Source organism: Melanostigma gelatinosum, assembly GCF_949748355.1.
Source record: "Melanostigma gelatinosum genome assembly, chromosome: 2".
Taxonomy (NCBI): domain Eukaryota; kingdom Metazoa; phylum Chordata; class Actinopteri; order Perciformes; family Zoarcidae; genus Melanostigma; species Melanostigma gelatinosum.
In genome coordinates, this window is record NC_136635.1 from 23,578,765 (window position 1) to 23,722,943 (window position 144,179).

At 43.2% G+C, this 144,179-nt stretch overlaps 6 protein-coding genes across 7 annotated transcripts; all 6 read right to left on the reverse strand.

Moving 5' to 3' along the window:
* Window positions 1-3,386: 3,386 nt before the first annotated feature.
* On the reverse strand, window positions 3,387-7,798 carry bcl2l10 (BCL2 like 10). Its single transcript, XM_079294585.1, has 3 exons — window positions 7,230-7,798; window positions 5,760-6,218; window positions 3,387-4,365 (listed from the first exon to the last, which is right to left on the reverse strand). The coding sequence occupies exons 2-3, from the start codon at window positions 6,213-6,215 to the stop codon at window positions 4,243-4,245; spliced, it is 579 nt and encodes a 192-aa protein (XP_079150711.1). The 5' UTR covers window positions 6,216-6,218; window positions 7,230-7,798; the 3' UTR covers window positions 3,387-4,242.
* A 4,767-nt stretch (window positions 7,799-12,565) lies between these two features.
* Window positions 12,566-24,426, reverse strand: gnb5b (guanine nucleotide binding protein (G protein), beta 5b; the record flags this gene model as incomplete). The annotated part of the gene is made up of 12 exons (XM_079291701.1): window positions 12,566-12,597; window positions 13,046-13,222; window positions 13,482-13,578; window positions 13,861-13,909; window positions 14,279-14,370; window positions 14,546-14,689; window positions 18,849-18,981; window positions 19,362-19,438; window positions 20,403-20,444; window positions 20,577-20,713; window positions 21,387-21,498; window positions 24,301-24,426. The coding sequence occupies 12 exons, from the start codon at window positions 24,424-24,426 to the stop codon at window positions 12,566-12,568; spliced, it is 1,218 nt and encodes a 405-aa protein (XP_079147827.1).
* Window positions 24,427-28,029: 3,603 nt separating this feature from the next.
* myo5aa (myosin VAa) lies at window positions 28,030-71,264 on the reverse strand. Its single transcript, XM_079293164.1, has 40 exons — window positions 71,084-71,264; window positions 59,398-59,508; window positions 58,379-58,550; window positions 58,089-58,233; window positions 56,940-57,096; window positions 55,510-55,653; window positions 53,353-53,434; window positions 52,437-52,544; window positions 52,221-52,327; window positions 51,708-51,973; window positions 51,493-51,574; window positions 51,229-51,369; window positions 50,083-50,208; window positions 48,975-49,058; window positions 45,518-45,673; window positions 44,923-45,020; window positions 44,728-44,814; window positions 44,049-44,157; window positions 43,619-43,830; window positions 43,246-43,402; window positions 42,681-42,920; window positions 42,342-42,590; window positions 41,767-41,860; window positions 39,950-40,095; window positions 39,669-39,782; window positions 39,384-39,518; window positions 38,946-39,002; window positions 38,544-38,771; window positions 36,899-36,999; window positions 35,086-35,166; window positions 33,647-33,845; window positions 32,562-32,655; window positions 32,302-32,451; window positions 31,842-31,996; window positions 31,590-31,679; window positions 31,045-31,195; window positions 30,527-30,809; window positions 30,246-30,420; window positions 30,011-30,091; window positions 28,030-29,421 (listed from the first exon to the last, which is right to left on the reverse strand). The coding sequence occupies exons 1-40, from the start codon at window positions 71,108-71,110 to the stop codon at window positions 29,269-29,271; spliced, it is 5,547 nt and encodes a 1,848-aa protein (XP_079149290.1). The 5' UTR covers window positions 71,111-71,264; the 3' UTR covers window positions 28,030-29,268.
* Window positions 71,265-74,080: 2,816 nt separating this feature from the next.
* arpp19a (cAMP-regulated phosphoprotein 19a) lies at window positions 74,081-76,080 on the reverse strand. Its single transcript, XM_079287129.1, has 3 exons — window positions 75,899-76,080; window positions 74,867-74,989; window positions 74,081-74,734 (listed from the first exon to the last, which is right to left on the reverse strand). Exons 1-3 carry the CDS (start codon window positions 75,953-75,955, stop codon window positions 74,564-74,566), a joined length of 351 nt encoding a protein of 116 aa, XP_079143255.1. The 5' UTR covers window positions 75,956-76,080; the 3' UTR covers window positions 74,081-74,563.
* A 1,125-nt stretch (window positions 76,081-77,205) lies between these two features.
* Window positions 77,206-102,467, reverse strand: atosa (atos homolog A). Of its 2 annotated transcripts, XR_013772592.1 has the most exons (13): window positions 101,397-102,467; window positions 85,875-86,059; window positions 85,201-85,397; window positions 84,554-84,679; window positions 82,497-84,327; window positions 81,614-81,739; window positions 80,796-80,884; window positions 79,750-79,846; window positions 79,244-79,402; window positions 79,032-79,100; window positions 78,498-78,691; window positions 77,738-78,385; window positions 77,206-77,646 (listed from the first exon to the last, which is right to left on the reverse strand). XR_013772592.1 is itself a non-coding variant. In XM_079283820.1 (12 exons), the coding sequence occupies exons 1-12, from the start codon at window positions 101,425-101,427 to the stop codon at window positions 78,232-78,234; spliced, it is 3,258 nt and encodes a 1,085-aa protein (XP_079139946.1). In that variant the 5' UTR covers window positions 101,428-102,467; the 3' UTR covers window positions 77,206-78,231. The 2 variants fall into 2 exon arrangements, 1 of the variants encoding a protein (XP_079139946.1); XM_079283820.1 differs by having other exon boundaries at window positions 77,206-78,385.
* An 8,257-nt stretch (window positions 102,468-110,724) lies between these two features.
* onecut1 (one cut homeobox 1) lies at window positions 110,725-116,217 on the reverse strand (the record flags this gene model as incomplete). The annotated part of the gene is made up of 2 exons (XM_079294563.1): window positions 110,725-111,014; window positions 115,140-116,217. 2 exons carry the CDS (start codon window positions 116,215-116,217, stop codon window positions 110,725-110,727), a joined length of 1,368 nt encoding a protein of 455 aa, XP_079150689.1.
* Window positions 116,218-144,179: the final 27,962 nt, after the last annotated feature.

A 144,179-nucleotide genomic window follows, 5' to 3' on the forward strand; every position in this document is an offset into this window, starting at 1 on the left:
TGGTCTACAGTTTAAACTACAGGCGGAGACTACCAGGATCAAGACTCTTTGGTCACCTTTCTGGTTACTGATGGGATACGCATCAATATAATATACATCAGCATTTGACTACATTTAATTCAAATCAACTTTATTTCATATTCCAAAGTAAACAGTTTGAGCCATGTTGTTTAATGTCCAGCTGAAGCTCATTTAGTTGTAAACCAAAGTGTTGATGATGGCGCTAGATGAGGATTGCCAAAGTGATGGGGAAATGTCATGGCAATGCATCCATCAGTTGGACCAGAGTTGCATTGCTAGCATGGTTAAAAATAAGTCATACAAATGTTTCTGTGTTTCATGTGACCAGGTGGCGGAGGAGGTGAAGAAGATCATTAAGAATGGAGGAAATAAGTCCAAATAGAAGATGGCGGTTGAAACGTCAGCTGTATTCACACTGAAGAACAACGGTTTGTTTCTTTTCATGGTTCAGGACACATTCGCTCACAGCTGCTAATCTGAGTACTAAAGGGGATTCAAGCATTACAATCTGAATACTAAAGGGGATTCAAACATTACAATATGACATTAAGACATTTTCAAAAAATGTAATTTTGGACCAAAATCAAAACCTTAAAGTGTCACCGTCAGCCATGAGAAGATCAGACCGTATGTCTTCACTGTGAATACGGACAAAGACGAGAAGATGACGAGGGCAACTCTGAGGAGTCAGGCCCTGATCTGCACTTCTGTTTATGAATGTACACACTAAAAGTCTTGCAGTGTGTACACGATGAAAGACTAGAAGCTTTTCAGCTGACTGGAGCCTGAGGAACTGCTCTCGTCATGCCCGTCTGATATTTACTCATAAATAAATCGTCTGCATTACTCGGGAATCTTTATCGAGCCAAAAATATTTTTTTCATATTCAGCTTTTCTTGGTTTCGAGAATTCTAAAATGTTTCAGGTCCCTGATTGGGCGCACATTTAAAGGAATAGTTTGGTGTTTGTGGAAATATGCTTATTCTCTTTCTTTTTTTTGCCAAGTGTTGGATAGATGAGAAGATTGGTACCACACGTATGGTTGTATGGTGAATATGAAGCTACCATCAGCAGCTTGTTAGCTTAGCATAAAGAATGGAAAAGGGAAATCAGCTTGCAGGGCTCTCTCATGGCAACAAAATCTGCCTTCTATCACTTCACTTCTTCTTTTCTGACATATCAAATATATTTTATATTCATACTTCCCTCATATGCTCTACTATACATGGACTATTACCTGGATGATGTTTTGTAATAAAGAGCACTGCCATCTCTGTTATTCTAGCATGTTACCAGCTCAGATGAACATTAAACCAATGACAAATGTTAAATATGCAATATTTAATTTGACTTGGAGCATATAGTTGAACCTTTTTAAAAACAACTTACAGTATCGTGATAATGCTGTTCTCTAATTTGTAATCAATTCCGACAAAACATAATTTCCTGAAGTGCAATAAAATATCTTTGAAAAATAAGTATTGTGAAATCATCATTGAGCGTCAATTTTAAATGTCTTTTGTGTGGTGATCATTGCTGACTGATACTGTTTTAACTGTTTCATTATCAGAAATGTTGGGTTTATGTTTTATATTCTCATTCTCAACGTTTTTTTAAATTCTGCAAAGTAAGTCGTAACTTTAGGTGTCAAATAAAATAAACTGAGTAAAAAGTACAATATTTGTAGTAATATATAAAAATGTAATTTCAAATTCATTGCACTTTAGTGTAGTACGGGAATAAGTGTACTTGTTTACCTACCGTCTGTGGAGACTTGATAATGTAATCGGAATGTTTCATGTTTGTCTTTTTCAGTGATTGTGACTACCAGGCTTCCTTTTATCACATCTCCACTGTCCTGTGTGAGAACATTGAGCAGTAATGTCTGATATCTGGACCAGCTGTCTGTTGTTGTGTTGCTCAGCCTCGAGGTCACAGAGTTCCTCATCACTCTTTTGGGGTCATCCCCCAGCGGCTCAGAAAAAAATATATACTTTTGGTGTCAATCCGCTGCTGGTTTAGTCTTTTCACGGGATTTGTTGAGAGTGAAAAATATATCAATCAACTTATGGAATGAAACAATAAAAATCACATATATTGCGGCTCTAAACTTTGACTTTTTAAACCCTGTAGATTCAGTTTTAAATCAGCTACAGCGGACTGCTCTCCATGTAATCTTTGCACCGTATAATCCATATCCTAAACACAACGGTAATAACAGCAGATGTGTCTGCTGTTTCAACACTCTATTTGAGTTCCACTGGTAGAGTACAAACTATCAACAGGAAACACAGCTCCCCACATCACAAGTTGTTGTGGTTCTCTTTCTCGCAAACAATGTGACTTTGTGTTGTGACCATAATACTGTGTGTGTGTGTGTGTGTGTGTGTGTGTGTGTGTGCATATGTCGGGTAAATGCTCAGTTGTAGTGCTCCAAATGAATGTAAAGACCAACACATGGGCTCTTTGTCTGTGTTTGAGAGATCAGAAAAGATGCAGGCGCAATGACCTCGATGCAGTGTCATGGCGGACGCACACACACACACACACACACACACACACACAGGCCTCATTTGTAAGAGACAAGTGCGTGACTTTATCTTCTGTTAGTTAAACATCTTGTATTTCTGGGGGGGGGGGGATACAAAGCTTTCAGTCGAGTCTATAAACTGCAACTTCAACGATCTCATTATCTACTAGAGATAGCTATTAATGTTTGATTCACAGTAGATTATGTTGATACTTTCAATGCACTATGCTCTAAACTGTATCCCTGGTACATTTAAAAATATTCTAACAGTTACTACTATATTTACAGTAAACTATATATTTTTAAGCTATAGTAGAAGTATAAGGTACATGCATATAATGGCAATCCAGTGTAGTAGAATTACTTCAAAATTATTTAATCAAGGTACTTGAATAAATGTACAATGCCCAAAATTGTAAAAGCAGCGTAATGACCAAGTTTCTAATGTAGAGGTGGCCTGTAGACAGAATATAAATTCCCAGCACAGCTTAATCATCAAAACTAATTGAAGAGGTTAGGACTTGCACACCCAGTCTTTGTTTTTAGGAGTTTAGGATAGTTAGGAATACATTTTTGCCTCACAATATATTGCTCATGCGGCACTTTGCGTAACTTAAGCACTGATGGTCAGAGGAGCATCGAGGCAGACAGCAGAACATATCTTATTTATGACAATATGTCTGTATGTGAAAGGAGGGCAGATCATTTACTATTTATATTCCTCTACACACCCCTGACCTGCTGCGTAGAGGAGAACAATGTAAAAGTTGACATCACCCCCCGCTGCATCACACTGAAAAAAGAACGTAGACGATCACAAAAAAAACTCAATTGCTGATTTTTTAAATTTTTTTATTATAAAAACAGTGACAAATAAATAGACCAAAACAATGTAAAAATATAATGTTTAAGGGATTTGTGTGTGTGTGTGTGTGGGGGGGGGGGGGGGGGGAGAAATGCCATAGCAACGGTTTGTTCTATTAGCAATATGTTTAAAGTCAGATTGGTCCCCGTTTTGTTTGATATGAGAAACATTTCACAACATTTAGCACCGTCGTGTTGTCTGAAGCGCTGTAAATCAGGACAGAAAACAATGAAATAACTGAATTAGCTGTGGATCAGTTAGAAAACAATGGGCCACTGCTTACAGTTTAATTTCATATAAATATAATATATTAATTTATACATTGTACACTAGAATGGCTCTATACCACATACACAACTCAAGGTAAACACATGAAAAAAAAAAAAGGCAGCAGACAATTTCAAAATCAAAAGCTGTGGGAAAATTGAAAAGAAGTCTTTTAGCTGCACAGATGAAAATACAAAGAGAGCGAGAAGATTCTGTCCAGAAACCCGTGCTTCTGTAACTCAACTGTCCGATATGCAAGCTGACGTCACTTACTGCAACATTGTAGAAGGCATTGAGATCATTTTTACAATCTTAAGGAATGAGTAACAAAATGCCAGTATTAATGTGTGTGTGTGTGTGTGTGTGTGTGTGTGTGTGTGTGTGTGTGTGGGGTGGGGGGGGGGGGGTGCAAACATTCAGTTGATGACTTGAGCTACAACCCTGAATTCACTACAGATAAAGCCTGCTGTTGCAGCATTGCTGTTGGAACTAAAATGTCTACTTGTGCCAGATGAAATGAGAACATGGATGAGGGTTTGTCGAGGCCGTCGAAGGCTAGCTAGCGCACCAGGAGGAAGGTGAGTCCAGCCAGGCCCACACCGGCAGCAGCAAACAGCACCGTCTTCATGGACGAGTCCTGGCTCACTTCTCTGGCACTGCGGGAGAACTTGCAGAACCCCTCCTACGAGAGAGAGAGAGAGAGGACATAATAAATGTTGAGAAACTTCTTGTTTACCAGTAAAATAGAATATTGACCTGCTACTCTCAGTTTTTCTGCATACGCTGTAAGTTTTTACAAAACAAAGGTGAAAGTATTAGCTGCCAAGATGTCGTCTAACTAACAGTGGCTTAGCTGACGGCTGGTGGCAATTACACAAGATTTTTTGGGGAAATAAGTCGGTGTCTGACAGCCCCGTGTTTCTCCACAAACACAAAAGAAATTTGCACTCGGGGTGCTGCTGATGTCTGCAACTTTCCAAATACCCTGACAGCACAGAGGTTCTTCAAAGTAAGAAAGTAAGTCTCAACCTGAAGTTAGAGGAAAAACAGCCAATTGTCCAGCTGTTTATACAGAAATCATTTAATTTGTAACACCAATAATGAACCAATCTTTGCTTCTTCTGCTCCATTAGTGAGACAATAAAAAAAAAGTCAGATTGCGTTCAGTCACCAGCTGTGTGTGTGTGTGTGTTTCTCCTTCATGTCCTATAGCTGCAGCCACACAGACTCGACCAGCGAGTGCACCTGCTCTCAGCTCCAGGTGTTTCTCTGCTTTGCAGCTGCTTGTTTTTCTAGTCATACCACGCTAACTCAATATGGCTGATGCCAAATTCAACACACAGAAGCTTTGACTGTTACTACAAAGTCCATCTGGCTGAGCAGGTTACGTGTCTGTTGAAACCAGCTGCCAGCTGAAGAAAGGAGGGGTGAGTGCGTGCATGATTGTGTGTGTGCGTGTGGGTGGGGGCCAGGGCGAACCCATTGACAAAGGCAGACATTCAACTTTAGTTGTGTTCGGTTTGGTGAGGCTTCTGGGGCCTCAGTTGTTCCAGTTTTAAATAAGCCACAACGAGCCGGTTTTAAATGATCTTTGTCCTTTGGATTTCCAGCAGCTAAACAACTACATAGTCCAAATTTGGTCCGACAACACCGCTTTTGTTTAACCAATACAAAAACACTCGGATGATCTGAAGCCCAACACTGTTTGATCATGGCTCTGGATTTGCACTGGTTGTTTTCTTGAACACTACATTCCTCACAATCTGGCCTATTGCTACTCATATAATCACAGCAGCCACATGAGACGTCTGAGGCTGCATCTAAACTAAGCCACGTTTACACACTGATCTGAATACCAACCCACGCAGGAAGCAAACATGATCCTATCAAACTAGGTGATTTCCAACACCACAAGTTTAAAATCATCACTTTCACTTTCACGGCGTCCTGGGGTTCTTTACAGATCCGTTTTAAACTGGCTTGGATACCATGAAAACACTTCTCTTATCTACGATATTTGTGTTGACTCAGCTCTGCAGTGTCCACTTAGAAGCAGACATGATGTTTTAAACCTACCCATCCGTCACTCTCCAGCAGCCAGTCTTTCTTCTCCTCTCCCAGGTAATCAGCTATGGTCTCTGCCAGTCCCCTGCAGTGTCCGGGTTCCTGTCCCGGCTCCTGCCCAGGGTCCAGCCCCAGCTTCGTGCCATTCTGCTCCAGCAGCTGCCTGGCCAGCACCCCAGTAAAGGTGAAAAGGGAAACAACCCTCCCCCAGTTCAAGTGTCCATCTCCCACCAGCTCCTCCATCACCTTCCTGAGGCTGGAGCAGGGGTCCGGCCCGCACTGCCTCAGGAAGGTCTGAGCGAGGGAGTGGAAGCGAGCCTGGTGCTGCGCCTCCATGTCCTGGGCCAGGCGCCTCATGGCAGCGGCTGACTCGCTGGGAGGTGGAGGGGCTGGCCGTGGGCTTGTGCGGCACAGGTACAGGTAGTCCTCTGCCAGAGCCAAGGTCTCTTTCCACAGCCCGCACAACATTTTCTGATGAAGAAAAAAGAAAAAAAAAGACCGTTCCCTTAATTTATGAACTAAGCGAGTCTGCTGACGTGCGAGTATTAGGAAACTGTACTGCTGCTGGAAACCACAAATATGGTCTGTTGATGTGACGGAAACAAGGAGTAACCAGCTCAGGGCTGCAACTACTTACATTATTAATTTATATGCCGATTACTTCATTATTGGTGGGTCTACAAAACTTCTGACAACTGTGAAAATGCTCATTTTTAATGCCCATGGTGACCATCTTAAGATTCCTTGTTGAACAAACAGTAAAAAAAAAAACGATATTCAATCTAACTATATTAAATTTTTTTAAATAAATGTAAACAGTTGGCATGCATTTTGTAATTTTTTTACTCTGAAAAACTACATAAACAATTAGTTGCTAATTAAAAATGTTGCCGTTTAATTCAATTGTTTGAATAATTAAATAATAAACTGCTAAAGCTTTCAGAACGATTGCCGTTAACGTTACGTTACATTCAACCAGCACATCGTGAAATGAGCGACGTTAGTTCACAGTTAGCATCAGCTTTAGCAAAGTGTTTAACGTTAACTAGGCAGCTAACAGCAGCGCTAGTGTTATGAACGGCGAAGACACGACTAGTGTGAACGCTAGATGCTGGAGGCTAACGTTAAATACAGCCAACGCAGAGTTAAGTTAATCGACACGATATAAAACAGCACTGTAGTGCGAGAGCTACATAACGCTTATTATCCGCGTGTTAACGGTTTTTAACCGGTGGACTGGCAGTTGGCTCGCCGGCTGCCTTTTGTCCGCTAACTAACCGTTGATCTGTCACCAGAGCAATGGAGGACACAAAGGACCACATTCAACGATGAGCTAGCGCCGCCACATCAGCGCATTAAACCGCCGTTTAATGTCATTAAACGAGCACCTCGGTGTGGTCAACGTTTTATATTTCCAAATGGACATGTGGGTAAGTAGGTGAAATGACATTTTCCGTGCGTGAAAAGAAACAAAAAGCTTACCCTCCCAGCGATATCAGACTGCTCTCAACACACACGGACAGCGGAAGGAGAACCTCGATACTTTCACAGCTTCCCTTCAGCTGCACATTTATTCTGTGACTCCGCCCCCGGTTCGTTTTATCTGCTGCCCGCAGAAAAACCAGCAGGGCCGAGATCCTTCTTGTGGCACGCGTCAGTCTGTGGCACGCAGCGTCACACAGCGTCCCTCTCTGTCTCTCAGCGTCCCTCTCTGTCACTCAGCGTCCCTCTCTGTCACTCAGCGTCCCTCTCTGTCAGTTCAGCGGAAAGATTCAGCTGTGGCACGCGAGCATAGTTCGGCAATTGTCAAGAAGCTGCGGAGCTGAGGGGGCGGAGCCACATTTCCTGAGACATTTCCTGAGAACACCCGTTGTTGTTACGACAGATCAGCTTCCATAAATCATTTTTATGATTTTAGTTGAGTCACAGGAGCCCCCTGTTCTCTGTATGCATCCTTAGAGTAAGTACGTTGTACTTTTTTGTTTCTCATTCATTTTATTTCAGTATGATTTAGCTGGTTTTGCAACAAAATGGAACATAATACACTTTCTAAATTATTACTTTTATAGTCACTTACAACAATCGGCTACAATAATGAAATAAATCATCCGTTTTAGAATCATTTAAAAGTATATATTAAAATTAAGACATAAAATGTCCAATCCAAAAATACAGGTTTGAAAATATCTTCACTCTTCCTCTGCTTATATGTATATGTATGTCAGTAGGACATATGTTAACTGTTAACAGTTTACAGCATACTTAAATAAATATAAATAAATACAAAACACACGCACACTTTGTACACACACTGCAGCAATTCTTTTGCAGGAATATGAGCATATTTTCCCCCTCTGGCGAAATACAACACGTCTCATGCCTTATTTTATTTTACCAGTTGGTGGCGGTAATGCGCCAATTCGTTTGCCAACCGCCAGTACACCAAAAGGGAGGAGAAGAAGAAGCTTTCCCGTGCCTGTGTTGTTGTGCTCATGAGCGACAGCGCTACGTACCCCGTTGTAATAATACTATGAGTGAGGAGCGGAGGACCCAGTCCTGCTGCCAGGACGGAGTCATCAGGGTAGTGTAAAAAAAGTATTTCAATCTGCACAGGAAGACAGAGGGTTACGCAGAGTAACAGAGCATGAAGCAGTGTGACGGAGCTTGAAGCAAGGTGACGGAGCGGGACGCTGGGTGACCGAGCGGGACGCAGGGTGACCGAGCGGGACGCAGGGTGACCGAGCGGGACGCAGGGTGACCGAGCGGGACGCAGGGTGACCGAGCGTGACTCAGGGTGACAGATATTTGATGTTGATGGTTAATTTGCAACCAAGTTGTATACATCATGTATTTACTTGTTATTTGTATGTAATAGAAAAGTGAGCATGTGTACTTCATGAAGCAATAAATAATGACAATTGAAAAATATAGAGAGATGTTTGGTTCATTCTTTTCAAACACTAAGCCTAATTTACCTGAGTCATTGATTTAATTGTCACACTTAAATCCTGAATTGACTGGTGAAACAGAAGAAGTTAAAGGCCAAGATGAGAAGATATAATGTTGGTCAAATACTGTGGTCCAAATTCAATTTATTCAGTTGTATTGGCATTGAGATATAGAAAGTTTGACTCTAGAATATTCAAACAATTCCGAATCTCACAAGACAAGAGCAAAAACAAGATGAATGTGTTCTCCTTTCTTCGTTGCTGTCATGTTAACTGTCTTGTGACTGCTAAGATTGATCTCTGGAGCTGTAGGTGGAGGCAGACTGTCAGAAGTCTTACTATTTTGAAAATGTATCACTGATTGTGTTACTATGGTAACTGAAGCAAGGTCTACTGGAGGCTGTTTAATAATAGAGTGCAGTGATGAGATTAACGTGTTATACATTCATAATATCAGCAATTTCCTGCCACGTTTTTAATATTTTGTGATCCTATATTGAACGTAATTTTCTTTTCTTTCTCGGAACTGAATCACGCCGCTCGTAGATGAAAAGCAATACGTGTTTGGGATCGTGTTATAAAACGTGTTAAAGGGAACGATCTACGTGGATAACCTGTGGATACGTATAGTAGGTCGAAGTAATCAGCATACTTTTAGGAGAAAGGAAGTTGATTGACTGACTTGTACGAAGGAAATGGATCAATAAAACGCGTATTGCTTCTTCTTCTCCTCCCTTTTGGTGTACTGGCGGTTGGCAAACGAATTGGCGCATTACCGCCACCAACTGGTAAAATAAAATAAGGCATGAGACGTGTTGTATTTCGCCAGAGGGGGAAAATATGCTCATATTCCTGCAAAAGAATTGCTGCAGTGTGTGTACAAAGTGTGCGTGTGTTTTGTATTTATTTATATTTATTTAAGTATGCTGTAAACTGTTAACAGTTAACATATGTCCTACTGACATACATATACATATAAGCAGAGGAAGAGTGAAGATATTTTCAAACCTGTATTTTTGGATTGGACATTTTATGTCTTAATTTTAATATATACTTTTAAATGATTCTAAAACGGATGATTTATTTCATTATTGTAGCCGATTGTTGTAAGTGACTATAAAAGTAATAATTTAGAAAGTGTATTATGTTCCATTTTGTTGCAAAACCAGCTAAATCATACTGAAATAAAATGAATGAGAAACAAAAAAGTACAACGTACTTACTCTAAGGATGCATACAGAGAACAGGGGGCTCCTGTGACTCAACTAAAATCATAAAAATGATTTATGGAAGCTGATCTGTCGTAACAACAACGGGTGTTCTCAGGAAATGTCTCAGGAAATGTGGCTCCGCCCCCTCAGCTCCGCAGCTTCTTGACAATTGCCGAACTATGCTCGCGTGCCACAGCTGAATCTTTCCGCTGAACTGACAGAGAGGGACGCTGAGTGACAGAGAGGGACGCTGAGTGACAGAGAGGGACGCTGAGAGACAGAGAGGGACGCTGTGTGACGCTGCGTGCCACAGACTGACGCTGAGTGACGCAGAGGTGCCAGTGCCACAAGAAGGATCTCGCTGTCTCTCAGAAAAACCCAAGAAAGTCCCTTCATAACGCAGTAATGGAACCGGCAGTCAAGTGAAAAAAAGACACCCAATTAAATAGGTCATGGTTATCAGGTATCATGTAGAAAACAAACACGAGTAAGTTGTTGAAATGAATTAACTTGCTTTTAAATGCATTCAGCTGTTTATCAAGGTCTAATATGAAGTTGTATTGACAGAGTCTCTCGGCTTTCAACATAAATAAAATTACAATCTATGTAAATAACAATTGCAGTAACGTTAGCCTATCGGAAGAAATCAAAGTAACGTTTAGACGTCTCAAATGTGACTATTTGCCTTCTCCCAAAGTAAATTGAGTATTTATGTCTCTATTTATTACATTTTATAGACCGAAACAATTCATTACTCCTGAAAATAATCAGCAAATTGAATAATGCTGAACATAATATAGGATATAGCCTACATTTATCATAATCCCTGAAAAATGAACGGTTATCACATCCTACAATTTTGGAAGTGTATCATTGGCTGATTTCTTTGTATAAATAATAATAATACATTTTATTTGTATAGCGCTTTAAAAACGTACACAAAGACACCTAAACTATGTTTTGTAACACAAAGAGACAGTCCCAGTCTGAGATGATGTAACAATATTATTTGACTTTCATTACTGCGGAACTTAATGAAATGCTCTCGCACACAACACCTTTATGTAAATTCATAGACGGCATCTTCTTTTGACCGATCTAAACTAAATATAGGTCTCAGCAGGCTCGTGATCTTAGGTTTCATTCATCACTGCAGTCTCACTTCTCTAACTCTCAGTGTGTGATATTTGTAAACTACACACAGAGAACAGTTCAGTGTTCTTCATGAGGAAGTGGAAAATGCTTTGAGTTGTAATCAAATGAATGGCAGACAGAGCCAGCGGTTTAGGTAATGTGGCTTAGCAGGTGATATTTTTGGGTACTTCCTCTGCATGGGTAATACCCCTCTGTCCTCTCGTCCATAGGTCCCTTTCTCTTCCTGTCTCTCACCAGCCTCTCTCTTTACTTTGGCGTTTCCTTCTGGGTGTTTCCCTCGTTGAATTCCAGAGAACCTTTAAACCAGGCTGGAACTTAAATATATAAAAAATGAAGAGATAAAGCTATCACCTAAACATTTCCAGATGACGCGTTTGGAAGGAATGAGGATGCTGCAGCAGCCTCACAACCTCTTGTGCGGTTATTGACAGGTCACTTTGGTGCCGAGATGTTTCTAATCATTAGCACATGATGGAGATGTACTGTTCTTTCCGGATATGTTTTCCTAAATAATGCAAGTGAACTCTTAAAAAAAAACCCAATACAACAGGACTGTTTATAGGAAGCACATCCAGGCATTGCTGTTACAATAGTGATGCAGTGTGATGCCCCCTGTTGGTAGACAGGGCTACAGTTTCCCCTGAGCCAATCTAGATGGGTTTTTTAAAATTGTTTATTGAATAAACAGTTTTTCTTGCCATATCTTTCTGAGAATATTGTCTTCAACACACACATACAGAATGATCTGTGAAAATAACAAAATACCATATTGACAATATCGTTAGGCCTCCGGATAGTTACATTTCTCCCTTCCAGGAAATAGAAATGCAAACGTCAGCCATTGGGATTGAATCTACATTTACCTCGGTGCAGTTGAATACCGCCTGTGTGGCACAATCAGTTAAAAGCAGCGGATATACCAGTCGTCCATTTGTATTTTGTTAACGCATAAACATGTCGGGTCACCCGAATCTGTTGTGCCTCTGAGGCTTCCAGTGAGGTTATCAGAACTGACTGAATTGAAGGCAGAAGAGAAATCAAAGCTACAAACAACAAAAAATACTTAAAATCTCTTTTATTTATTTCACAAATGATTTATCTAAGCTGTTGACGTTCATGTATATCGGAATAAAACAAATTGATGGCTACATTGAAGTTGTCTTCTTTTATATTTATATATACATATATATATATATATATATATATATATATATACACATTAGCATAAACAATATATATATATACACACATTAGCATAAACAATTACATATTTATACAATCAGCCATCAAGCTACAAATAATAAATATCAGGAATCCAAACTGCATCCTCAATGAATACTCACACTACAGTTATGATATGATGATATATTGTCATTCAGAAGAGACATTTCAGGTGCTTTGTGTATTTGTCACACTGAAGGTTTGCATGTATTGCACACTCTCCTGCAGTCGTGTTGACTGGGACTTGTAGTCTTGGCAGTCGCATGGTGCTGTTGTCACTGGATCACAACTGTGATATCAGCTCTAGGACCAAATCTGCAAGAGGAAAGTGAGAAGAATCATATGGGTTCAAATATTAAACAGGAATATTTTACGCAGTTACGAGCTAAACAACTTTAAAATACATATTTATAGTGTAAAAAATTGAATGAGAGGAAATAAATGTATGATGTTATGGACATTGTTTTTTGTCACCAGACACTTGACTCAAAAATCTTTTAGACACAGATAAGTAGCCTAACCTTACTTATTGATCAAGATGAATATGATCAAAACACATATCCTGCACAGGGCTGATCAGTTGTAATCCTAACCCATTTTGACAAAAAAAGATCACATCCCAATTCATATGTTAATATCATTCAAAAGCGCAATGTAATCCTCCAAATCAATGAATCAAACACAGCTGTTGTGAAAAAAGCTACAAACAAAAAAGGAGAAATGATCAACGGCGAAATGATAAAGTCATGGTGTGGTGGGAAACTCCAGCTCACCCGTAAGGTGTTGTCCCAGGAGGCCGAGCAGAGCGCCGTGCCGTCAGGTGACACTCGGACTCTGCTGACGCGGTTCTCATGGCCAAACAGGAGGGAGAGACGAGTTCCCTTCAAAACGTCCCACACATTGATGGTGTAGTCGTTATAACCAGCGAAAAGCAGCCGGCCTGGGGGCGTGATGAGGTATGAAGGAGGAAGTGGGGAATTTGGAATAAGGAGAAGTAGTGAAGGACGAAGGATTGGTTGAAATTGTGCGATAGAGACGAAAAAAATGTCCTTAAATTATTGAAAATAGCTTCATTCATATTAAATACTTCTTACTTTTGTGATTTTTAAACTTTCCCAGTCGATGCTGATGAGTGATGCATATTATTCAATCAACTATCAATGGCTGATTCAACCTTAAGTGCTTCACAAACTCCTCACCACTCAGAGAGAAGTCCACAGTTGAAGCACCAAACAGGATGCTGTCCTTCTGGTAGACGGCTACCTCACGGTCAGCTCGCAGGTCATAGAAACGGCACTGAGGAACGCCAGTAAACACGCAACAACACAGACAAGACCAGACACACAGCGGGTAAGTTGACAATGTTAGTCTACAGGCACTGTTACCGGTACTGTACATCATAGATAATCTCATGGATGTATTTTTTCTGTTGACAGGTGCGCCTCTTTTTGAGGTAGCCTGCCAGCACCACAATCTGACAAATGTCTAGTTGAGATGGTTGACTTCACCCCATTATCAAATTATGACCAGTACACACATCACAACGAACTGATCAGCAGGTCATATGACGTGACTCACTGTGGCATCGTCTGAAGCAGAAGCAAAAGCATCTCCACTGGGGTAGTACCTGAACACACATGACCGAGAATAGAATAAGAATGTTGTGTGTTTTGGCACATTTGGCAAACTCAAATCTAAATATTTGTCCACAAACCAAGACAACTTTAAAGCCAGATTTTAAAGATTTGTTTTCAGGATCTAATTCTAGGGTCTCATAAAGTTTTACCAAATTGAAAACAAGATTTACAATAAACACTAAAGTCTCATTCATTAAAGAAAACCAAAGGGTAGCAGAGTGCCTATGTTGTCTATGATGTTGAGCATGTGTGGCTTCGTTCATTCTGCATTTTGATGATCTAGGTAAGAATTATATAATTTAGGATTCGTGTCACGCTGGTGGACTTTTTGTACTTTTATATTAAAGAGCTGGACTCACTTAACACAGTTGATGTCGGACTCGTGGCTCTCAAAAGACTGAATGTTCTGTCCAGAGCGCATGTCCCACACGTTGGCCTTCCTATCAGAGCCCTGATGACACACACACACACACACACACACACACACACACGCACATACACACACACGCACATACACACATTAGAGAATGAAAATATTGCTGCTGTCCTGTAAAAAAAAAATCCAGAATCTTTAAAATTGCGACCACATGACAGATATAAAGACACACACTATCTCTCGCTCTCACCCCAGAGACAAACGTGTTTCCAGTCTCAGATGGGGCGAGGTCCAGGGACAAGACATCAGCTGTGTGACCATGGAAACTCTGCAGCAGCTGCCCGCTCTCCACATCCCACAAGGCACATGTGCCGTCACCGCTGGAGGTCAGGAGCTAACAGACGCATGCACACAGACACATGGACAACAGCACCACATGCACACATACACATGGACAACAGCACCACATGCACACATACACACATACACATGGACAACAGCACCCGCACACATGCACACATACACACATACACATGCACACATGCACACATACACATGGACAACAGCACCCGCACACATGCACACATGCACACATGGACATGGACAACAGCACCCGCACACATGCACACATACACATGCACACATACACATGCACACATACACACATACACATGCACACATGCACACATACACATGGACAACAGCACCCGCACACATGCACACATGCACACATGGACATGGACAACAGCACCCGCACACATGCACACATACACATGCACACATACACACATACACATGGACAACAGCACCCGCACACATGCACACATGCACACATACACATGCACACATGCACACATACACATGGACAACAGCACCCGCACACATGCACACATGCACACATACACATGGACAACAGCACCCGCACACATGCACACATACACATGCACACATACACACATACACATGGACAACAGCACCCGCACACATGCACACATACACACATACACATGCACACATGCACACATACACATGGACAACAGCACCCGCACACATGCACACATACACATGGACAACAGCACCCGAACACATGCACACATGCACACATACACATGGACAACAGCACCCGCACACATGCACACATACACATGCACACATGCACACATACACATGGACAACAGCACCCACACACATGCACACATACACACATACACAACAGCACCCGCACACATGCACACATACACATGCACACATACACATGCACACAAGAGCGTGGGCACGCCACACATGTTCAACATACATCCAAAAAAAACACAGAACGAAACAATATGAAAACATGAAGCTAACTTTATTTCAAAGTATTTTGGAGCAAGACATGTATGTTCAGTATATTTTCTAATAATTTTGCTGACTTCATCTCGTCATGGAATTTGTCCTGTCTTTGAAAACACTGTAGTAGGATTTACTGAGGGAACTGTGGATACAGCTTCAGAAACTGCCCAAACCTCCTGTGCCATCAAAGAGGTATTCTGATGGCTTCAGATTAATTCTGTGTTCTCTCGAAAACTATACTATATTGAACTATACTATGCCTTTTTATTAAATTCCATAATTTGACCTTGTGTGCCTTTTGTGACACACTATAGTCTGACATTTTTCACATTCTACACTATGACTTTTTTGACAAAATATACAAATACTTTCAATGACTTTTTTTTACGCCATACTATACTTCGTCTTTCTTTTCAGGACTTTTTTAAGACTTCTCATCACAAACTCTGAGATGACTTTTGACATGCTATACTATGACTTGTTATAACTAAATATACAATGAATTTTTAACAACTATCAAGCTATGACTTTCTACGTCGCTTTTATGACAGACTTTAATACAACTTTTCATCTCATATTATACTGCCTTTTTCATTTTTTTAACACAACATACGTTGACTTTTCTACGACAAAATATATACTGTAATTGCTTTTTTTATGACAAACTATATAACTTTTTATCAATTCTTTATTTTTGGTTGAAACAACCCCAAATATACTGGAAATAATTGACTTGATTGAATAATATTTAAAGATACAAGTCTAGTGCCGGAGATTAGATCACTCAGTGGTGGCTTAAATAAAACAGAACAGCGGCAAAGCTTCATAAAGTCGGTTTGAATAGTGAGGACAGGTAGAGAAATGCTGCTGAGCTCTTTTCTGTTGTATGACTACATTTACACACACACACACACACACACACACACGACACAAGCTAAAGGTCGGCACCTCCCGACTCCTGTGCATAATGTCTCCACATGCAAACTAAATTCCATAATGTCAGCGATCCCTCTGATAGAAACAGATCATGTGCACTTAGAGACACATGCAGACATCAGAGATCTGTGAGGGCTGGTGGATTAGAGAGATCCTGCTGGTTGACCTCAGGCACAAAAACACATCACATCCTGCCTGCACTGAGATGTAGCTCTAGTTTCAACATGAATGCAATTATCAGTAAGCCACAATTACTGAGACAGACACACACACACACACACACGGATGGGAACCTCATTGATCTAACAGAGCCTTTGCATCAGTCTGATTCTTCTTACCACCACCTGCATGTCACCATTTATTAAATACTTGCAGGGGTTCATTAAACTACCCAGTGATCCCACATGTGCATGTCTTTAATGAGAAAGTGCAACAGCAGATCTCACACATTAAAACTCTCAAAAGCCAATGCACTACGGTACTTAAATGTTGCTCTCAGTTGGACACACACACACACACACACACACACTTTATTACAATTTCTTTATGGGCGCATAAGAGAAGAACAATGCAAGGACACACATTTTAAAGGTGCCGTAGAATACATTCACACAATCATGGACTAGTGACATAGGTCCTCACAATAAAAAACAAAGTAGGCCTACTCAGTTATCAAGGATATGAGTAGCAGAGTGTCTGCCATATATGGCGGCTGCCAATGATAGCGGAGTGCTTTGCGAGCCGTGTAGCTCCAAGGTATTGAAGTCCTCTTACGACCAACCTGTGAGTGTGTCCTATGCAGCTAAATATGTAAATAAGTCGTCGAGACCAGAGTCAAATGTGCAGGTCACCTCTAAAACAAACACTTTCTGGGACTCTTCATTGACAGTTACAACATCCGGTATATTGGCAGAGAGATGTGGAAAAAGTACACACACACACACACACACACACATACACCGAGAGACAACAACACAAACTGTGTGTCATCCTAACTCTCCTGTTAGGAGACTGGAACCAGTCTTTGAAATCAAATGAAGAGTAACACACGTTCTGAGCCCTCAATGTAGTCCAGCACTGCCATTGTTTATTTCAAAGGTAAAGCATGAAGGCCGTGGGCGTCACAGTGTGCTCATGTGCACGCATATGTCTTTGTGTGTGAGATGCAGGATGAAAGAGAAATTCAGGAAGACCACATGCATGTGCGTGTCTGCGTGTTAAATGTTCTGCCCTCAGGTCAGTGTGCTCCACTCTTTTCGAGATAACGGCCTCTTTCCTTGATAAGAACCACTCAGAGTCTATTAATAAACTCAGGACAGAGGAGCGTCACCACCCCTCCAGTCTGTTTTCTGTCCTCAGCTCTGCCATCCATCACCTATTCCACATATAGAATATAAATTAGGGCTGGGCCGTAACTCAATTTAATAATTTATTGTCTTTCAATGGAATCTTATCTTCATGAAATCATATATCCAGATACATAATTACGTCATCTAAATAGATAATGAAACGCACATGCTAACTTAAATTTCTCAGGAAATCTGAATTGATTACATTTTGCTTTAAAGTTATTCACTTAAAAGAGAAAATACTCTACTCTAAATACTCTACGAGTACTTTTCATTTGTCAAGTATTTAATTCATACAGGAGTAAAAATAATGGGCTTTATCATGTGGTTCGTTCATATTATGGACTATGTATTTGTTGAATCGCCCGAAAACATGCTACATCTTAATATATATTGTTATCGAGATATGAAACAATCGATATCGGAATAGAAGATGTTTGGCTTGTCTCTTGCGAGTGTACGGACCAGCAAGGCTCGAATACTTTAAACATGAAGGTGGTGGTGTCACAACTGAAGTACGCCAATTGTACAGATTGTAGAATGCGAAAAGTGGCCAATATAAAGAGTGAATATGCTCCGTATATTCACGGGAGATAAATCAGCGAAGAAAGCATTTATTTAAAATGTAAACACTGTGAATACTTCATCTCATGGCAGACCCCCGGCTGGACCAAGTCCTCTCCGAGCTCCACCAAACCCTTCAGGTTCAGATCCTACCGTAACTGTTGCATTCAAGTCAACGTTCACTGTTTTCAATCTACAAATCTTACAAATACAACCAAAACATGCTATGTTTCAGAATGTAGTCATAGTCCATGTTGTTGTTTTTTTGGTTCAAGTGGAAAAAATGCATTTAATCATCAATAAAAGATTCTAACGTTTAATCGATACAATGCTTGTATTTCCCGTTTTTTCAGAAGGCATTGAACTGCTGCTCACCTGCATGTCAGAGGTGGTGAAGGTGCACCCTGAGATATAGTTGGTGTGCATGGCAACGGACTTCTTCTTTGCAGCCAAATTCTCGTTTTTGTCAAGTGACAGCGGGAACACCGAGCACTTGTTATCCAATCCGCTTCGGAAGGAGATAAAACAAGTCAGATGACGGCTCACTGATGAAATCGTAGACAATAACAACACAGCGTCTGGGTATGGATATCGCATAATGATCCAGGCTGACGGAGAAATGATGACTGGGTATTAAATTAACTTTTCTTGCATAATGTGTCAGATTCAGAATATTGAACAAAACATTTTCCCAGTAGGATCGTATTTAGTTGCACTGAGCAACAGCAGAAGCATTCTTTGTAACACTTACAACAGCAATAACTTTGTATTAAAACAATTCTAAAAATATTATTTCACTTCACTGTTTTGTTCTTGATTTTGAATTATTGGAAAGATTCGATTCTTTATTAAATCCAGGCAATAAAAAGAGAAATCCTCTGTACTCACCCACATGCCACAGCACAGCCTGAGGGGGCATAAGCACACGCCATAACCCATGTACACGGCAGGGTCACCCCATGTTCCTGTAACACATGTTCGTGGTAATTCGTCATTGGTTGGAAGATACATTCTCTTTCATAAATAAGCATATACCAACTACTCTCTTACACATATACACACACACACACACACACACACACACACACACACACACACACACACAGCTGCGGTAAAGCAGTATTAATAGGGATTATGTTGAGTGTGGTTCTACTCCATCAAGAGGTGACATGATGGTCAAATCAGGCTGAATCTTCCTGGCTGCTATATTTAAGTGCACTCAGGCGCGCACGCACGCACGCACACACACACAGTCATTACAGGGGACAGATGGATGGATCATCTTTAAATGCATATTTCCCTGTGATCGTGTTGCGCCCTCACTCTCAGAGGAGTAATGGCAGCAAACGGTCGACACTAGCATGTCGTCTCCAAAGACGTGCGATTATCCGTTTGTGCATTTCATCCTCTTCTTTTAGAGACAATTGAAGTCTGAGACCCGCTTCACACCTTGCGTTAAAATGCGTCACGTATCCAGATTGTATGTCGATATGATTTAACCGGATTACATTTAGCCTACCTGGTTATCAACATGCGTCTCCAGCGTCCACATTGAGATCTGTCACATAGTCATATCCACATATGTGGATTAAAACTGCAACTGCATTTACACTTATGTTCAATGTGGTGACTTGTTTTTCCTTGTTTTTGTAGTTCACAGGTAAGAGGTACAGTTGTATTTTTGTTTCATGTATTCTATGTGACTTTACAATTCTCTCCTGTTTTATAACATATGTATTTTTATTTCTCAATGCATGATTTCCCACCTCTTCTTTGGGGTATACTGATGTCTGGTGGCTATTTATTGTTATATTGCAGCTGTGTGCAGCACTAATGTCAATGCAAAATTTCCCCTTTTGGGACAATAACATATATTACATCTCATCTTGTCTTGTGTTGTCTTGTCTTACCACGCAGACATCCACTCACCTTATTAAGAGTAAATGCATCCCAGATGATCACTTTGCCATCCTAAATAAGAAAGGAAAAATCTGCATTACATGAAAGAAAGAACTAGAGCCCATATACAGTGATGCTCAGCATGAAATGACAGTTGTCCTGTATTAGATAATATTGCACGATGTACCATGTAGGCCTGCCTACCTGTGAGGAGCTGACCATACGACGTTTGTCTTTACACCAGTCCATACACAGAACCTTGTTCCCATGACCCTTCAGTACACGTCTGCTTTTTATGGGGAGGGCACCCAAGACCTCAATCTTCTCAGCCACCTGGTTCACTGAGGTACCAACACACACACACACACACACACACACACACACACACACACACACACACACACACACACACACACACACACACACACACACACACACACACACACACACACACACACACACACACACACACGTGACGTTCATGAGAACTTTTGAGTGAATGACCTACTCACAACCTTTATTTCAGTACAAGTAGGAAAACATCAATCTAAAAATACTGTACATACAAGTAGGCTTACTTGAAGTATTACAAGTAGAAGTACTTAAAATGCTGCAGAATGGTGCCTGTATGTGTTGTATCATTATGTGAGATATTGTTGGAATATTAATAGAGATGCATATGTTTGTAGTCAAGTTGGAGCTGATGTGAACTATTTTATAAAGCCACTGGGCAATTTGTCACATTTGAAAGGTTTTGCATCTCGAAATGTTGTTCTGCAAAGTTACTAGTAGTTGTCAGAGAAATATAGAAGAGTAGAAAGTAGCGCATAACATTTTGCAGAAAATGTAAATACCTGAGCGATGCGTCACGGTGAGCGTCTCTCAGTAAACAGAATAACCGCCATAAACAAAACGTTACACGTTGAAAAGACGAGTTCAGAGCTGCAGCCTGTCAAGCTTTTGGCGGTGGCCCACAGCAGGTGCAATAGTTGTTCTTTCGTCCCAGACACTTACACTCTATGTCGCTCAGCTTGGCCCGCTCCTCCTGCAGCTTCTTCTTCAGACTGTCGCTTTCCCTCTTTAGTGTCGCCACGGTTTCCCCTCCTTGGAGCCCCTGACAAGCCATCTTTAGAGAGGACCAAAGACAATAAAGAAGCGGAAAGGGGAGGAAGAGAAACGGGGAATTTAACGGGGACGTTCGGTGGTTAGAGGTTTGTTAAATGACTCCCCAAGCGAAAGTGATGCTCCGCGGCGCGTGTGACATTCACAGCTCGCGCTCTGCTTGAGTGTGTCAGCCCCCCCCTCCTCCTCCTCCCTGCACATTCATGTTCATTTAACAGGCACCTACAGGCATTTAGACAGGCGGACACCCGTGCAGCGTTTAGTCTTCCACATATTCCCGTCGTTCAATTAGTGACTTCAAAGTTTTAAAACCGATTTGTAACTTTTTTCTGACCCTTGAGGATATTATAGCCTAAGCTGCACACTTCTGTCTCCTTAAGTTCTGTTGCAACTGCTGCTGCAATCGATTTAAAATGCCATAAACTCTTTACGGTTTTCATTAAAGTTGTTATTTCAACCTCCCTTCAGCTTAATATTAACATGCCCTCGTCCACTTAAACTGCATTACTCTCCAAGTTGTTGTGAATAATATTAGATTAAATGTTAACTCAGTCATGACATCACAGCATTAAACTGTTTTTTATTTCCTGCAGGTTTTTAATGACAATCTTCTAAAATTCAAACCATGAATGTAGACACATACCCCAAACAATTTATGAAAATTGACCATTTTGTCCAAGGGATCGTTCATTCAATCAAAGCTGAAAGGAAATTGAAAGAGGATAATATATTTTGAAAGAGTTGTCTGTGTTCGTTTTCATGACGAGGAGTTTCAATCACAATGACTATTTCACTTTACTTTTGTTGTGCTTTTCTTGCAAAAATGTTTCAGTATTTTCCTTCACCACCAATAAATGCTCTAATCAAATCCGTTCAGGATAGTTACTGAGTCAGCTGACAAAGAGCCACAGATCAGGAGGAGGCATGGTGGAGGTGGCATGCAGTGGCATGCATCTCTCTCTGAAAGGTCCTCATGACATCCTCTGCGTGTGTATGTGTGTGTGTGTGTGTTTTAAGATAATAATACAGTTCCATGTCAAAAGGTGCTTCTGAGTGTTGTGTCCTCAGTAGAACAGCAAGTGTTCGTGTGATCCTCATCAAACTAAAGACGCGTTTGTATGTAGACGCTTGGCAGCTGCCTCACAGATTGCTGTTATCATATATGTTCACAGATAAAGTTAAGAGTAGGAGACGCCTGTAACTTCAGGGCCATCGGGTTGACACAGTGTGCTAACTTATTCTTTCTCTCTTTTTGAGCTGATGCATATCTTGTCAGATCTACACTACATCCACTCAAGTGAAATGAAGTGCAAACATTGCCATCGTTTGCACTTCATTTATGTGGCAGCTATAAGTGATGAGGAACAGAAAGGATAACATACCAATTCCACACAGAAGGAGCAGTAGTTGATGGCCTCTGTCTTAATGTAGATGTTCATAAGAGGACCGGCTTTCCCACACCTGTCGCAGGGGCCAAAAGTGGCCGCCACGAACGTCTGGTCACACATGGCTGCAGATGATCACCGACAACGAGCTCTGTGGAAAACACGGACACAAACATAAAGATTCAGACAATCAGCTCTATGCTATTTTGGTTTATTCGGGCTCTTTTGATTGTCTGTACCGTTGTGTGACTATGTGTGTGTGTGTATGTGTGTTAGGAGATAAGTAGTTGGTAATCTACTCCAGCCTGATCCGTCTCTGAGCTCCAGAGGAAAGGAGTGCAGCAAAGCTATTCTGGGAACTGCTCACATCCAGTGCACACACAAAAACAACCAAATTACAACTAAATGTGACATTTTCCCATCGCAAACCCTCATCATATCATGCACTGCACCGCTATTTGAAGTTGTCGCTTATTTTCTGATAGTAACTTTTACAATATTAACACATTAATAACTTAATGCCTTAACAAACAACAATGTCATAACATACTAATGTGTGTCGTTTCCTTCAATTTGTTACATTACAATTTGTAAAGAAAAAAAGAATCAGCAGACATATTCAGAAAACTACAACCTCATTTAGAGATTGAAGTCAATCATTATATTTTCAGTCCTTCTGTTAATACGAGTATTATAGTGAACAGAACATAGAATAAAATAATGTGAGTTGTGTTAGCAATTTGAATTCACACTGAGCTGCCATCATGTTCGTACACACACCAAACTCAACATCACCGAGGCTGCTATTGAGGTAATCATGTACAAAATGAACTTTAGCAGAAACTGATATCATTTGCACATCATGTTCCATAAATTGAACCCAAATTAAACACAAAAAAAGATCTTCAGTTTGCAGAAGAATATTTTCACAAATGGCAGCCATATCAATGATAAAATCGTACCTTACAAGAGAACGTCCCCCCCTCGCCCCCCCTCTCTCTGAAAGGTCCTCATGACATCCTCTGCGTGTGTATGTGTGTGTGTGTGTGTTTTAAGATAATAATACAGTTCCATGTCAAAAGGTGCTTCTGAGTGTTGTGTCCTCAGTAGAACAGCAAGTGTTCGTGTGATCCTCATCAAACTAAAGACGCGTTTGTATGTAGACGCTTGGCAGCTGCCTCACAGATTGCTGTTATCATATATGTTCACAGATAAAGTTAAGAGTAGGAGACGCCTGTAACTTCAGGGCCATCGGGTTGACACAGTGTGCTAACTTATTCTTTCTCTCTTTTTGAGCTGATGCATATCTTGTCAGATCTACACTACATCCACTCAAGTGAAATGAAGTGCAAACATTGCCATCGTTTGCACTTCATTTATGTGGCAGCTATAAGTGATGAGGAACAGAAAGGATAACATACCAATTCCACACAGAAGGAGCAGTAGTTGATGGCCTCTGTCTTAATGTAGATGTTCATAAGAGGACCGGCTTTCCCACACCTGTCGCAGGGGCCAAAAGTGGCCGCCACGAACGTCTGGTCACACATGGCTGCAGATGATCACCGACAACGAGCTCTGTGGAAAACACGGACACAAACATAAAGATTCAGACAATCAGCTCTATGCTATTTTGGTTTATTCGGGCTCTTTTGATTGTCTGTACCGTTGTGTGACTATGTGTGTGTGTGTATGTGTGTTAGGAGATAAGTAGTTGGTAATCTACTCCAGCCTGATCCGTCTCTGAGCTCCAGAGGAAAGGAGTGCAGCAAAGCTATTCTGGGAACTGCTCACATCCAGTGCACACACAAAAACAACCAAATTACAACTAAATGTGACATTTTCCCATCGCAAACCCTCATCATATCATGCACTGCACCGCTATTTGAAGTTGTCGCTTATTTTCTGATAGTAACTTTTACAATATTAACACATTAATAACTTAATGCCTTAACAAACAACAATGTCATAACATACTAATGTGTGTCGTTTCCTTCAATTTGTTACATTACAATTTGTAAAGAAAAAAAGAATCAGCAGACATATTCAGAAAACTACAACCTCATTTAGAGATTGAAGTCAATCATTATATTTTCAGTCCTTCTGTTAATACGAGTATTATAGTGAACAGAACATAGAATAAAATAATGTGAGTTGTGTTAGCAATTTGAATTCACACTGAGCTGCCATCATGTTCGTACACACACCAAACTCAACATCACCGAGGCTGCTATTGAGGTAATCATGTACAAAATGAACTTTAGCAGAAACTGATATCATTTGCACATCATGTTCCATAAATTGAACCCAAATTAAACACAAAAAAAGATCTTCAGTTTGCAGAAGAATATTTTCACAAATGGCAGCCATATCAATGATAAAATCGTACCTTACAAGAGAACGTCCCCCCCTCGCCCCCCCCCCCCCCCCCCCCCCCGCCCCCGCCTCTGTACAGCAGGTATTTATCCCCGGAGAACGAAGTTGAGTTTTTCCAGTGAAGAGGATTGTCAGTGAGGGAACTGTAAGCTTCTTAGTGAAGTGTTTAAGCTGTAGCTCTGCTCCATACATCCCTGCAGCATTACTGAACCTGCGAGGCCCAGAAAGTTACATTCACAACCTATGACAGTAGACATTCTAGATTTAATATTTAATAATCCCTTAAAACTGCATGATGTTACATTACATCGCCTCCTCGATGAAACTAAAACAATATTTTGAGTCAAAAAGGTGCCATCCGTGTCACAGAACAACCATGACGTGTATTTTTTTACCTTTTTGTTTGATGTTCATGCTATAATCAGATTTGTGCAATCCCATGAAATGTAATCTATTACATCTATCTGATGACCTTAAGTCTTCAGTTCTTGTGCCGTCAATGAAAGAGCAACAAATTAGACGGTTAAAAGAGATGAATAATGCGTATTCAGTTTATTGTGACTGAAAGACTCACATTTTCTTAAAAGACTAAAGAATGAGAAAACTCCCCAGAAATAATCTCCCAGAGACAATCAAACAGTGCTGAATTATTTTATTTCACTTTTACAGATTTGACAATTTATTCCAAGTTTCTTAACGGTGAACACATTCACGAAGCACAGCTACCAGAAACTACAAACAGTCCAGTTTGTCAAATGTACACATGGGTCAGAGAGGAAACATCTGGTACTGGCTTCAAGCATGTTCCCACCAGTACCACAACAGCTGGAGTGATGATGTATGTTCTGTCTTTAACAATGTTTAAAATGGCACAATCAACGCTAGTGCTGATAAGAACAATGGTCATTTAGAATGTCTACGTGGTATCATACAACCAACTCTCTCCTTAATGTAAAAACGCAGAGTGAAGGAATGACACTTTCTCCGATGCGAGAGCCCAAGAGAAGCCCAGGGGAGCAAGACGCCGCAGCTCTGCTCAACAAAATGAATAAACGTGTGTTTGTTTTTTTCAAGAGTGTTTGTCTTCTTCCCTGTCTTGCATTAATTCATAGTTTTAATAAAAAAGCAAGAAAAAAAAAAGAAAAAAAAAAAAAAAAAAAAAAAGAAGTAAAGCGCCCACTCGCAGAGGGAATGTGGGAGAGGAAGCTTAATGCATCGCAGTTTAGTAGGAAGGCGGTGGGAGTCAAAAGAGAAACGATTTTATTTTTACAATCATTATCCATCTGTCATTTATCCGACTTCCTCAGCAACGTCTAAAAAGTGCATCTGGACTTTATGGCTAAACAGTGCGACCCATCTGTGACACCAACTGTAGGACAAAAGGAAAAACCTCATCAAAACAAAAAATGACCACATTTAACAATTTATATTCATTTTACAACGGAGAACAAAAAAAAAAAACCCTGCACTGACTGAACAAAACAATGCCACAATGTTGATCGTGTGTTTAAGTCATTTAGACAGCAAACGTTTCTGATAAGGCTTTGTCCAACAATGTGCGACTAAAATCATGAAACACTTCATGAATTTAAAAACATTCATGTGGTTAATTAATTCCTTCAGTTACCGTCTTCCTCGCAACAGAAATGCACTCTTTACACAAAACATACTTCAAACTACCGATTAATCCAAATGATGTGACAGAAGGCAGACTGATGACATGTGGTCCCACTGAGAGCATACCGATATCACATTCTTCTCAAATACAGTGCAACACAAAACACCTTCACACACAAACTTCTCTTTACTCCACTTAATATTTGTTTTTATCTGTAGTTAATATGGCATTTTATTGAGATACGTCACATTGGTAAAATATATTGATTTCTCAGCACATACTGTATCTTCACTCTTATTTCCTGTGTTGGTCGGTTTGAAACTAAACAAGACATTAAATCAAAAATAAAAAAGGTACTGAGTCCAAGTTTGTGAAAGGGTAAGGTTAGGTCATTCGGCAAAAATAAGGTTCACATGAGGGCAAGAGGCAAATTTGGTGGACTGTTAATACTGATGGCACAACAGGAAGTAGACGGGAGAAAGTGCTAAACACGAGGCAGCGAGGACCATGTGAACGCAGACAAAGGACTTTTTGTAGATTGGCAGATTCCCGGACACTCAGCTAGGTTTCTCTGTTCAAACAACTAAAAGAACAAAAGCATGCCGGTTCATTGCTTGGTAAATTGTAATGCTGGCAAAGCCACGCCCATGCAGGTTAGATGAGGGCAGCAGTTATTACGCCACACTGACAGAGTACGGGGGTGTGGTGCAAAATCACCCCAAATATGTCTGGATATCTGAACCAAAAACAACCGGAGCACCAAACAGAAAAGACCAAAAATATCTTTCTACGCCAGTGACCCCATGCAATGGAGATGTGGGAAAAGTGCAGTTCCACCTGTTCTGTTGTTTTTGGTTCTAAAGGCCCATATTGTGCCTTCCTAGCCACTAAACAGGAAGGCGTGGAAGACAGGAGAGGAATGGGTCCCCTAAGCTGCAGTCTGTGTTCGTGTTAGTGTGGGAATAAAAGCAGTGGACAAGTTTGAGACAAACTCCCCAAAACCAACATCAGAGAAACCTTTCCCGTCCATTCTGCTCAGTGATACATGGCTTCATAATATACGCAGCTTTAACGCTGAAGAAAAATGACAATACTGAAATAAATATTTCCACGTTGATAATAGTAAAACCGCTTCAAAGCACTGACTAGAGCTGTGACCAGAGAAGACGAGGATAGGAAGAAACCCCCCCCCCCCGGTGATACAGCAGTAAGCAGAGTGTCGTGTTAAATACCGTTGTGCCAGTGTTTCCTGTGACGCTCAGCTCTGGTCACAGCTGCAAACGGTGTAGATGACAGCAGGTTAAACCCTCGTCGTACCGTCTAAATCTCTCCTCAGTTAAAACCCGTGCTACACTGCATCTGCCCGAAACGCAGGATAAACATCGACATCTACGTTAAGACGTGACCTAACAAATTATCATCTGTGCCGGCACTCCTTAAACTATACGGCACAATGTACCTGATATTGACATAAACAGCCAACAATGGACCTAAAGTAGAACAGTCCTCACAAAGCTGTGGGAAATGACGGTCCCAGCCTTCATATGTCAGACATGTTTACTGCAAAGAGAAAGCTTCTAATCTAATAAAGGGGAGGGTGGGGACGGAGGTAAATGCAATAAATAAAATACATGACATATATTATTCATATTCATATATGTATAAATAATATAGTACAGACGGTGAGTTCTGTCTTGGCTCGACTGTGTTCAGAGAGTGAAATGACGGTGACAGAGCGAAGCCTGGTCCAGGTTGCCTCAACAGAGAGCTAACTGTAGCACGCTGTCACTCAGCTGGCGTCCCACTGGGACTCAGTGTTCACTTTGCCTGTTAAATATAGACCCAACATTCAAAGCTAGACTACAATTCATCAAGTTACGGGCCCCCGCTCCCGTGTATCGTTACGTACATTCTCGCGTTGATAAGATTTGACCTTTTATCAGCCCGACTGGGCTTTTCTTGAGGCAGGCGTTTTTATTTTTTACAAGCAGTGGATGGATGATGGCCTTTTACAGACAGATTTAAACCAGCGGCGGCGACCGTGGGTGTCGTGTGTATTTGTGCGTTTTTGTAAGAGAGAAAGTGCACGTGAGTGTAGGCGTGCATGTGTACGTTCAGAGGATGCAAGTATTGTACAGATGCATGTTGCAAGTTCAGGACGTGATGGGGTTTTCTTTGTCGGATTTTCTGAGGTGTCAATGTTCAGGATCAGCCAAAGGATCTCTTAGGAGAACGGGAATCCATGTTTTGAATTAGAAGCTTTTTGAGGCTTTTCACTTCACGTTTTGGACATAATTGCTCAAACTATGTGAATACAAATTTGAACTTTTGATGTTCTTTATTTTTTACTTGCAATTCCAACTGGTCTCTACATCAAAACGGCCCGCGGGGCCTCGGTTTAGACGCGGGTGAGGAACCCCAGGTTGAGCGAGCCGGGGATCTGGATGGTTTCCAGGGCGAGGGAGGAAGGGCTGAACGGGAAAGTGACCGGGTAAATCATCTTCGTGTCCATCAACAACTGCAGACTCTCACAACGATCTCGCAAGCGAGTCTGAATGGAAAAAGAAGAGATCAAATCATTAATATGCGGTCACCTTGAATTCAACAAGAGCCCATTTTAATTTAGGGAAGAAGTGAATAAATTAAAATCGGTTCAGTTCATGAACTTATGGGACTGTACCGGTGTTTTTGCACAGTCTAGTGCTTTGCATTGCTGCTACATTTTTTTCCCACCACCGAGGCAGTCAAGTTTTTTTTTAATTCCTTTAATTTAAGTCACAATGTGCAGAACAATTCACTGTGATTAGATAAGCTGTTGTTTGAAAAATACAAACTGCCTGGAAAGTAGAAAAGTACATAAAAAAATACAAAACATGTCATTTTTTAGGAAAATTGGTTGGTGTAGAGAAGGTCCGCCAATTTAGTTGCAAGTGGATCGAGACATGCCAATATATTAGCAGAGTGTTAAAGTTCTATACCTGAGGATTGAAGTTACTCATGAAACTTAACGTCACTGGACTCAATTTGTGCTTTGGAAGGTGTAACATTTTCAGGTGGTGTTTTCCAGCAGCATTCATTTCCTTAATATTCATACTGTAGCCACGTGAAACATGTTGTATTGATACATCGGAGTCAATCACCTGTATGGTTCGTATGAATGACACCGATACTCTCTCCTCAAATTCGTTGACTGGAGTGTAGAGGTTCAAGACCTTCACAATCTGGAGGCGACACAACACAGAGAGGTTAGAAACACATTTCACCGACAGTGAATGGAGTTTCTTAGCTTTTAAAACAGACTGAGGTGGAGAGCGATGATTTCAAAAGCTTGCCTGGTCTCTTTGAATGTTGCTAATAAATGACGGGACAGTTCACCTGAGCAGTGGTGAGGGCCAGGCACATGGAGCAGATGGCCCCGGCGTCCTCGTCAGTCTTCTTCTTCACCTGCAGCAGCTGAGCGGCCTGGATCAGAGGCTCCAGAGTCTCCTTGGCTCCGAATGTCATTAGACCTTTGTCTCTGAGCCACTCCTCCAGCTGGCTCACATTGTACCTGCACACAAACACACGTCACAGGTAAAGAAACAACAACAACACAGGGTAAAGATATCAGCCACACTTTGGAGCTCCGCTCTGAGCAGCAACATCTCGTACTGTACCTGATCTGCATGCCTTTGCTCCAGGAGCACATGTCCTTGCGCAGCAGCAGGTTGTTAAGGGTGACGGCTCCGATGATGTAGAACTGCTGCTTCACCACCTGCTTGATGAGCTCAGGGTCGGTGCCGTGCTGGCACATGGTGGAGTGGAAGGCGCTGAGCTGCCGCAGGATGGAGTCCAGCGTGTAGGTGCCCTCGTCGGCGATGCTCGATGTTCGCTTACGGAGGCCTGTGGGCTTCACCCCCGACACTCCCTGGATGGTCTCGTGTTCCAGCATGCCAGAAACTGCAGGGAACACACACACACACACACACACACACACACACACACACACACACACACACACACACACACACACACACACACACACACACACACACACACACACACACACACACACACACACACACACACACACACACACACGCTTTGTAAGTATTTGTATCGTGCACAAAAACAAATCCCATCAATACTACAGGAGTATTAGCTTGTAGGACCACACACACACACATGCACACACCTATCATGGGCTGGAGGATGTTCTCCATGCACTTGATCAGCTGCTGGTAGATCTGGATGGCCAGGTCACTGATCACCTGTCTGTACTCGGCCAGGTCGAAGTTGGACAGAGAGTGTTCATTCTGCCTCTGCGTGTTGTGCTTCATGAAGGCCTAACAAACACAGATGAAGGCAGAGACGGGGTTTAATGTGCATGTGAGAGGATAGGAACCTCTGTTTATCCTCTGCAACACTACGAAAGATACTATTTCATTCCAATCTATGATATTTTATATGCATGTCAGCTTTTACACTTTCCATCACTATAACACCATTTGCAATCACAGGAACAGTGAATTCATTTTCTACAAACAACACAAAAAACAATCTCCCGTTCATTTAACGTTTTATATTTAATGTCTACCGGTTGATCGATTTCTTCCAAGAAAAAACGCAAAAAACAATCAAATTGTTTAATTGAATCCAAGTTTACCAAACCCAATATATGTACGTGTACACATTTGAGCGCAAAGGTTTCTACGTTGGTGTGCATGGTGCGAGTCTCACCTCGTCTCCGCTGTATTGTTTCAGACAGTGCAAGAAGCGGCAGGTGTTCGCCAGCCAGAAGGAGACCGTCTCAAAGTCGTCTCCTCGTTTCTGACAGGAAGAGACGAGAGGAAGAGCAAACCGGAGTCAGAAAACCAGCTGGTAATAGTCAAGTCTTTGTCCAAGTCAAACATTCCACAAATGACTGATAAAAAAATAAATAAATACGAAACCCTGTACAGGTCGCCCCCAAAGTCCTAATAAAACACAAACCTTTAGGATCTTCTTAATGCTGTTGATGGTTGAGGTGAGCAGGGTGCGGACCTTCTGGTCGTCATTGTTGTAGTCTGCATGTCTCAGACACATGAACAGGATGTAGGCCGGCAGACCTGGGATCAGATTCACAGCCACGCCACGAGGCTTCAGCTCTGGAGAGACAAGAGGAGCAATTCAGAGTTCAGCGATGGACTGAGGAGAACATTAGGAGACACGTTTCTGCAGTCGATACAAAGATTCATTTTGTACAAGATGGTTTCTCGAGTTCAGACGGTAGAAACTGTGAATGAAGCCTTTATTTTGAACATGAATGGGGCATTATAGAGTTATCTTTAAAAGAAGAACAGTTCCATGTTAGGCTCAGTGGTTTGTCCTTAAATAACCTCTTTAAAGTTGATCGATTTTTGACGACTATCTTTCATCTAATTGTTTCTTGCTCTTCATACTTAGTTCTTACCCAGGATGAGGTTCTTGACCAGTTTGAGCTCATCCTCCTTCTTGTACTCCAGCATCCCTTGGAAATCTTTCTCCCTGCGAGGAATGTTGACGGGGTGCGTCGGCTCGTCCACCATCTGTCCTGGAGACGTCTGTCCCTCGGCTTGACCCGCTGGCAGACACACAAGACATGACAGTCAGGCGGCATCCTGCCCTGCAGCACCCAAACACATAACATGTACAGACTCTCAAGTCTTTGCTGATCCATAATTTGTCAAGTACCCCCCATCTCTCCGATCCTCTTGGAGTAAACCTTCAGCTGCTTCTTCAGCTTGCGGATGGTTCGGTCCTGCTTCTCCAGTTGCTCCATTAGATCCTGAAACCGGCCGAGGGTTGGAGTGATGGAGAGAGAGAGACGGATAAAAAGAGAAAGAAAAGAGAAGCGTGAGGAGAAACGGCAAGCCTCCGACTTCTCAGCTTCACACTCAAACACTTCTGTACATCAGCTGTTGGCTTTGCATTTACTACCATCTTGGAAACAAAGCAACAGAGAGGAGGGGTGAGGGGGGTTTAAAATCGACATGAGCTGCTGTGCTGATTGCTCTTTCAGAGGAAGAGAAGCTGAAGGACTCGCTGGCTGTTAGAAACAAGACAAAAGGTGAAGAGCTGCTACGCTGTGAGTTAGAAGACGCCGCTGTGGAGAGTTAGAGCGACATTCAGCGCTGCTTCATTCAAAACACACAAACCTCAGTTAGTGCTGACACGTGCAAACACACACGCATGCACGTACACTCTACATACAACCATCCGTCGTAAAATGGTGACTCGAGCCTCTCGGGATGCTGTGGGGTCTTCGGCCAGGCGCTCCTGTCAGGTGATACCATCCACACAAATGAGTGTGTGTGTGTGTGTGTGAAACACTGTTTCAGGTTTTGTATGCGTGGCCCAAGTGGAGATGAAACGACCAACCCAAACATGTTCCTGCCACGCTTTGCAGTGTGCAAGAACGGGGCTCAAATGTAGCAAAAACCACATGTAATGTTTCCGATTGTTCTTTTGAATTGTTGGTTATGGATCTGTTATGTACATTGTAACTTGAAATGTCGATTGAAAAACCTTTTGACTATTTGAATATAAAAGTCATGTTCAGTCAGAGAAGAAAATGTTTACAAATTCAGGCATGAAACCCATCATGATATGGTCGTTCCACGGACTCCATATTTATGTCATATCAATGTCTTCATTGTTAACGGTTTCATATCTTAACCGTAACCTTGTGCAACACATTGTTTCCTGTATGTACGGGATTCTGCTAGTGTGTGTATTTGTCAACCTGTATGCATCTGTGTGTGTGTGCTGCAGCGTACCAGGTTCTCGTTGGTGAGCCGGGTGATCTCGTGTTGCAGACTGGCTTCGATTCGGGCCTCTGGAGGCAGCTGCAGGTTTTGGGCCAAGAGCTGCTGCTGACGGTTGTTCTCCTCCTTGACATTGTGCAGCTCGCCGCGCAACGACTCCACCTCGTTATCGTAACCTCTCCGCTGAGTCTGCAGCTGGTGCTCCAGCAGCCTGAGGTGGGGGAGGAGGAGGAGGAGGAGGAGAAGAAGAAGAAGAACAGAGGTGTGCCAAAGATGAAACAAGGAAGGAGGGTCGATAGAAGATGGAGGGAGAAGGGAAAAGGAAGAGGTATGTGGCAGGTGAAAGGAAGTGAGGGAAGACAGGACGATGGAGTGGGATAGAAGAAAAGTTGGGGAATAACAAGAGAAAGGGAATCGATGGAAGAAGGAGAGGAAAAATAAATCAGCATTGTAGCGTAAGTAAAAGAACAAACAACAGTCAGAGAACGAGCTTTTCACCAGTGTGGTGACGCAGGACAGCGGCATGCTGTGCAGACACTACCAGCAGCCCAGAGTCCAGCCTCTCCGAACACTCTTTAAATCTGCTGACTCATTGAGATTCACTTTCTTTAAACTTAATGCTCAGAACGATTCTCAGGTTCTTCTCCCCGTGCGTAATTTAAAAAAAGATATGAGCAAGGAAAGAAATAAGCTTTGCACAAAGGAATGTTTGTGAACAATTCTTAGGAATTGTGTTCAATGTCAGAAACAAGACTTGTTTTCTCGCTGTGTTTCAACTACATAAGGAACAGCTGATCAGTTAGCAAATCGAATACATCTGGTGGCATAAAAGCATTTTACAATGCAAATAAACCAACGAGCTCTGCAGTGAATATTAAAGTTAATATTTTACAGGAAGCTGAGATATTTTACAGACTGTCATAAGTGAGTAAAACAAGGTTAGTGGCAGAATGAAGACAAATTCTGAAGCACTGTTATAAATAAAATGGGAAAATCAAACAAAAACCTTAAATAAATGACTATCCATTAAGAAACATGTGTGGAGAATCTCTATAGAACTTTTATAGAGCACCCAACCCTGTCAGAAGAGTGTGTGACCAAATCAACTGGGCAAATCTTCGGTTGTGCCAAAAATATCGATAGCACCCGGGTAGAACACATGATATGCTAAAACTCTGTAACACAACGCTAAAACTACCCTCGTAGGGCCCCTCTAATGAGGTCTGGGGCCAAATGCATAACACATAAAGTAGGCTTAGAGAAGCTGTTCCTATTAGTCTGGAGGACTCCTGAATACCAACAACTACTACATGTCCTGTGAATAAGTTCAAAGACGTGAGAGAAACGGTCAATGAAGCGTGAGCGCGAGAGAAGAGGTGAACGAAGAAGAACAGCAGCAAACATTCTTTCCTGTGAAAAGGCAAACGTATCATGCTAAAAAGAAATGACACCTGATGGTTTCCTTTAAGCCCTGATTAACCAGCCACAGCTCTCCGTCCTCATTCAGCTTATGGAAGTCTGGAGCGGCAGATCTGACCGACAAACAAAACACAAAAGGAACACGAACAACACAACAACAAAAAAATAAAAATGTGGGATGGTGTGGTTGGGGAAGGAGATGTGCAAGACAACAGTAACACGTCTTCTTCTCCTCATCTGAGATGTGTGCATGTAAAAACTGTCCAATATGATGCAAGACGATGTGGAGTGACTGAATGTGACTGTGGAGAAAGAAAACCTGTGTCCATCTACCTTTTAAAGTTACTACGAGGAACTTGTAATGAACGCAGCGGCTCCTCCTCCAGCCAGGAGGGGGCGACTGTCGTACCCTGCTGCGTTCAAATGAGAGGTTTTCTAAAAGGGACTCGGAGATTCTACCACTTTAGTCCACAGGCACCACCAAAATCAAAACAAGTTCCTCTTAGTAGCTTTAATTCATGTGATTCAACCACCAAACTAAAACTGGAAACTTTCTATGCCATCAGGATTTGGACTGTGACGTTAATCTATCTGTAATTTGAATTACTTCCAACACTGAGATACCCACAGATTCAGGTTTTAAGGCGCTGCTGATTGCAACAGTGGTGAAGTCCTTAATTGTCTAAATGTAGCCTGCTGTGTACTAAATACTCTCCACTGTATGTATGTCAGTGTGTGAACAAAGAAGGCAACAAAGGGAGCAACATGGAAGAAAAGGGTATGAAGGCAGTGACGCACAGCGCAGAGGTTTGGGCAACTCTGTTACGCACCAATGTGAAGAGTTTCCCTCAACACTGTAACTTTAAGTGTATTCTATAAGAAAAGTAATGTTGTCGCATCGACATCCAATTCATTAAAAGTGTGCTGTGCATCTCTGCTTCGACAAACAAAGGAAAACAAGTGGGCATTCATGCAGGATTTACGCCAAACTCATTCCATAAAGCTGAGACAGGAGGCTTCCACACAGCGACATCCGACCTATCACTGCCTGTTGTGTTGTAAATCTATGTGTTAATAAAGGTTAAACTACAACTGAAGATGACATACATACAGGTTGTTTAGCTCAGACATGTCCATGCTTTCATGCCGCATACTTTGTAAACACTGCACTGCGAACATAAGAGTTCTGCAGCATCTCCAAAAACACACCGGAGCTTTTGAAAATGTCTTTGCATCTTTGTTTTGCGCTCAAACAGAAACTACCTTCAGTTTAAGAGACTCTACTCGTGTACATGCCGATTCATCGAATCCCATGCAGACCTGTAAATCCTAAAACTTGACTCCAAAAGCCAAGCACACATTCCTTGAGCACTGGTAAACACAGTGTTAGAGCACGAGTAAGACCTTTAACTGTAACTAGAGCTGCTGCATTATTCCACATGCAGTTAGGGCCAGAAAACGCCGCGCAAAGCTACCCAAGCTTTACATCAGCACTACAACGTAGAGTCAGCAGTTTCTGCTTCAGTGACATTTTCAACTCGGGTTGGGCATCAGCGTGGCCATGCATGCTCTGTTCCATGATGCGTAGGCCGCGTCTCATTGGTTACCTCAGCCTACTCAGGAGGTCACTGACTTCCAACGGCTTACGCATGAACCTAGGAGATCTGCACAGGACAAGGCAGCGTTCACAAACACACATTTCTTGCACATATTTCACGCTGATATCGAGAAAGGAGCGAGAGCTCAGTGAGATACAAATGTTGGGCTCGGCTGCTTCGGGTGAATTTAACATTGATGAATGTGGAGACCTGGAGACCTGGAGGAGAACTGGCTGGACCAAAGTACCTGTTGGTGTCTTTGAGGCCCATGTACGCTTGCTTGAGTTCATCAGCGTCCTTCAGTTTGGACACATCCTCGACATAGACCGAAGGCTCGGTCATGGTCTCCTACAGAGAGGTAAATAAAGGAAACGGGGATAAATGAGAAAGACTTACACATTTAAAAGAACATCCTAAAAGAACATCCCTTGCTAGCATTAAGCAAGGGAACCAGCATATCTGTGCATCTATGTAGCTGCAGTATAATGCAGCAGACAAACGGTGACAGAGTTTATTTCTTTAGTGAGTCAACAGCAACATGAATAATTCAAAACATACGATGACTTAGTACAGACACAAGTAGTCACCACTGCTCGGCACTGTGAAGCGAGCCCCCTTGTCTGTGTTGCCTTGGTATGAACAGAAATGTACAGGCTGCCATTTCAATTTCTACTTGCAAAGGGTTTTAGTTTTGTCGTGACATCCATCCGCGGGTTGTGAGCGTATCACAGACAGTGTTCACAAGAACCAATGCAAAATGACTGCTGATGAGCAGAACTCTCAGTGAAACAAACGGTCCATAACTGCATTCATTCACACAGACAAAGGACTTGACAGATGAGATCATCAAACTCCAGCCTGGAGGGGACAGCGCGTGTGTGTGTGTGTGTGTGTAAAGCCTCTTAAAGTAAGAATACTGATCTTTTGTTTCCTCTGTGATTTTATGTCATCGCTTCACTTTTGGGTTTCTCGTTTGACAATAATTTGGTCAGCGGTTATGGTTCCAGTGCAAATAGTTGTCATACTTTGGAGGGAACATGCACCCTCACACATCATCTTCAGGTACTGAAGTTTATAGTTGACGTGATGAAACCTTTTCTTTCACTAAACTCTCTGTGAAACGCACTAGAAGAAGCCATATTTGACCAGATATACAGCTAGTATCTATGAGTCAACTTGAAGTTCCTTTAACATCTTTCCTAGCAGCGGTGCTAAGAGCAGCACAGAGCGGTGCTGCTGCTGATGGCTATCACTGAGATGAAATATAAAACTTATTTCTGGATCAGATTTCTTACCTACGGAGGTTTTACATGCAACACCCACTTTGAATAAAGTGTGAACTACTCGTGCATGATGCAGTTTTTAAACTGTACCTTCTCATCCTGTGGGAAAGCATGGATGGAGGAGAGAAGGTGGAGACAGGAGCGTTAGACACACTGACGGTGCAGTGAAAACAATATCGACATACAGTGTAAATAACAACGGGATTTGACCTAAATCACCAACTAACTAGAGTTCAAATGTCAATCAAGTAATGTTGAAGTCATCTTTAGGCCGTTGGAGATTTGGCCTGATCCATTAGTCGTGTTTTGGGACATTGTGCTAACAAATAGACAAACGGAGAAACAGACACCGGTGAAAACACAACACACAAATGTGATTCGGTGGATCCAATCAAGCAGGAGACGCCCACCAAAATCTAGCTTCACTTTGTGAACGAACAACAGCACCATGTGACCACAGAGCCTACATGTTAAATTGCATGAGGATGATTATTAACCACATACTCGGCTTTTCAAGATCTTTGGATCATTTCCAGTTGAGCAGTGGTGATGGATGAACTTTCCCTCCTTGAGGACAGAGACAACAGAGACAGCTAAATGTTCTTCTACCTTGTGGTGCATGGCTTCCTTCTGGCTGACCAGCTGGGAGCGCAGGATCAGCACCTCCTCTTTACGGACCTCCAGTTCCTCGCAGGAGGCGTTGAGCTGCTCCAAGACCACCTTGTAAGCCGGGGAGCCCGGGGCCCCAGCACCAGTAGCTGCTTTACCCAGCAGGCTTTGCCTAATCGCCACTAGATCATGTTTCAGTTTCTTGTTCTCAGAATCCAGCTCCTGACGCTGAGAAGAGAAAAAAATTCAGTGTTTCATAGTTATGACAACTAGTGGCAAAAGAGGCTTTCTGGAGCTACGGAAACACTGTAATAAAAGAAGACGTCTGGCTTTGGATCAAGTCATTGTGAGGAAACATGTGCCAGTGTTACATTTCTACTTTCTACTGCTCTCATAGCTTACCTTAAGGGACTCGTACTCCAGCTCTGCCCCACGAGCCTTTTTAAACTCAACGTCATCCTGAAACAAGACAAAGACAAACTCTGTGTTGACACGAGACAGAATAAGAACAGGGCCTGTGTAATACCCTATGTGTTAACAAATGAGACCTTTAAATCATGTACATGAGCATGAAAAAGCCTCTTATTATATCAAGGAGTCATAAAAAGTGTAAAAAAAAAGTACTTATTTGTTCTCACACTGGGTTATTAAATGCTTACGTATGTATATTTTAGCTTTTATTCGGTACTATACAAGCATTACTGTAGGTTTACAATCCTTTAATGTTAACACACTCAAAGGAGGCTTACAACGAGGTGTGATATAAGTGTTATATCTTTTGTTAATAGTATACACATTGATAATATGATGTATTTCAGAGCCCAGTGTGGGTGTCGGTACCCTGGCTCTAGCCCGCTGGAACTGGTCCTCCTTGTTTTCCAGTTCGTTGCGCAGCGACTGGTTTTGTTGCTCCAGTTCTGTCAAACGTTTCTGCAGCTTGAGGGTCAGCGAGGTGTCGATTCCTCGAGTCACATCCTGCAGGACAAGGACGTGAAAAGTATCGAAATGGCGACGTTTAAATGCGTTCAAATGAAAGTTGCTGATGTTAAAGTTGCCCTAACAGTAGAAACCATATCTCTGGACGTTCCCTCTTATTAAATGTGTACTTAATGCCAACGATCTTACTTCGGCGGCACGGGAACCTTCTTCCAATTCGGCGTACTCTGAGTTGTACGTGTACTCTGATCCGTTGCTGCTGTGGGTGGAATCTGTTCTCCTGTGGCCAGGCTTTGAGACGTTCTACAGGCGAGAGAGACAATAAACCTCTCATTTAGAAAACGATCGACTCCAGTTCAGACTGTAAGTGCAGCCAAGTGTTGAATACCACAAACCATTTGATGTCAGATGTTCATACACGAGTTAAACATCTCATAAGTATTGACTGGGTGTGTGCATGCGCTCCTCACCGAGGAGACCATCTCCTCCTTCAGGTCGTCGTGTTTCTCCTCGAGGCGGCGGTGCTCTGTCAGGAGATTCTGGTAGCGAGATCGCTCCTCGTTCAGATCGGTCTTCAGCTGCTGAGTCTCCTCTAATATGGCACGGGCCATTTTCTCTGAAGGGTCATGAAGAAACACACTGTATGGTTTAGGACAGGGGTTCTTAACCTTTTTGACCTCGGGGCCCAACTGTTCAAGGACAAAGTGTCCCGGGGCCCACTCTGACTATATGCATCAAAAGTGTCAGACAACCTGTAGGTCATACAGAAACAGAGCAGTGGGCCTTTGGAGTCAGTCAAAATGTAAGATTTTTGTCCGCATAAAATAAAAAAGTATCTTTCAGTATAAATAACTGCCGGTGGCTGTATCTGTACAGGTACAGGACAGTATAGGGCTGTAACTACACTATCAGTGAACAACTGCCTCACATTTGAAGAAGATTGGACAAAGTATGACCATTCTACAGAGTTTCTTCATGAAGAGATCCAGGCGGAGCTCTAAAAGGACATTTGGAGACCCAAATGGACACATGGTAACCACATGATATTCTGACACACTAAAGGTGTTTCTCCCTTTATATTGTGATTTTATATTATTTTCCTTTTATTTTTAGCCTTTGCAAATTGCAAAAACTATGTATATATGGTCGAATACGTGGTGTGTGAGTAGCGGACTTGCTGTGCTTAATGGCTGCGACCGAGCGCAAGAACGAGAATGAGAATAGCTCAGTTACGCAAACGTTGGTTGACGGCTTACGGAAGAGGAGGATAAGGTTTGTACTATAAGTACTAGCGTTTTCTAAAGGCAGGAGCTCCATGGTAACATCCGCTAGCACGTTGTCGGGTCTGTAATGTGTCTTTTTCCGTCGAAATGCTGCAAGATACGACTTGCAGCGGTTATGGCGACTTTGGACAGTGTGTGTGTGGGCTCCTTTTGTGGAGAAACCATAAGAAATGAAAGAAAATCGATGATTTCTTTGCAAAGATGAGGATTTTGGGCATGCTGGGATACCAAACACGGACATGTTTTGTGACGTATTTGCGCAAACAAGCCGTAGGACCGGAAGGGGAGGGGATCGAGGATGCCGGTGTTGAACAGTCAAAACCCTTGTTAAATAAATGAGATGATACAATGTGATGATCACAAAGACATTTATTATCATGTGTATGTAAACCTGCATACACAACAAGAAGCCCAACAGACGTTCCCACGAGCGCTGGATGTTTCGTCGCTACGTGTCGCTTTATTTCTGAAGGCTTCAGAGCTTCGTTTGATAGCATTAGCTCACATTCCACACACTGAGCACTCGGCTCTGCCTCGTTGCCTCCGTTCACAAAGCCGTACTTAAGAAAGTCAGGGTTCTACTTGCGCACACATTTAGACTTTTGGGGGGTATGGCACCACTGTCGTCTTCATTTTTTCTTTTTAATAACTTATCCATAACTTTGGCTACAGGCTAGCGGCTAGCTGAGTGTCTTCTTCTGCTTATTGCAGCTTGTGAAACAACTGACTGACGCATTACCGCCACCAGGTGGTGGGAAGCTGTATTGTAACTGAGCGTCTCATGGATAACAGTAAGATCTCTGGTGTCTTCAATTGATAACCTATGCGGTCCCGCGGCCCTCGCGGCCCACAGGTGCAAAACTGAAAGTTTTTCGCGGCCCTCTAGGTGGCGCTCGCGGTCCAATCATGGGCCGCGGCCCTATGGTTAAGAATCACTGGTTTAGGAGACATTCACGCCTTTCTGTATGACTAGATGGATGATTTAGGAGGTGGCGTTTTCATACCTGTCATCTGCTGACTCTGTTCCTGAATCGACCTGTTCAAGTCGTCCTTCTCCTTCTTCAGCGAGCCATTCTGCTCCTTCAGCTCCGAGACCATCTACACACACACACACACACAGAAACACACACATTAACAAATTATCCTTCACTAACATGTTGTGTGACTGATCCATTTATTTTCCACATCCAACACATTACTGTAACTCCTAACTCTTAAAAGATGCTCCCCGGGTTATTTGAGGACAAAAAACAGACAAACAGCCAATATGCATATTTAAGCAAAAAATATATGTTGTGATATATATATATATATACACATTTCCAGGAAACTATGGGACATTGTACTAATCTGGAGCACTTTCTAGTGACCTTAGCTTTAAACTAATAATAGGACTTTTGACCGCGACAGTCTGGAAACTAAGTGGAGGAGAGAACACAGAGGAGGTTTTAAGGAGCGTATATAAGCAGTGACTTTCCCTTGAAATCTAGAAAATTGAGAATAACGCATCTACAGATCTACGAGATGGAGGACCTGGACCACTACAGGCCTGCAGGTACAGATGTGGATCCCGTCTTACTTTCTCCATTTCGTTCCTGTAGGTTTGCGCCCAGTCCTCGATGGTCTTCTTCTCCTTCTGTGTGGAACTCAGCTCCTTCCTCAGCTTCTCCAGCTCCTCCAGCAGCGAGGACACTTGGTTGCCTTTGTTCTTGGCGTCCTCCTCCACCCCGCGCAGCCGGCTCAGCTCGCCACGCATCCGCTCGCTCTCTGCTGTGTAGGTGGTCTCCAGACCGACGAGCTTCTCGTTGACCAACCGCTTGTCTTTGTTCTGGAGGCATGGGACGGATCATGAAAACAGGCAAGTCAAACACCCGCATGACTAAATAAATCAATACAAAAATGGGGGAAAATCCCTCACCTGCTCGTCGATTTTCCTCTGCAGCTGCATGATCTTGTTCTCCATGCCTTTGTTGAGCTTCTTGAGGTGTTGCACTGAGCGAGCCTCGATCTTCAGCTTCTTCAGCTCGCGCCTGGCCTTCATCCTGCGGAAGCAGCACTGCAGGTAGACGATGGAGACGAGGCAGCGCTTGTACCAGCACCGAGCCAGCCAGCCGCGGACGCGCTTCTGGATGATCACCGCCTTGTGCTCTCGCCGTAACTTCAGACGGAAACAGAAACAGCAAAGGAGAAGCAGAAAGAGTGAGAAGAGCCCACGTGGGTATAATTACGTACAGGAAAATATCATTTTTTTATGATTTCACTGATTCCTGTTCCTTTCCGTAACAGTCACACTTGCAACGGGTGTGATTTGCTTGTTACAGTATTTTGTAGAAGTGAGTGAGTAAGTAGGACAATAACTGAACGAGTATAACAAAGTATAAGAAATGTTTAGTTGAATTGTTCTCGTGAGAAAGCTGGATCTTAGGATTTAATAATCGGTGAGGTTGAATTCATTTTGCGGCATTTTGTGACGCGCGTCTTACCGCCTGGTACTTCTGCCGGGCCATGTACGCTCTGAGGATCGTCTGCATGACCAGAGCGGCAGCCTGCTTCTGCCTGTAGCGTTTCCTCTCCACGCACATCCGCTGGTACTTCTGGATAACGGTGGCCGCCTGCGTGCGACGCATGAACTTGGCCAGGCTGAGGAGACCAGAGATAAACAGGTCTCAACGAACCCTTGAACACAACTTTAGACCTCAGGTATTTCATCCTGCGACTAATTTCACTGCAATAATCAAAGCAAATACCGGTAGTTTTACCCAACATTGTCTTTTAAAACAATCCGTTAGAAGGAATCAAATGTGTTCGCATGTGATTGTTCTGCTTTAATGGCTGAAGGGAGTTCAGCTGACTCACCAGCGAGCCTGGTATCCTCTGGTGAACCTCTGGATGGTGATGGCAGAGCTGCGCTTGCGCAGGTACTTCTTGCGCTCCAGCCAGCAGCGAATGGTTTTCTGGATGCGAATGCAGGCAGCACGCAACTTCTCCGCCCTCAACTTCTCCAGGTAGGCAACCTGGCCGGCCCTGAAGAAGATCTTGGTCTTACCAAACTGGTATTTGTCCTGGTCCTGAAGGAAGACAGGAGCAGAGGATCAGGAGTAAGACGGTGATTAGACGGACCAAAGAAGGGACGGATTTACTCTGTGAGACCAGTGTTTGCTTCGAAGGCTAAAGGAGCAGAACAAAGGACTCGGAAATGAAAAGCTATAGGTGCCGTAAACAATGCAAATCATATTATTTTTCCTTGTTAAGAATGAAGGGAAGGTAAAAACCCGGACAGCCTGACCTGCACCAGTTGCTCCATAACATTTCTGCAGGTCAACTTCTTGTCAGCCAACACGTCCTTCTGCTTCATCAGCACTCTGTAACGGCTGAAGAACTCCTGGTACGTCCATCTGAGACACGCACATGAAAAAAAGTTAGCCGCGACGTAAACATTTGATTAATTCGCCGTTTGTTCAATCGAGTACATTCTTTCAGCAAAGTCAATTTGCAAAGAGGGAACCAGGTTTGCAAGGTAATGCAAGGCATGTTTGAGGTGCCAAGTTGTAAAATTGTTGTGACATATAACAGATAACCTGGAAGGGGACTAAAATCCGAACAATGTTTTCTCATGTGAAAATGCTTTGATTTAGGTTCTGCTCAAATCCTCAGGTCAGAATCAATATGTATCTGATATGTATTAAGGAGACCAGTAAGTAAAGCCAGACTAAAATCCTTTGCTGGATGAAACAGTCTCCTCTACATCTAACCATTTGCACAAATTCAGCGCTTGATGGACAACAAAGACGCGGATCAAATCAATCCTGCACCGAGCTGGCTGCGTTGTTGTGAGGATGTATTCAGACTTGATTGTACAGCAGACTCTTGCGTGTCGGGTCAACTCTCTTTTAAGGACACAACGCATATCCAACACAAGACGGTCTACGGGGAACAGTGGCAGTGTTGCTGGGATGCATCAGTACCTGGATGGGAAACCTGCAGCAGAGATGCGGATGGTTTCCAGGACACCGCAGGCTCTGAGCTGCTGCACCGCACGTTTCGGATCAAACCTGCAGACGTCAAACAACAACAGTAAATATGGCTTCTATAAATTACACTTGAGCTAAGATGGCGGCTCCAGATACAACAATTCATGAATGAAGAAGAGGAAGACTCACGTGAAGGCCAGCTTGAAGTCATTGGGTTTGATGCACCGTACATAGTGCGGGGTTGTTGCGTTCAAAGTACCCATCAGCATTTGCAGCGAGTTACGAAACTACAAGAGAAGACAATCATCACCATCATTTTCAAGTGTGAAACGCAGCTTTGGATAACCATCATTACGAACACATGCTGTTGTTTTCTGCAATATAATTGATCTAAAAACAATCAGAGCAGATTAAGAAATAGTTGATATCCCTTCAAACCAACGGAGAAGTCAAGGAGTCATTCTTTCCTCATTTTTATGTGGCTGCAATTCACGACTGGCAGCAATAAAAACAAACGCTGGACAATGAATTTGGATAAGAAAAGACATGTGGGTAAACAGGGCATCTAATATATATTCAATGTGATCTGATATCTACCAAAACGTGCTGGATCTGATCTCACTCTGTCCAGTTAGATCGGACCGAGCACCTGTGTAGACACCTACACCGAGTACAGTGTACAAAGTGTTACAGATTTCCCCCTGGGGATGAATAAAGTATCTATCTATCGATCTATCTATCTGCATCAGTCCACAGAACAAAAACACTGAAAAGAGATCTCAACCTGGCAGCCGACGGTCTTCTTGTGCTCCTTGCTGCTCTTTTCACGGCCCTTGTCAGGTTTGATGCTGAGGCGGGTCCGGCCTCCGGTGCCGGAGACCTGACCAGTGGGGCTGGTGGCTTTCTCCCCGTCGTGGAACAGCTCCACCAGCAGGTGAAACTGTGGAAAGCAGCCCGCTTACAGTCAAACAGAGCAGCTGATGGCAGCATTACACGCTGCAGGGCAATATTGATTTACTGAAAGCATTTCGCTCTGGATGTACTGTTAAATTAAGCTTCAGTGAAACTACGAAACATATTTATGAGCGATAATTGTTTCTAACAGCCTCGTTTTACAGGCATGCGTATGCATTTCTCCTACCTATTGCATTAAGCCTTACAAAGCATAAAGACTTTATAAATTCACTCGAGTGTCGAAAACCACGATGTTGAGGACTTCATTTTTTTATTTAAAAAGCAATCTAGTCATCAACTACAGAGATAGTTTGACATGAGAGTTAATTCATCTCAACATTTTCACACAAAGACAGCAGCAACTCTGCCGCACAGTTGGAGTAGATGAGTGAGTAGAACGATTTGTTGATTAGCGTTTGTTAAACGTATTCCCAGTCAGAGAGTTGTTACAATGTGTTAAACATCCAATACAAACAAATGAAAGGTTAAGTTTTGTCACATATGAAAGTATGCAGTGGCCATATGTGACTGCGCGGCGTTATCTCGCCATGGTGCTATGACATGAATCATGTATGATACACACAAACGCATCAGTCATGTTCCATATAACACTGAGGTTATATGAGGAGGATGCTGTGTTATGTGCAGCTTCAGCACCTCCTGCTGAGCTCAGAGCGCTGCCATGCTGCTCCTCTGCACCAGCGTCATTAAGCAGGATAATCTGGACAGCCACGGCCACAAAGACTCGGCTCTGAAAACATACAAATATCCTCCATCCTTTGTTTTCACGTCCAGCCCTCTTTTCTCCTCTCGGAGTGCCTCCAGTGCTCCCCCATGCAGCAAACAAAAGACACAAACGCATAACTTAAATCTCATCAGCGCTGTTAGAGTGAGGACACCTCAATGACCGAGTGAGACAGGGAAGGAGGAAAGATAAAAGAGGGGAGAAAAAAAAAAAGGAGCGAAAGGAAGAGCTGCGAAAGGAAGAGCTACAGGCGGACCAGCGTCGTAAGAACGGCTGTGTTTACCTTCTGCTGGCAGGGAAGGGTTGTCATGATGAGGACAGAACCAAACATACATGGACAACACATGGAGACACAGTGACAAAAGAAACACAATGACATTAAAAAGAAAGGAACCCCACAAGCTCAAGTTCAAAAATCATTTGTAACCCCATCAGAAGCTCGAGTACACATATGATCCAAACCGAGAAGTCGATAAAAGCAGGCCGGCTAATGATGAGGTTGAAATGGATTGAAGAGACATGGTGGGATGATGATTTATTTACCAAACACTGTGGGATGCATTTTCCACTGAGCTCGAAGCTCAATGCAATGCATCATGGGAAAACTCTGCATCAGGCATTTTCTCGAATGCACTGTATTGATTACACTTGAAAGCATTCGTCTGCATGAATGCGAGACCCCGATGCAGTTTTGAGCCATGCGGGTACTCTTTGAAAGTACTTCACTGCGTACGCTGGAACGGAAATTCCTGTTTCATACAACCTGGATTTTCTTTACAGAGTTTTGGGCCAATTGCTAAGATCTGGTATTTAAGTGGCACAGCTAAAAAAACAAGTCCACTGTGGCAGGACACGTGTGTGACGATGAGACGATTGCAGGTTTTAAACAAACCCCCAAATTAGCCGAATTTATTTAGTGGAGAAAACGAAGAGGAAAGGTAAGATGTACATTTTTATCACAGTTTATAAATGGACTTCCTGTTTCAACATGGACTCACTGTACTGGTGAGCACACACAGAATGTTTACTGTGCAATGAAGGACTATTAGCAACATGTTCAGCTGTGCTTACTTTGGGTTTAGATCATCAATAAATCGTGAGCTTGTTTACAGCCTGTATGATCGTCTGACTGCACATGTTTTGCCCCAGTTCTTTGTAGCAATGTCTCCCTGTTACCAGATCTCAAATGAGTCCCATTTTATCAACACTGAAAAAGACAATGGCCAAGACCATGCAAATAAGACCCACGCTGAAATGAACCAGAATTTCCTTTCACCGTCTTGACAGGTGAAGGGCTATCAACAGCAGGATTTTACAAAACACATCACCCGAGAATTTCTCTGTTCATCTGAAGGGCGATCACAGAAAACAGACGGTGATGCAATGAAAACAGTTGATGTTGACCAGTTTAAGGGACATTTTACAGCTCCTCATGGAATGAGCTAACAGTCAGCTAGCTGGAAAAAATGTGCATTAATTGTTTAAATCTCCCTGATTTCCATGGCAACATTCAGACTTTACATCCATGAGTATGTGTGTGTGTGTGTGTGCGTGTGTGTGTTAAGTGATCGTGTTAGAGGTTAGAGCAGACAGTATTTCAACCCTTACCCAATTCTGCTCTTGATGAAGTCTATAAGAGAACAGTCGAAGGACACTTAAAGCATTTTGGAAAAACACACATCATAGCTTGTGCCGGTGTGTGTGTGTGTGTGTGTGTGTGTATGTATATCAAAACAGCAATGAAGATTTAATGGCTTTAATGGCTTTTTGACCCAACCCGGTTTTAGACATGGATCCTGAACAAAGATTAAAACACGCACACACACACAATGTTAATTCGGGGTGATCTGGCTAAGTTAGGTTTAATAGAACGCATGTTTGTAGAGTTTGGTTTTCTAGTTCATTCGCGTTTTGTTCCCAAAAATTAAACAAGGTTGTGTGATGTCTCTGTTTGACAAAACGAGTAAATGTGTGTAAATGCATGGAAGTTTGCAACATGTGTACAGTATTACTCCTGTTACTACATAACAAACTTATTTCGGCTTAGTCATGCCTTTCTGAAAGCTCTTTAAATATATTTGGACAAACTAGCAGGTGCAAAATGTAGCAAAATATATCATAATAACAAACATATTGATATCATAATAATGAACCAAAATCCTCTTTGACCTGACTCACTGTGTGTGCGTTTAGCTTTCTCTGTGACGTACAAATAAAACCTCAACCTCTCTGGCCATAAACCTCCTGGATGTGGCATTTGTCATCACTTCTGGCATCGACACTACCTCCACATGGCCAGAGGAGGGCGCTGCTTCCCCGAGCCTTCAGGTGGGACTTCGGGTCACGAAACAATCGTCTATTTTTCACACACTGACCAGGTGCACCAGCTCTCCATGAGCGGCAGGCTTCTTGGCTTTGATCTCAGTGGACGTACATTGATGTGTTCAAATGGCTCTCAGCACATGAATCGAGTTAGGATCTGCTTTTGACTGATTATACGTGTATATTAAATATAACGTAGGTGTGCGTCTGTGCTGCTCACCTTGCTGGCCTTCAGCACATTGATCTGCTCTTCGTTCACGGTGTCCTTGTTCTTCTCCAGGAAACCTTCACATTGGTACTCCACCTGCCGAGAGAGCGAGAAAGAGCAGTTAGTGTTACAATACCTGTGAGGACATTTCACTGGGATGTATCCAGGTCTTTTATTTCACTTTACGAGCGCCCACGGTTCGATTGGTATTGCAGTTTTTGGGCCACAGATTTGTTTTTTGTGTGTTCACAACCTCCAAAATATATAGATGAAAGGCAGGATACTTAATGGTCAAGTAGGCCTATGTTCAGATAATTGCCTCTTCTTTGTCTCTGGCGTCTCATCAAATGATGCAACGGTTCGGTTCGGCTCACGGTTTGCTTTGTACGTTTTTTTACGGTTCGGTTTTGCATCCCTACAATTTACATCCTCTACCTGGCATTTTTGTTTTCCTAATCACATTCTGGCAGATTTTACAAAATAATCTGACCCAAAGAAATGTGTGTTCACTGTTCTAATGTTTCAGGTACATTTATAAAAAAGTAAAACCAATCGATAAAAGTTTTATCGATTGGTTTTATGTCAAGCTCACAAGGCAAAGAGTAAAACCCTCAGAGCAGCTCATGTACGGACATGAACTCCTGATGCAAGTGCCTTTAAATATATCAACATTCAAATGTTTGGTCAGAAATATCTCCGAGGATCCCATTTTAATGTCAGGGGAGCTGCATTCGTCCTTGACCCCGTTTATCTGTAACCTTATAGTGAGGCTCCTAAAACAGACATTAAAAACAACACTGCGTCACACAGCGCCTCATTACAGGACACGGAACACTAAAGTGGATTACACGAGTCAAACACACACACACACACACTCCAAACATTTCACTGCAGTACTGGTTTTGTGTGTGAAAACAATGATTATAAAAAAAAGTGATCTGTCCTCCAGCCATCCTAAAAATATCTCCAGCACTGCAGCAGCAACTGCAGCCACTATGTCCCTAAGTGTTGCATGTTGAGCTACAAAGGGACGAGCCATTCGTTTTCAAAAATAATGAATCTAACTCCTCTGCCGATGACGAACACCATGCAGACATTAAGCCAACACAATCAAGCCCACCTTGTCAGCAAAATGTTGAACGATGAAAGCGCGGTTGGACATGCGCGGCTTCTCAAAGAGGGAGCAGGCCTTCAGGTGGGTGTTGTAGAGTTTCTGAGCCCAAGAATCATCCGAACCTTTCGGCATCTAGTATAGAAACGGAGAACACACGGTAAGAAAATGATCTATGTGTGCTGATAAACACACTGAAAGACAAAGTACTGAAAGTAGATTCAGATTTTGCAGAGTTATTGGACTGCATTACATCTTACAAGGCTGTTCTCTGGCTACACAGTGCATGAGGACAACATGTTTTCTGATTTTTATTTTGCCAAGAAGTCAAACCAAATGTCCATTTTGTGTTTGCGTTACATTCAAACTATGTTAGCAATGTGTGGACCACCTCAAATGTCAACAGCTTGTAAAATGCCCTGGCAGCGGTGAAGGGCCACAGAGAGATTAGTCGGCGTCGTTAGTGAACCGGCCGAGCTGTGAAAGTGCGTCGACGCTACAGATACGAGCACTGCCTTTAATCTACACCGGCTGCAACCTGAATATCAACTCAGATAACGCTTATCGTTCATATACATTCAACCAAAGCTCCGCCAAACATTACTCCGAGTGTGTAGCGTCTCCAACTCAATATAAACAGGCGACCCGTCGATTGCGTACGCTAGAAGGCGGTCACTGTTTTGTATGCTGGGTTTCTGCAGGAGAACTCTGATGTGAACTATGAAGCGTGGGTGTGTTGGGAGACTCGGGTCAAGTGTGTGGTGGGAGGCACCAACAGGTTGACTGTAAAAAATAAAAAATAAAAAACGTAAAGCAGAATGTGGGTGTGAACTAGTGGAAGGCTCTCAGTGAGCGGTTCAACCACAGCCCACATGCTTCTGCTCAGTATGCAGCACGGACTTACTTCACTTTATGTTTACGTGCATGAGAACGTTTTTATTCCACAAACTGTATTCATGAGTCATCAAGTCTTATGTAGCTGTACATTCTTTAAAAGATGAGAAGATTTATGATCGGTCTATGTGGTTTGTATGCTTGTCAAACAAAAGCAGGATAAAATGCATCCTTTTGGACAGAGTCAGCAATTCTCTCTGCATCTTAAGTGTCTTTCAATACAAAAACAACACCACTGAATGGAATGGAATAAAAACGTACCTTGCACTCCTCGTCCAGCAGGTCCAGGATGCCCATCTTGGCTTCTATGAGGTTGATGCAGGGCTGATTCTCATAGAAGTCAATCAGAGTCCAGGGGATCTGCTCCCTCATGTACTCCTCCTGCTCCAGCTTGAACACATGCTGCGCGCACACACACACACACACACACACACACACAAGTGGGGATTAAGCTAAATACTTGCATCAAACAATTAAAAAAGAAACAAAACTATTTCATATCTGTAAACATAACGTGCTGCCCACCATGTTGAACTGCTGCTGGAGTTTCTCATTGGCGTAGTTGATACAGAACTGCTCAAAGCTGTTGATCTCAAATGTCTCAAACCTTGAGGAGAAGAACAGAGGAGTCAATCCGCTAGTACGCCAGAGCAAATGACTTCACTCTTAACATACGAGTGATATTTAAAACCTCAGATTTGCTCGTCACCCCACACAGACAGGCGAATGCACAGGCGTACCCGTAGATGTCGAGGACCCCGATGAAGGAGTGCTGTTTGATGTTGGTGATCAGGGCTTTGTTGACGTGCTCCACAATCCAGTTGAAGAGCTTGGCGTAGATATGTTTTGCCAGCGCATCGCGGGCGTTGGTGGCCTGCAGGCGGGGCAGGGTCTTGATATACGTCTCTGTGGACGTCTTCAGCTTCCGGTGGCACAGCCACTGAGACATGTCCTGGTAGGTCACGCCCACCAACTCGCAGAACGCCGTCAGGTGGCCATTGTTGGGCTACGGGGAAAAGAGGAGATCTTAATCAACACCAGGAAATACCCAACACCATGTCGGTTAAGACAAAATGGATTTCCTCAGTTGAAATTAAACACGTAGCGCAAATAAGCATCACTGACTTGTTCCTCGGCTCTAACCGGCCCAACACATATATTTTTAGATGTCCGTCTGAGACAGGCTATATGAAGCTGTCTGTTTCAGCTCGTCTCACTGTCAATCTGAACCGCAGTATTAATATTATCCTCACAGGAATGACGCTGCTGTCTGAGTCTCTGTCCTTTATCTCCACGTTTCCCAGATGAAGAATAGCAGCCAAAACCTGGAACAACCCCTTCTGATTGGACTCATTAATACCTGCAGGGGAAAACACACACACATTAATTCAAAGAGCTGGAAAACTATACCTACAAAGTGTTTTACTTGAATGTTTGTGGATTTTTCGATGCGAGGGCGAGCCTGTTACCGAGCAATGTGAAGGCTTTGCGAGTGGTGGACAGCTCCTTGGTGTCATCCACACCGTAGATAACCGGGCTGCGGCCTTGCCTGGTGTACAAGAAGTCTTTTGCGTTGCCTGCGTGGAGAAACGGAGAGAGTCAACGCATTGAGAAAACATGCGGTATGTGCAGTTTTACCTCGTGCAACGTGGGTACAAATGTGCTCTCACAGGATCCTCCCTTTTTCACGGAGCTTTGGAAAGCAACATGTACCTCGTTCAATCAATAGAACTTTATTGAAGATCACATTTTGTTTCTGATTAGCTAGGGGGAGCTGTGACATCAGTGCACCATCAAGAACCCTTCTGTGTAAAAATGATGTCAGCTCAACTTTCCCACAATCTGTTTCTCTATTCACACTGAATTAAGGCATGGCCTGTTTCCTGGCAACAAGAGGCACTGACACGACTGTGACAACCAGCCCATTTATTGAGCCAGGAAGTCAGCAGGAGAGGAAAAGACAGCAGCTGTGTGTGTGTGTGTGTGTGTGTCCCATGGCTTGGATGAGCAGGTGCAGGTCCACAGTGGGAGAGCTCTGAGTGCCTGTTTAACCACAGAGTCAATGTGTTTGATACTAAACTGATATAAAATCGGATATCTGTCAGCGCTCTTCAGACTGTGGTCTGTTACGACGTTTTCCAAAGATGTAGAGAGGGGGGGGGGGGGAGGGGCACTGCAGCTAAACACAGTGCTCGTCCAATCAGTGACTCTGTCTTCACAAGAAAATGAGTTGTTCGCTCCAGCTGTTCCTTCTGACTTCAAGCTACTGTGTCTGTCATTGCTTATGGTGTGATTGTAGAGTTTACTGTACACTTGGCAGCTCTGTGTGTGTGTGTGTGTGTGTGTGTGTGTGTGTGGCTGCATGCACACATGTATGACACTCACTCAGCTTCAGCGCCTTGTACTCAGGCAGATGGGATGATGCACAGAGCTGATAGAAGATGTGATAATTCCTTTCCTCGTCGGCCTGAAACAAAGCATGAAGATGATATAATGTGAGGGAAATGCTGCATGCACACCTGTATAGCATTGTTATTAAAATACAGCACATGAATGTCATTGATTTACAGGTTTTAGACTTTTTTTTCAACATGCCTTCTTGCAAGGGAACATCTGTGGGTAATGTATAATCATATGGGCTTCGAATCAGTTTGACAGTTTAACATCTGGAAGCTCCACTTGAACAGTTGGCGATTTAGCGCCTTGCTCAAGGGCATATCAACAGACATTATTAAGTCAGATAAGAATATAATAATAAGTTTATTTGTTACACTTAAATTCCCCAGACATATAGGAAGTCAAACACAAGATGTGGCCCACATGTGCATGCGTTTCCAACCCTATGAGGAGGTAATACCCGATAGATCCTACAGTAGATGTGCATAAATAAGAAACAACTGCATCCAACTTGAGTTATAAATCAATTTCCAGTGAAAATGAATAACTAAAAAGGATGTCAGCAGCGTGCTGGAAACTGTTACCTGTGTCCTACAACGGTGCTTCTGCTACTAGAATTCAAACACACACAGACCTGTAAATGTGGCAATCGTGTAAGAAATGTGAGGACAGTGATCACGTTTTCCGCCAACATCCTCATTTCTAAACATCCTCATTCCTAAACAGCGTTGCAAAGACAGAGTGTGTGTGTGTGTGTGTGCGCACTGTTAAAATATGTTTCCTCATCCAGACACGGCCCTACTGGCTCCACCAGTTAGCAAACACACCCGCTGAATATACAATAAAGCTGTAGAAGAGAAAACGCAAATGAACTCCATCTAGAAACCTTTCTGTTTGCTAACCATGTGAACGGATTTGGATTCTCTAAGACTTTGTGGGGCCGTAAACATATCTATAGGAGGAGTTAAACAAGAAAAGGGCAGAAATGTAATTATTATTATAAAAAAAAAAATAGAATGTCTTTGACGAGAGAGAGAGAGAGAGAGAGAGAGAGAGAGAGAGAGAGAGAGAGAGAGAGAGAGAGAGAGAGAGAGAGAGAGAGAGAGAGAGGGGGGGGGGGGGGTGCTGTGCTTTCACCCGGTGTGACAGATGGATTGTTTACTTTGTTTCCTCCTACTCGTCTTTGTGGAGAAAGAAGTTATTGCCGCATTCCTCTTGTGCTCTAAAGGGCACCAGGGCCAGACAGTTAATGTTGGCTGAGTCCAACTTCTCAAACGCTTTAACCAGGGTCAGCATTACTGTTGTACTGTGGGCAACATAAGTAAGGATCTGCAGGGTAGTTCAGACAGTCAGAACCGATGCCTGTTGAATGAAACGGCAAACTTCCAATAAAAAAAAAACCCATTTCATTTGGCATTTTTGCCTTTATTTGATAGAAATTGTCGAGTCAGAGTCAAAGTATGCAGGGAGAAAGAGGGGTGTGTCCTGTGTGACATGCAACAAAAGGTCCCCGGCTGGAATTGAACCAGGGACTGTGTGCCCCCTACAGTCGGTGACATAGCTGGGAAGTCAGACTCTATCCCGTCGTGAGACGAACAAGGGTTACGCAAGTGTCTTTTCCCGCATGTCACCTGCTTCCTGTACAGCCAATAGAGTCCGATACTTCAACATATGACCCGAGGCACATCATTTACTGGTTGTGCATGCATGCATGTGTGCGTATGGCGTGTGCAGCAACACGAGGGTTAAGTGTAAGCCACTGGAAGCCAATTACCTACCGAGTCATGGTCCCACTGCGCTTGTCGCTGTGCTGTGTCATTTACCATTACAAAGTCTGCCCTTTTTAATGCAACGTTTCAATTTAAAAGGTAGAGTGTCGAACACACATAACACCATAATACAAATACAGTTTTAATATACAGCAATTTAAAGGTGGTTTTATTGTAATGTTTGAAGCCGTTATCTGTTTACAGCTTAAATAATTATACAATGTCGAGAACTGTAGAATTGTACAAAGGTTAACTTTGAGCATGGATATGTGATGGCCGAGGCTGGAGTAATAGACTGTAATGAGTTAAGGAACGGGTGTAAGTCACTAAAAATATCCACACACGCACAAACAAAACATCTCGTTCATGTGCTCACCTGAAACACCACTCGGGATTTCTCCAGCAGATACGTCCTCATGTTGGCGCCGATGATACGGTAGCGCGTGTCGAAGCCGATCTCGATGTACTTCCCAAAGCGACTGCTGTTGTCGTTTCGGGTGGTCTTTGCATTGCCAATGGCCTGAGAGACGGAAAGAGATCAAAATGCAAAAAAAAAAAAAACATGCAACATATTGTGGTGAGAGTGTTTGAATTCAGAAGGATATGTTTCTTCACCTGATCCTAAAACTAGTGCGCCAGAACATCAGACTGTGGCTTACAACCCGATATAAGATGAAGATTAGTCGTGGTTGGTCGAAACATCAGTAGTTAAATGGACTTCTGAGTTTGTTGAGCTACTACACATCCAAAAATAAAAATGGGCTAAAGTCAGCAGCCTTAGTTCACTAAAGAGGAGCGACCAATGACCCTACGGGGAATTATCGGGAGACGGGTGGGGCTGCAAACACACAAACACTCCAGCTGTTCAAGCAGCCGGCTTGCACCGAGTTAAACCGTGTGTGAGCAGTGAGGGCTCTGGCTGAGTTAAGGCCAAACGCACAGTCCTTCACTGCAGACAAGGAGTCTTTCAGCAGGTATTTCAATCTCCGCCTGCATCAGCCAAACACGATGCACAAACACTCTCACGCTGATGCAACCATCTACTCTCGTCCAGGCTGAGAGGCTAAAGTGACATCTCTGCGACGGAAGAAAGCTTTCTATTCATTCTGTCAGCTTGTCTCCGATTGGCTCGAGGTGGAAGTTGCAGCCGGGGAAGAGGAGAGCGACGTTAGCAGAGCGGTTGTAAAGGACAGACAGGGTGGAGGATGTGAGGAGGTAGAGGAGGGGGAGGAAGGGAGGAAGGGAGGCAGCATATGGGCACAGGGGAGCTCTCCAACCTCTCCTGTCCTCATGACTCCAAGGATGAAATACAAAAACACACACAGTCAAGGAGAAGATGAGTGTTATCCCAGCGGAGCAGCTCGAGGCTAGAAAGACACCGTGTGGTGGAGAAACCGAAGGGAAGGGAGGAAGTAAATACCAAAGGAGAAGAGCGAGATAATAGAGAAGGGCAAACGTAATGACACTCAGCCCATACCAACACCAATCAACTGAGCGTGTGAATTTACTGGAGAGTAATTAGGGCAAGGAAACACGAGTCCACACATAAACTGCTGGGAAACATGACGCAGAGCTGTTTCCAGTCCTTCACGCCCACAACACATTTCAGGTTGTACAAAGTAGAATCGAGTAAGTTCAGATTCAGTAAGTGGTTTATTCAGAAGAAGGAGATGCTCACGAAAGGATTCAAATATGTTTATTTTAAATTTGAAGAAATATTTGGGGCTTCTTTGAGTGTCGGTCTCCTTTAAGATGAAACTGGAAATGATCCAGGGTCTCACTCAACAGACCGCCTCCTGTTCTCACCTCCATGATGGGGTTGGAGGCCAAGACTTTCTGCTCGACGTTGGCCTCGCTGGTGGAGCCGCTGACCGTCGCAAAGTATCTCATGGCGTATTTGGCCGATACCGTCTTTCCCGCTCCGGACTCCCCGCTCACAATGATGGACTGGTTCCTCTCGTCCCTGACAGATCGACCAAAAAGTAAATAAAAAAAAAAACACACATAAGGAAGCTGTATACATCAATACATCACATGTTGTTGTCCTTTCGTCGGGGGTTTGTTTTGGAGTTAAGGCATTTTTAATGCCTTTAGCCAGAGCAGGTGTTAAAACACCGTATTAATCCCCTGCTCCCTGTGCATGCTTTAATATACCAGCAAGCTGCCCTCCAAATTCTCCAAAGAACTTCACTAAGATCCTGAGGCAGCACCGCCTCGTCCTTCTCTTTGAAATAAAGTCCCAGCTGCTGGTAGGTCGGCTGCCTCTCTTATAATCTTTTTATTTTTTCGCATTTGGCATTTTTCCATCTATTGCATCTGTTGCATCCCTAGCCCTTTGAGCAGTTAGGATGTATTCTTCGGTTTTCTTCTCTCGGGCCTTCTTTCATGTTTTTTTTGGTCTCAGTCTTTGGAGTTTTTGGGAAGGCCTCCTCATCTTTCTCGAGTTCGAGATTGTGTCAGGGGGCCGTTTCCGTTGTGGGCACGTGAAGCCTGTTGGGAGACAGTATTCCAGACTGGGCTACAGTTTCACAACAACGTGAGCCGAGTGTTTATTAGTGGAGTCAAACTGTATGCCATGCACTCCCTGACTCCCACTGGCTGGAACACAGACTACCGATTCAAACCATTCCTCTCAGTGTAGAAAATATTACCAATTGCTAACTTTGTAGCTGATTTTCAAATACTTAGTTTTAGAATAAAAATTGCATGTAAATATACATATATATTTATATATATATATATATGTATATATATATAGTATTAATAGAGCAAGCAAGAGAGAGAGCAAGAGCGAGACCACCATGAGCCTATTTCTGGCTCAGCTTTGGCCTACAAACCCAGAAGAGAGAGAGAGGGCTGAGCAACAAGGAGACTAGAACCGAGGCTTCTCAGGTAACACACACACACACACACACACACACACACACACACACACACACACACACACACACAAACCTGGCCATCTGTTTGTAAGCCTCCTCTGCCACGGCGAAGATATGTGGGTCCATGTCTCCCATGTTCTGACCGCTGTACGCATTGATGATGTCTGTGCCGTAGATAGGCAGCGGCTCATACGGGTTGATGGCCACCAGAACGATTCCTACGACACAAAGGGAACGTATGAGCTCACCTGCAGCTGAACTGGACCGCATCGAACAGGTGGCAAATTGAGACGCGTCTCTCCTGTGTGTTTTTTCTTTACATTACCGTTCCTTAAAGTGGAAAGTGGAGCTGCATGCGCCTACCACAGTAAGTGTAGATGAGCTTGGAGTCGATGAAGCGGACTTTGAGGTTGTGCAGCACGGCCGGCTCGTGGAGGTAGCTGAGTGCTGTGAGGTCATTCTCGCCCACCAGGATGTCGGGGTTTCGCAGGTAAGGCAGGTTCTTCGTCTTGGGGTCCAGCTTGTGCTCAACGTTCTGAACAGGACAGCAGCGCAAAACAGGAGCATAACAGAGTTATAACAGATTCAACAGGGTTGAAATGAGCAAAGCACATTTCAGCCAGTCTTTCATGCATATTCTCAAAAATGTCATGAGACAGACTTCTGATTTGGAACGGCTCTGGAGCAAAACCGCCAGTCGCTCAAAGCTGTATTTATTTATTAATCTTGTTTTCACTTTGGTTCCTGTCTCTCTGCGTGGAAACGTTTAATATCTTTATACCCCTATTCAATAGATCTCTTTCTGATGCTTGTTTTATTAGGAAGGTTGATTCAGGAAGTCGTTTGGCAAATAGCATCGGGAATGAATTAGATAACCGGATTGAGTGATGATGCTGTTTTGATCATCTTCAACAGCAGCAAACACACAGAGACCACACAGCTCCATCGGGGCTGCACAATCATCTAAACCTGTTGTTTCATCAACTTACATGATCTGTAAATGTAATCTGCACATAGATCAGCTGCAAAATCCACAGACATGGCTGCAGTGCTTTACATATGATCAAGGGACTAAATTATAAGGAGCAATGTGGCAAATAGTCTTGCCAGTAGCATGCTTTCATTAACAGGAGTACTAGGAGCTGTTTGTAGTATTAAATGTACAGCTACACATTTTAAATGCTCCTTGGGGGGGAATCTTTGCAAGCAGGTCTCATTTGTGGAAAGTGCTCATGCTAAAAGCAATAACCACTAATGAGACCCGGCACTTTGAAGTGTCTTTGAGGCGGCGAGAAAGAGAGACAGCCGATGAAACAAAGAGGAAAAAACACAAAGAGGGAGAGACTGATTCCTCCCCACCCTACACCTCCATTCATCCTCACCGTTCCATCCTCCAGCATGAGCTGCAGGGAGACGTCGCCATTTTTGTAGTCCTTGTTGAGCTCGGCAGACTTCCACACCTCCTCTGCATCGGGGATCCACACCCGAGCACTCTGAAAGAAGGAAAATAGCAAAGACAAGTTAGATGAAGACGAGTCGTAGCATTTGAGGAACACAAATGATGCCAATTATTTGAAAATACCACATTTTTAAACTTCGGAGTTTTCCCTGTTCGATAAAGCCCCTTCACCTGGGTCTGACGGGACACTGTTATGTGTACTTCATTCTACTCATTGATAAAACAGAGTGAGCTCAGAGAAAACACTGGAGTCTATGTCGCCACAGTCATGAGCTCATGGCCCGTAAAGGTCAGCTCAGTTAGGGGAGCACACTGTTGACCAAAATCAAAGCTCTTAACCTCTGAGGAATGCAGTTGTGGATATTGTGTGGTCATACTGTAATTGAATATTCACTCACACGCACACACACACACACACACACACACACACACACACACACACACACACACACACACACACACACACACACACACACACACACACACACACACACACACACACACACACACACACACACACACACAAAACTGTTTCAGGCCTTACAGACTTGTGACTGGAGGCAATCAGCTGATTACAGACATGTGGAAGATCAGTGATGAACACTGGCAGTCACATGGCTGAGGAATCCAGCTCACAAAAGCGCTTGTAAATGAATCAACGGCGTGTGTGAAAATTATAAAAATAAATGATTGCTCTGAAAACAAGAGCAGATTAAATATACTCCTCATCTTTGTTAAAGCGTTCCTCGGGTCAGAGGAGAAAGATGATCAAATAATCACAACGGGATTTAGACTAAAACCTTTACGTGTTATAATCTCAACATGAATGAGGATTTTCACTTTGCTGAGACACACGCCGACAGTGAACTACTGAGCCAGAAGTATCTGAATGACACTTTTGATACTTTCTGGAGGTTTAACATCGATTTCACGGCTTCTTTAGGCTTCGTTACATAAACCGCTGATGGCAGTTCAACAGACGCAAGAGAGAAGGATTGTAGGAAGCACAATTCGGTCTGCTGCTTAACATCCGCTAATCTGAATCATGATATCGTGGTCACACAAACTCTCCCCTGCCGGTCTCTCACTCTTCGTTTTAATCAGAGTGTTGTGGTGAAATAGCAGCTAAAGTCTATCTGAGCTCCACCACCACCAAGCCCCCAGGTTGTCCCGATGTTTTTCTTCCTCTCTCTAATCCTTTTCTCTCTCCACCTCTGCAGGAAGACCACACTGTGGGATCAGTGGGGTGAAGTAGTGTGCCGTGTGGTTTAGGTTTGCCTCAAAAGAAGCAATGCCATCTGTGCGAGCGAGGCCAAAGTTAATGAAAAATAAATGGAAAAATAAATGAAGTGATGAGGAACTACACAGGGAATAAGTCCACAATAAATAATATTACCGAACGCACGCTGAGTCTTCTTGAAGCAAAGAATGAAAGTATGAATTAGGGAAACTTTAACTGACACGAAAGACAACTAACAACGTGCAGATTATTATAATATTCAGGACCACCTCCAGACCACTGTTTGTTTAGTCACTACAAACCCCTGCTGTGATGCCAAACATTGTTCAAACCAGCAGATATGTATTTTAAATGGTAGAAACACTTCAAAGTTTCTAAAGGTGTAAAATATGTCAGTTTAAAACTTAGGAAAATATACCTTATAGCTACTTAAAGGGGAGACAAAACACAGGGAAACTGCCTGTGTCTATCACTCCTCCCATTCCAACGTTTCATTATCGGTTTCACCTCTTTGGTCCCCGCAGGACACCATCCTGCTGCCTGCCTCCTAGCAACAGAGAAAATGAGAGAGCGAGAGAGAGAGACACACAGACAGGCAGACAGGCAGAGAGAGACAGAGACAGAGAGACTAAAAGAGAGGCAGAGAGAGAGAGAGAGAGAGAGAGAGCGAGAGACACAGACAGGCAGAGAGAGACAGAGACAGATAGACTAAAAGAGAGGCAGAGAGAGAGGCAGAGAGAAAGAGAGAGACTAAAAGAGAGAAGGAGAGAGAGACAGAGAGCGGATGAGGATGAGGGGAGAGAGGCTAAAAATAGCAACAGCGAGTTTTGAGCAGCATCACACCTCAAAGAGACATCACTGCACTGCTGTGCGCACTCCCTGATCCTCACACACACACACACACACACACACACACACACACACACACACACATCTGTTTCACATGTCAGCATGTTAATCTGGAATTAGTTAACGGTGAAATATGCTGCCAATCTGCACATTTATTTTCTTTCCTGCTGGACCAAAACACAAACGTGTGTGTGTGTGTGTACCTGATTATGGGGACGAAAATACAGAAATATAATGCAGTTGCAGAGGCTAGGATCATAATAATAATCATATTTATAGACCAACAAATTCCTCTGGGTTCAGAAAACAGAGGAGAGATGAAGGATGAAACTCAAACACTGACACACACACACACACACACACACACGTTTCAAGGACATTATCCTTCACAATGAAACACAAGCTGGAAAAGAGAAGCGTCTGAGAGCCGGAGAGAGATTGTGATGAGTCAGAGTGCAGCCCGTCTGCCTGACGGAGGGACGGGCGACGGTTCGGCTCGTGAGCTGTGGGCAGCAGACGAAGAGGAGAGGGAGAAGAAAGAGGACCAAAGACGACAGAGCATCTGTGACGTCAGACATCACATGACTAAAGTGTCTCTGCATCGAGCTCGCCCCACATATGCCGCATGCATAGGTGTGCATACACTGTCTATGAAGTGCTAAATGTGTTCGTGGATCTGTAGTTGCCCGTTTCCTTTCCTTTACCTCAGGGCCACACTGATGCCAGGGTCACATGCTTTCAATGTGATAACTGTGTGCCTCTTAAAGCAGGAAAGGGTTCACAGCTCAAGAAAGAGAGCAGAAAAAACAAGATGTATTATGTAGAACAGATCAGAATAACACCATGGAGAGGATGCGTGCAAACAATGCAGCACGCTCTTCTTCCAGTCAGTACCAGATGCTCTCATTTCAAATGAATGGAGGCATCTTCAATGTATTCAGTGTGATCCCGCCCCGAGCATACGTTTAATTGCTTTTTCTTTCATTCCAGTCCTTACAGATCCAGTCAAGGGAGGTCTGGTTTGGTTGTCACACTAGATCAGAGGTCTTCAACAGGGGGTCCGCGGAGGTACTGCAGAGGGTCCGTGAAATTTTTGGTTGATTAGAAAATTGAATTCTTTTTTTTTTTTTTTTCGAAACATGAATGTGTCCATTATTTTAATAGTTCAGTATTGTATGAAAGATAACAGGTATATTTATGCATGGCAGTGGTACTAATAGGCCATCACTCATTTTTCGTTTCCACCTTTAAAATGAATTGAGTCTTTTGTAAGACCTCTGTCTGAAACAGTGACATGATAGTTTAATATCCTCTGTCAAAATGCAGAATAATAGAACAATTACTTGATACGTAAGAACATTTTAAAAACACCAAAAAAAAACAACATTTGTTGGATTATATTAGAGTAGAAATCTGATGTAGCAACACCATTGCTCTAGTTGCAGTGCACTGTACTTCATGACACAATTCCTTTAATTTCAGACAATTAACTCGTCTACACTTTCCCTCACAGGGGTCGACAACCGGTCGGTTAGCAGCAGAGAAAGGCTGCTCTTGAAGCTAATCCTGGTTTAGCTGAGACAAAGGATCATGACCTGATCAGGCTAACAAACACCGGCTGATCTTACTCCAGTCGACGACAGCGAGAAGTCTTTCCTGACCCACAGACAGAAAACATAGGTACAAATCTGTTCACATTAATAAAAGACGCCAGATTAAGCCCATTCCATCCAGAACTGTGAGCCACAACATGATGGTCGTATCGTCTAAATAATGAAGAAAGGTTTAAGACGCGGTGAAAGTCGTATTCGTTTCAACAGTGAATCTAAAACCTCCCTTTTCTCTTGATTTTACTGCAAGGACATCAGGTCACAGAGATTGGGAGAGTGTGTGTGTGTGTACAAGTACTGTATGTATGTATGTGTGTGTGTGTGTGTGTGTGCTGGTGGTGTAGGGCTGCAACGACGGGGCGGGGCCTCCATGACAAGTGCTTACAAATCTGCACAAAGTCAGCAGCAGATTATAGAGACTTCCCCTCGCTAATACTCTGAGTTTTCACTCTTGAAGTCACTCTGGCCAGCGATGACTCCTCTGAACCCTAAATGAACACCTATCGGACCACTCGCATGGAAATAATTTCCAATTTCAACCAGTTATTGGTGATTTCTGCAAGTTTATCCACGTCGCCTCCTCCAATAAAATGACACTCCTCTGCTCTGTGGTGTACATAAACTTGTTCTTTCAACCTTTAAAGACGACATCATAAGAATGACTAAAGTAGAAATGGATTCAAACGTGAAGAACATTTTATAACGCGGTCCGGCAGAGACAGCTTCCGAGACGGCTGCGGAGGTATGCGAAAAAGTGTTTTGCTCACATATTCTCAGTAAAGCAGTCAATGGAAGTCCCAGACTGCAGAGGCCTCGTCACATGATGCCACTCATGTGAGAATCTGCTGTTTTTTTCTGCTCAGCTGGGCAGTGAAGCCAAGATGCAGAGAGCTCAGTGGTGCTGGAGAGAGTTTGGTGGGAGAGAAACTAAAACCAGTTGACTTCCCTAGCGAGGGAACAACTACAAATGTCCACTGGCTGCCAAGGATCAGGGTATCTTACGAAGAAGCTGTGACGATGCCGTGTCTAATCTCATTAGTGTAGTCAGCGCTGACTCTGGGAGTAGTGTAGTTCTCTTCTACATGAGAATCGCACAGCTGTGCTTCTTCTTTCATGTTTAAACCACAATGTGTCAATTAGGAAAAGATACGCAGATAATAAGCTAACCCGCGCTTCAGAGAGAATATTGCTGCTACGTACAACATGCCACAGCAAGCAGGTAAATTATCTACATGGCCTGTAGATCTATGCAGGGTAGGAAATTCACATATTTTTTGGGGGGCAATTTTTGCCCCCACTGACTGAAATCCAGGGGCATTTTCATAAAAATTGGGGGCATTTTTTTAAACTTGTGAAATAACATTTAACCTTTGTTCAAAATAATACATATACTTATTTAGGCTTACAATATATGAGCAATTGTCATCAAATGGCAATAATAAGACTATTAGGCAGTAGCCTACAGATTCAAAGTGTTTTCTTTGATTTATTTAACAAAAAACAAACAAATCAGACAATCACATTAAATTGTATTCTTATTTCTTTGTGGTTATTTATTGTTATTGTTAAATGTTTTAAACAACTATAAACAATTATTAAGTCAACGATGCCTTGATTACATATATCAGTCATTGTATGGAATTATTGAGAAAAAATATTTTTGTAGCACCTCAAATATTGTGAAATTACCCATTTTTGTCCTGAACTTATGCATTAGTCATTATGTGGAATTTTTGAGAAAAACATTTTTATAGCACCATAAAAATTAAAAAAATGTGCCATTTGAAGGTACAAATTCAGTTCAGAGTTTTTACTTAGTAAAATATCTTAATTGACTGTCAGTCAGGTATTATTGATTTCCAGCAACCCTCAAATCAAAGAATAAAAACACTTTACTATGAAGGTAAATGACTGTCAAAATCCGAGAACGCAAATGAGATCCATGTGCGCGAAAATCAAACAGCCGCGCACGTATTTTACTTTGACGAGCGCTTTTACATCAATTAAGATCAAAGAGTTTCTTTGAGCTGTTTCTTACAAGAGGTTTGACTATCAAAGACACATTGTCTGTAATAGAATGATGGAGTGAATTCAAACCAATCTGAGCAACTTGACTTTAACACATTTTTAATTATTGTATTTAACAACTCTATTAACATAATTTGTATTTCATCAGCCTCTACAGTTTGAAAAGTTTACAAAACCTGTCAGACAAATGTAGAACATCCTGAGATGAAGTGGAGTAGTGTTTAGTGGCGGATTGAAAACCACCTCTACCAGACCGCGTCTGAGTCAGAGTGATATCCGGTCTATCCCAAGACGAGGATTGTAACCAATTAGATGTAGACTGGCGACTGGGTCTAATTTCCATTATGCAATATGTATACTTTGTTGGCATCTTATTCTGAAAACCGGATGTTCGTCTGAAGAAACCGGATGCTGTCTCACGTTAATCTTTCCATTGACTTTCAAAGTCCTTCGCTCGCTCCCGATCTGCGCCGTTTAAATGCGTTTACCGTGAATGTCAGCATATATGTGCACTAACATGTAAGTGTCTGCTGAGTTGACCGCAGTCTCACAGTCACAGGTTTGATTAAGAAGCGCTCCATTTTTTTCGGGGGCATTTTTTGCCCCTCTCCTAGTGATATCAGGGGCAAAATGATATTTCTTAGGGGCAGTTTTGCCCTTTGCCCTCGTGTATTTCCGACGCTGGATCTATGGGACACTAACGTGCTGCTTGGTTATCATTCAGCAGGAGAACATATTGCTTCTCCATCTCGTCCACTCGGTTGTGTACCGGGCTGTAAGCCCAGATATGCAGATATGCTGTCATCAAACGTTAGGACAAACTACATCCAGTGATTTTGATCCGAAACAAAGATCATGCCGTTATTCAGAAAGGCAGCTCAGGCTCAAATCTGAGCTGCTGCTATACTGTGGAGTTATTACTGTCTGGACAATTTCAGTGACATAACTTTTTTCCTCTGCAGAACAAGGGTGTGTCAGGAGATCCACGATGTACATTAAAGAGGTAATAAAGCAGATTCAAGCCCATAACTTATAGATCACTTATCAAATGACCACATGCTAAAAAGAGAAGGACGCTTCTCCTTCAACCGATCAGACAGTTTGATTTGACTTAAAGTCCATCTCCCGTCACAGTTTGACTTTAGTTTGGCTATACCGCTACTTCATGAGGGATGAATAGTGAAAGCTCAAAAGAAGCAGAAACTTACTTTGACAAACATATACTCAAATTCCCGGTTCATCTTGTCTCTTTGTCGAGTCTCCAGCTCATGCCGCGAGCCTGCTGGTTCTCTGGATGCCTCCAGCCACATTGTGCTGATCGAGCACTGAGCTCCAGAGCTCACAGGAGATTGAAACCTTCCCAGAGTGTGTCGGCAGACACATGCAGCGTTCACCGACGTCCCCCCCGACCCCCCCCCCCCCCGACCCCCAAAGCTCCTCGCACCGGGACGGGTGATTGGTCACGGCTTCCTTTTCTCGATCACATGAGTCGGGAGGCAGACAGCCCGGCGGGTCGGAGCCAGAATAACATTGACGTGGTTCCAAAACAACAACTGTCCGACAGACGAGCACCGAACCTCTGAAAGTGTCCTCTTGTTTGAGAGGAGCAACAATTTATTGACGTCCAAACATGAATCCAAACTGAAGTTTCCAAACCTAACACGCGTTACTGTGTTGTCTAACAATGACACATTTCATTCACTTTTGAATACCGGTTGACAGAGTGCTGAAAAGAAACACGCACAAAGTTTGTTCCTAAAATCATTACAAAGAAAGCACACAACAGTCAGAATCACTGTTTCGGCTACAAACACGCAGCCTCTTCTCGGTGCATCTGCCCTCGATGACTACATGCCAGAGCATACACAGCATGATGGCGCAATTACTTTAACCAGGTTATCTCAGTCATCTAAAGCACATGCTCTCAAATAGAGCTGGGGAGGAGAAAATAAAGAAAGCACTGCTGCGCTGCTACCTCATGGGCTGAAACAGTCCAGCATGCTGTGCTTTTGGAAACACCCCAACAAGTGATGGAAAAGCAGGTGTTTTCCTTCCCCATCAGCTGCTCGTGACAACACATCGCTCCCTTACATCACTGAGTGGCCGTATTGTGCAACATGCTACAAGGTTTCAACAAATGAATGATGACATGTGTACCAGTGTGTGTGTGTGTGTGTGTGTGTGTGTGTGAGAGAGAGAGAGTTGAAGAGGCAAAAACTCGATGCAGTTTGTCACATACTGTTTTATCAAAGAGGTCTAGAGTGACCTGAAAGCACCACTCACTGCAAAGAATACACACACAGCGTATGAATGAGTCCTGCTTTATGGATAACTAGAGGCAAATATTGTAGGTTTTACTGATCAAATACCCAAAGATTTTAATGTAATGAAGGTAATAATCTCATGCAATACAACATCATCATTTAAAAGTGCCTGTATTGTAATACAGCCATGCTCATGGGCAAGAAGTCATTATATGAATGCGTCAGGGATTAATCTAGGATTCCCACCCCCTCCTCAAGTGGTAGTAGAGTAACAAAACAGCTCTCTGGCATTCAAAAGGTGCTAAATGCGAGTTTGGTAGAGTTTCTATTGCCTCTAAATGGCTCTCAGAATGGGGACAGCTGAGCCGGCGGCTAGAAGCTAACAGCGCTAACAGTGCAAACGACAGCAAAAGTGCTCACAGTGATTACCTGAGGGGCAGGTGCAACACTTAACAATGTCTGGACGGCAATCAGTGGCAACACATCTTTATACGACTTTTACATCCATGTATCTTGTTGTGAAAAAGGAGATCGGCAGAGTGTTCTTCTCAGTTTAGGTTCATGAAGCCGAGTCTAGTCATTCTAAAAATACAGTTCATCCATTTGTTGGTACAGCGAAACACTTCAAGTGCAGTACGTATGTCTGAAAATCAATGCTGTGCGTTGGATACCTTTCCATCTCTGAGTCACCTAATGGAGCATTGCCTCACTTCTATTTCCATGAGAACACCGCCCTCTCTTCCAGCTCTGCTTTTAGTCACGCAGCACTGCTTCATTCACATTCACCACCTCTTGCTTGTCCTCATCCCGATTTCTTTCACTTTCTTTATTTGGCTCAGACTGAATAAACCTAATTTTAAAAAAAACGCTGACTTTTTATTGGCGATACATGTTTGCAGCTGTGGTGTCGTCCTTCTCCTCCAACCCACAAACGCTGACCTCGCCTCTGACCCCCCTCTCTTCTGTCTGTACGGCCCGACAGGAACCAGATGCGGATTGGAGGACAATCTGATGCCATCGTGTGTATTTGTATGTGACTCTGATGCCATCGTGTGTATTTGTATGTGACTCTGATGCCATCGTGTGTATTTGTATGCGACTCTGATGCCATCGTGTGTATTTGTATGTGAATCTGATGCCATCGTGTGTATTTGTATGTGACTCTGATGCCATCGTGTGTATTTGTATGTGACTCTGATGCCATCGTGTGTATTTGTATGCGACTCTGATGCCATCGTGTGTATTTGTATGTGAATCTGATGCCATCGTGTGTATTTGTATGTGACTCTGATGCCATCGTGTGTATTTGTATGTGACTCTGATGCCATCGTGTGTATTTGTATGTGAATCTGATGCCATCGTGTGTATTTGTATGCGACTCTGATGCCATCGTGTGTATTTGTATGCGACTCTGATGCCATCGTGTGTATTTGTATGCGACTCTGATGCCATCGTGTGTATTTGTATGTGACTCTGATGCCATCGTGTGTATTTGTATGTGACTCTGATGCCATCGTGTGTATTTGTATGGGACTCTGATGCCATCGTGTGTATTTGTATGCGACTCTGATGCCATCGTGTGTATTTGTATGCGACTCTGATGCCATCGTGTGTATTTGTATGTGCGTGTTTGCGCACGTTAACCAAGCAGCGCCGACCCACTCAATAAGCTTCTATAAGGCCGACTCGTACGCACAAAGGGCAGAGTGTTTCCACCGCTGTGTTGGATAAGTAAATCACAGAGAGGCCTGTGACTTCTAAAACACACTTGACCATTCAAAGCTGAGTCTAACTTTGGGTTTCCCGGCCACACTGACACGTACATCCAAAGTTAACCCCCCACTCCTTTGCAAATAAAACCATTTAATGAGCTAAATGCTGCTGGCAGACGGAGCTAATTGAGCAGCTTCAGTCAAAATCGACAAGCATTTTGTCGATGGCTGGTTTAAGTTTTAACCTGGATGCTATTTAACCAGACCCAACACACATTAATATAATGTTTGCTGAAAGGGAGTTAAAGCAGGAAACAACCTTTAAGCTATATATCTTCGATTTATAGTCTAATCTGACACCATACTGCATGTTTTATATGTTCTTCGTTCATTTAAAGCCAGCACCATCACTTGTTTGCAGGGAGGACACTGTACCAATACGTTTCTTGAGTAATCAATTCCTTGTTTGGTCAATAACAACAAATAAAAGCCTATTACGAGTTCCTTAAGTCCATGATGATGTCACCAAATGTTGTCTGACAAACAAAACAAAAGAATACACATTAAATGTACTAATTTACGAAAGAAAATCAGCAAATATTCCCATTTAAGAAGCTGGAACCAGTGATTGTTTTGCTTTGCTTTGGAAAATGACTTACGGTCAAATTTTCTGTCGATCAATAAACAGAGTAATCGAATGAGTTCAGCAATGAAAACAAGACGTCTTTGTGATGATCACAGATCAGGTTCAGCGCCTCAAGGAGCCAGCAGGGACTCAAACCATTCAGCAGGGTTCAAATCTGTGTCATCTGGTTCAAGGGGTTGACCACTTAAAACAACAGAGGCGGGAAAACACAACACGAGAGATCCAACTGGAAGTAGAGCGTTTAAAACTACAAATGCACTGCAGTGCTGCTGTTAAGAACATATTTTAAAAAAGGAATAGTCATCATCAGCACCACCTCATTCAAGCTGAACACACCAGCTGTTAGGGGGATGGGTGACTCATCTCCTCCTCCCTCCTCGCGCACTTTCTTATTTGGGTTTCACATTTGCAATGCTAGAAACACAGCAGCAGCAGCAGCAGCACTTGTGACCTTGTGAGAGTCACATATTCTCCCCAGTGAGCATCTGGGGCTGTGCAGCTACAGCGAGGCGTTCAGGGCCTCCACTAGTCCTCACATCCTGGATGATAAAAGGATGCTAAAACGGTCCGGATGCGGCGCTCATCGCAGCATCTGAGCGGGTACCCAACCTAGCGGGACTCGGCTCACACCCAAAGAGCACCGGGTCAATACACCCAGAGACACGTACGCACCAACCATCGCTATACAACACGAAAACAAGGCCATGAAGAGGCACAAGGTTGATGTAGAGGCGAAAGTTATGGTTTAAAATCGTAAAAAGCAGCGCCTCCATGATGGCTGGCACCGCCTTTGCAGACGGGGATGATTTACAATAAAAACACACAAAAGGCCCGGTAGAAGAAGATATCTTGGGACAAATGACAAACGTAAAAATACAGTTGATTTCGTATCATGCATGAAAAGGACAAATGTGGGGACAAATCGACTGTCTGTCTTTTAGTCAGCTGCACCCATTTCAGCGTTACACTGACATCTATATTTAAACACCCGAGCACATTCTCACTGAATGTCAAACCAGCACGTTATGTGTGGTCTCAACATACTTTTTCATTCATTTTAAAACCTCCACCGAGCCCGCTATTAAAAACACTTTGTATTTCGGAGCGAAAATCAAACTGTCAGCACGTTTCTTGGGAGAACATCCTGGACACTTGAAGACACTTAGCATGAAGCTAAAACCTGCGAACTATGACATGTATTTAGCCGACATGCTAGCATCCAGCTATACAGCGTTTCATATAAATATACACTTGTTTTACCTTTGTGTACAGCTCCGACGCTGCCATTGCGGGGACTCACGCGCTCTGTCCTTTCTCCAATCTGGGCTAAAAGTCCCCGCGCTGCATGGGACTCGTTGTGTATTTATGTAGCGGTGGAAGAAATCCTGTTTATGCTGCTGCTGCTGCTGCTGCAGGGACTCAAGGGGAAGATGTGTCTCTCATCGCCATGATAACCTGGAAAGCTTGAGGCTGCTGAGGTTTCGGTGTCTCACTTTGCATTCTGGGTACAATGGATGAAATGATTCAGCCAAACTGAGAGGGCTGCTGCCGCCGCGTGGGAAACTGCGCCCCCTGGTGGATACGAGTTAATAACACATCAACAAAAAACATATATGGATAGAAAGGACAACTCTCTATGATGTTCTTTTCTTTTTGCTTTAGCATGGCTAAATGTCAACATGAATCACATCTTCTAGCTGTAACTACATTGTGTTTTATGAGGCTCCACCTTCTGAAGTAAACACAATGTTGTAAGTTAGGGCCCTCAGCTGCGGGCCCCCAGTATCAATCAATACATTTATGATTATTTCAGTATTAATATGAAGATATTATCCTACAAATACAAATGTTTTGGTCCATTTTGAAATTGTATGTAATATGTGTATATGTAGGGATAGTTTTATATAAGGAATTTGTGAATTTAATGTAAAATGTGTGATTTCCCAAAGCAAAATTTGGGTAAAAATGTCAGCAAAGCAAAACCTTGCTGTAAGATGCAACTAGAACGTTATTGCAAAAGGAAGCTTATTATATTCAGTTTCTGAAATTGTATTTTCTTATTTACATACGTTTAATTATAAAAGGGAAAGTCTAAAATTTAAATTTAAAAGTTCTCCATTCTTGAGGTGTCAGTGACTGTGATGCTTGATTGCCTCTGACTAGAGTTCACAAAATTTTTTGCACTCTTTTGTTGACATCCACTTTACTGATGGCCAAAAGAATTGTTCAATTTACCTGAGAACAAAAATATAACATCTTTGACGAACTCTAAGGGGAAGTTTGTCCTGAAGCACGTTTTCCAAAACACATGGAAATGACTGCCTGTTTTTCTTCATCCTTGCTTTCCCCATCAAGTGCATTTTGGGAAACCCATTAATATTAATCATGAAAACAGTTTATGGTCCAGTGTCTGCATTATTTAAGACAATTTGACCATACATCCTAAAACATCAAAAAGTTAACATGACAAGCATGACACAATCAAACATTTGTGCAAAACTATTTCATTTACAAAACAAAATGGCAAAGTGACAGCAGCCATTTACATGCAGAAGCTCAGACGGATTTTGTGCTAGCTTCAATTTACCGCATCACAGATAAACTTCATCCAGTTAGGATCTCGGAAAAGCATTATACAGGGCCATGGGCATTTTCAAGATAAAACTACTTCAACTCGTGGGGATAGAAGATTTTTCCCAAGTCTGAACATGATTAATAACAGTATTTGTTCCCAGGGCCAAGAGCTGCTCCCAGTATGTTTTTTCACCATAAATGTAGTCTCCTCACACAGCATACAGGACGCACAGACTGCAGCCCTGCTGACAGAAATATAGCTTTAAGGTCCCGTATAACTCCTGCGTCAAATTCTCGCATGTTACATTTCCATACACGACAACCTGAAACTAGAAATGTTGACCTAGGGAGAGGACTGTGTCATCTGAACTGAAACGAATGGCACGCCATAAATACAGTGCACGCATTCAACACTTGCAGTTCAGACTGAAGCAACATTTCCTTTTCTTTCACTCTTCAAAGTTTCAAGATGTCTTTAAGCTAAAATTGAGGTCAATGAGGTTCACTTTCGGGAGCCATGCAGCACACATGCGGTTCCATGTCACACTCTGGCCTTCGCTGTGTGGTCCTTTAGTACAGCTTCCTCCCCTGGTTCATAAGCAAGGTGTTACAAAACGGCGCTTGGCCTCTGCACTGGATTGCCTTATTCGTTAAGTAAAAAGCATATTGTCAGCATCATTTAGAACAGTGGTTCTCAACTGGTCAGGCTGCGGGACCCACCATCACCCCTTAATGACAAGCAACATCCCAAATTGTTTGTATGTATGTATGTATATATATATATATATATATACATATACATATACACATACATATATACATATACATATATACATATACATATATATACATACACACATACATATATATATATATATATATATTCAAGAGGTCTAAAATGAATTGCGTAACAGAATTCATTTTAGAAAAGTTACTTTCACCGAATTGACCTGCAGCTTTAAATTCAGTTCATTCAGGGTGAATTGTAAAAGCCACAATATTATAATTTTTCTCATCTTCTAAAAAGAGAAATTAGTGTGGGAAGTATTCACTTATACGAGTCTGTCCAGTCAGAGTCCAATGACTCTGGTCTCTCTGGCCATTTTTCTCTTTTGGGAATCGACCTATGATTCGGCTTTCACAACTCACACTTCAATAGTCCTGCTCTGCTCTCTGTATCCTCATCTCTCCGTGTGTCACGGTGTGTGTACATCTCACTCAAGTCAGGGAACCTGTCAGAATGCGCATATTTGATTGGCTGAGCTGCATCACATGATGTGATTCACACCGCATTGGTCGGTGTTTTTCCTGCACCGCTGAACAAGTGCCGTAAATGCTGGAATAATTCCGCTGCATAAAAAATGCCCTTCAGAATACAATCACAACTTTTTTCTTTTCTTTTTTTGTCAGGCAAAGGCCCGCGACCCACTGAAAATGGGTCCGCGACCCAAAAGTGGGTCGCGACCTCTTCCAGTTTAGAATCACTGATTTAGAATAAGGGCATACAGTGAATGATACAAATCTGATGTAAAACATTCTTAAAGGCTGACATCTGCCCCTGTGCCAAACAAAAGGAAGTATATATATATATATATATATATATATATATATATATATATATATATATATATATATATATATATATATATATATATATATATATATATATACACATACACACATACACACACACTTCCAGACTGAGGGATCCTGATGACCACAGTAAAGCCCTCTAACCATTCGAGGCACAGCTTCTGCTGCCCGCCCCTCTCTTCAGCCAGTAAACACCGTGGTATCAGTTTTCCTCAAGTCGCACAGAAGCGTCACGATCCACTCATCTCACTTGAACGTCCTGTCTTTCCGTGTATCTCAAACGGGAGTAAAGAGAAAATGAAAAAGGAACATGGAAAAGTAAGAAGACAGGGACAGAAGGGGAGCAGTCAGTTTGGAGAAGTCGCAAGGGAAGGCAACAAAGATAGGAGGGAGTGGGGGTGGGGGGCAAAAATAAACTGGATTTGAAGGAATCAGCTCGGCAGTTCGCTGGGTGCGGCCTCCTGTTGGGTGGGGTCCAGGCTGGAGGGGAGGGGGTCAGGGGGTAATGTTACAGCTCTGAGACTTGAGTAGAAGGGGTAAATGTCAGGAGGCGCTGCAGGGGCTGTGTGTGCATCAGCCAGCCAGTTTACTGGCCACCAGAGAGGGTTTCCTCTGGGGCAGGTCCTGGGGGGTGGGGATGTGGTCCCCTGTGATCTCGGTCTTCTCCGGCGCAGCTGTCGGCAACTGCTTGTTCTTTATCTTGGCTTTGGCCATGTTGTAGTCGCCAGAGTCAAAGTACTTTTGCTGTAGAGAGATAGAAGATTCACACATGAACTGCATTGCAAGGAGAAAATAAATTGCATCTTCAACACACAACGGGTTTGCTTATTTTTAATAGAATTATTTTTTTGCAGACAAACACCAGCTATAACTCACCCCCTTCTGGAGGCGTTTGCGAAGCAGGTCGGAGCCCCCGGGTTTGTTTCCTAAATTTGGGTATCTGGCCTTCAGTTTAGCCTCTTCTGACTTCTCAGAGTTGATAATCTTGTCCTGAACCTCCTGAAAACAAAGCAGAGTCATTAGGCATCGAACATTTAGGGGGAAACGTTTTGCGCCAAAACCACATGCAGCACAACACGAGACTACATTCACCCAGGCTTCCACTGAAACGTCTGTCAGCTGATGGCAGTGCGGTATAGAGATAGTCTGGCTCCATGTCAAACCGTTGACTAATAAAGTAAAGTAACCATTTATTAAAACATACAATTTCTGGATAAAACCTACGCAACCTATTACTATATTGACCTAACAGTTGTCATTAGGGGTTCTACACTGCGTTTTATTGGGATCTGCTGCTCACATCAAATCAAGATAAAAGCAAGTGTATCTTCGACAGCGCCCTCACAAACAAGTCACTGTGGAGCTAACCTGTTGACCAGTAGGTTGAGTGGGTTGGACCAGCAACAATATAACCGTCAGTTTGTTCGTTAGAGCTGGGACGTATAACTGCTAGCTAGGTAGCAAGTTAGCAGCACGCAACACTGCGGAAGCTAAGGTTGAAATGAAAGACTCAGTTACTGTAACTTGGCTTCAAGCCATAGTACAGTTGGGTTAAGCTAAAATAACACTAGCAGCTGAGCTAACTGTTAACGCTGCCTACTGTCCAGTGTGACTGTGTGTGAATGTCATGACAGCGGCTAGCATTAGCTTTAGCGGCACATCTGACAATCACACAAACCATCCGAAACATTCCTTGTTTTAGCAACTGAAACCGCAGGCCACGTTAACCGGTGACATTAAACGGCATATGTCGTTATGAAGTTTGACAAATAAGATTAACAATCCGAACCCAGGGCTCAGTAGTATTCCGTCAGCTGGCTTCGGTTGACATGTCAACAATAACGAGCGCGGGGCGAAGAAGCTATGAAAATGTAACTGCTATAACAAAGTCAGTGCTGCACACGTTACCTTTTGGTCCACTGGTGTCTCCTCGGCTGTCTGTGTTTCTTCGTTATTTTCCGACATTTCTGTATTTCCGTGATCTCCCACGCGATATCTAACATTAGTCGACTCGAGACTCGTTTAACAAGTGATCTACAAATCCTCTGCTGTGACTTTTCGGTGTACCCACACGAGTCCTGTCGACTGCCGAGCGCGCGCACTCCCGCACAAAAAAAAAGGTACTACGTCACAGGCGGAGACACCATGCGCGTCCACGTTCGGGCACTCCTGCCTCCTCCCATAGTGCTGGGATCGGATTTGCATTGCGTAACACACCGATCAGCTGTTAGACCCATGTGCTGCTGCACAAATCCAGATTTCTGCCAAATAATCCTCAGATTTGGAGCATGATGAATGCAGCACTGACCAACACAGTGTAGTGCATTTTATGTGTCAATATTATTTCTTCATGCAGTGCGTTTAGAGACTGAAATATGCGGTAGCTGCTGACATTGTGCTATATTGCAGGTGAATTTAGCAACACGGCATACATAAGAGAAACAAACACGTTCGGGTCAACAGCAGACTCACAGTCTGACTTTGTCACCATGCAAAAAAAGTAAAAATTCAGTGACTGTGCAGGTGCATTTTATAGCCTAGTCACAGTGAGTGGTCGCCATATTAAAGGACCACCACCAACTGTCAGCAGTGCTCTTGACAGCTGTTGTAGATTGCTGTGTGTAGTCTTACTACCTCTAAATATTAATACAATACTTTTAGGGGATGCAGTTTCGTCAAATAGATTTCTTTCACATTTTAGATTCATATTTCAAACAAACATGACATTATTGCTTTCTTCTGAGCCTGAATTTGTCAAATATAAGCATGTGCTGTTGTAAAAATACTCTTAATGCTCTTGACCAATAACACTCAATTACCATGATAAATGTGTTCAGGATCTGCCACTCCACAGATATGTCGTGTAAGAGGAGTTAGCTCAGTGTTTGTCCGCTTTGTCCACCGATGGCCTTAATTATAATAAAATAAAAACGTTGACTTCTGCTATATAATTGAAATATCACCTGTAAACCATGCACCATGTTACTGATTGTAGCAATTTTGGTCCATTATCACCACCTGTTTTTATAATTAATCCAAAAACCCTCAGCAGTGCCACGGCCCTGTTTTCTCATAAATTGCCGTTTGGAACCAAATTTAAAGCAGAATAACCTGTTTTGTTCCTTTGATTCCTGTGTGATTGTATGGAGACGTAGTGTAATAATAATAATAATAATAACACCAAAGAGACAGAGCAGCTCACAGATTGCTTTAGAAGATAGATATATTTTTCAGATTTGAATATTAATGTCAAAAATACATACTATGATATACAGTTTGCACTACATCATCTTAGCATGACAGACGTCACAAGTAGTAACTGAAATATTAATTTAAATATTAAATAAACTGATGGTAAGTGAATGTGTAAACACTAAACTAAGATTACTCTTTCTATTGCAACACTGTAAGAGGTTCTGTAACAGTACAAAAGTATTAGAATATTACTATTTTCTGTTTCATTTCCAGTTATGAGAAGAAAAAAAAATCCACAGTGAACATTTGATGTTTTGCTGTGATGCTTTCAGCTGAATGATTGTTCAACTTCTTTAGTGGTCCATGGTATGTTTTTCTTTTGGACGAGCGAATGATGTTCCTCTTCCACTCCCTCTGCTCCGAGCTCAGGGATCACAGGCTTCACTTTCAGGTCAATCAATCTGCTCTTCAACAATTAAAGGGCCTCGTTTTGCATTTATAACCAAATGAATTGCGACTGCACACTGGTTTATCATGTTGAGTCCAATTTACGTTTTGATTCGAGTACAGTAGCCTAAACTCTGCGGAAATCTTTGAAGAGTCTAACTGCTTCTGTAGACGATCACTGGTCTCTCCTCTCCTGCCAGACGCTGGAGGGGATACACACAACAGCAGGAAAACCAACAACCTATCACATCTGGTGAGGCCTTCTTAACCAGGAGAACTGGACCTGAAACATACTCTATAATTGTAACCTCTGACCTGAACTCTTTGTGCAGTTAACAAAGAACACCATTTCCATCAAATCTCCCAGGCTCTTAGAGCCCCCCCCCCTCCCCCCCTTGTCAGTTCTGGGTGACAGGAGGGATGAAACATAAGATATATTTGGGCACATGCCAGGTGAGTCTTGTGAGACTGCAGTCCTTCAATTTTCTTTTAGAAGGGTTTGTCTAGCCATGGGTTGCGTAAGAGTCTATCGCTGGCATCAAGGTGTGATTGAAGCTTCAGTAGTCGCCTGCCAGCTGGAGGAGGGAGGGGGTTATGTCTCAGCAGCGGGGAGAGAATGGCGGGTCAATAGGGGACTCTGTGGAGGACTGGAGCTCGTAGGCAGCTCCACTGTCCACCTCCATGGACTTCCTGGAAAACAGCAGACGGATGTCCCGATGGAGGTAGATCTTCCCAGACTTAGAACTATGGAACCTGGTTCGAGATTGGAGAGGGAGACGAAAGACACCAGAGGAGAAACATCACCAAAACAGTTGCTGCATGTATTCCAGTTTTGATGTGCACTCGAGATGAAAGGAGAACTTGCCTCAGATGAACGAGGTAGCGCAAGGTGCGTCCCTGGCCGAGGGGCTTCCTGCTGGTCTGATTGTTTGTGTCACGGCGGACGGGAACAGAGAAGGTCCTCTGGCGCAGGAAGGTCTGGTGTCCAGCTGGCATGGCTCGTAGGTCGTACATCACAACAAACATCTTCACCACTGTCTTGTTGGGATTGAATAAGGTCTGAAAGGCAGAACCGGAGAAGCATTGGGAGGATTTACGCAGGTTTCTTTGTGACCTGACTTCAGCGATCTAAAACAACACAACATGCTGTGAAAGACACATGAAATGAACACCACACTATACATATCATCCTTATAATATAATACGTATATAGAGGAAAATGTCACCTTAGATGATGTATGTTCCTCTATAACCACTAGGGGTTGCCCTTTCCCTTTGTTACTTGGTGTAATCTGCTCTTTGTTCTCAGCCACGTGTGCGCCACGATGCAGATATTTCACATAAATCTATATGTTCAGATCATTTCTACATTTGTGGAAAAAGCTGAATGTTTCCTCACCACTTGAATGGTTCCTGATGGAGGTACACGGTAGCCCCTTTTCCCCAGGGACTCCAGATTGATCACACCCTGTGAGAAACACACGACAACAGCTGTGTCACAGACAGGCATTCAAAGGTAATACACACCTGTGTGCAGATACAGCTCAAGGCTCAGTCACACAGGCTTTTTACAGTATTATTGATTGACTAACTGGGAACAAATAATCTCACCATATATGGTGAGGGAGCGTTGTCATCGGATACACTGTAGAAGGAAACCTCCACAGGTAAGGTCATGTGACTCGGGCAGAAGGACCCGCTGGCCCCAACCTCTGCTGTGAAACCCTCCACCAACCCTAAAGGCTCCAGGCGGTAGTTCAGCACACACTCCTGGGGAAACAGTTCAAGATTTAAATTTTTGTTTTACTTAAGATGAGATAAAATAAGTTCAGATAAAATAATCCTTTATTAGTCTCGCAGCGGGGAAATTGACAAGATCAAAACAAGTATTATAAATAACTAAAATAAATATATATACATATATATATACATACACATATACATACACATACACACATACATACATACACACACACACACACACACACACACACACACACACACACACACACACACACAGAACAATGACTGTATTGCACGGATGTTTAGTGTTGTCTACTGGGAGCGTGATACTTGGTAATTGTAATTGAATTACTGTGCGTGTTTATATGTTCTACCTCAAAGTTTCCCAGCAGACTGAGACCGACAGGTGGAGCGTTGGCACTGAACAGCTGCTGTGAGTCCTCGGTGTACCCCTCTCCCTTTGGACACACCCTGAAGGGTTAAAACACACACACACGCGCTCTCGTTCAACTTGTTTTCATGGCGAGATGCGTGCAAGAGCATGTTAAGATGTTTAAGGTGACAAGCATTCCCTGGTGTGTCTGAATAGACCTGCGTCCAGGGTGAGATATAAAATGATCTCAGACTGAATTTCATGTTTGTTACTCCGATGTCGTAATTTACTGAAGGAAAGGGCAGAACAAAGTAATTAGTCCATTGTTCACTCAAATATTTTGTTATATATTCTTTTTTAAATCAAGCTAATTTACGAGAATAAAAAAACAAAACAAAAAAAGAATATATGGAGAGCACGACAATGGCTTTTGCCTGCCTCAGCCAAACTGACAAGAAGTTGCCCGGTTGCTAAAATGAACTTTACAGAAGCACTGCGTTACCACCCACATCTGCTGTGTGTAGGCAGCTCCGTCTATATGAAGCCAGCTCAGTTCTGTCTGCCATTTTGAGCAGAATGTGTGCGATTCTAGATGCAGCCACAGTACAGCAGAGCTTCAGCAGGTGGCAGCGTGTCAGCAGAACAGGGCTGACCTAACCTCAGCACTCGGAACAACACAAAGACAATACTTCTCAAACCTGCTGCTGATTCAAGGCTACGTCAGCGTGTTTGGTTTAAACACACCTCCTCTCTTTTATCGATCCCTTATACGCTGCCTTGCTGGCACTTAAACATAGTAACAGCTGAAATGTTGCACAGTGAGAAAAACAAGTTTTAAAATGATGCGAAGTATGAGTAACTTGTTCCAGATGGTACTATAACAAACAGATGACGTGGGAGATAAGTGTAAAACAAAAATGTTGTCTTTTAACTGTTACTAAGACTGCATTAAACCCGTGAAAGTATCCCAACCTTATCCTCGTGGACAAACTGATTCAGAGTCTGTTAACTATAGTAACAAAGGGTCCCAGGTGAGAAAATGTGTACCTTTTCCCATAGGCCCAAGGCAAACCCTTACAGCCAGCCAGAGAGGTGTCCAGATCAAAGTAGCCCGTTTGGTTTTTCCTCTGAGGAACCTGCAGCACACAAACGACATGATTAACACAGAGCAACCTTCACAGTACCTGGGTCAGAGCTTGGACTATAAGATATACTGCATATTGAAAATCTAGGGCTTGTCTTGGCTTTTGTAAAAGATCCAAACGGCATCATAAAGAATAACCGATTGCAAAGTATTAAAGGTATGACAAAATGTGTGCAATATGATGTCATGGTGTGTATGTGAAAATGAGTGAGCTGGTGTGTTGGCGAGACCGTGTGACACCGAGTGTCTGTGTGTAAATTCGAGTGTTTATATGCACGAGTTGGACCGATCAGAAGGCAGGAGACTGATATGTAGGAGTGTGTTAATCTGACAAGCTTACTGAGGTTGATGAGGCACAGATGAGTCACGTGCCCCACCTGCCTATGTGAGTGTGTGTGTGTGTGTACACATTAACCTTGGCTTACAACTCAGTGGACCAGCAGCAGCAACAGCAGCAGCAATAAAAGCAGCTGCCAGATACTTCAAAGTCTCTTTACGACGAGGATTCACAGGCTCTGGTGAAAGTACTGTGAGTAATGCTTCAGATGGCTTGAAATAAAGGGCAGTGAGTGTGGTGTTATGGCAAACTCAACTGCCCGGACACCGACAATGACTGAGTCAGTAAGTGTTTGTGACTTTGAGCATGCATGTTAGCGGTATCTTAACAAAGCACAATGACTGTGTTTCACTGTGACGATGTGTGTGTGTGTGTGTTTCTTACAGGGCTGGAGAGCAGAGGCAGGCCAGTACAGGGGTGGAAGGCTTTGGTCGCTGTAGCATCCAAAGAGTGGTGATTCTGTTTCTTCCAGCTGTTGCAGGGGCGAAGCGGAGACGGGCTGTGGGCTCGCTGGGGAACAGAGATGGAGACAGAAGTTAGGACAGTTTGCAAGTCAACTGAAACGATCTGTGTTCATCTAAGCATGTTCTCGTATATCATATGCCGTCTTGATTACCACTGAAGTCTCATCCGCTCCCAGCAAAACACTCAGAACTGAGCGGCGTCTATAAACGAGGAGGTTCCTTCTAGTTTGACGAGCTAAATTGTAAAAATGTGACGCCTGTAGTGACCTATTATTTCTGATATTAAGTAACAGTACTTTAGTGGATAATTTCAGCCTCACAATATTTTATTTTCCGGAATGACTCACGTGTTTAATCAAATATAGAACTTCCACGAATCATAGCTAAATGTATATACCTGTTTTAGATTACTACTAAGAAGAATAGTTAAACCTTTTTTGCGGATATCACAATAAATATGAAGCTAGCGCCAGCAGCCAGTTAGCTTAGCTTAGCACAAACACAGCCAGACTAGCCGTTTCCCCGTTTACAGTCTTTGTGCTACGGTAAGCTAACCGGCTGCTGGATGTACCTTCATAATTACTGTTCAGACATGAAAGTGGTATCGATCTTCTCTTCCAACTCTCGGCAATAAAGCAAATAAACTTGCCAAAATGTTGAGCAATTCCTATTTTTGTGATGCAGTTCAACAAAGGCTCCTTTAAACGGGGACAGGGCACGACAAAGAATTGCATTTTAGTAAATGGGCTATGACTCAGGCGTATGTGCACAAACAATGTCCTTTAAAGTGAGGAGTCCCTTACCAGGACAGTAGAAGGGGGAGTCATGTCTGGACTGGAGGTGATGGAGTATCCGGCCATCGAGGGTGCCTGGTTCTCATCCTGCAGGGCAGAGGCCTGGGCTGGTGCACAGAACTGCACCTGGGACTGAAGCTGAGGTTGAGGCTTGCTGTGGTTGTGGCTTATGTTACAGTTCATGGCTGGGCTGGCATCATTGCAAATCCAACTAAAGATCTGGGCATTCCTTGGGCTGTTCTCAAGGACATGGGAGGCAGAAGGGGTGTCATGGCTGCTGTCTGTCCTGACTACAAGCTTTTCCTGTGGGGGAGTTCGTAAACACCGACCAGCCTGGGCGTGGGACTGGCCTTTGAATGAGGGTTCTTCAAGTGTAAAGTGAGCACCATTTTGGGCCCTGGGACAATGGCATTCGGTCCCCGGATCACCCGGGGGCTCGTCTGTGCAAACGGGTGCATGTGTGGCAGCGGTGCGAACGCTGCCTCTGTGAGTTTCATGATGGCTGGGTATGTGGCCGTTGGCGGCAGTGTGTGAGGCCTGTGGGATGTGTGTGGTGTGCGAGTACGTGCGGACCGTGTGTGTGACTGTTGTCGTGTGCGTGTGGTGCAGATGGCTGCCGCTCCTGCTGTGCCTCGGGGACAGAGAGGGGACGGACAGTCTCTCCTGGATGAGTCTAGTTATGTCTTGTACTGCCTGGGCGATCAGGGAGCTGTCTCTCTCCCCGTCCTTTTCCTTCTCTTTCTCATCCTCTGTGTCTCTTGTCTCTGTCATTTTCAGCTTCCTGCACGCTGCAGGTTTAGGGGAGGAGCACTCCCATTTGTTGAAAGAAGTGTCAGTCACGGGCGTGTTGAAGTGGCCGGGCCACACGCGTCCCGCAGACTCATAGGGCGGTACCTCGGGCTCTTTGGTCTTACTGGCAGTTATGTCGTCATGGTTGTTGCCCCACGTGGCTTTGGGAGGGTTGTCAGAAGCAAAAAGGCCAGGGGGAAGTGGCGGTGCTGTAGGGTCGCAGAAGTTGAGCCTCTGTGCGATGCGGGCAATTACTTCCTGTCTCTCCTGCAGCAGGGAGCCAATCAGTGGGTTTGTTTCGTTTGCAGGCCTTGGGGAGGGACAACGCGGCGGCTCAGCCAAGGAGAAATTCTTAAAAGCTCTCAGTGGCTCAGGGATGGACCCCTTTGACCTATCACTGCTGTTGGTGCCAGACCCATAATCCTCCACTTGTGTGGGGTCAGATGAACCATTGAGAGCCAAGTACAGCCACTTCCCTGCCTTGCTTGTGGGAAGTGGAGAGGGCGAGTGGGAGCGGGAGGGCGTGGGGGAGCGAGAGGACCTGTGGAACCGTGGAGAGCCCTGACGTTGGGGGATGTTCACCTGCGGAAGCTCTCCATTCTGATATGTGTGGTCCTCACCTGGCTCCTGGCTCTTCTTGCTGTAAGGAGAGGAAACAGCCGTGTGGGGAAGGCTATTAATGGGGATGTTGTTGATGGGGAGATGAGGAATGGGTAATCCATTGAGGAGAAGGCCAGACATGGGGTTGGAGCTCTTGCTGTACATGTTAGAGTTGTAAAGGAGGTCGTCTTTTCTGGGGTCCTGGCTCTTTTTGTGGGTGGGCAGGCCACCATGGCTGTTGAGGTTTGGGTTGAGGCTGGCGGTCTTGCTGTAAAGCGGAGGCAGGCCGGTATGGATGCTGCAGGCCAGGGTGGGATAGGTGGGTTGGCGTGGGAGTGACTGGACACGGAGCTGCATGGCAACACTCTGGGACACATCTGGAACCGGGAAAATGTGTTCTGAAGGCGGCTGGGAGAACTGCCACACCAACTCCTCATCAGCAGCACTGATCCTGTTTGACAGCGAGAGAGCGAGAGAGATTCACACGCCATCGTTAACTTTTAAATCTTAAAATATCCAGGAAGTGTCAGAGCCTCCAGAGATTCAGTTTTACTTCTTCTGATTCAATTTTTCAACACAAAAAGTTACGAAGAAGACTACTTTAGATTAAGTTTCCCGTGGCTTTAACAATCTGGTGCAACAAACCACCAAAGTAATCATTGAGTGCCATGTCTGACCTGTAGAGGATGTTTCTTGGGACGATACCATGGGAGGCGCTGAGCCAGGCGCTGAGCTGAGAGAAGAAGACGTAAGAGCGAACAGCCAACAGCAGCGTCTTCTCCTCAATGAAGCGATCACCGCTTCTATTAGAAACACAGTTAGAAAGAGCAGGAAACGTGCCAGTATGTCAGGTTAATGAGAAAACTGTTCAAGGATGTGTTGGTTTTTTTGTACACAATTTCCCCCGTTTCTACACGTCGCTAGGAAAGTGGGTCAATTTGTAAGGCTAATTAACCATCCGAGTGCCAAGTTTAATTTTTCATTTCTTTTTTAGCCGTCACCTTTAAGCTATTCTGTACATTACAGAAACAATAAAACCTGCACGGAATGTTTTTATCAAACATAAACAAGTAGGGATTTCACAGCTCTTGTGGCGGTTTATACAATGTTTTGGGGGCTAAATAGCGTTTTCTTTGGATACAGCCGTCTAACTACAAACCTTCTAAGTGAAACGTACCATGTTTGTCTTGTAAACAGCAGACTTTAAACTAAATGCTAGAAAGCATATTCTCATTTCTATCAGTACAACATCTCTCTTCCAGCATTACCCATATTTCAATAGTAAGATCATGTGTGGAGGCTTATGTGTGTATATCAGCCTCACTGTCTTGGGACTGGCTGCAGGGTCCATCGCTCCAGCAGCAGAGCGTCTTGTTTGATGATGGGGTCGCTGATGGGGTCGCTCGGGGGGCACTCGTCACCATAGCAACAGTCTGGCAGGAGCATGACCTCGATCATGATGGGGATGCTGTTCCTCCAAAGCAGGATCACCTCCGAACGGGTTCGCCTCGCCTGCCGACACTGGACACACACACAGGTGGAGGGTTAGTGTTCGTTACTGAATGTCAACGCCCGGGCCTCGAGCTTCAGGGGCAAAGCAGATGGGACCCACAAAGAGACTCACTTACAGATGAATGTCTCAGAGATATTATTTTGGTCACATCTCAGTTAAAAGCCATGTTGTAAATGCTAGCGTTTATAAAGTGTATAATGTCTAGTTTTTGTGCAGTTTGAAAGAGGTGTGTGTGGTGTCTTGGGTGCCGAGTTCAGAGTTATCAGTTATCACTAATATCTCAAAAACATCAAACAATATGTCGAATGTGAATCCCGTTGCATAAGAGGGCCTAAAATAAAAAGGCTCATGACTTGAATGACGCAAATGAAGCAGCAACAACAACCTCTAGTGAAAGGAGAAGAGAGTGCCTTCTGTTCACACTTTAGGTGTGCGTGTGCGTGTGCGTGTGTGCGTGTGTGTGTGCGTGTGTGTGAACGCGCTACCTGGGGCAGTTTGTCGCTGCATTCGTGCTTGTGAAGAGGCGGCATGGCCGACTGGGCTGGCGGACAGTGCAGCCCCTCGGTTCTGCCCTTCACAGAATATTCTGGCGTCCGTCCCTCTGTGATGAGCAAGGTGAGAAACACCAGGAACTCCTCGGCATCGTACTCGAAAAACTCCTCCGTTGCATCTAGGAGAGGCAGAGACACGAGGAGGGTCAGCGGAGCTTTTCAAATCACTTCACATCCAAACAGAAAAACAAGGAACCAATCGGAGGACAGCAGCAGGTAAACTACTAATCTGTCAATGCTTCGACAGATGCAGGGGGGGGGGGGGGGGGGGGCAATACAGATGCAAACAGACAGCCGCCTGCATTGACATGCATTTGCTCCCATTTACGTCTGAATGGGTTTCACCGCAGTAGATAAGGATATTTAACTTTGTTTGGAAAGACTTGTTTGGAGAAGGGATGGGGGGGGGGGGGGGGGTGGATGACATAACTTTTCCAGTCTGACTGCTTAAGTGGAATATATTTAGACCTCCCATGTCAGCTGAGCAGGGGTGTGATGCCACACACTGTATCTCTCTTATACAGTACACACACACAAGTATAGACAATGCTCACACTGACGTCATTCGCAGTCATTGTGAAGAACACTTGCAAACAAAAAAACAAAACATGACAGAACAACAGAAATAGTAGCGTCATACTGCACCACACGGTGCGCCACCAATTTTGCCAGGGTGGGGTTGGGCGGGGCCAGCATGGTGACCAGAACCTGGCAGGACAGAGAGCTGAGTCAACCTTCCACCATTCAGGAACAGACTATTCGCAAATTACGTGGAAGCAGAAAGGACACTAACAAGGTTGTCTCGTTCAGGTCTGGTTGTCTCGTTCAGATTATGGCTCATTCTGAGCCACCCTGCTGTGCCCTACTAATCACAACAACCAAGTTTCGAGCAGTTTGAGCAGGGTCGAGATGGGGGCGGTAGTATTAGGTCACCAGTCAAATGCTACTAGCTGTGACTCCTCAGTTTGTCTCCTGAAAACCAAACTAACTAAATCCCGGTCTGTTTGTGTTGTAATTGAAGCGAAGCGCTAAAGTAGGGTATTTTTAGCCCAATGTTGAGGCACCCGTCTTAGCGCTCTTATCTCCTGCGCTCCTCTAGAGAAAACTCCCAGAATCCCACAGGTCAGCTGACACACAACAGCTCTGAGAATCACAGCTTTCTTTCTTTACAGCACACAAGAAGACACACTCATGTAAAGAAGCCGCCTGCCTACAATCTCGAGCCCTCCCCCTGCCTTCATTTACATCAGAGTCAAACACATTTTAGGACACGATGATGTGGATACTTGTTTCATATTTGAATCATTTTGAGGATGTCAAGTCCTCATCAGGCTAGAAGTACAAAATACACACACACACACACCCTGTCCTCCTCACACCAGAGCCAGGCTGGCCAGAACAGAGTCCCTCTCAGCTGGCTCTGCAGAAGTGTGATCTACGAGCTGAGCTGCTGCTGAATGCATGTGCTTGTGTGCTTGTGTGCGTGTGTGCGTGTGTGTGTGTGCGCGTGTACATATCACAGTGATCCAGCCAGTCACGCACATTCCTTCTCAGGGAACTCCTCCTACATGCCTTTGAGCTGCTGCTGCACGTGGAGAGAGGCGCAGTCCAACACAAAACATGAGGAGGGAGGAGAGGGGAGGTAAGGAGCGGGAGGAGGAGGAGGGAGGGGGTCTGGTAGCCAGCTGTAGGCTTAATAAGCGCAGGGTGAAAGGGATGAAGGCGACATTCAGGGACAATCGCCTTCTCTTCGTTGCCTGGAATCGGAAAGGCTTGAACAAAGGGAGCAAGGGACCAACGGTGAGAGAGGAAAAGGGAGCGAGAGGAATAGAATGTACGACAAAGGTCAAGTGTCACGGTCACAGAGCCCATCACCTTCACATGATGGGTGGCTTGAATGTACGAGATATACAGCAGTGGGCAGTGTAAAGTGTTCCCAGTTCACACTGGGAAAGGCTGCGGTTCCTGGTCGTATTTAGAGACATTGTGCTCAAGGTGACGCTCCAAGAAGGAGGCCAGAAGCAAAGGAAGAAAGGAAGCACGGGTGGATGAAGGAAGGGAAGTAAAAGAGTGATTAAGGGAGCAGTGGAAAACAGCATTTGTCAAGCTGTGTGCTACAAGCAGAGCCCTGGTGATGTGTGCATTGTGGGTTTCAAATTGCTGCTTTCTAGGAAAGGCCAACCCAGGAAAACATACAGACACACTGCTAGAATACACATAACAAAAAAGACACGAAGACACAGTGAAAAAACAACCGCACCATCACCAAACATGTGAACCAACCCACTGAAAACATAGACACACACATAGCAACACGCACACATACACATGCAGTGCAGCATAAAGGACTAGTGATGGAGGCTTTGGATAAAGGGGCCCAGCCCATAGATGAGAGCTGTCATTCTTTAGGGCGTCGTGACTGAATAGAACATTCCTATGAAGACTACCTACACACACACACACGCACACCTCAGCTTTTGCCGTGTGCTCGGGCCAAGAGATTAGTATAGAGTCATGTGGAAGAAGGCCTACCGGACAAGAGTGTTCAGAGTAAACACGCCTGCAGTGCACACTGTAACACACCGAGGAGTGATTCATCATTACCTGAGACCTGTCAGAGAGGCAAATGAGTCAAACACGTCAGCGCCTGGTCCAAATGGTTATGGCAGCGAGTGAGGTTCTGAAGCTCGTCGTTTGAATACATGCTGCTGGATTCAGTTTTAAACAGAGAGACGGATGGGAAGACGGACAGAAGGAGAGCGAGAGAGAGACACTAAGTGGGAGACACGTTCATATAAGCAGACCCATTAATCTGTGCACTGCGGGCACACAATCACTGCATGGTTGGCCCTCTTTCTACTGCAAACGCTGGTCTGCTGCTCTGCAGACACACACACATATACTCACAGCTAATTTGAGTGCTGTGCAAGAAGCCATATGGCAAAAAAACACTCCCGTCCGTCCTCTGTTGAGCCGGTGCGGCTCACTATGTCTGTCATTTGTTTGCGACATCGTTTCATTCAAATGAAGCAGAGAGCACAGTGAGAGTCTAGCTGGTCTTTCCTCATTAGTGATCCGTCTGGGGGGGGGGGGGGGGGGGGGGGCGAGAGACAAAAGCCAGCGGCAGATGAGGAAAAAAAGAAAAAGAAATACATGCTGCTGGAGTCACAGATCAAGGCCTTAGCCGGAACAAAACGCTGATGAGCGCACCTGTGGCTAGACTACAGGTTATCAAAGACTACGGCATTACACACACACACACAAGACGAGATATTATACTGCAGCAACCGGGGAGAGACGAGACATACTCCAGAGGGAGCGAGAAAAGACAGAGGAGCAGTCGAAAGGGCAGATAGGAAAAACGCACTGTTAGTTGAAAAGGCAGACAGGAAGTCAAATTAACGAGGTTTCCAGTTAACCGTTTGAAACCTGGCAGAAAATAAGGGAATTGGGCGGCATTTACATCATGTGAGTTGACCTGATCTTTCTTTTGTGAGATTGTGAGCTTAAAGTTGTTACGGTTCTGTTGTGACGTATCGTAAAGATGAAAACATGAGTCTATTTGTTGTGGTAGTGGTCGACAAATGTATTACAGTCTAAAGCGACCGTTAAACTTTAAACTAACACAGAACTGAACAAAAACAACCTACACAAGAATCAGACAAACAAGGCAGACAGGACAACACAGAGACAGCTTACTCGTCCTTCTGTCTTTCAGCCTGAGTGTATCGGGACAAATCACTAACAATAGGGCGTTCAGATTCTACTTAACTTTGTATAAAATATCCAAGCGTAATATTCAAATCAATTTCAATGTGTGACAAAAATAAACACTTCAAAGAATGGCTAGCGTGGTACACTTGTCACTGATTTGTCCCAGTTCACTGGCTGTGAAAGTAAACAAATAACTGTCCACACTAAAGGCCCTCACGGCTCCAATGAGTCCATTTTCTCAGAAAGATAAATAACAAAACTAAGAGAACAAAGGTCGGTAGAAGTAGACCAATTCCTTGATGAAAAACAACACAGCAAGCACACCAGAGGGTTTTGAAGATGTTAGACTTGCTGTGTTTAAAATCATCTGAGGTCCTTACTTGATATGATTTAAGACGTTTACATTTTGTTTCTGGGACCTGCAGACTGTAGATAAGCAGCCTGCCCGGAGGCTGTGTGCTCGAGGCATTTCCAGGCAGCTTCCACACTGCAGAGGCAGCAGTGTGCCGAGCTCGCTGAGGTGTGTCGGCTTAACACACAATGATATCAAGCGCCTTCGGAATGGAACTGAACAGTGACGGTTCAGGGTTCCTTCCCGACTGCAAATTCCTCATTCTGATCAGGTACAGCACCGGATGTATATTTTAACAATTTTCTGCTCATATTTGCCAATGTATCTACATAGACATATTGTAAAGTTTTGTATATATATATATATATTTATATATATATATGCAAACGATTCTGCCATGCTTTGCATTCGCAGGAATCTCAGCTGCAACAAACAAAGCACTTCTAAATTCCCCATAAGTTGCTCAACAACTCACCAGATCGTGTTCATCTCTTGACCTGTGCGTGAGGAGAGGGAGCAAAAACCGACACAGATGTAACTTTAACACCAGCTCTCATTCTTATTCTGTTGCGTGGGACTTTGTTGGATAATGATGAAAAAAAGTCAAACACGCTTTTATGCATGCATGTTCGTACAGTTACCAGCAAAAGTGTGTCATCGTAGGAAAGACCACAGAGGCAACACTGTTTGTGATTGCAAATGTTTACCCTGGGAATAGCGAGGCAAAATTGCAGTTTCAATTCTCAGTGAGAAAATTTGAGATGTGCAGCCCTAACACACACACACATACCTGCACTTCTATCACGAATACACAGAGGCAGAATGGGAGATTACACAGACAGCACTTCCATGCCAAATCTCTGTACTGCAGCCCCCGGTAAGATAAATATAGACACAACTTGGTAGCTCTCCCCTTCTCTCTCTCCCCCTCTCTCTGATTTTTAAAGGGCAGGTTCTTAAAATCAATTATTTGATGACTTTGTGATGGTGTCTGCAAGCAGCGGCCATGTTAAAAAGGGGCGGATGTGGTGAATGCCTGAAGTCAGGGGTGTGAATCTCTTGGCACCTCACGATTCGATTCTGGCTACGATGCGAATAGAAAACGATTATTTATTCATCTTGATGCATAAAAAAAAAAAAAAAAATACATTATGTTCTTTTTCTCTCACTGTGACTATCTGCTATTTTTAAAACACTGCATATTTATGATACATAATTTTAAAAAACAGATTCATTTATTTCCATTATCTCTTGACAGTTCAATATTAGTAACAAATAGAAGAGATGTGTTAACTGGACGGTTTAACTTCCAAGCACAAGAAAATAAATAAAATCGGGCCTGTAGCTGCATCCTCGTAGTATAAACAGAAATCAGCATGTGCTGAGTCACGTGACATAACAAGTTCACCTTATTCACAAATAAACAATACAGACAATCAAATCCTCCTGTTTTGGGCAATGAGCAGTCAGCTCTCGTACAAAACTATCGCTTTCTGAACCATGTGGTGGAACACAGTGATAGAGTGCGTGGGAAGATCACACATAGCTTGTTTCTTCCATCTTACCATCTTTCCTCAGTGGTTCCGTACATTTAGCTTTGGTTGTAGAGTCTCGCTGTGTCTGTAAAAACGTCGAGATTAATGTTGCATCTCGGTTCCAAAGTGTGCAACATAGCGCCAAAGCTCTGGTTCTCCATGAGTAGTGGCGCATCGTTGGCAAAAAGAAGAAGCAAAACGCTTCCATACCATAGTTCTTAAGCTCGGGGTGCCGGTGGGATTTTATCCATATTCGGCTGCTCGAGCTCAGCCTCTCTAAACAAAACTCAGCTCATGTTTTGTTTAGAAAGTAAACAAGACGCACGTGGATTACGTCTGTTGCGTTCAGGGGCCGCGGTCAAGAATAGAAAGCACAGCGTCGCAGAATTGTCACAGGCGATCACAACGTTGAGAATTGAGTTTGAAATGTCCGATTATTGAGTTTTCTGCAAGAGAGAATCGCGATGCATCTTAGAATCGCGATGCATCTTAAGAATCAATTTTGAAATATATGTCATACTGGGCTCCTTTGATTTCTATGTTTTGAAATCTATGAATATTTGGAAATCACAAAAGCAGCTACCCTAAAATCCACCCGAGATGTTGTTGTAAGCAGCTATCCCAAGACTACGAAAGCACACAGCCGGTTTAAGGTTTTCAAATGCAATGGTGGCAAAGCAGGTGGCAGATCCGAAGTGTCAGCAGCTCTGGCCACTGCTTTTCGCCACCATGGGAATTGTTTGCAATGCTGTTTTTTCTGTTCCACAGCCAGTTCTGCAGTCTGACTATATTTGGAGACCAGCTGGTCTTCAACACCAACTGAACACTGCATCTCCTTTTCCCTATCTGAAGGGTTTCTATGAGCACTTCACAGCAAACGTGCAAGACAAGATAACTTCCAGGCCCTAAAGAGACGCCACATAAGACACTCCGTATGTACTGTATGCATCCACTCACTCCATGGATACATGGATGTGTGAACGTATGTAGTGCCATGTAGCACGATCTGGGACACACAGAACAGCCAACTTTATAACGTTCTGACCATCCACGGACATAACTTCATCTGCTATTCAGTAAAAGCCGTGCTTACATAACACTGTTCACAGGAATTCTGTGAAGTATTTCGCTTGTTAGCATAACATGTTGTACTTCAGTCAAAGCACCCTGAAACCTGCAGACACACGAGTGCTTTGTGTGCAAGCATAGCGTTTGTCGTCTTCAAGATGTCCTGCTAAAATGTAGTGCTGTATACCAACCGATCTTCCACACTGACGTTACAACTTAATTGCAAATTCTGGTAGTTCGGAGGTAAAGTGGCGATTGATATTGCTGAGTCTTTTCATGTTCCTCAGAACGGTGTTGAAAGGCAGAACTAAATAAACCAGTACGACAACAGACCAAGGAGTCTTGAGGCGTCTAGCGATGGTGTTGTCATGATTTAAAGCATATTGTGTCTTTCACTTCCCATGTTGAGAACATGAAGATGGGCAAGAGATGCCTGAAGGTTTGAACAGCTGAGATATATATATATATATATATATATATATATATATATATATATATATATATATATATATATAGCCACCAGCTAGGAATATGAAGCCTGAGGTTAGATTTGATGACATATTTTCGGCAGCTAGACATTTTAGATTACTTCACAAGAAATAAGTTGACTTTGCTTATTAGTACGTCTGAGGAAAAATCTACTAGTCCCCAGGAGCCAACGCAATACTACAAGAGTATACTATCAATATGCAAGCAGCAGGATTTAAGACAAATAACTGAGCCCCGTGGCAAAGCAAAACAGCATCACTTGTCCTTTTAAAGTCTGCGTCTTTGTACGTGATAGTGAGCTGCAGCTTGACAAGAAAGTATTTAAAGACAATTAATGCTCCTGTTATGCTCAGTTAGTGGGTGTTGTATGACACACACCGTGTACACACACACACACACACACACAGCATATGCCTGTGTGAGAGCACGTCGTTGTGCTCTGACTGTATACCATGTCCTTGCGTTGTACACAGAGACTGTTGTGTGTCCGTTAAGCTGTTTATGTGATCGTCAGTGTGTCTCAGTGTTTATGTTCCTCTTGTATCTCTTTGTTCTCCAGAAGTTTGCTGCTAAATTACCAATTGTATTAACAGGGTTAGCTGTGTTTCCATTGCATTTCATAACATGGTCATTGCCAGCTCACCTTTCCTGTTTTTGTCTGCCTTTTGTTACAACATTAAAAACAACAAAAACACTGGAAGTGGTGGTGAAGTCTGCCAAGAAACTGGCGTGTTTTTGCCAGAAGAATTTTGAGAATGTAAGGAAGAGACAGTTTAATGTGTTTGAAATTAAAACACATTTGTTTTAAATGACTGCTTAAAGACCCCTGGTGACTCCTGGTGGTAGTTTAGATTCTACTTTTAAGTTGTCTATGAGTAAACTAAGGCCGTTGTCTGTCAATCACTACTTGGTAAAGAAGGTTTTGTTGTAGTTTCCAATAGTATGTGCTCGTCTAGCCTTCCTCAATACATTCCCAGTTTCCTCCAGTGAAACGTTTCTTCAACTCTATAGACTTATGATCTGTCATGTGTGTGTGTGTTTCTCCCACTCTGCAACACAAAGGGGCAGATTCATAGCCCACGTAGCAACAAGCCCTGATTGGCTGAGAGGCCGTTAGTACACTTCCAGCTGAGGAAGAACCATTCTTCTGTTTTGTGAACTCAGCTGCTGTTATTCTCCCACTGCCAAAAAACAAACACACACACTCGACCCAGACAGACCCACCACCATGCCCTCTCTCTGACACGCGTCATTGTCAGCCATGAAGAAAGCTGTTGTTTAGAAGCTCAGCACACTATTGAAGTCACATGGTAAACCAGCTCTGAGCCTGTGGAAAAAACTTTTCGTCATGAGCCGTACGTACTTAACCGACAGAACTCATCTCAGCTGAAGAGGGACCTGATTCTAGAGAGCATCCATGTGCTAGCTCTATCAATTACTTCCTTCATTTAGTTCTTTACATGTCCATGTCTCCCTTTTCCATACAGCTTTCTGAAATGGCCATAGAGAACAAACATCCCGTATTTTACGAACATAGTTGCGTATTTAGGATTAGTAGGTCATCTATTTTAAACTCACTCTTGCTGCAGTTCATGTCTGTCGAGTCCATGCACACAAATCCCCAGTAAAATCACTTGTGCTGTTCAGCTTTCTTACAGCATCAGGTCGCTTCTGTAGAATGAAAGCGGCAGAAACAATGGCAGCCTATCACGGTTAGGTAACAGTGGCTGACAGAGTGCTGCATGCCTTTAACCAGGCCGGTTACAGCCTTTGATTCCGATTTTTAAAAAAACACCTGCATACTCTCTGCCAGATCCGGACCACAAAGGCTGTAAATTAAAATCCCCGACCTTGGTTAGGAATGATTTACAGTATGCTCTCTTCAACAACCATAGCAACTGCAGTCCTTGAGGAAGGTACTTGAAGCCGCTGTTATTCAGATGAGTTGCTCGGTGGCTGAAAGAGGAAGGCTGGTTTTCACTGGGCAGCTCCAAGGTGCCAACGCATTTGGCTGAGTAAATGTCAAGCGGAGAAAAAGCAGAAGAAAATGCTGTGTGCTGGAAACTTTCAAGAGATTGTATAAATGACCCATGAATACTTAATGAGGCGTACTAGTGGCTAAAGTGGACTTCAGTGCATGTGTGACATTTACATGTTCATAACAACTCATCACACTGCTCTCTCCTCAATCTTCCTCTCGTCTTTCCTGAAATGCTACAAAAGTTGATCTTCAGACGCAGTGACCTACGGGTTGTAAAAAAAGAATGTTCTGGAAACTCATTATTTTACTCTGCAGGCCACTTTATTTAACTGTGTGCACAGACAAAGTCTCCTCAACCAATTCCTACCTTCCATTTTGGCAACGTCCGACACTAAATATCTACAGGGCAGTAGGACAACCCAGCCTCTCTCTGTAACCAAAAGCCACCCTGTCCAACATGAATGCACAGGCCTTTGACCTCCCCTGTGCTGCTCATGCCAATTTCTACAAAGGAGTCCAAAATGAGCAACCCGAGCCGCGTAACGAAAAGTGTGTCAGTTGTGGCACAATCCGGGGGGGGGGGGGGGAGGGTGGGGGGGTTAACCGGAATATAACAGCTCTGGTTCACCTTCTCTCCTTTCATTAGTATACCGTATTACATGCATTTATGATCTAGAACTACCTTTTCTAAACAACATTAACAGTATGTAAAAACTAAAGCAGATGATTAACCCAGTTCAACAGGACAGACCGACTGGCAGCATGAAGCAGCACTGGGGGTGAAAGGGGAATCGCCTCGCTCATTATTGAGGCCTGTTGGCCTGAAAGCGATGAGACAATGGAGAGAAGGACAGGGGATAGTTGTGATGAGTCTCAAATTTAGTTAACCTCACGCTCTTGTGAATAAACAATGTGCCTCCGTAAACAGAGACTTGGGAGTTTGTGTAAACATGATTCTATCACTTTAAAAGAATAGTTCCCATTAGAGATGGATGAATTATCGCTGCATGGATATTCTTTTTTGTCTTGTTTAATCAGTATTAGTGGACTCCCAGAGTGACAGCACAGATTGCAGGCCATAGAAAACTCTTCAATCCAACTGTCTCTTTTTCTTTATTTCCTCATTAATTTAAGAGAAATTCTGCTGCCATTGTGCTTTAGGAACACTACTGAGAGCTAATGTTTTTCATGTCGTCATCCAGCAATCAATATATGCACGCTGATCAATCGGTCAGGCCCTACTGTCACCTCCTTCCTTTGTGTGCTTTAGATAGTAAGTCAAGCAAGCTCTCTTTCTGTCAATAAGCTTTTTGTTCAGATATTATCTGCAGATAGCGGTGGTGGAGGTGTTAAGTGCTGAGGTGTTACAGTGGCTGAAACTATGCGACGTGACTCAAAGGACGGGAGAGAAAAAGAGAGGGGGAGATACCAGAAGAGAAGACATTAATTCACTATAAAACGTCAGAAAATGGTGAAAAATGTTGTTCAGCGTTTTTCCAAAGATAACGTCCACAAATGTCTTGTTTGGCCCAAAACACAAAGATATTTGTCATAGTAGAATAAAGAAACCAGAAAATACTCACATTTGAGAAGCTGAAACCTGTTTTTCTGACAAAATTACTCAAACCGATTAATTGATTATCAAAATAGTTGGACATTAATTTAATAGTAGACAACTAAATCGATTAATTGCTGGAGCTCTAGAAGTCAACAGCAAACAATAGTTCAGGAAGTCTCTATACTACACGTTTGTACTATTTAGCTACTTCATTCACAGCCTCAGATGAAGAGAACACCACAGGGTCCAGATGGCTCTTCCTGGTCCTGCAGAGACGGCTGCCGGTTGGCTACGAGGAGCCACGGGGCCGGGAGGATGTGACGAGCACACCGGCAATAATGACATCACTGGCTCAGTGGCACCCTGGCAGCAGAAATGCGACCCATGCTGCTACGCTCAGCTTTAGCCGGTCCAACACTAAGTCTGGGCGGTGTATTTATGCGTGTCCGTACAGCTCGTTAACACCGAGCCTCGATACAGAAGAGCTGTGCTAAATGTGTAAGGATCACTGTGCACATGACCCGAAGAAGGGTCTGTGTGCTAAATAAAATGCTCTAGCATTACGTAAGAGGGTTGCTGGACTGGGAGGACTGGACGTCCAATCCAATATAGCGGCTATAGGCATGGCTAGGCTACTTACAGTCAAACCTGTCACAACATATATTTAGGCTGATTACTCCGGGGCCCTGTATAGTAAGTCACAGCTGAATGCCGACCCAGTATTGGTATTCATTGCGAAAGGCAGCTCTGAATCTCGCTGTACAATGAGGGAGTCCAACATCCATGTTCAGTGCAGCTGGGTGGTGTTGTATGGAAAAGGCGATAAGGTGAAATGCTCGTGTTGACTTCAATTAGTTGATGTAATATTGTTTATGTGTAAACAGGAATATCCTTGGGTGAGGGAAAAAATAAAACCTTTAAAATAAATCTCAATGAAATACGACATTAGGGGTTTCAATGTGTGTTTAGTTTCCAATGGTCATACATGTTATAGGTAACAACACACATGAAAAAAGACAGCACCTTCAACCAGTCCACTTTTGATTTAGCTAGAAAACTTGAGAACGGAGTGCCAGTAAATAAACAAGTCGATAAAGACAGAGGGGAAAAAAATGATACGAATGAACTCCCACTGTGTGAGAGAAGTAAAACAGTAGAGAGCACCTGTTATGGCCGCCTCCCGCTATGAGGTAAATCAGTGACGAGGACGAGGCAGGTGCTGTACGGGACAACTGTGTACGTCGCTCTGGGTTATCTGGGTCTCTCGTGAGAAGGAGTGTATACTCAATGGCAGAACATTTCCAAGAAAAGTTAAGTGCAGACATTTGTTTTTCATTTAAAATAACTTACCTTTTAATCGTGAGCTTCTTTGGGGGTGAACACACATGAAATATTAGGTCTTGTGGCATGTTGTGGCTAAAAGTACGGCCATTTAATCAAATTGTAACCGTGCACTGAATTCAGCAGCACACTTGTCAAAAGTACAGATCATTTGCCAGCATCCCAATAAATGGAAATTCAGTAAAATTACAAATCTTTATCTTTAAACCCTAAGTTTGCACACGGCCCACACTGTCAGCTCCAACATTCAAAGTACTAGTTAAGCACTCGTTAACATGCTAGCTAGCTATCTCACCACATGGCACATTTCACAATGTATGGATTTGACAAATGAATGGATTTATTTGGAAAATCAATGAATCATGTCTTCTTATGATATGGCAGAAAAGTTAGTTGCTATCAGCATATGACAGAGTAAATAAAGCCTGGGCAGATAACCCCTAAGTTTCCATTTTGTTTGCGTTATTTTCCATTAATTCCCGATAGATTCCTGTTAATTCCCATGGAAAGTGAATATTCCCGGAATTTTGCAACCCTAGGCTCGGACGTCTCAGAGCAGCTGTAATCTGGTTGAGCACACGGCAGAAGGCCGGCAGTGGAGTAAATTGGGTGATGGGGAACTTGTATTCAATTCCTCCTTAAAAAGGACCAATGACTTTAAACAGGAAGCAGCATACAAAAACACAAAATAACATACGAGAGAGCAGGAGCACAGCGGCTTGCCAGCTGACTGAGTCTTTCCAACATGACTAAATCTAAAGTCATCCCTCTGTATAATGTGTGTGTGTGTGTGTGTGGAAGAAAGAGAAGGAGGGCTGTGGTTGAGGGCATAAAGGAGGAAGCACTCAGTCGCCATTCTTAGCTCATTGCTCATACATTTCACCATATGACCATCAAATACAACGTCTTTCGCTTGTAATGTCCCCTTCAGTGGTTGAGAAGAGGACCACAGTAGAGCAGAAAAGGCCTATTTGTATGGTGTAAATTCCACTGTTCTACACATGGAGATGGAAACACGCATAAACAAAATGATGTCTTTAAGGATACAAATAAAACTCCGCTTTATCACACTTCAGCTGAAACGGTTTTGAAACCCGATGAGGCGAGCCATGCGTTCCCTGACTGGTGTGAACAGGTCGAGAGTTTTTCCAACAGCAGCTCTTTAAGGGACCTGTAAAAGCTGTCAGTTGAGCCTCGTGGTTCAGCAGCACAGCGTTTATTCGCCAGTAGCAAACGGTTGGCCGTACTCTCTGCCACAGTCACGGTCTCCTCACACCCCGCATGTACTCACACACACGCCATCCTGACTCACAGAAAAACAAGGGGGTCAGATGACTCTGGTTGGGCCCCTGAGCAGAACACAAGTGCTCCTCTTCTACCTTTATAACAAAACCATGAAGAAACCTCTGCTCTCGTGAAGTCTAACTTCTTTGTTTTCATCAGGAGCTGAGGTTTGTCTAAAACAGGGTTCCCAACTGACCCCAGTTCTGCTCTTTGTTTTTCAGTTTGATAGGTACACTCGACGGCATCGTACCAATAATGTCTAAGATAATATAAGGCTGTAACAAGACATCACTACTTATGTGGCAACATCCAACCATGTTGTGGCAGCAGTGACTAAGAAACTGAATTTGAATTGTTCACATCAGCCTGACACGGGATCTGTTTATCAGGGTCAACATCAGCACACACAGATACAGTGAGGTACTGCCTGAATCTATCACCTCATCACACACCCAAAGCCTTGGCTTGACTTTCACACCCACTTGACCAGGAGGTCGTAGCCTTTGGCACTTGTTGCAGGAGTTTCAGTGTAAGACGCACATGTCTGGACTTGTCCCCCCCCCCACCTTCGAACTTAATATAGCTGGGCTCTCCTAGGAACCCTCAATCCAGCGTCAGTGCAGTGAAACCGCCTGCCTCGACTTTGCCGTGTTCCAAGCTACTCAGTAAACAGCCTCTGTCACCACTGCGGCCCGGTTCTCTGAGACCAGGGAGAGGAGAGGCAACAGAAGGGAGGTGTGTGTGTGTGTGTGTGTGTGTGTGTGTGTGTGCTGTTCTCCACCACTGGAACGGAACAATAGCCAAATAACAATCGCCCCATCGTGTCTGCCAGTCAAACAGGGAGCCACTGCTTGTAGATCAGCTTCTACTGGCTCATAATTAGAACATGACAGTGAGTGAGTGAGCAAACCTGCCGTGGTGACAATCCACAAAGGGCGAGGATCGGACTCACTGTAGCCAATCTGTCTTTTGTGGCTGATACAAAGCAGGCATACTGGAGTATTTGGTTGTAAAATAATCTCAATATTCACAGATTTGAGTCCTCAACCAACCACTCTTACAACATGCAACAGAAAGTGTTGCTGTTCACAGTTGACCCAGCATGCCGTGCTGCATTATTAGTCTATAATTACACTGTACACAGTGTCCGCCAATGTGCCCTTCATGCTGGCCAGTCACGTCACACAGATGTCTGGGTCAGTCAAGGGACGGCAGGGCAAGCCTCGGTTTAAAGTCGAGGCCGGTATAGGGCACATGTGCCTCGTGGAGTCCCATTACCAGCATATTGTGCTCTAACGAGGATCCCACTCAGGCTAGTCAGCAGCATGACTGCAGTTGCATAACCTATGCAAAAAAAACAACAAAAAAAAAAACACGATCCGACTATCCCTGATTGACTGCAGCTAATCTCACCATGACAAAGAACAATGGCCCTCCACTGCTTCCATATGGTGCTATTGTGTTGTTGACAACTGATCACGTCAGCTGTAACCCTGAATCACAAACAACTGTGTACACTCAATCACAAAATGAGCGATAGCTCGTACGACGAAGGAGCTGAAACGACACCTAATGTTAATTGTGTCAGGGCACAGATTAAGACACACAGTCCGAAATCCCCCTCATAAATGAATGCAATATTACAATTAACATAATTACTTTGAAACACTTTGTCCCCGCTTCACCTCTTACTGCAGAGACAGCGACATGTAAACAGGTTGCAGAGCATAAGGCAGGAGCCTGATTTCCACAACAGGGTGGGTGTCAAGAACACTTTGCAGCAGCCTCCTGCATGAGACCGTCAAAACAAGAGCTCCAGGAAAAGGGAAGAGCACTTGCTATGAGGCGATCTTGCAGGTTGTACGTTGATGCCGATGAAATGGGGGAAAAGAAACAGCTGACATTTGGGTTAACATCCAAAAAACTAGAGCAGTGTGTTTGTGTGCACGAGTCCTCATTGACCTGGGTCAGGTCTTTGTTAATTCACAAAACCAGTGACCAGGATGACCAGATGTTACGCAACACCCTGGCCTGGTTCTTCTCTCAGGGTGATGATGGGGGTACAGTCAGTCCACTAAAGCTGCATGCACAGCATCAAGTCCACTCTACATGTGTCTGTGTGCTCTCCACGTACCTCTCTCCGACTTCATGTTGTCCAGTGTCATCAGGTCGCCTTCAGGATCTCTTGTAGGGTCTTCTCAGTAGTCTCTTTCTCTCCACGTGGACCCCCCCCCCCCCAAAAAAACCCCTCTCTGTGACTGAGACCTGCTAGTATTAGCTAAGCAATAATATCAGCTTTGGTGCCTTGTGTGTTGGTGCCAGCTGCTGCCCCCCTATCCAACAACAAAGCATTGCTTTGTTAGCATGCTACTACTGTACGCTTCCATCGAGTCGCACTGTATTGTCCGACTAGACTAACACAAATACAGCCGATAGCCAAGTCGCAGTTAGCGTTTAGGTAATGGAGTTGTCAGTCGGCTTGCTAGCGAGTAAACCAACCGGACTACTGGTGATGTGAACTAGCACGCTGGCTACTCTCACAGCTCGTCTCAAATTCCACCACCTAAACCACAGTTACGTCGCGATGCATCTCTGTGCCCCCCTCTCCTGTAACATGGGCTACTCACAACGACTCCGGGGGGCTCGCTAACTCTTCAGTAACTAACCAGCTAACTTAATCAGTCACTTGTTTGGTTAAGCGTCTACTGGTGACGACGACCTCCCAGACACCCCGAGCCCAATACAGCGCAGGTAGCCACAGTTGAGCTGAAAATATACCGATTCCGATGACGGACGCGCTCGGTGTTTTTTTTGTTTTTTTGCTACGACGAGAGCATATTCAGTGCATTATTCTTCTCACGAAACGTTAAACCGGTGACATCAGACCGATATGATCCGCTTTCTATCCATCTCCAGCCTTCGATTAGTCGCCATCTATTTAACGTCACAAACGCCACCTGTGCTGACTTCCCTTTGCGATCTTCATGAAAACTTTTTTTTTCAAACCAACAACAAATAGACTAACGTAACTCCGCTTCGTAGCAGAGGGCAACGTTTCTTTCCCCGCGAGGGTTTACTCGGGTAGAATATGCTAATGCGGCGCCGACAGACCAGTTGACTTGCTGAAACTAGAAACACTAGGTCGATACTGACATTATTCAGACGACATGTAGATGAAACAGTGAATCCTCCTAGTCGTGATGCTCACAGTCTGCTGCCTCCCCCCCTCACTTCCCTCCCTCACTGCTTGTCAAAACAGATCAGCGCAGCTCTGGTCACGTGTCCCAACAACAGCCCCCGCCGTCACTTCCTCCAGGCCAGCCTCGCATGAACTCGCAGCCATACCAGCCGCTAAAGTTACAAGTGGTATCAGAAACCTCTGAGGAAGACACGCGTCGTGCCTGTTGAAAAACCTGAATATGTTTCTGTAAAGTTCTGTCGCGTTACTGACAGAACTGCACGAACAAGAGATGGGCTACTCTCTCTGCACGCTGATTGGTCGGTGGAATTCGGTGAGCGTTCACGTGCACACATGAGGGTTCGTTTTTTCCCCCGTCGTGAACATTTTGTTCCGTGGCTTGCTTTGGCTTATAGGACGCCAAAGATCGTCTGTGTTCAAGGTAATTCGGGTAATATGTTGTAGTTCAAAGCATTAACTGGCCAAGAGGAGTTCCCGGCGAAGGCATTAGTTATTCATTTTTGATATCTAAAATGAATTAATCATTTTGCTTGTGTATATTACTGAAGTAAACTGCCCTATATTTGTCCCTTGTTATGTTGGTAAACAAAAGAGAGCTATGTCTTGTGTCTTATTATCAATAATAATAATGACAACAATAATAATTATAACCAAAATGATAATAATAATCATAAAGTAATATTACACAGAAAAAGCTATGGGTTGTAAGTCACAAGATAATAATTTGAAAGCATGGCAGGCCAATAATATTGAGCCAACCAGAAAAGGTATACATGAGACCTATGTTTAAGCAAAGTATAAGTAAGTGTTTGCATGTGAAAATATATAGATCTAGAATCAGTGGTTCTGCTCACTTCTCAAGCTAAGTGCAGGATTTTGGCCCATTGCCGTTTTGGTACAGATAAAAAAAGGACAGAGAGAGAGCTCTTTATTTTAATCTTCTCTCTGAACCGCTTGGAACAAAGGCCAAACTGAGGACACTAGAATCTGCTTCTCAAATCTGTTCGGCAGCTGCAGTTGTTTTTTGTGTGTTATTGGTGTTTGTCACACGCATATATACTCTACAGAGTGAGCAATTAAGAGTATTAATATGATATTGTGGACAGACTCCTGAAATTAACAATAAAGCTATAACCTATCGCCATCATAGGTTGTAGCTATAGCTATATAAGGGGTCTGATACATTTAAAATTGACTAACTTGTCCTTTGTTTCTGATAAAACAGACAAGTGACCCAGAGAATGTCAGGTCATAGGTCCATGATAACAATGCAAACATCTACGAGTTGATGATGGACATTTATCTGGCAAGGGACTAAAGTTTACAATGTAAGTCTACTGACACTGATACACACCAAAATGATGTTAAACAGGAAAAGTCACATGGTGTTTAACATTGTGGTTCCTACACTTAAGGAAATGAGGCATAATCTGCCAGATCCTGCATTAGAAACCATGTGGTGTCCTTTCAAGGTTTGAGCCTGGAAACAGCTTGGGGAAGATCAGCCACTTTGAGTTTGCACTGGTGTCCAAACTGTAATTGTGCTCTGTTTAATTGTAGATCTAAAATTAGCAAATGACAGCCTAACCTGGAACAAAGAGGTGTATTCTTTTCTTTTTTTTAACGTGTGTGAACCTTGTGGTTTGTAATGACGGCCTGCAACACAGCTAGGGTTGCAGTTAGTGAGATGATGTCATATAGGGATACATCCTGGAGCTAGCAACTCCTAAACAAACAAAACAGTAGCAACCCTGAGAGAGCTTTGAAAGCCTTGCTGATCTAAAGAGATATGAGAGCATTTTCCGATCCACCATCGGAAGATCTGCATTGATGTAAAGCTTGTTTGGATTAAATGTCTGTGTCCATTGTGCACAGTACACAGTGTTCAGTGTAATTTAACCAAATATCATTTCAATTATGGATGCTCTGATTTTAATTGTGGGGAGACAGTTATCTCTGTTCGTAGATATCGATTTTCCTCTGCAAAATTATTCGAACAGTGTTTAAATTGTCTTATTTTAGTGTGATTTGTTTTTAGTGTGAATGTTGGAAAAAATGCAAACAAAGAAGCTCCTGTGTTTCGGAAATTCCATGTCATACCCCCATCTAGTGGCAGCATGCAAGTAATGCGGCAAATAAAAAAAGGAAAAAAAGACTACAATGTAATATTTATTATAAAATACATTTTTCTGTACTAGAAAGGAAAACGTATTTCCAGCCGTGGGTCTAGTTTTCTACTTTGACAAGTTTGACAAAGTTGTTGGTCCATCGTCCCACTATCAGCACTGCTGACTCGGTGTTTAACTGAGAAACGCGACTTTGAACTTTAATGTGCTTTGTTCTTGTTTTGCAGAGTTCAATCAATGACATTTCTTATGGATTGATGTGTGGATGTCTCCGCTTGGCTTGATTAATTCATGATTTTATGTAACTAAAGGTAACACATATTAAGGCTGGAATAATGATCAGATGACTTTGCTGATGTAATGACTTTGCTCATTTTAAAGTTATTTAAAGGAGCCACATCATTTAGTGTTTCATCCATTTGGAATTCAAATGACTTCTGACTTTTTAGCAACATCAGATCTTCAAATGAAATTAAATGGTTATGCAGTATATACCTACTACACCAGTGCACTGTCAGAGTTGGTGGTTCCATTGCTATTGGTGCTTTCCTGACATTACACAGTCAGCAGTATACAAAGTGATGGCTGAGCTCAGAATAACTGAATTGAGCCACATTTTGAATGAATTGGTTATGGCTAATTTATGAATAGGAATGAGCCCTCCAACCCCACATTTTATTCAAAGTTAAGAATTTCCAAATTATTTTAATTATTGATTTGTTTAAGCAGCTAAATATAGGCCTATATATGCACCCCTCGGTGCAAATTAACCTTTAAACCAAGACAGCAAGGCATAACCTATCCACTGGTACTCTAATGCTACTTGTCATGCAGGCTCCCCTCCAAAACAGTCTCATACGCCTGCTTGTCTTGTCCTCTACTTTCTCATCTGATTTGATGTTTTATTGATTCAATTTGCCTGTCTGAGGCAAAAAAGACAAAACGCAATCAAAATAAAATGAAATAATAATAACAAGAGCCAGGATTCAGAAGCTGGAAATACCAACAGTTTATTTTCTACTTTTTGTGACTACAGAAATGTTGAAACATTTTGAACACTGAAAAAAGCTGGATGACATCATCACTTGCTTCTCAATTTTCTTTCTTTTTTTTCATTTTTTAAAATTTGCTTAGCAATCACAACAGATGATATTGCACGGCACTGAGAAAGCAGTAGCAAAGCCTGGGAAACAGCAATGACAAATCAAGTCATGAGACATGGAGTTATACATCTGAGAGTAACACTGACAGTATTGCCTCTCCTGCACACACGTGCACACACTCAGGCACTCACGCATGCACACACGCACACACATACTGAAAACTGAAGAAGCATTGTGAGTTGAGAAGGAGGTCAAAAGAAAAGAGATCAAGGTTGACAAGAGCACAAGGCTGACGAGAGCAATGGTATTTCATTTTGAAATGCAAGTGCAAGATGAACGACTACTGTATTCTGTTCCTAAATGTCTATGAAAACAAATATGCTTGTTTATCAAAACCCTTCAAGCATCTTTGTATATGAATAGCTGGAGGACACCCCTCTGCGGGTGAGAAAACTAGTTCCCCAGCGTAAGAGATCCAGATGATTGTCTTGGGCGCCGCAGTATTGTTATGAGACTTGCAGCCAAGCTACCCATCATATGGGAACTCCTTGTGGACAAAATAAATAACCGAAATTGTGAAAATGGGGGGGGAAAAAAAATCACTATCCATTCCATTTATATCTCAGGCTTTCATAACTGTAATGTAAGCACCTGTATACTTTGTGTGACATAACGGCTGCATAGCATGCTGACACTGTGCTGTCTGCATGACAGAGAGGAAGCAGTACTAACAGTCAGGCCTCTGACAACCAGGGGGAGTCAAACCCACTGTTGGGATATGCACCAATCAGTCACACGCATGCATACACACCAGCAGTACATACAGGTTTTAACAACGGACGGACGCACAGTGAAGAAACACATGCAAATGAGCACACGCATACACACACACACACACACACAAAACCTCAGCTGTACTTGACAATTGAGTTGCACACACGCTCACTCACACTCATCCACAGCCATAAAACGGAAATGAGCAGGTGATCGTCCCCATACACACTCACACATTGATTCCTTGGTAAGGTTCTTTGCAGTTTTATTAGACTTTGCTCATGGTCATTACACGAGTACGTACCAAAAGAACAGATACTAGATGGAGCGAGGCGGCAGTGCCACGGCAATAAAAACAGACCCAGCTCCGTGGCACAGCCCCTGGCAGACCGGCTGCCCAGCCTGCACTCCACCTCACTCTGTGCATGAGACAGCAAAGTGAGCGGGACTTGCAGCCCCTCGTTTCAAATGCTTCAGATTGTACATTGAACAGGAGATTCCCCACATGGTAGAGTAAGCTTGTCTACATAGCCCTACGCCTTCTACATTCTATACCCGTGCGAATGGCAAATCAAAACTCAACAAGTCTACCTCACAAATGCCAGTGCTTTCCAACATTATACATATTTTTTTTTTCCAATTTTTGGTTTGTTTTAAAAATCTTTGGATGTGCAGTAATACCCATAAAATAACCGTTTTTGTTTTTTAAAAAGTCAAAAGAATAGAAAACACACACACACGTACACACTGCTTTTTGCCAGCTGTTCAACAAAGTAGCTCCTGTTTAACTTTGTCTGGGTTCCTGGCAGTGTTTAAAACACACATTGAAATGCCGGCTAGGATTTAGCTGAAGAAGAATACAAACTACTCCTTTTTTATATCTAAGCGTGGGAAATAAGGCTGTAACATAAAACTGTCTTTTTTTTCTTTCTTTTTTTCAAAAAACCTACTATATACAAATCTAGAGTTTCTACAAATGCATAAATTAAAGCAGTGGTTAACCATTACAAAATGCAATTAAATTAAAATCACAACACAGAAGTAGAGAAAAGGGAAAATATGAACACAATATCACAGCAGTTGGTTTTACCCTGTAAAAGCAATAGTCTACCATCATCGTATTGGCATAACCCAATGTCTGATAAAAAATATGCTTCTCCCTCCATCCCTTAAGTTTCAAACATCAACCCTGAAACTCGTTGTCCGTGACTCGAAAACAGAGCACTTCTGCCAAAAAAAGAACAACAGCTTCAAAATAGATAATCGTACAACTTTTTGAAGTAACGATAACAGTTACCACACGAGTGGAGTTCTGCCTTACTCACAGATAGACGTCTCAATGCAGAACTCAAAGGAATTATTACTATGAGGTATTCAGAGACATTGGTAAAGACATGCACGGCCAGAGTGCTGAACCTTCCTACACACAGCAGAGAGACAAGGACGGTTGGGGGAAGGAGGGATGGAGGGGAAGAAGGGGGCAGGGGAGGAGAAACAAAGACCTTTGGTTTTATCTGTTGAAGTGGACAAGAAAAATTCCTTTGGTATGTTTTCATTGCATGGTTGCGCTGGCGAAAGCACCACGGTGTGATTTAAAAAAAAAAAAAAAAACCTTTTCCTTGTTTCTTCAGTAGTGGCCCTTCTACAGGCTGAGGTATTCACAGAGTCAAAGGTGAGAGGTCAACAGCGGTTTAACACTTTGGTTCAAGCAAGGCACTCGTCCTGGGAGTTTTAGAAAGATTGCAACACGTCTGCTTCTACTTTCAGGAACATGTCTGCCTATAGTTGACTCAACAATTCTGCCCATGTCAGCTTGTCTGTCTACGTTGACGTCAAGACGTCTGACCTATTTGGTGGATCGATATTAACAACCTATAGATACACACTAGAGGCAGGTTAGAGCAGAAAAAAAGACACTCCAGCGGGGTACTGTGTCAAATTCACATTATTATTTAGAAATTAATCATGAACCAAACTAAAACCTAATTATTTTTTAAAGCCACAATGTCAGCTTTTACATTTCATGGTAGAAATGAATACTTTGGTAGTGATACCAAGCAGACGGATCACATTGCTTGCAGGTTCGCTGTACCCCACAGGCACCTACATGGCCGCTGGTGTGTATCTACGGCTGGATCAGCATATCTGCCAATAGCTACATCAGCATGACTATCTATGGAGCTGTAATCAGAGCACAGATGAAGCAAGAGCAAGCATAGCAGGGGTGCATGGGCTGAGTGCAGGTGGGAGGGGAAGAAAGCGGAGAAGAAAGGAAGAGAGAGAGGGAGAGATGGGGGGAGGGGAGACATACAACATCTTTTAACACCACTCATAGAGGCCGTGCAATGAGAAAAAATCTTTGGTTATCTTTGGTATCATCAAAGTGATAGAAATCACGTATGGAACTTGAGTGAGGTAGCATCTTTGGTTCACACTATAAAACATCAGCAGGTCTTGACACATTTTTGTTTCTTGTCGTCTTTTTGGTTTTTCTTTCAGAGGCGAAGAAGCAGCTCGCCTCTCCTTCAGCGCTTGTTCTGATGAATGTAGAGCTGCTAACCCTGGCCATGAGGGGGATGACGGCAAGGGGCCAGCTCAATATCTTTAATGATGCGCTGCCCTGGGCCAGCCCCGCGTAGTGCTTTCCTCCTCGTGCTGAAATGCATAGCTCACCAGGAGAGTGGAGGCGGGATGGGAGAGGTGTCTGGGGATTGGCAAGAGGAGGGTGGGGTGCTTTCGTATTCAGGCGACGAGGTGACATTGCTGTGTAAGTGCCTGAAAGTGATTTGATCATTGATATCATCCCCTCCACCCAACATCTTTGATGAGGAGATAAAATCAAATACGTATGAAGCGCACAGGGACGACGGAGCGATGCTGAATGCTTATTATTAGAGTTTGTCCTGAAAAAAACAAAGACCATCAGAGGCCGCCTGTCTCCTTCAATGTGTCACGACCACACACAGAGAGCATGACAGCCTGCGTCTTTTGTTTCCACCCTGGCAGAGAAAACAAACTACAGAATGTATTAGTCTTTGTTTTCCAGCTGCTGGCATTTGAACACATACACTTGAGTTAAATCTGTAGGCATTAGCTAAACAGACGTACAGGAAAGGATGCATCTGCAATGATTAATCCTCACAATGAGCATTTTACAGGAACATCCTCGAGAGTGTTTGCGAAGATATAACCCCAATATTTTTGTTTGATTTAAGAAGGCATCTATAAGGCAAATATCAATTGTTAATTGTCAGGGTTGTGTCATATAGTATTTCCATTTGCAGGGAACATATGACTCAAAATGTCGTCTGGACCATAAGCGGTGACATTCTCTTCTTTGTGGCGCCTAACAGTCTATCTCAGGAGGTAAGGGAGGAAATGAGGTGAAAATACTCTAAAGATTATCAACTGGAAAATATACTCTTTGGTCAAATTACTTCATCGCAGGTTCTGAAGTGGTTTTTATTTCTAAGCTGCACGAGAGGCTTCAGGGTGTAGAAGGCTTTAGTTTCTCTTGTTTCAATCATTCAACGCTTCAGCATGTTGGAAGAAAGCACTACCATGAGGGTTGAGGTTAGGGGGTTTTTGGTTTGCTTCAGGGTTGGGTTTTGGGTTAGCAGTCTACGCATGGGCATTTCCCCGTCTGTCTGGGATGCTTGATAGAGAGACAGACAGCTGGACAGACAGACAGACAGACTGTCCACCACCACAGATCCAAACAAGGCTGCACAACAATCCAGCTGCTCCTGTAGGATTTCTTTGTCTTTAAAGTTGATTGGCCAATCCCACCGGAGCTCCACATTCTGGCTGTTTTTCAAGGGTGTGGACAGCTGCAGATCAGACTGCAAATAGGCTGATTAAACCTCCATGTAGGTACCCATCATTAAAACCAACCAATCAGATTAAAGATAAGGATGGCGAATGACAGATTGATACTGGGTAGGGAGGTGTGGGGGGTGTAGTAAAGCTAGAGACCAGTGACAGTGAGTATGTGTGAAGGGGGGGGGGGTAAAACTACAGTCTTTTTGCAGTATGTTACACTTAAATGTGTTGCTGAAAACAACTTTTCAAAGCAGGTCAAACAAGAAGTCTTTGGTTTGTTTTTTTTCATCTTTGGATACTATAAATATCAATATAGTACAGGTTTAAGGGCAAAACGTTGCTTCAATGTCTTTTTAAGTTTCTCTTTGTTTCCCTTAAGTTTTAAAGCTTTTCCACCGAGGTTGAGTCAGTCCAGGAGTTGGTCAAATCAGTCCGTCTTCAGGCTTTGGTGCAGGCATTGAGGCCAGAGTTGGGTGGGTGACCGGAGCCGTCGTCCACCCACTTATCTAGGCTCCGGCGGCGTGCGTTCATAAAGAAGTTGCTGACTGTGGTCAGCTCGAGGCCCAGCTGCTGGGCGATGGTGATCTGCAGCTCTTTGGATGGACGCTTGTTCTCCTTGAAGATGGCGTGGAGCGTCCGCCGCTGCACATCTGTGAACACCAGCCGGGGCTTCTTGGACCCGCTCCCCCGCTCGCTTCTGCCGTGGTCCTGTTCCTTACGCTTACATGCTGTGGAGGATTCAGTAAAGAGACAGACAGAAAGAGAGAGAGTGTTTGTGAGAGAGGGAAGAATCTACTTAACACTACATGACAATCTGTTCTCCATCACACCTTGACCTTAGATTAAAAAAGTCCTGAATAAATCCATAGACGAACCCATGAATCATCTCTGTGGTTTTCATCTCTGATTATTTAAAGTCAATACCAATATCAGATATTTTCCAATCCATTTTGATCCAAACTAACTGATATGGTTTGTTTTGGTGCAGAAATGCAGGTCCAAAACAGATTAAGCTTTAAATAGATGCTTATTTCAAGATACATTTTTGCTTTTGATACCACTTTATTTATATTGCTAATATGACAATTCAGCAAAGATAGTAATTCCACAATCCACCAAATATTGGTTTTAAATTTCCGTTATTGTAACTGTAAACGATAACATAAAGAGCCAAATTGGAAACATTAAATGTCTGCAAAAGCTGATTTGAATGATGATGAATGCTCCTCCTCTCTGGTTTAACTTGTTAATTATAGAAAACCAAACCAGCTGTTGCAGTTTGTTAGATAAAACATACAATTCTACCCATATATGTACTCTGATGTTGTAGCCTATAGTCAAAGTCATCATTGACTCAAAAGTGACGACAAGTGTCGATGAGACTTAGAAGCACCCCTCTTTAAGAGTTTATCTGTCAGATGTGACTTTGTATAAGTCTACAGGTTGGAAGCAGTGGTACATTTGCTCAAGACACTCTTTCAACCAGGCAAATAATAGCGGGATTAAACTCTTTGGCATTTTGTCAGGGAACCCCATTGACCTCTGTTGCTTTGCAGACCAGAGCTCCGCTAGTTCTGGAGGAGAGCAGACAGACCTGTCAGCTGGGGAACAATGTGCTGTCCGTGGTGCTGAAAACAACGGTGCGCTGCAATATACTGAAGATGTGGAAGCATGAACTACAGATCATCTAGTGTTGGAAAGGGGGACTTGGTAATCCGTTTGACAGCGAAACTATTTGTTCTCTCTTTTTGAGCCCTGCAGCCATCCAAGTAGAGGTGCGTTGGTGAGCAGAGACCAGGAGGGGGCAGGCGTGGGCTGCTGGAGCAAGGCCCAATATTTGCTCACTGGGGAAATTAATGAACGGCATTTTCTAACAGCAAAGCACGTTTTACAACCAGTGCTGTTTAATTTTGCAATATGCACCTGATGAATAAAAGCAATGTATTGTAGAAAACCTCAAAACACAATAATGCACAAATGAAACAAATTAAATGAACCAATGCGGTGAAGAATTGCGAACAAAGTATGAAGAATCCCTAAATCCCGAAATAATAATTTTACAATGCCATATTACCGAAGGCATTTGAAGTGCATTTAAAGTGGCGTAGTACTTCGAGTTACTATGAAAGTATTTAGTTTTGATGTAATACATGTGCCATTGTCTTTCATATTCAAATAGTAAACAGTATAAGCTTTATTCGAGAGCGATATAAAAATAAACAGATGTATTAAATCAGCTGAGTTGAAGCTGATTTTGCTGATCCCACCTTGTAATAAGGTTAACACGCTCTCAGGTGTGTGGTACAGTGCAGTACAGTGCAGCAACGTGCCTGCGTGACCATAAACTGGAGTATAATTGTGAGTTCGAGCAGCCCGGTGTCTCCAGTGCTGGTAAATATTAACAGAGAGCCGGAGCTCCTCGTGTAAGGGCCGCTATAAATCAGCAGCAGTGAAGGCCATTCAGACAGCAGGAGCCACCACAGAGCGGCCCGGCCCCGGCCCCGGGACAGGAGGCCCGGGCAGAGAGGTAGCTTTCCCAGGACCATGAGGGACATAACAGCGGCCTCGTTATCATGCTAATCACACATACACATAAACACACACACTGCTGCTGCTCCCGGCTAATCATTACAAACACACAGATAACTCCACACACTCAAACAGACTGCACACACTGGGCCTGGGACACGGTGGGGCGATAGTCCTACATTTCATAATCTCACAGAGAGCACGAGAACAACAAACAGACCTCTGTGCTGCAAATATTCAACCCTCGAACGTTTTCTAGCAAGAATGTGTTGGCGTGTATTCTAATTTACTGGTAAGCGGGTCATATTCACTTACGATTTCTAAAAGCACCAGCGACAATGAAAGAATCAACCAACATGGTCTCTGCAATCACAACTGATTTACTGAGTTTGATTTGATCTCTCGTTTCTGAATGTATTAATTTTGTCCTGTGCCAAATCATACCTGCCCACTTCCAAACCGTTTCTATCATATTCGATTCTGTTCTATTTCGTTCTGTTCAAGCAAATTCAGTTGGGTAATTGAATACGTGGGAAAGGGAGAAAAGGCCCGAGATTAATTCCAGAAGCCTAAAATCAATAAGTATATCACATCCACTTCAGCACACGATCCCATATCTAGTTCACCTCGCAACGAACGGATCAATAAAATGGCGCTCAGCCTATTCTCTCCAAATTAATTTAGTTTTTAACTGTAAAGAATTTCTCGTCTCCCAACCGTTTGTTGGTGGCGTTTTCCAAGAAAATCTATGATTTTATATTTTAGGTTTGTGCTCAAGAGAAGCTTAGTCATTTTTATTCATGATTTTTTTTTTTTTTAATAAAAAGGTTGATATAAAACAAGACAGGACATAACATGCTCAAGGAAAAGTGAATAGCAAAACTGAATGAGCACAACTCAAGCAGACACTGATTCCCCAGTTTAGCCAGTCAAATGCTCTTCCTTTAAAACATTAAAGCAATCCACAGCATCATCAATACGAATCAATATACTACTGATCAAAGTCTGATCACCTATATGATCAAATAGAAAACAGCTTTTTTTAAACTAATTTGCAAAAGTCAGTGATATAATCTAATTTTCAACACACACACACACACACGCTCACACACGCTCACACAGAGCAGCAGCAGATGGGAAAACTGAAAAGTAATCAATTGCGATTACACTGACGTGCACACGCACGAGCATGCACGTACACACACGTACGCAAAATCACGCACTTTCCATGTGGCCGCAGCCTCACTTTTCAAAAAGCCAAAAAGCCCATTTGGGTCATTGATTGGGTGTGTGAACGCGCACGTGCAATTTGGGCCTCAATGCGCACCCTAATTGACTCGTGTGTATACCTCAGGGACAAATTAATACAGAGGTCTATCAGTTAATTAGAGAAACCTCAGCCAAGTCAGGGTTAGTTTACGACCAAAACATAAACACGCGCTCTCTCTTCCATGCTGAAATAAGGGCCTGTGATATGAACAAATTAAAAGACAAAGCCCATTTCACTGACTAAATAATGCACGACTTCAGCTTTTAAATTTAGCTCATCACACACTCTCCCGTGCACGCACACGTTTCCCTCTCTCTGTTTACACCAAGGGCATCACCAAAAAGTCTGATCGGTGGCATTTACACCAAAATAAACACATTCCTAACGATTTCTGGGGCGAAGGATCAGCTTACGTACACAGTCCAGCGGTCGATACTTTGAGGTAAAATGACATGAGCACTTGTTTCACACAACCCCAAAATCTGTGTAGAGGCAGAAAACGGATGCGTATTGCTATCAGGCCACTCGTGAGCATCCACTTGGCGAAGAACTTTTCAACTTTAGCTTCACATATTGTTAAACACACTAGTGTTGGATTTGACCATCTAACAGAACCCCCCCCCCCCCCCCCCCCCCCCCAGACATGAGGCTCTAATTTGGAGGCGTTATCTAAAGAACCCATCGTCAGTTCTACAAAATCCTCAGGCATGTAGTTCCTGCTTGCATTTAAAACCATTTCACTTCCAGCATCTTTCATAAAGGTGTGATTTCTGGAGACAAGTGGAGACATTGTGTTGTATGCTATTTTGATCAACAACTAACAGCGGAGATTTGTCCTGAATGCTACCCCGATGTGATTTTACATTACACTGCTGGAACATATTTTTTTCTGTTTGTTGTAATAAAAAGTACAAAATCAGTTTTAGTCCCCAACACTAATTTGCTCAATAGGGCACCAGGACCAATGATCCTCTGTGCTGACTGGACGCCCTGTTTGAGCGTCTGTTTCTCTCAGCCACACATTCAGAAGATGAAAACAAAAAGGGGGCTTTACCGAGGCTTCGCTCACCTGCGAGCCTGAGTGAACTCATGCGTTGGAACTCAGGCTCCTGCAGCCACTTCCACATGCGGCGGAAGGTCTCTCTACCGGACTTGAGTTTGGACCAAGGTTTCGGGTTTCTCAGCAGGTCGGACAGGGTCCCCTGGGACCTGCACAGGACCCGCTGGGCAAAGATGGCCTGAGGGATGCTGTAGCGCTTCAGCTCAGTGGTGATCCTCTGCGCCACCTCTTTGGTATTCACCTCCTCCATCTGGCCCCCAGAAACACCACCCCCTCCACCGCCGCCCCCTTGCTGCCCCGGCCCGGAGGCCTGCTCCTGGCTGTTCCCCAGCACCTGGCCGTGCCCCTGCGCGCCAATGTGGGCATGCGGGTGGTGGTGGAGACCGTTGATTTGTACCATGCCCGCTGAGGAGCTCATGTGCTGCTCCGTGTGTCTGCCGAGCATGGCCGGGTGGTGAGCCTCAAAGCCGCTGGGAGTGAGCATCTTCTCACCAGGCATGGCGGCACCGGGATGAGCATAGGGAGGGATGCCGGCCTGAGACGTGTGTATGCTGGCCAGACCGGAACCAGACAACGGGGAGAGGCTCTGGCCCATACAGGGATCTTTGTGATGATATGCGGGATACAGACTGTTCATAGGCGCCAGACTCCGGTCCTCTCGCATCAACGTGAAGCTTCCGCTGACATTTCCGGGGATCCTCTGGTGGGGATGATGGTGAGGATGATGGGGATGGTGGTGGTGGTGGTGGTGGTGATGGGGAGGAAACTTGTCGGACACGGTGGAGATGGGGGGTAAGGGCTGCAGGGGGGTTAGGGTTGTGTAAGTGCTGCTCGCACTCATGCCAGGGGGGGCTTCACACATGCTGATGGCTGGATGCAAGTGTCCGTGGTGACCGGGGTGATAGTCTCCGCTGTCCAGTAGGTTGGCCATGCCCATAGCGCGGTGGCTCAGACCCCGGGGGCTTGGACGGCCATGCGGACTGTGACCACTCAGCAGCTGTCCGTGACCGGCCACGGACTCATGGCTCACTCCGTGCATGTCGCCAATATCCATCGACAGTTGTGCGTTCATGATCCGGGCAGCGCTGTGGACAAACCATCTATCTGGTCTAGCGCAGTTAGGTGATGTCCAGAAGTCCTCACGTCCAGTAAAGTTAAATTTTATTTTGTTGCTTTTTCTTCCTCTTGCAGGAGCCTCCTTTGCTATTGCCTCCTCTATGTCCTTATAGTCACATATATATTCTCCTACCTCTGACGCTGTTTTGCAGAATGGAAACTCCTTTTCCGAATCCCGTTTTTTTTTCTTAGTCTTATTGTCGTCGTTGTTTTTGTTTGTTGTTATTATTTTTTTCAGATTTTCTTTATAATGAAAGCCCCCCCACCGCCAGCCAGCTGTCCTTGCGCTCCGGTCGGGTGCCGCGCCATCTCTTTAGTTGTGTGTCTCCAGCCCCTTTTCCACCGCAGCACAGATCACTGTCTACACATGCGCATTGGGAACATCCCATCTCCTCCCATACTCTCTCTCTCTCCCTCTCTTTCTCTCTCAAACACACACACGCGCACACACATACCGCCTCGTAGCTTTGACGTCACCTACCTTATTAAGGAAGGGCGGTATCTAACCACCTGCTTAAAGCTGTTCTGCCCTATAACCCATAGCCAGCCTTTACTGAAATGTTCAAAATGCAAATAGACGGCTCTCTGATAAAATCATTACAGAATACACCTATACAAATGGACTGGATGCAGCGCCTAACGTTTGATTGCCACTTGTTATTTAGAAAATGTGCCATTCATTATGGCTGTAATGAGGCTTTATCTTCAGTCCTCCTTAAATTACTCAGTGCAAATGAAGTAAACTTCCGGGTTCATTTGGAGTTGATTTTGAACTAGTTAGGTCTGGGATTCAAACCCTCCAAACCCAATGAAAACACGCTTAATTCTTCCCAAGAATGCAGAAAATTAGGCTTCAGAAATGACAACAAATCATGCTGACTTAACTTGTTGCTAAAGGGCTGCTAATAAAATTGTATTCATGTACACCACATGGATCCATTCTTTCATTATCAGACTACTTCAGCTGCACCCCCCCACCCCATTGCCAAATATGTGGCGGTTTAACCAAACGAAGAAGACAGTAGTACCTTCTCTTTTGATAGAAAAAGATGAGCAGATGTGTCTTTTGTTCAACCATTAGGCTTAACGAACCAAGCCCAGCAGTGTGTGTGTGTATGTGTGTGTGCTTGTCATATTTGGAGATGGACACATGTACATTCAATCCCTACATTTGAGAGTAATTTAAGTTTAAACATTTGCCTGTCCAATCACATTACAAATACAACGCCAACATGTAATTTATTCAAAAAAGAGACAATTTATTTTTGTTGACAGGAACTTCCAAGTAATACAATTGCACACAGACACTCACATACACACAAACAGCTTCTCTATGAAATTCAAGGCCGTGGAGGAAATGACATGCTGACATATAACATGACTGGTATCCCCGTGTTGTTATAGTGCATAACGTTGAGTGTCAAACTCTCCAAACCTGCAGCCGGACAGCAGGCCGCCAATGCTTACATGTCAGGGGCCGTTTAGCCTAATAGAGCGGTAGCGCAGGGCGTCCTCAGCCGGCCGAGGTGACAGCTTGCAGCGGTCAGTGTCCCGCTGGACCCCCCGCTGAATGAGGGACATGTCAAAGGTGACGCTTCAAGACTCCCAAAGCCAACATCTGCGGGGGGACAGATTAACCTTTCAGACTTTTCCCTGTCCTGGACCTGCTAGGGGCCCCGCATCTGTCAGGGTGCCCACAATAGACCCAGCGCTCGGTTGAACGAGTTAAATAAAAGAAAAGACAAAAAAAGAGAAGAAGTTAAACTGTCTCTGATGTGAAGTCAATGTCAACGGCGTGTGTGTGATGTGTGTCTCCACAAAAGAACACTAATTCCTTGAAGTGTGGCTGTCCAACCGTGTAGTCATGTGGACATAATAGACAGAGGCAGGCAAATAGGGAACAGGGAACCAAAAACACTGTGAATTACAAATCTATTTAAAATGATCATTCTCCATATTAAGGGAAGCTTTTTAAATGAATTGGAATTGGATTCCGATTTTTTTTCCAAATCTTCAGACGATATCGTATACTGTTTTACAATATTCAATACAATTAAATCAGACCATTTAAATTAAACTCTCTTTCTGACAATATAACTTTTTTTTCAGGCCAATTTATTCTGTTTTCATTTCGCTGCACCCTGCACACTCAGAGACAAGATGAAGAAAGACAGAGGCAAACGAAAGGCCAAGGTTTGGCCTTACATGGCAGCAAACCTCATCTACACATTCTCATACGGATCGATATGCTCCTGCCATGTCTGCACGACCTGCGCTGTGTGTTTATGTGAGTTGGCTCTCTATGGCCATTGTGCCGAGATAGGCCTAGCCCTATACGAGCCGCTGACATTTGCTTTGCAGAGAATACAAGGGACGCGCTTTTCTGAGCGCCTCTGAAAGAGGATACATTTCAAGCGGATTCAATTCAATTGTTACAAAGGAAACGATGTCACGTAGTGCCACACACGTGCGGATTCTTGGATATGCAGACGACTACATGGAAAATAAATTATTACATTTTTACCAAAATGACGCTTTATATGAAAATGAAAAGTCTATGCCAGGGCGCAATGGGCACCTGAATGCACTGTGTCAATTACTGGCAGGGTTCACACTGATTATTAATCAGGGATATCGTTCCCTTGAAGCCCATAGCAGCATATCCGAGCAGAAACAACATAATGCCTCACAGAGAGGACCGTGGATCAATATTTCGGCAGCTCTGCAAAGTGACACAGCGTTGCAAGCGTTATAAATGTTCAAAATGACAATTACATCTTGTTTAGGAATCAGCCACTGCTGCTAAATGGCATCTGGTGAAACAACATTTTTATAAATGAGGCTACTTGAGTTTGGCCTCTATGGACATTATTGACGGAAGAACCCATCTGATATAAGGGCGCATGCGTGGGGAAACCGAATTAGCCTTTTGGTAAATAAATCGCATTTGCTCTTGTTTTATCCTTTTCAAACCATAAACGTATTTATTGATTCACATTTTATTTCTCGTGATCCATAAATATTGTTGCTCTAAAAATGTAGTTTCAAGATTTTGTTGCCTGAAATCCTCCCCAAAATCAAGAATGTTAATGGAAAATACATTAATGTGAAATGTTAAAATATTTGAGCAGATATGAAATTATGCCTCCCTACGCTCTTCTCTTGAAATGTGCATTGCAGTGTTTGTGGCTGGCTTTTGCAGCATATTTGAAGTATAGGCCTTGAAAACACACCACACCGCGCCAATCAATACTGAATACAATTATAATTCCTGGAGGAACACAGGCTAAGGCCTTTGATTTGTTAGAATAAACAAACCTAAAAATATACGCTTCTATACATACTTCCCTTGTGGCATTTTAGGCGTCAATACATGTGTTATAAATATTGTTTTAAGTAAGGCCATTATTTAAATCAGCCACGAGTTTTAAAAAAAGCATGAGTCCACTTAAATTAAATTAGTATTAAAGCTGTGCAGATGGAGTTGTTTAAATGTATTTTACTTTGTTCTGAGACTGAAACAAAGTAAAAAAAAATAAACATGGTGAATAAAAAAAAAACTGACCTCACTGACAACCAGTTTGCAGCGACAAGGCAAGATTACATTAGGAGCTAAACAGAGATCATCTTTTCTTTAAGCTGCTACAGTTTCAAATCTCCCATTTGAGCATTTAAGACGAACAAGGTTGTATAAACATGTGAATAACGTGACCAAACAGTAACAAAACAAAAAAGTAATATTAAAACCACTTGAATTTCCTCGCCCTTGATTAAGGAATTTACTTTTTTCTCCCCTTTATTTCCCCAATTATTATAAATGCCATCATGGACGAGCAGCAGATGCCGGACCTGCTGCCTTGCTCAGGGGTAAATCAACTGCCTCTTCCCTGGTGTTATTCCGCGTCACTTGTTCTGATTCGTGCACTCATGTGAAATGAATAAGGCATCACATTACTTAAGGTTTCCATATGCCGGCCAATTACTCCCTGTAACTTTGGTGAGACTCCAATTATGACAACAAAACCGTGTTAGAGATAGCCAAACCAGCACCGCGATGCTCAAAATGTGCACTTCAAATCCAAATGACTTCATACTCAAGCAGACTGAGCCTTTATGAGCATCAATAATCTGTTTGGGGAAATTGAAAAGGCTCCTCCAAATTTCTGTTGACATTAGGAATGTAGTTTGATACTAAATATATTTTTTATTGATAATCTAATTTACCTGCCTTTGGTTTTTCATCTTTTGAGCTAAATAAAGGATCTCACTTTTAGATTACTAATAGTATCTTGCCTAAAACAAAAAATGATATTTGGTGAATTTTCAAGGATAGGCTGGATAAAATCCTTCTATGCCAATTGATGAAAGATACATTTCTACATTCTGTTCTCTGAGATGTAGCAATAAAAATAAAAAAGCAAACTGCAAATCCTTACCTCCCTATATGAACACATCATACTAATACCAATCCTATTGCATTTTGGCCCTGATAATTAAGGATTCTTTAAAACATTTGTTTTAGCATTGTCTCGATAACAACGGGAGGGTGGGATATCTTTCGAATAAGAGACTTGACAACATGTTTCCAGTGGATCAGTGTACATCTAAATTCATCACACGCTGATATCTCAAGATAAACGTTACTCTTTACCAATAAATGCACCTACAATGAGATTATTTTTCATTTTCCAAAACAGATCACTCTGAGGCTATACTGTAAATCTATGTGTGTGTGTGTGCACAGCTGTAGTTCATCAGCATTAATCAGGTATTATCAGCAATAACTTTGTTGTTTTTTGTTTACGTCTCAGTGAAACGGCAATTGTAAGTGAAGCTCGCATCTAAAATACCACAACACGACTTTACAGAGAGCTGCAGTGTGCAGACAATCAACAAGTCATTGTTCACAATATTACCCACTGCAGACTTGACATTGTATCATTCTAACAGCATTTAATGAAGCCAACACTTTAATTAAGAAAGCCCAACGTTGGCCATGAACCGATGCCAGCATGCAGATATTACAGGTTGAATGTGTCGCAGGCTGCTGTTACGTGTGTATGTGCAGATGCATCAGCGTGCAGAGAGACTGTGCGTCAGAATTGGACGGTCCTCTTTTGCCCACGTCTCTTCTCAACAGGGTGCCAAGGTGCAAAATGTCTGCATTTAAACTCATCTTCTTCTGCGACACACACGAGCACGGACAACGCACACACACACACACACGCACTCACACACACACACGCACACACAGATGCACTCACACAGTAGGCTAGCCCGCAACTTTACCGCAGGATCCCATTCTGTCATGCATTTCTGACAGCCTCCCAGCTCACTCCCATACAGCCGCGCACAGAACGAAAGAGGTCGAACATAAATGCACATGAACTCTTTAACTCCACGTTGCCAAAAAAACAGAGGATGATCTCGCATCCGTGCGTCTCCTCCGTGTGTGTTTTCCCTCGTCCTCCGGCTCCTCCGGCTCTTCGGGTTTCCAGCTTTTCTCCACAGCTGCCGGAGTCCCAAATCCTGGCTGAGGTAAACATCCTTAGAAGCTGCATGCGTCTCCATTTCCAATCGCAAATTATCCGTCCTGCAAACAGCCTCCCTTTTCCTGCTCAGGCGCCGTGCTTCTCTCCTTACTTTTCTCGATGCAAGCGCATTTGAATAGCTGGCCGGTGTTGTTATGGATCCGTGCGCACTGAAAGAGAATCAGTATGCAAATAGTTTCAGTATCAATCGAAAGGTTCGATCCGCCTGAGCGTCAGCCCCTTTGGCACGAGAGGCTCCTTTGCTGCATAAATGTGTATAATGATCTCATATTAACACACACACACACACACACACACGTGTGAGAGAAAACTACTGGACTATCAAGATGTAACTAAAACATTCTTTTATTTATAAAATGTAAATTTAGGGACGCAGGGGGATGGTGATGCCTCACTGACTCAGCCTCATTTCACATCACATTTCTATTCGTGAAATAAACCCACACACAATCACAAAGTACATCATAGCAGCACTAAACTATTTACATGCTGCAATTAATATTTAATCAGTTGATTCAATTATGGAGGTTTTGTATCGATGCCTGTGTGAAAGTATAATTATCCCTTTGAAATTTGCTCAAAACTGAAGACTGAAATAATTTTGCTCATTTTAACATTTCACTTTTTGCAGACACAAAACAAGTCAGCACTAACGATTCAATGGATATTGGGTAATGTGAAATAACCAATTGTTTATGCCTTAACATATAGCAGTCTTATGATTTGATTCACAAACTGTTCCATTTTCAAGCATGGTTCTGTCTGTTGAACACCTGGGAGAGGATGGATAGAGAGGGCAAATGAAAAATAGGAAAGGTAAAATAAGTGATGGGGTAAAATTACAGGGGAAGAGTGCAGAATGACGGCAAAACACACAGAAAGTGGAGAATAGGTGAAGACAGGACTGGAGCTGATAGTTTTTAGGCAATCATGAGCAGGAAGATGAAGGAAAAGAGAGGAAGGGCTTCAAGAGGTGAAAGGAAAGGCTGTGGCAAAGGGAAGGCAAGTTCATTTAAATAGCACATTTCAGCAACAAGGCAATTCGAAAGGACGTTCAAGAACAATGAAAAACGGTCATTAGGGAGCCAAGAGGAAAATGGAATGAGCGAGGTATAAAATACAAGGATAAAAGTTACAGTGCAGTAATACATCAATAATTATTTGATCTAAATAAAGCCAGTGGCTAACAGAAAGTTCTTCAGCCTTGATTTAAAAGAACTCTCCTACAGGGAGAAGGAGACTGCAGTCAGGAGGAGATAAAGCTAGAGTCCGTTATCCATCTGTTCCAGGGTTAGAGTTTGTCCAGCTGAGGGGGTCAAGGGTGAAGGGTGGGTGACCTCTTGGCCCGAGGGCTCCGTGGTCAGTGCGCTGGCAGGTACACACTGGGGACAGGGTTGTAAGGTAGATAAAGACGATGGATGCTTTGCTTCTAAGGTCCATGTTTTGCACATAGACTATTCACCTCACACTGATTTTATTCTTGAGCAAAATCAATTATGATCAATATTTTAAAAAAATGGGTGGAACTATGTTTTGTTTGTTAGTTCATACCACTGCAAAATGGTTTGCCGCACTCCAAAGCTTTTTATAAAAATATTTTTGATTGAGACATTACTCAATCAATGTTGTTGACAGACAACAACACTACAAAGTTAATTTGCTCTGGATCTTCACATCATTCATGAGCAGATGGAGTTTGCCCAGTTGTCATTGTATTGTAGATTTCCATTTTTGCACTTTAAGGAATTCTTGTTCATATTTGCTTGTTCATGTATAGTTTGTATGTGAGATCATAATATCAGAAGGTAGGATTTAAGGCCTTTGAGCAGATAATGAATTTACGTAATGATGTAATTGATTGGATTTTGGTTGTGATAGATTTGTTGCGTATACTGACATATTTAAATGCATCTACAGACCATCAACTTCTTCGCCTCATGTTCAAAGTGAAACAATGCTCATGTCTACTTGTCAGAACCAAATAAAATGATTCTTAATCTGTAGTTACCAGCCATGAAAGTGACACTGGTTTTGTTTTTGTGTCCTCATGGTTAAAATGTGGTCCTGGAGACACCGACTGTATATCGGGAACCACCACAGAAGTGGTTTTGAGTACTTTCTTTATATTTCTGTCTGTGGACATATGTTTTGTTCCTGTGCAACCCTATGTCCTACAAAACCGCCTTCTCAATTACGTTTTTGAGGGAAACTCTTTTCTCCTGGATAGCTGTCGCAGTTTTAATAAACGTGTTGTTAACGTTGCAAATTGAAACAAAGCATAACAAAACTACTTGGTTAGGTTTCGTAAAAAAGTTGACCAAAAGCAAATTTAAATCCTGGGGATAATAACTTTCCCCTCGAATGGCAATCTTTGATGCATCATTTTGACTCCAGTCTGCACCGCGATAGTGTCACAACCGTGCAAGAGGCAGTCACGAAACTTGACAAGTGTGTATTTGAGATCAAAATGAAGTCAGAGTTCTAAGATGGTTGTGGTCCGACAAGGGTGCTAGAAGTAGGGGGAAGGGAAGTGGGGTAGGAGCCACTGCCCCCCCCCCCCCCCCCCACTTTACGGCCCTGGTCCGATTGGGCATCACTGTTGTTGTAATGCCGTTGCAAGAGGGTCTTTAGTTTATGGTTGTTTTAAATTGTTATGTTTACATTAATAAGATACAAAGAAAGGTGAGATTTCACAAAAGCTATAGCTCTAAAATATACACACGTATAATAATAGTGTCCAGTGTTCCATGAGCTGAGACGCTCACAAGTGGATATCCCTGTTTAAACTTTAATAATGCTTTGAACAGTTAAGATCCTCTCAGCCACTTGCACCATAGGAAGTGTCATAGTTTATAACTTGCTTCCGTCTGTTAAAAGTGATGTCTGCAGATTTAACAAGGCGCTCAGTGGCTAGGTCAAGGATTGCTGTCCTTTACTTGTGCCTGAAAATCTATATCTCGGAATGGGGAAGGATTACATATTTTATGTCAACAAGAGACTGTCCTCTCCTTTGTGTGTGTGTGTGTGTGTGTGTACGCGTGTATGGCTGTGAGCGGCTTACCGTCTCTGCTAGCATGAGTGTTGGTGTGTTACTATGTGTGAGAAGGAAAACTACTTCATTGATGAGAAGTGTGCTATCAGGTGTGGTGTGTTTCAGGCGTACTTGTTCTAGCCAACTGTGGCTGTACTCTCATATACAACGTTCGATATTTACACTTGACATTTTCCTTTAATTTCTCCACGTCAACGTGCTCACTACATTCTCGAGACATACACAGACACATTTCTAAAATAAGGCTTCACAGTGGAAGCGGTGAGATGACAGCAAAGTGATTCTTCCAGTTGGATGACAGTGGCATTTTCTTGTTCTGTTTGTTTGTGAGCCTACAGCAAACACAAGGAGGTTTTCAGTTAATAACCTTAATAAAAAAGTTAAAATACAAAAATGTTCCAGCGTGAAATTGGAGTGCAGCATTACACGGCTGGCAGCAGTATCTTTTATTTTATTGATTTCCACTTCTCCAAATGTCCCATTTGTCATCTAGCATTACCTATTTGGTCTGTTCGGCTGGCATTTTATCAGTATCGGCCCTAAATATGCCCGTGTGTCATCACCTTAACATGCATTTTCTGGAAAAATATTGTGTATTTCATGTCTTGTCATTCAAATCAGTGTCTATGGATGAGTTTGTGTGTGTTGACAAAATGTGGAAAATAGATCAGTGTATTAGTTTTGTGCATTTATCTTGTGCAAAGTATAAGTATGCATCAATCATCATTAATCATGCATGATGTGGTGAGCACAATACACACAGGTGTGTTTCAGTGTGTGTGTTTGGGGGTTGGGTGAGGGGGGGGGCAGGTGGAGGGATTAGTAGGGAAAGTGGCTGCAGTGAAGGACAATGACAGCTGCATCTAAAAGAGGATTACATAGGTTCCCCCTGTCATCATGTACCTGCCATTATGGGATAACGGACGCCTCTTCCACCTTCTCATACCTCTGCACTCATACAGACTAAAAGCCTCAGCAAGGGAGGGGATGAGGGTGGTCCTGTTTAGGTCAACAGGTAGAGTGCAGCAGTACTAAGGCTGCCTGCTGGAGTTTGACCGGAACCCACTGTTTGGTGATTATAACAGTGAATATCTTGTAGGCGTAATAAAAAGCACCACATGCACAAAGACACATTGTGTCTTATAAACATCCCTGCATTCACAGAACCACACATGAACACAGAACATGCTGCCGATCACAGTCGATCACAGGCCGGCTGCTACACAACTAAAACCATGTTAATGTCTGCACACACTGTAGACACACAAACAGACACACATTGCATGAGAGGAAAAAAAATGAATGGAGCTATGATTGCCCCTCACACATTCACACACCGTCTCGGTAACTGTGAATACTGATTTGGCACAGTCTCTCATGATATCTATTGTTCATTAGTCATTGTTATCCAGCTTTGATGTAGCTGTAATGGGCTTTAGATGTGTGGACCGGCTTCATAAAGACCACTGTTTAGTAACGGCCACAGTTTAAATGCTCTTAATGTGCTGCCGAGGTGTGGGGATGGGCCAGGAGCTGTAAATCACGGAGAAACAGGGGTCTGAGGGGGGAGATTGGAGGTGAAAGGAGAGGAGAGGGGAGACGAAACGAGAGAGAGAGAGAGAGGGGGGGGGATGAAATCTGTGTGTGTGCATTCTGACGAGGCAGAGAGCCTCCCTCCGAAACTGCAGGCGTGTTTACACAGCACAGGTTCACACAGTCACACGTACAAGTGCACGCACTCACACACAAACACGGACACACACCCACGCACGCACACACGCGCACACACACACACACACACAGTTGAACCCTCCCTCTAGTTAAGGTGCTCCTGTGTCGTGTGCATGCTTACATAGAGCATTGAGTATTGAGCTCGGCGACAAGGGATTAAACTAACGTAACCGTGTGTGTGTGTGTGTGTGTGTGTGTGATCAGCCTTGTCCCCAGTAGGGACAGAGCAAACAGACAGAGGCAGCCATCAGCCTCTCCATTGTATTCATCTGATCACTAATCTTCAATGGTTAAATCATTATCCATCCACCACCCTAGCAAAGGGCCAGGCAAACACTACTGGGCTGTCACCCAGCAGCACTAGTCCTTAATATGTTACCGACCCACACACAAGCATACACGAACAAGGGCTCATACACGCCATACATATACACAAACTCCTTCAGCGTTACATTCGCTTATAGGAATGCATACACAGGCAAAAATAAGCATGTGCATGAATATGTATGAAATACACACACACATACGCACACAAAGCGCAAGAGTTGTTGCCATCTCCGGGTCTGAGGGGCCTCCATCACTCCCAGCTACTCGGGCAAATCTAATTGCAGGTAAATGTACAGTGCTGCTCTCTGTGGCTCCTGTGTGGAGAAGATGGGAGGAGAGGCCCAGCGACATGGTTAGTATTGGTCGGGATGACTGATCGGCCCTGCCCTAACTACATTAGACTGTGGAGAAGTGGCTGGCTCCCTCTCCCGCCCCCATATACACACCACTGCTGCTGCTGCGCTCCCCCTCAGCCCCTCCGCTCCTTCGGAGATGGCAAAGGTAGTTGCGGGGCTTTGGCGGGGCTACTACGTTGGGGGGGCATTGGGCGTGACCCGTCCCCGCCGCGGATCCCTGCGTATCAACCTCCAATAGAGCAGCCCACGGTTGATTGGAGCGTATTAGCAGGCTGTTGGGCTGGAGGTAGTCCTGACCCAGTGGAGGGCTCTGCCATCTAAGATCTGATCAGAGGTTATTAGCAGTAAAGAGCCACTGTGGATGAGGGGAGAAGAAACATCATTTACAGGGTCAGAGCCTGGCCGCACAGAGCCGGCTGGGCAGTGCACACACACAAGGCTACAAGCACACACACTGGACAGTAAAGGGCGGCTCATTACTCAGTGAGAGCTCAGGTTTCCAGCGTAGACCTCTCCATTAGACCCCCAGTTAGAGAGAAATGAATGGCTGTAGCTTCTCCGCACTCATAAACCATCCAACCATCCACAGCAGGAGAAAATGAGATACAAGTAAAAGGAGGGAGGGGATCTTAGAGGTACTGTGTGTGTGTGTGCACAAGAGAGAGCTGCGGGGTCCTCGGGGTCTTTGAGATGGAAATGTCCAGCTGGCTGGCCGTCTGCTGCCTGACCCCTGAGCTCCAGGTCAAAAGCCAGGGCCCCCAAACAACCGGCCACTGACCAAAACGCACACATACAGTATACACACACACACGCGCTCAATATCCACACATGTTCATTTGCCGCTTGTGTTTGTGTGTGTGTGTTTATGTGTGTGCTTTAAGAGAGAGAGCGAGAGGGAGTGTGCACTCTGCTCCATGCGTGTAATTGATCATTTAATCTGGCTGACATCATAATCCCCGACGCGTGTTTAACTAACTGGCTGACCGGCGGAGGAGCAGAAGGGCTGAGTAATTATCTCATTTGGATACATTAATAACGAAGCATCACTCACCATCACCTCGGTCCTGAATCAATCACAGTACCCAGCCAAGTTTGTTTGCGTGTGCGAGACAACGAAATAGAGAGCGTGTGCATTTGTGTGTATTCCTTGTGTGTTAACATGCATGTTCGCGGAAGCTGCGTCGATGCGTCGATGCGTTGCACCTCGCAGCAGAGTGTCGGCCATCACGCAGCCCAACCTGCAGCAGGAGCGAGCTAAAATGGAGACTGGTGCATGTGTGTGTCGGCTTCTGTGCATCGGCAGTATCACATCGGCGTATGGATTAGTAGGGAAGCCGAAGCACTCAAAGAACGGACCACAAATCAACAATATTGGGAGTGGAAACAATCAAAGAATTTAATCGAAAGATGAGAATATGAGAAAGATATGCGGTGCACATCAAGGAACGGGCATATTATTTGGTTTCAAACTGAAGTGCATGTTCAAAGCCAATTGCTTGGAGGACAGAGATCCACACAAACGGCAATCAAATTAAAGGGCAGTTGAAACAAAGAGAAGCAGACCTACGCATGTGTCCTTGTGTCTGTGTTCGTGTGTGTGTGTGTGTGTGTGTGTGTGTGTGTGTGCATGTGTGCATCGGGGTCTTAGGAAAATCATTGCTATTGATTTAAGGCGGAGAAACGTGGAAATGTTACCAGATGGGACATTTAGCTGTGAGTGGCTTGGGATGAGACGAGTCATCCTCCAAAGGCCAGGGCAGAGAGATGCAGCGAATGCACATCAAAACACCAAATGCTGTCCAGACCTTCCCTCAGGACGAATCCACAATTCACCACCAAACTACGAGGTATCTTAATTCATGTGCATGGATATTTCAGCTCGTGTACTGGATTCAAGATTTTGAATTCTGCGGAAAATGTACAACTTAAAATGGATCTGCGTTTAAATGAATAGTTCCCAAAGGTCAAATTGTGTATCTTGTGGTGAGACAGTGAGTAGGTCTAAGTCAACAAAATCATCAGCATCACGCATCAGAAACTGGACTTTTTGTTCACAAGCAAGCAAATGACATACCCAAACTAAAATGGTAGAAAGGTCAAGAAATATCAGGTTTTTTTCTTGCCTATATTTCCTCTTCTTTACTGCTCTGTTTTATATGCACGCCTGTTACAAAATAAGCAGATTGCTATTGAAATGGTTCACACTGATTTGAGGCTTTGTGACTTCAAACCACGTTTACTTTGTAAACCTATGCCATGCCGAAAAGGCTTACAAACCCCCACAACTGATTTAGAAAGAATGAATGCAAATGTGTTTTGTTTGTTGAAGAGGATGTTTGAGCAACTCAAAGTGTAGTTTTCTTATATCAAGTGCAAATCACATATCCCTTTTGAAAAAGCTTTTACATCATCCGAATAAAGTTTGCAAATCATTTCAGTCACACTCTTCTCTTCAGTCATGCAGTGCAGTTGTATCATGTCACTCCTTACAGCAGCTTGTGTGATCATCTCTGAGCTGTAACGGGTGGCTCAACTCCCCAAAGCCTTTTCTCAAGAGGCAGTCTGGTGGTGGAGGCACCTTCTAACCAATACGCTTACGGCTTCTGTTACCTCTGAAGGGAGAGTTATGTTTTTAGAGCAGATTGTCCCTTTAACTTTCCGTTCTCATTGACCACTGACCGCTGTCCGTCTGTTCTGGTTCAGGTTAGGAGCCTCTCAGTAGAGCTGTTCGGATTACACCAACAGCTCAATAGAGACAAACACAGCATGCTGCAGCACATGCACACGTTCACACACTGCACACACGCTACACACACACAGCACACACACTGCACAGACACTGCACACACACAGTCAACTGTATATGATGACATACATGCCTGCACATAGACATTTATTTCATTCAAGGGCACCTAAACACATCTGGAAACACACACACACACACACACACACACACACACACACACAAACACACACGCGCACACACACACAAAGAAAGGCTGGCAGTCTGGTGTTCTTCAAGTTAATTTGACACAGAATCGATTTGATCCCTCGTCATCTCAATAATGATAGAAAAGATGCTAAATGCAATCGAATCCCTGAAATCTAATATTTTGGGGTCAAATCGTTTAATGAAGAGCAATCTGACTCTGGACTTTCACTGTTCGTATTGCACACTATCTATTAGGATGTTGTTTTTCCAGATGCTTTGTTAGATTACAGGAAGCTTTAAACGATAAAGCAAAAGGGAACTGTAACCAACCTGTTCTCGATAATACAGTTATATTCTTGGTTTATAGCTGACTGAGCTCTTACTTGGAGTGACTTAATGTTATAATCCGTAGTCTAAACAAAAGGGTCAGAAGAAACATCCGAACCAGCCATCACTCTCAGATTTATTGACACATAAAAAAGAAAAATACTAAATGTAATTGATTCAGGTTTTATGATGCCGTCGGTTATGTTCCTAAACACATAAAGAAAACAGGCTTGTATCTTCAGTTACGACAAGATTAACACAAAAACAGTTTTTATTTTAAATCAATAAGTCAAACCCCTTGTTATTTGTGTAATTGGATGCCACATTTGATGGACGGATTTAGGGTTTTAAGTGTTCGTTGGGAGGACAAACTTGAAAAGTACAGAATAGTACGTGTGTGACATTTAATTCAGGCGTCATTACCAAATTAATGTTACAGTAAAATAGGCTCAATGAAATACGATAACTCAGTAGGATGATAGCTTTAACATGTATTACCCTACAAAAAGGATATTTCTTCCGATAAATAAGATCTGTACATTACAAAACACTAGTTATACGTATCTGTTTTAATGGTGACATGGAGTAAGAAATAACCCTTCGACTGACATCTATTCCTGCAGAGGCTGATAATACATCTAATTGTGTGTCTGAGCTGCAGCTTAGTGGAAAGGGACCTTTGAGTTGTTTATTTCCATAATCACGTGCAACAATCATACTTTAACCTTGTATGTGAGTGCTTTGTGGTTCCTTACACGGGTGTGCGCGTGTATTTTTTGTAAGTCTGTATGTATGTGTGTGTGTGTGTGAGTGTGTGTGTGATTACCCATGCTGTTATCAGCAGCAAGCCGCCATTCACTCCAGCTGAAATGAAAGGTTTTCCTCTGTCACAAAGCAGTTTCTTTGTTTCCATGGAGCTATGATTCTGTCAAAATCCCAGAGAAAACAGAGGGGGGAGAAAAAAATAATCAATGTCCCCCATCACCAACCGCAGTCTCAGCCTAGCGAGCTGCTGCCATGCAAGTACACACGGCAACACATGCACACACAGACATTGGGACACATGCACACACAGACAGTGGAACACATGCACACACAGACAGTGGGACACATGCACACACAGACATTGGGACACATGCACACACAGACAGTGGAACACATGCACACACAGACAGTGGAACACATGCACACACAGACAGTGGAACACATGCACACACAGACAGTGGGAGCAACAAAAACAGAAAAAGTTGCCCTTGTGACATAAATATGTTTTAAAAAAAATTTTATTTGAAGGAAGTGGACGTTGGATGTTTTTAGATAATAGCGGGAGAATTGTTTTAAAAGGTAATGATCCTGAGAAGTTTTCTCTGTTTTTGTAACCCTCATATAAAACCAGTAGATTCATAACATGTTGACATTATTTACAGTAGCTGCCTGCAGTGAGTGAGTAGAGCAGGAAGTGTAATTTACTCTCACACTCTCACATCTTTCAGCTGGTCTTTGTCATTAGAGGATGTAGAAATCAAGAGTTACACAGGAAGGTGTGTCATTTATTGTTTGATTTCTCTTGAAATATTGTCATAACAGTGCAGAATAGCCGATGTTTGTTTTATGCCAAGATAATTATGCAGAAACAAAAAATACATGTGTTGAACGATGAACTGAAACCAATGCATTCCAAGTCTTAATAAGCCTCTGGGATCCATTAAAAACGCAGCAAAAAGGTTAGAAGTGTGAAGCACTGTGCAGAAAAAATATGGAACATGGATTCAGGAGAGAGGAGATTTTCAAAGGCTTTTCGGATTATTTTGAAGGGATTCTTCCTTTTGATACCAAACAGAGATAAACACTAAAATGCTGGAGGGAGAGTGGATGACTTGTTCATTAATTAAATCAAACTGCCCCACACTATCACACTATACCATTTAAATGATATCAGCATTTTCAAATCAATGACATGCCAGCTGCTTTAAAATTCAATCTTAAAGCTTATCGCTAATGTTTGCCGGTGATTCTGCATTAATGGCACAAGGTAAAAGATGAGGTATTAAGACAACAGAGTGGCTCATAGATAATAAGCTGGAGCAACACTGAGCCAATCCTGTAAGAGGAAGTCAACATCTGTTACAGGCGGTTACATATTAAGGGATATTACTGGACCTCTTGTGAATCTGTTGATACTAGAATATTGTCTAAAGGTGTGTTGAGATAGAAAATGAGCCAAATTTTCACATTGCAACATTTGTGTGAAGTTCATTGTTCAACTTTCCGATGACGTTCTTTGTGAACACACAGTTTCGGTAAACTTTTTTAAAAACTCTTTAGCGCTACGGAGCAGTGTTTTTATGAGTAGGTCCCCATTTTCTCTGTCTTGTGCACACAAGGACACTCATGTACACGTGATGAACAGTCACAGTATTGCACTAAGGCAACGAGAAAAAAAGGCCGTTAGCAAGTAAATACTATGCATCTTAACAATGCAGGTTTTAACTTGTTTAAATAATTGGCTTTGCGAATGTTTGAGGACTGATGGCGACGCGCCTGAATATTTAACACCAGGGGCAATGTGTTTTCATACAAAGTGTCTCAAGTGAACAATGTAGCCAGAAGCTCTTTTTCTTAATATTGGTGCCATAATGTGGAACAACCTTCCATTAAGCATGAAGTAGATCAACAATAACAGGGACTTTCAGAGGTCAGGTTGGAGCTATTTTATGGAAAATGTAGTAATTTGTTTTGGTTGTGTGTACGTGTATCTATATTTTTGTGTAGTTTGCGCTGACATCATTTTCATTTTAGGATTTGGCTTTTCATTTTTTTTTTGTGACATGCTTTGTCTTGTCTTTTATATAACATACGTGTCGGAAATATGTGTCACGTAAACACCAGTGCATGTACTAGTGAGTCTATGGGGGGATATTTTGCAGGATCTGACTAAATATATTGATGCTCTCATATCTGAGCTAAGACTTTCCCTTCAGTGTGCTATTCTTGCACAATCGCACAATACCTGATACCTTCTGTGTTTCAGATGTGCCCATACATTTTGCCACCCACTCCACACAGATGATTTACCCGAACACTTTCATTACAGTATGTTTTTCATCCCTGTTCAACTGTATTTGAATGAATGCAGAAGAAAGTATGCTGAAATACATGAAATGAAGTACATTCATTTTTCTTTACCAAAGTCAACAGCAGTTGAAAGTATCCTTCCTCACGATACTGAAGGCCGTTGACTTCTTGGAAGTAAAAAAGAGCTCAAATGTGTTGCTCAGCATTTAAAGAAGTGGTAAAATTTGACAACATTTTAAAAAGAATTTGCCATAAAAAGTATCATATCATCCAGACATACGGACGGACGCTTGGTCAGTCACTTGGCGTCACCTTTGGGAACCCTTTTACCATCAACTCTCAATGTGCACGGTCGTCCGATAAGCTTCAACCACGGTCAACGTTGTTAATTCAAACAAAACTATTTGGTTCGATTTCTGATAAGATCACGCTTTGGGTTAAAATAAGTATGTCCGTTCCATAATTTAATTCAGGGATTTTCAAAGTGGGGTACGGGGACCCAGTGGTCCATGTCACTCTGCCAGGGGGTCTGCTAATGAATTTTCCATAAGTTATAATATTTTGCTGTATTATTAAAACTACAGGTGGGGACCATTTGCGGAAAAATAATGTCCATTACTCCCACCCACATTAGCTTTGGACCAATAGAAACTCAATTAATTGAGACACATAACGTCAATCGGTCACGAATCATTCGCTTCACTCAGGGTGCAAGGAACTGTTCCAGCTGCTGCTTTGCTTGGCTTATTGGCCAGCCAGCTGGGTGGCGAGCATGGCAAGTGACGCTGAGCCCAAACTAGCTAAATTCAGAAAATATTACAAAAGTATTACTGAGTTTGATTCTATTGAGAACAGCTATGGGAGACCAAAAAGCATCTGTGTTTGTTTGACCTCCTCCCTATTTAGTTTATGCTATGTCACCTGACTTCCTCCTTTACTCCGGTCATAATTACTACAGCCCTGCATGCAAAAACGGACGCTAGAGGGGTACGTGGAGCGTCATAGTTTGACACCTAGCGCCACCGGCCAAGCTGCTGCATTTGACGAGATTTTTGACCTTACTTTGGAACATAACTAAAAAAGATTGTCCTGTTTTTGGAGTCTTTATGGGCCCACATGTTTCTCCACTCTTAAAGACTGTCCAGAAAGAAAGGACCCTGTGAAGTGTGTTTGTGTGTTTATGTGTGTGTGTGTGTGTGTTTGTCTCCCCTCCACATGACGGTTGATGTGAGGCCATTAGTGTGTGCGTTTGTTTGTTTGTGTGTCCCTCTTAGAACCCCTTTAATGCTTTTAAGACACTCCTCAAGATTCTTCAAGGCTGCAGATACACACAATGGACAGTCTGGAACATAGACGGTGTAAGTGTGTGTGCGCGCTCAAGTGTGTGTGTGTGTATGTCTACAGTATTTGTATTTCTGAAAGACCACTTGCTGGTCTTCAAGGAAGCTCTCCAAAGTTGGAGACAGGCAGCCAGGACATGAAACCCAGTCATTAAAGAGGCTTTCACAGAAATGAAGAGGCAGGTGATGAAGATGATGATGATGATGAGTAATTAGGAAGAGATGAGAGGAAATGGATTCACTGCTTTTATCTCTTTGGCCCTTAAAGGCTTAAGTAATGTCGTAAGAGTTTGGAGCAAGCAAAGAGAGGAAAAAGGTAAAGACAGAAAATAAACACTAACAGGATACATAGATAGAAAGATAGATGGATAGATGGATAGACAGATATATAGATAGATGGAGAGATGGATGGATGAAGAGATGGAGAGATAGACAGACAGACGGAGAGATGGACAGACAGACAGACACTCAACACTCTCCAAATACAGGATGTGATAACCGTCTTGGGCAGATGCTACTGTTCCTCCTATATTACATCACAGCTATAAATCTTGATTTCTCCCATTGATCACAAACAGGTTCTGCAAATACAATTTCAAATTTAAAAGCTAATGCACGAAAAGCTTAAAAAGAAATCAATTTTTATTCCACTAAAGCCGGTCCATATTGCGAGAAAGTAGACAAAAATCAAAGCCGATATATACATTTTCCTGTGAAATCATTCCTTTCTGGCCCAGCGTAACGAAGTTCGAGAAAACATCAAGCTCATAGTTTTTTGGAGAAATAGCAATGAGATGTAGTAGAAGTTTAGACCATTAGATTTATTACCCAGGGGCCACGAGGAAAAAATGCATGATGGGAAGGTTAAGCATCCCATCTAAAAGAGATTAGAGATGCGTGAGCACTCCTCGGTGAGTGAGGTCATGCCCAAAAAAACATCACAGACACCAAACTACACATAATAGCCCCAAAAAACCCAGCCACTCTCACACACACACACACACACACCTACACACACACACACACACACACACACACACACACACACACACACACACACACACACACACACACACACACACACACACACACACACACACTCTGTGCTCTCCTTCAGATCAACACTGACTTAACGGTGACTTTGTTTCAGTGTGGGTTGAAAACAAAAACGCCAGCATGGTTGATCCAAAATTCTTTTTCATTCATATATCTTTGTGCATGGGAGACTTACAAAGACTTGGATCAAATTAATAAACAACGAATTAGCTTTTTCATGGCTACATGTTTGAAAAATGAAAACAGTAATAATAGTGTTACTTATGATAATTCAAAATCTAGCTACAAATGTGATAAACAATCAAACACAAACAAATACACCACGTTTATGTGAGACAGTTCACTCCAAAATCAAAAATACATATTTTTCCTCTCAGCTTTAGTGCTATTTATCCATCGAGATTATTTTGGTTTGAGTTGCATATTTTTTGGAGGTAGTAGCCATAGAGATGTCTGCCCTCTCTTGAATATAATGGTAATTAATGCCACTTGGCTTGTGGTGCTCCAAACGCCATAATATACATTTAAAGAACTCAACTCAAGTCTGTCAGAAATCATGACGAGGTTATTCAAGATTATCCACAGACGTTTTTGGGAGCAGTTTCATGTCGGAACTCGTTTCTGTTAACCGCAGTTCTGACATGGAACTGCTCACGACAGGTCAAAGGAAACATGTTTTTTTTATATTTTGGTGTGAACTGTCCCTTTAACTTTAAACTCGTTATGAAATCAGAAAAAGGCCTTTTTCCAACATGAAAGTTTGTGAAAGTGTGAAAGCTGATTTGATCCTCCACACTTTGTAAACTCATAGTCCCTTTGTATGTCCTCCTTTCATCCTTCAAAGCTCTATTGAGGAAGACGCTCTTGATCTCTACTAGAAAGACACATTACGGACACTTACATTGCAGACATGAAGATATGAAGGTCTGCATCATGTTGCAGAACATAAAAGACTTTTCAGACCCATCTTTATGTGGACTGTTATTCCTACTAAGCACCTGAGAGAAGCAGCGCTGTATAGTCACAACAGAGTTGTTTTTTTCCGTGCGCTTTATGTCTTTGGCTGTGTGAATGGTGAACATAATAAGTCTTATACAATTTGTTTATTTCCAAAGCTGTGCTGATGGAGCTTACAGTCAATAACATCAATTTGCATTGTGCAAGGCGCTTTGGCTCAGGTGGCAGAAGGCTTTGAGTGTGCAAATTGTGCGTGCATGAAGGAGAAAGAGTGATGAGGGAGTGGAGAAAGTGAGTGATGAACGGTTAATGAGGGGGAGAGGGCATTTTGGGTTGGGTCATTGGGATTGGGGGGTGAATTGAGGGGTTACTCTAACGAGTGAGGGGGTCAGTGGTCAGTGGAGAGGCTTGAGGGAGAGAGAGAGAGAGGGCCAATAAACAGAGACGGCTGATAAATGTGAAGTAACAGTGAGAGATGGGGGGGAAAAGGGGGAAGGATGATAATAGATGATGAGGAAAGAGAGTAAGGGAGAGATGAAGATCGAGGCAAAAAAGAGGAAGGGCGAGGGAAGAGAGGGAGAAAGAGAGAGCGAGTCAGCATATTGATCGATCAGACCTGTCGGCAACCAGACAGTCAGGGAGACGTCTGTCCTTGTGTTGCCACTCTCTGGCCTGCAGACACCTAACCCCTCTGCTCCTACTGGGGCGGTGGCGTCAGACCGGGTGACCGTGCATGCGTGCATGTGAAGCATGTGTGTGTGCTCATGCGTGCACGTGTGTAGTAGTACGTTTCTATTTTATACTCAGTGTGTGTTTGTTTGAGTGTGCAGGTTGCCCTGCCCCTGCAGTCTGCCTGTCGGTGCCCCGTGTCTTCTAGGGCTTCAGGTGTGGAGTGTCTTCTCCTCTGTGGAATTAACTAGGTTCCAGTCAGGAAACGAATCTCACGCTCCCTGTCGCACACAGACGCATCTCAGGAGTATGGATTTTATCAATACAAAGAGCGCCGTGTCACTGAGGTAATGCCAGCGCCGTAGTCTTTTCTGGAAGAGCTGTTGTCAACCATCAACTACCGCCCCTCCTCCTCAACCCTCACAGCCCCATTTGGGATTTTGTCCTCATATAGAATTCATGTCCTGTACAAGAAACATCATTTTCCGTGGTTCGTCTTTGGCAGCAGGAGAGCAGAGACAGCTCTGGCAGCTATAGCAGAGATGGAAATGGAAATCAGATATTTTTCCGTCAGTAACCGCAGCAATACCTCAGTGTATTATTGCTAAATAGCAAGTGGATTTCCTACATTTAATATTTAACTTTAGAAAAAGTATGAAATGATTCTCAGAAAAATTTACTAAAAGCACCAAAAGTGAAATGACTTCCATGCATCAATAATGGTCAATGAGTCTATTTTTTCACTAGAAAATAGCTCCAATGAAAACTGGTGACCATGAGGTTTGAAGATAATCCAGAGTAGCAGCGACATTGTGGTTGGGTTTATTGCTTTTTAAAAATGTCATATTGTATTGCTGTAAGAGCCACAAATTAAATTCCATTGTATTGAGGTGAATGCAGAAATCCCTGAAAAGCTGGGTGAACAAAAGCATATAGTACATGTCATTCCGATGTGTGCAATCTGCTAAACAACGTCCACACATTCCACACTTCAGCGAGCATTACATGGTAAATTTGACAGATCGAGGGTCGCGTTCTCTCTTTCCTTTCTCTCTGTCATTCTGTCCATCCATCCATTACAGCTGATCCTATTGTTCCAAACCCAGGGAGTTGACCCCAGAGGTCAGATAATCAGATGCTCTCCTCTGTGACCTGCACTAACCTGCAGTCCAGGGGACATTGCGGTATAAGACTGTGCCTGTCTTCAGCCTCAGGGAAAAGCTCGTATAATATTGGAACGCTCTGGTGTTGTGAGGTTGACAATTGAAGTTACAGCTCTTCTTGGATGCAACACAACATCCGGGTGAAACGTCAGTTCTGGACATTGAACAAAGATGCTTTTAGACAATACTGGTATGTCCAGTATAGTAATAAAAAATGAAACAATCATTATCACTTTGGAGGATGCAACTGTCTTTAATTGAAGAGATAATTGGATGTTTTGAATGAAGCCGAAAACCTGGAGCAATCCATGAAGTCGGATATTTTGCCAAGCTGGAGTGTTTATATAGATTTTTCTGAAACAACATACACATAAACACAACGCATTTTTGTAAAAAATTCTGGCGGCATCTTGGCGTTAACGCTCATCTGTAGCTGCATCACAGTGAACACGGAAGAGAGACGATGGGTTGACAAAAGCAAAACACAGATGAGACCCTGGAAAATGGAGGCGAAAGACGCATAAGTGAAAGGGCGAGGGAGAGAAAGAAGAAACGAGCGCAGCAGAAGGTGAATCCGATTTCTCCCGGTAAATTGGACTCCCCTGCTTTCTCTAATTCATGTTTCAGAGCTGCTGCAACGATGGGGAGATGGAGAGGGTGAAGAGAGAGAGAGGCAGAAGAAAGGAGGGGAAAGGGAAGACAAATCCATGCAGGGGAGAGCAGAGGGAGAGAGGGAGACTGCGGCCGCTCTCCCACAGGCAGACAGCGATCAATAAATCAATAGGAAACGGTGGTTGGCTGGAGAACGGCTGGGGCTGGGAGGATGGAGGATGGAAAAGAGAGAGAGCTGAATCAAAGCAGCTCCAAGATGGATGGAGCGAGGAGAGGAAGGGAGAAGAGGAGGACGGGGAGGGAGGGAGGGAGGGTTCAATAGAGGTGGAGGCATTGAGAAGGATGCAGGAAGAGGGGAGGAGTGCGTGGAGGAAAGGTGGTTTTAGCGGGAGCTGTGAGGAGAAAAATGGGTGGAGGTCCAGAAGGCTTTTGGGGTCCCCTCCCGGTCCTGCCTTCAGCACATCCTGCATCAGTGGTGCAGTGATAGGGCTTGGCACTGTGTGATGCCCCGCTGAGGTCTGCCCAATGAGCCCAGTGAAGCGCGGCTGTATCTGGGGCCGGGGGAAAGCCGTAGGCCCCCTCTGCCCGCTGGGTGCAGCCTGGTTGACTGGCTGCTTGCCTGGCTGCCTGGCTGGCTGGACATCGATCTCAGTGGGTTGGAGAGTACAGCTGGACGCACACTGAGAGCTGGGGCTAAATCTGGCTCAGGCTCAATCAACGTTTGCACCTGTCTTTTCCAAAGGGAATTAAACGTAGGAGATAGAGAGAAAGAAAGAGTAATGGTGTGTGTGAGCATGTGTGTGTGTGTGTGTTTACGTCTGAGTGTGTGTGTTAAGGTTAAGTTCTGCAGGTAGTAGGAGTGGATGGTTTGTAAGGGAACATGCTGGTTTTGCCGTTAGTCTACATGGTTTTGCTGCAGCAGGTGAGGTTATATAGTTTGATGGGTGGTTGTGTGTGTTTGTGAGAAACAAAGTATGTGTGTAGGTGTGTGTGCATGCCTTATCTACGGTACACATGGATTTGATGTGCAATTGACAAAAGAAGAGAGATGCGGGGCTTCTCACAGACCAGGCAAATTAGTTTGAGTTAAACAGCAGCGATCGTGAGATTATATATGGTTTCTCTTGAATGTCTCTCCCACATGTCTGTAACATACAAATCAGATTTACAAAAACATGAATTTATTACTTTAAGCTGCTTTGAATATGTGTGTACTTCCTTGGCTTAACAGGGGAAACAGCTCTGCCTCCGGCTGTTCCGTCAACACTTCTAATGTTACATCCTTCTTGTTTTATCTGTCCTGTTGGGGAGTCACTGCACCCTGACAAAAAACAGTCCCACATCTGTAAAACCACAAAGTTCTAACTTTCACACATTTTTGTACGGATTGAAAAATATACAACGTGTTAATCAGTGAGCTTTAGAGGGTCCGGTAGGCGGACTTATGGGCAGAGACAGGCTAGCTGTTTCGCTAAGCTGACCATCTCACGGCTCGAGCTTCATATCTAACAAACAAACATGAGAGCGGGATCAATCTTCTCATCTCACTAGGAAGGCAAATAAGTGTACTTCCCAAAATGTCGAACTACTCCTTTAAACGTCTTGCTCAAGGGGCATGGCTGTATCCAGCATTTTTAGAAACCCTTTGCAGCATCACTCAGAACTCCATCCATTTGAGAAAACAATGGACTATCCTCCAACCAAACTCTATTTTTTGAATTTTCACACATTATTTATTGAGCTATTGTTTCACGTTGTTGTATTTTACGTAATTCTGGTGAAGAATAAAAAAAATCTCCTTTGTTACTGCATTCAAAATAACTAGAATAGAGTGTGTCAGAATTACTAAGATTCGCAACATGTGTGTAATTGTAGAAATGTAAACTCCCGTTCATGTCATTAAATCCGTCCCCCAAAAATCCCAGAAATATTACAGAGGACATGACCTTTGTGGTATCTACAGCCAATGCTCAAAAGCACCTCAATAATACTTCATGAAGTCACAAATTCATTAACAATTCACTTTTGTGTATCTTCAAATCCATGGTCCTGTGTGGTTCAGTGTCGTGACAGGAAAATCATGAAAATAATTGAAAATATTCAACAATCTAAATTGCTTTAAATCCTTCATAACGTCATATTGGTAGAAACAACATCCATGTGTGAGAAGCATGCGAGCTGTACGGACCAACAGCGACTTCATTTGCACACACTGCATTTCACGCCTTGTATTTAGAAACCGATCGTCTGCAATTTAAGCAATAGAACGTCGCAATTTACCCAATCTGATCTCTATTAGCTCGCTCTGGTAAACTCTTGAGATGTTTATAGCTGTCGTCAATAGTCATTGTGCAATTAAGCTGTTTGCATTGATAGCCTATTAGATGCATTTCTACAGAGTCTTTATCAAGTGCAAGGCGGCGGTGCAGACTATCAGAGGCTTATTGCACGTGTGTAACTAATGATCGCTGTCCAGCCACTCGTTAACCGTCTATAACAAATAACTAGTCCTCTCCACTGTTTCCTTTTCTTTCGTTTTTCAGTTTTCTTTCCCCCTCTGTCCTCCCATCTACTATATTATCTTAGCCTTTCCGCTCCCCTCGTCTCCTCAATTTATTTTCTCCCCTTGACCTTTCCTCTCTTTCTCTTCCGATCCATTCCTGTCTTTTCTTTCCTCTTTTTCCTTCTGCTCCTGTCCTATCTTGCATTGCTTTTCCATCCCCTCCCCTCCTCTCCTTCTCTTCTCTTCTCCTCTCTCCTCTCCTCTCTGGGGTCCCATCCTAGAGAGGCTGCTCCCACCCAGACACAGATGGCCCCCAGATCAGATTTATCAAGGCCAGTAGAGCCCTCTGCAAAAGGTCACTCTCTTAAAAGCTGACCGATCAATGGTCCAACTCCTAATACTAACAGCCGTGCTTTTTCGTCCGTTCTCTTTTTTTGCGTGTGTGTGTGTGTGTGTATCTACATGTGAGTAGGTGCATATGCTTTTATCCATACATGTACCTGTGTGTGTGTGTGTGTGTGCAGCTCTGAGACAGAGACGTGGGTCCTGGGTGTTACTAATCGAATGGCTGTCCCTCAGACGGTCCTCTAATGACCTCTCCCACCTCTAATAGCGCAACCTTATTGAGGCACTACTAAATATTTCAGCAAGTCATTAGCTCATTACACGTCATTATCTACAGCACGCTCAGCCCGCCAGGATTAGCTGTGAGACTTTTAGCAACTTCTCTGTGGGAAATCAATAATCGGCAGACCCTTTCAATCACCGGGATCATCTATGTGTGTGTGTGTGTGTGTGTGTTCATATGTGTTGATCAGAAATTCACACAATCACAGACACACACACCGGACCGCAATGTCGAGTCACCTGCAATGTCCATCTTGCATCTCCTGTCATTGCCTGCATCTCTCTATTGTCCGCAATAAAGTTATTAACATCCTTAAAAATACAAGATTACACTTTTTATTTTTACAGATATTCCTGTTTTCATTCATATTTCTTGTGTGAATTACTGGATCATTTCACCTCTTCAAGCATGAGAAAATGACAACATTTTCAGTTGATTTGGTGGTAACCCATAGACATTATGTTCATGTCGATAATCATTTGCCAGTACACATCATCTCACTCTAAATCCACAGACAAAAACTTCGACATGGTTTCCCCGAGAACCCAGACACAGGATAATTAGGTGAGTTGATCTGAATTTCTGTAATATTTGAATCTTCAATTCAGGATTTTTTGTTAAAACCAGATCTGTAAATGAATTACAATTAACTGTTTTAATATGAAAATAACAGAATTCGATGTTTCTGGTGGTTGGAACCTTTTTCATTGTATGAGTACAGCTTACATACTGTCAGCCAGTCACTTTAGATGCCTTTGGAAATTGTGGACAGTAAAACGTTTTCAAAAGATTTCCGAGAAGTAGGAGCCACATCTCCTGGAAGCAGCCTTTAGTGTTATCGTGCCACTACCTGGAATCAGCTGAACAGATTGGAAAAAGATCAGTCAAAATCGAAGCAGCAGACACCAAGATGTCTTGACTTTTAGTCCCTTTTATGGGTCATGCATAGCAGGGTTATTTTTTTTAAATTTCTCCTCTCCAAAGTGGACATTGTTCAACAGATTTTTTACAAATGTTGTATTTACTCCTCAAGATGAACATAATACATCTCAGAACTTTATCTCTTTAATTGCTTCATTGTTGTTAAGCAGTATTAATACTTAAGGAGACTTTCTTGGTGAAAAATAGTGAAAAGGTGATTATGTAACTCATCGGCCATTTGGCTTAGGCACCTGCAAGTTGGTTGTGACGTGATTTAAATAAAGTTAAGTTCTGTATCATTTCATTTCTAACAATTTGTAGGTTTTCCTTCTTATGAAACAGTCAAAAAAATGGAAATTTGAGCCATCACATTAGTTTTCAAAATTCACTGTTCGCAGGAGCTATGCTTTTAGTTTTTAAGCGTCACAGGCCACGGTTGAGTACCTCGGCTCTGGTGTCTGGAGGGGTTTGTGTGTTGAACCTGAGCGTGCCTGCTGCCTGGGAGGGAGGCGAGAGCTGTTTACGGCAACCATGAAACCTCTTTGACACACTTTAGGAGTCACTTAACAATGGCCAGGATGTGCGTGGTTAAGTGTGTGACTAATTTCTTTTAACACAGTGTGAGATTGAGAGACTCGGGGGGCGGAGCTGCTACTTGTTAAGAAGGTCAGAGGTCAGCTCTTCTTGAATAGACCCAGAAATCCCCAATCAATTACG

Bases quoted from the DNA above. Each gene is read 5' to 3' on its own strand.
- bcl2l10 (XM_079294585.1), bottom strand. From the start codon at position 6,215: ATGTTGTGCGGGCTGTGGAAAGAGACCTTGGCTCTGGCAGAGGACTAC. The intron at 4,366-5,759 runs GTAGGTTTAAAA...TCTCTCTCGTAG, and splicing joins TGCTGGAGAGTGACGGATGG to GAGGGGTTCTGCAAGTTCTC.
- myo5aa (XM_079293164.1), bottom strand. From the start codon at position 71,110: ATGGCAGCGTCGGAGCTGTACACAAAG. The intron at 59,509-71,083 runs GTAAAACAAGTG...TCCTTCTTTCAG, and splicing joins CGTCGGAGCTGTACACAAAG to AGTGCTCGGGTGTGGATCCC. The intron at 55,654-56,939 runs GTGAGAACAGGA...TCCGTCTCTCAG, and splicing joins CCTCCAACCCCATCATGGAG to GCCATTGGCAATGCAAAGAC.
- arpp19a (XM_079287129.1), bottom strand. From the start codon at position 75,955: ATGTCGGAAAATAACGAAGAAACACAGACAGCCGAGGAGACACCAGTG. The intron at 74,990-75,898 runs GTAACGTGTGCA...CTTTGTTTTCAG, and splicing joins AGACACCAGTGGACCAAAAG to GAGGTTCAGGACAAGATTAT. The intron at 74,735-74,866 runs GTGAGTTATAGC...ATCTCTCTACAG, and splicing joins GCAAACGCCTCCAGAAGGGG to CAAAAGTACTTTGACTCTGG.
- atosa (XM_079283820.1), bottom strand. From the start codon at position 101,427: ATGACACTGGACAACATGAAGTCGGAGAGAG. The intron at 85,398-85,874 runs GTAGCGCGTTCA...GTGTGTGTCCAG, and splicing joins GCAGCGACAAACTGCCCCAG to TGTCGGCAGGCGAGGCGAAC. The intron at 79,403-79,749 runs GTAGAACATATA...CTGTTTCCCCAG, and splicing joins GTCTGCTGGGAAACTTTGAG to GAGTGTGTGCTGAACTACCG.